The following is a 141,560-nucleotide window of genomic DNA, read 5'->3' on the forward strand; positions in this document are numbered from 1 at the left end:
CCCCTTGTGAATGGCTTTACTTTGGGAGGAGGTTGGTTTCCCTTAAAAGATCAGCCAGGATGCTGAGACTAGGAAATACTGACATTTTTGTATTTAAACATTTAATAGAGACATAAGTTAATTTGCTTGATACAAATGAACCCCAATACTGATTAAAGTGGAAAGACGGGTCTTAATAAATGCATGGGATCTGGGCTGCTCATTTCCTTGCTCCTCGCAGCTGCAGCAGGTGGTGAGTCCAGAGCAGAAAACGAATCCCCCTTGATCCGCTTCTCCCTGAGCTTTACGGGGAGGGAGGGCACGCTGCCTTCAACTCAGGTCCCTGGTCTGTTCCCAGCTCTTTCCTTCTTGCTCTCCTATGGTTTCCCTGACCCGATCCCGATTTCAGAGACGTTTTCCCTTCTGACCGAGGCTTTACCCCTGAACCTGACTTTGTAAAGGAGCTGCACACACCCCAGCTTGGAGTCAAATCCCATGGCCACGGCACTTTCGGCTTTGGACCCAGAGACGGTGACGCATGAGGTGACACCGGCCAGAGCTCTCCCCCGGGTTCAACCGGTGTTTTAACAAAAGGGCTACAATTTATGTGGCTCCCAAAGAAACATTTACAAAATTCACTGCGTACCAGCTACCTCATTTAAAATAAATTAACCCCATGAATTTTGGTGTTTGAGCCATTGCTTTGCTATGATTAAAGGCCCTGTTCTTACAATCCCCTGAGAATCCACTGATCCATTTGGACCCACTGAACCACGGAAAGCCAAAGCCGTTGCCCCTTCTGCTGCATTACAGCTCCCTGGTGGCCAACCGGCCACTCGGACTGGATTCCTTTCCCCCCAAACAGAAACTGATGGAGGAAATTCACCCTGGCTGTCCGGTTGCTTTTGTTTTTGCTTTTTGCTCGAAGAGGAAAATAATAAAGGCAGGTGCTCCATAGCATCTTAGAAGATAGTCACGAACCCAGAAAGTCATCTGGACAAGTGCCCAGCATAACCCATGCCCACTCCATCCCAGAACATTTACTGAGCACCTGCTGACGTCAGGCCCTGCATTGGTCAGTCCAGTGTTATCTGGCCCCTCTCCTTGCTCTGCTCCAAACTCAGCTCTATCCTATGAGGTGAATTGAGCCCCAGGCTTGCCTGGAGGTCCTGTGAATGGGCATCTGTGCTAATCTAGTCTACTCTGCACAGGTTGATGGACCTTCGAGCCAGTGCTGTGGAGCAGGCAGCAGGGTCTGGAGATGCAGGTTCTGATCCCGGAGCTGCCCCTCATGGGTGGAGATGGGGATGGGCGATGGGGGAGGGGCAGTTCACAGCTTGTCTGAGCCCCACCCCCACTGAGTGAGGGGTCACACTGAGTGGACTCCAGGGCTGTCTCTCCCTGTCCCTCCTTGGGAGGAGGGACAGTGTACTTTCCCCCTATCGATGGCTGGTCAGACAGGCCTGGGGGGCACCGAGACCCCTGCTTCTTGTGGCTAAAAGGAAAGCAACTGTCAGCACCTTCTGAGCTCCCCGCAGACTTGTTCCCTGGGGAAATTCCCGATCTCTGAAGCACATACTGTCGGCTTTCTCCCTCCATCCTGTGGAGGACTCGCTGGGAAAACTGAAACAACAGCAAAGAACCCTTGGCAACACTGACCCTCTGGCTGGTTCGGGTCTAGGCAGATGCTGCCCTTGGTGGCCAGGATGCCTGGTACTGGAGCAGTTACTCAGGCCAGACACGAGGGGGCGCCGAGTAGCCTGAGTGCCCTCTCTTGTGCATAAATTCCACAGCGTCCCAAAGCCCTGAGATCACTGAGCCCTGAGTGTCAGAGGGATCTGGGATGGAGGGTGGGCGGGGGCTGGATGGTTGTCCAGCTTGGCCTGGGAGTGGACAGATATCCAGGCAGTCACTCCCTCTCTGACCGGGTGCCTGTGAGTGTCCCCAGCTCTGCTCAGTCCAGGGGGGCAGTCAGGACCCCACCGTGCTGTTTGGGCAGCTCATGCTGAATATTCTGCCCTCCCTGCCTGCTGGCCCTGCACCTCCTGCAAAACCCCACTGGGGGGGCAGCGACCCCTCTGGACTCGGGCTTGGACCTTTCAGCCCTGTGCCAGGTGCCCAGTGATGAAGCAGACTGCACACCTGAGCAGCACACATTATAAACGGCGACTGCCCATTACTCCCCATTCTGCTCCATTTCTTAACTTTGTTCCCCATTTCCCTTCAGCCTCTTGTACATAACTGAGCACATTCCTTTGCTCAACTGTTCTTTCTGACCTGACCCAGCATGGAGGGCAGCCTCAGCGCCCATCGACCGCTCCCCTGGCTCCCACCTGCTGTCATTTACAACTTCCTCACCCAAATAAAGAACGTGTCAGAGAAATGTCTGGGAAAAATGACTTTATTAAAAATTGAAGAAACAGGCTTCGGTGTGCAGTCACACGTGGCACTAATGCCCCTAAAACGTCGGTGTGAAAGGCTATTACAGAAAGCAGGAAGACCCGTCTAGGATGCTGGTGTGTGGGTGAGTATCTGATGAAGAAAGGGAGAGAGTTAAGGGAAGGGGAAGAGCAAGCAAGAAAATCGCTGGGTGCCTGAAGCCCACCTGCTCGTCACAGCTCCTTACAAAGTCCTCACTCACTAAGAGCAGAGAACCTACTAGTCGCTCAGTCATCTGTGAAATGGGTTGCTAATGATGCGAGGCTACCAGGGAAAGACGTTGGTCCTCCGCTCCCTAGGGATGTGTCCTGGAGACCCTGGACGGGCCGGAGGGCCGGTTTACCCAGGGAACTTGGCGAGCCGGCGCCGAGCCTGGGTCAGCCGCGACAGCCGCTCCTTCAGGAACTTCCTCTTGTCGCTGGTGTGGCTGCGCTCCTTCAGAAGCCAGTCATACTCGTCCTTGTTCTGCAGGAGCTGCAGCATGCCCTTCTGCAGCTGCTGGCCGAACGACCGCAGCACAAAGTACTGGATGATCAAGGGGATGTGGCTGGAGATGCGGTTGCTGACCTCCTGGGAGGAAGGAAGGGACAGTTCATAGCAAGTGAGGGGCCGCTGCGGCCTGGACACCTGACTTCACCACAGGGCCTGGGGACAGACCCGACCTGGCGGGCGGCAGGTCCCCTCCTGGGTTCACAGCTGCCTGCATCCTCTGTGCTCTGGGCACAAGGGGTGAGCGCCAACCCTGCACTCCAACCACCTTCTCCTATTCACTAAATAGTTACTTTTTTTAGTTCTTCTACTTTTTTTTTTTTTTTGATGGAGTTACTGGGACTGAACCCAGGACCTCCTGTATGCTAAGCATGCTCTCCACCACTGAGCTATACCACCCCCTCTAAATGGTCACTTTTGATGGAAGAGGTTAAAATGTACTCTAAAAAGCTAAATGGACGGACTGAGTATAAAAACTACATTTTCAAATTACTTGGAACTCTACTTCCAAAGATTTTACTACCCTTTTTTAAAATCAAGGCTAAAATTAATTAGCAGGAAAGAGGCTGGGTCTTCCAAGGCCACAGAAGGAAACCCACTGTGTTCTATGTGTGTTGAAAATCAGTTTCAGCTTTTCCTCTCTCTGTCCCTGTAACTGGGCAGGACCCTATGGGGCCTTCCCAGAACAAAGCCCCCCATTTCCTCTGCTGGCTTCTTGTCTGGAAAAAAAAAAAATAGCTAAGAATAAATTCAATCAGGGAAGTTTAAAAAATGCCAAAACAAAGGATAATAGTTAAGCAAAACAAAATAATAACAGTGTAGCCGCTAAACAAAGGAATTTTGTTCCTCCTCAAGGGCTGCAGGTCATATTCTGAGCCATGTCCTTTGAGCTGTTTTACAGACAGTAAAACCCCTACCAGGCGGAAGAAGTTAACTGCATGCTGCCCACCAGCAAGGAGACCCCAGACTGGATGGAGCCAGAAGGTGGATGCTGCTGACTCCCAGGTACCTCACCACCAGCCAATCAGAAGAATGTCCATGAGCTGATCACAGACCCCAAACCCTTTCCTTAGCATGTCGCCCCTTCCTCTTGTCCCTACAGAATCTCTGAAGAAAACCTAGAAAATAGGGGGTTGGCTGCAACAGCGCTTCCTTAGAAGATGCAGGAGGGCTCCTAGCCAGGGATGCGGGCAGCCTGCAGGAGCTGGACGAGGTGAAGAAACGGGCGCCCCCTGACAGCCTCCATCAGGAATCGAGCCCGCCTGACACCTGGACTGTGGCCAGTGAGGACCGTCCTCAGCTGGAGAGTGGGGTTCTCACTAACATCAGAGACGAGGCATGGCTGTTAGTCCAATACTGCTTTAAGTTGCACTGAAGAGACCAGAGGCAAGAAAAGGAAGTTTGAGCTAAAAATGGAAAGAGGAGAGGAGGGTAAAACCACCATTTGCAAGAGGATGAGTGTTCGCTGGGCAAACTCGGGAGAATCAGCTGTAAAACCACCACCAGCAGGAAGAGGATCAGTGCGGGTGACAGAGTCAGACAAAACACAGAAAGCACGCTTGCGAACAACAAGCAGAAGACGCATCGCGGGACAAGGCTCATGCACACTAGAGACAGAGATGAGACAAGGCGGAGGAGCAAACTTGAGACGTGTGCACGGCCTTCCTGCAGAGAACTCTAGAACACTTCGGAGGCCACCCAGAAGGAGCTCTTACAACTGGGAAGACTCAAGACGTTCTTGGAACTGAAGCTGCAGGCGGGACGGAGATCGCTCATCAGCTGACGTGAACTAGGGAGCGTATCCATGGTCACCCGTGGTGACCCGCGATCTCCTTGGACAGGAACATCTAAAGTCACAAAGATGGCGACTCTTCTGTGCAGACCTGTGCACTGAGTGTCGTCCCAGTAAGGATGCCAACAGTTCCCTTGTTTCATAAGGAACTCGACAAGCTACCTCTAAACTTCATACTGAAACTGGAACAGACAAGAAGAGGCACCCAATGTCTGCACAGAGAGGCAGGAGCACAGGTAGTTGTGCCCCGTGTTCACTGCAGCCTCATTCCTGAGGGGCCGAAAGGTAGGGACAGAGCTAGTGTCCATGGCCCGATGGATGGATGGACAAATGCAGGACATACACACCATGGAGTATCATCCCCTTCAGCAGAGGAAGGGAGCCCTGACACCTGCCACACGTGTCCTCTCAGGGGATCAGAAAGGATGAACCTTGAGAACATTATGCTGCAGAGAATAAGCCAGACACCAGAGGACAAATACTGTGAATCTAGTTACATGAGCTACGGAGAACAGGACAATTCAGAGGCAGAAGGCAGAATGGGGTGCCAGCGGCCGGGCAGGGGGTGGGGAGTGGGTGTTCAGTGGGAGCAGAGTTTCATTTGGGGAGGATGAAAAAGGTCTGGAGTGGTGGTAGTGATGGTTGCTCGCCAGCGTGGATGGGCTTAGGGCCACTGAATCGTACACCTGAAAAGTTAAAATGGTAAATTTCATGTGATATATGTTGTATCGCATTATAAAAAAAGGAAAAAAAGGAAATGAGGGGCAGTGGGTTTAGCATCGTACAAAGATGGACAGTTGTGGGGAGGGTAGAGCTCACCGGGTGCGCCCATGCCCGGCAGGCATGGGGTCCTGGGGGAAACCCCCAGTACTGCCATCTAAATGAATAAATAAGTGAATAAGGAAGTAAATCAATACATAACATCTTTCCTGCCTAGACTTTTGCAAATCCCCACAGCTCTAAGCTGGGCACCCTTCCCCGAGGTGACTGAGAGGGCCCTTCGCATCGTGTGAAATGCGGGGTGGCTGTCCAAGCACGTGTCGCTGTGGCCAGCTGCCTCTGAGCTCCAGTGCTGCTGGAGGGGTTTCCTCATACCCCTCTCACTGACGATCCACAAGAACCCTGAGCGGAGACACCGTTTTACAGAGAAGAAAGCTGAGGCTCAGAGAGGTTAAGCAACTTGGCCAGGACCACACAGCCAGCAAAACCAGACACGAGTCACAGGCTTCTCATCTATCCGATGGAGCTGCTTCCTCGGAGGTTCACCAAGGACTGAACCGTGGAGCTGGTGGTCCCCTTGCACAGACAACAGGAATGAAGGGAGAGGCATTCACACACAAGGGAACAGGCGAACAGCACCTTTCTCAGACACTCGCCGACTCACCTCGTGGTAGGCGGTCAGGTGCTGAACGACCTCAGCTATGGAGGGGTCCTCAGTGAGGGTCGAAATAGAATGCTTTGATTTTTTGTTCTTTTCTTCTTCGGCCTCCTTCTCCCTGGCCTTCTGCAGCGCACCCCGGTACACCTTGTCCTGGCAGTAGACGATCTGCTCCATTTGGAAGTGCAGTCGGATCACCTTCTCAGCTTCATTTTCTAGATCTAATTTAATGTCCTCAACTTTGGACTACGGCGAAAGAGAAACATGACAACATTTCCCTCTGGAATGAATCAAGCGGTCGGAAGAAAATAAGTCCTCTGCAAGGGCCACCCCCAGCAGGTGCCAATTTATGCCCGATGTGGCCAACTTCTCCAAGGTGGGCTCCCGCCCCTGGTGGAGGTCAGAATTCCCCAGGAAGCCCGAGCCGCACGGGTGACCAGACCCCTTAGCCCCAGGGCCAGGGACCAGTGCGGGCTCTGTTCTCAGGTCTCATTTCCAGCCTCCTTTCTCTTTTACAATCTTTCCATCTGACAAGGAAGAGTGTTTTTCTACCAGAGAGCTCACAGGCATAAGTGGGGGCCAGATTTAAATCGGGAAATCACATACATTTCATATTCTGGAGTTCAGAGAAACTGGCTGCCAGAGAGCCAGGAGGAAACCCTTCAGCCAGAAGGAATCTGGACCCACAGACTTCACTGGGTACCACTGAGGGTGATGTGTGATGCCAGGTGCATCCTAAACCTTTTCTTCTATGTTCAGTACAAACTTCTGAAGGAGGCCTTTTTTTTTTTTTTTATAGAAATATGGTTTGCTTACAATGTTGTGTTAATTTCTGGTGCACAACATAGTGATTCAGTTATATATATATACATATATTCCTTTTCATATTCTTTTTATTATAGGCTATTACAAGGGGTTGAATATAATTCCTTGTGCTACACAGTACGACTTTGGCGTTTACCTATTTTCTATATAATAGTGTGCACCTGGAAATGCTGACCTCCCAATTATCCCTGCATCCCCCGTCCCCCACCTCATAACCACAATTTTGTCTTCTATGTCTCTGGGTCTGTTTTGCTTTCTAAATAAGTTCAGTTGTCGCATTTTTTTTAGAATCTTAGATCCACGACTCTGAAAATGGAATTATTTTATTCTTTTTATGGCTGAGTAGTATTCCATTGTGTACATATGCCACAATTTCTTTATCCATTATCTTTCAATGGACATTTAGGTTGCTTCCATGTCTTAGCTGTTGTAAATAGTGCTGCTGTGAACATTGGGGTGCGTGCATTTTTTCCAGTTAGAGTTCCCTCTCGATATACGCCCAGAAGTGGGATGGCTGGAGCACAGGGTAAGTCTGTTTTTGTTTTTTCATGGAAAGTCCATACTGTTTCCCAGGAGGACTGCAGCAAACTGCACTCCCACCCGCAGTGTAGGAGGGCTACGGAAGAAGGTCATTCTTACTCCCATTTTGTGGGTGAGGAGCGTCAGGCCAGGCAGGTTAAGTGGCCCCAAGAGCTCCGGCTTGGGAAAGGCAGAGCCAGTCTTCCCCAGAGTGCGGGGTGCTGGGTGCTGGGTGCTAGGGGCACAACTTCAGTGTTGAAAGCCTCATCTGCAGTGTGAGGGCACCTGGAGGCGGGGTCTTGGGGGGGGTGGGTCTGGGCGGTGAGAGAAGAGCCCTGAAAATGGATGCAGCCCCTGGAAGAAGAGACACCAGAGAGCTCTCCCTCCAGCCCCCCTTGCCCCGGGGGAGGGACAGTGGGAAGGCAGCCGGCACCTGGGCCTGCCACTGCCAGGCCCTGCACGGGGAGGAGGAAGTGCGGTGGTGCCCGAGGCAGGACCAGGGACCCAGGCTCCGAGGGCAGCCGGCTCAGCTCTCCGGGCTGATTGGCGGGGGAGGGGGGCCTCGTTGCCCTTTTGCTCTCTTTCTTCATTCTTGAAACATCACTTAAAAACATTTTTTAAGGGAGTTACTGGGGTTTGACCCAGGACAGCATGCAGGCTAAGCACAGGCTCCACCGCTGACCTCCCTCCCCACAAGGATGGCAGGTTTACCCGTGGCTGCCTCAGTGGGCCTCCGCACTCAGGGCCACATTCTCCAGACGTGACAACGCTCTACACTCAGGACGGCTCTCTCGTGCTCCTGTGATTCAACATGTTGTTTGTGGATTCTCTTGACGCACTGGTCACATCGTTAGAGTCACTACTGAGCTTCGCAATTTCTTTCTCCAAATACGCGATAAAGAATCAACAGTCTTAACCTAAGAAATCTCGTCCCTAGTGCCAGGCCTACATTTTTTTTAATTAAAAAAAATAACGTAAGGTTGGTTTTACCTTGGCAGTTCTGTGGAGGTTGAAAAACTCGTTAAAATGTGTTTCTGAAACATTTGTGAAGGCAAGCCGGACTATATCTGGTGAAAGAGAGACAGAGAAGCATTGCTAAGGGGTCGGGAGCTTCAGAGAGTGAGAAACGTCAGAGGGTGAAGCGGCAGGAGCAGCGCCCTCCGCCCGCCTCCCTCCAACCTCCCTTCTCTCCAAACGGGGAAGCTGAGATGTTTTACTCAAAAACTCCCTGGAGGAATTTTAAAACATAAATGTCCCCAGCATATTTACTTGGCATTAAAACATTTTAACTCAAGTATAAACAGTGGCAAAGAGTGTAATTTCTGGTAAATTACAAATATATCAATAGTTTATAGAAAAACACATCACTCTTTTAAATACAACAATAGAATCAAAATAGCCACGTTCTTCATTTCAAAGAAATACGCAAACAAGGTCTGATTTCAATCAGAAAGTTTACATTATTTCTTTCTATTTTTGAAACTCCTATTTCCATTTGTCTTCCTCACAGAATGTTATCTCAGTCTGATGGACAGTATCTTTGCGCTTGGAAATCTTCGACACCACATCACAACTTTCCGAAACAGAAGCAGGTATCTGTGTGTATATATAGATACAAATGTTTTGACATGTTTTCTGTGACTGGAAGCCGAGAAGTGCTACAAATTCCTTCAGGACTGAATGAAGGATGCACACTTGGTCAGCACAACACAACCGCAGATTTTGCTACACAGCTCTTAAGCCTAGAGGCAGACTGTTACTAGAAATGCACCTCCTAATGGTCCGCTACGGGTCTGTCCCCACCACTGGCTGCAGGATCTATGAATGCCTATGACTGTCACTCAGCGCTAAAATGAGACAGTTGAAGCCTGAGCGAAAAAGGTGTCAGCCAAGGAGGCAACAAAGAAAAGAGACTGGCTGAGACCTTGGAAACCAAGGGGCAGAGCACGTAGGGGGAGGGCGCGGTCAGCGCTGCGGGCTGCTGCGTTTCTGCTGGAGGCGGGGGGCACAGCTTCCTACTCGTACCTGACAGCAGGGACACTGCCCCAGGGCCACACAGCACCTCAGAACCTCAGAAACACTCCCAGAATGAGCACCTGTTTAATCGTCAGCCTGACTTCCCAGAGATTTAAGAAACAGCGTGCACTGAGGCTGCGAAGTACGCACAGCAGCGGAGTGGAGGGAGGTGACACAGGACAAGAAGCACACTCGGCCCTTGTCCCTGGGTCCCAGCACAGGCTCCTAAGTCCCCTAGAATTTCCTGGGTGATAGGAGCATCTCTCGTTCTAATGCGGTGACTCTCGGTGGCGCTAGAGGGCTCCAGCATGGGGACAGGTCGCCAGAAGGACCAAGCCCTGGTTAGCAGCCTGGAAGATTCAGTCCGACCTCCCCCTTCTCCCCAACCTCCGGAGGGTGGGTGAGGGGCTGGGAATTGAGTTAAAAATTGATGTCGCCTCCATAAAAGCCCTTAATGACAGGGTTCAGAGAGCTTCCAGAATGCTGAGCACATCCATGTGCCAAGAGGGTGAGCTCCCCCCAACTCCTCAGGACAGAAGCACTGCACTTGGGACCCGCCCAAACCTCACCCAATGTATCTCTTTCATCTGGAACTTTATAATATCCTTTATAATAAACTGGTAAAGGAAGCAAATCCTCTGCAACAAGCCAGTGAAGGGAAGTCGAGCGTGTTCCCGAGTCCTGTGAGCTGTTCTAGAAAATCATCAAGCCCAAGGAAGGGGTCAGGGGGACTCTGATTTACAGCTGGTCAACCAGAAGTACAGGAGCCAGCGGCCGTGCAGGTGCCACCTGCAGTGGGCAGTCTCGGGGCCTGAGCCCTGACGCTGTGGGCTCCGGGCTGACTCTGCGTGGGCAGAGCTGGAACGAGCTGTTGCACTCCCAGCTGACATCTGGAAAACTGGCTGGGTTGTTGATGCTGCTGAAAACCCCCCAAAAGGAGGCACTGGCTTGACTTTGCCCTTTCCCGGCCCTAGAAATAAGACGCCTAAAAGCAAAACCGAGAACTCACCAGTTACTCTGTGCAGCATGTCGACAGCCGGCTCTTCCAGAATCTCCACCTGCTTTTTGATGATGGTCTCAAACGTCTTGTAATTCACAAACCCCGGCAACTCTCTGCCACGATACTGGTTTTCAAATTGCTGGATCTGTTTACAGATATCGTCATAGCCTACAGAAGGAAAGAGGGCCTCTGGGTTATTTTACAAATATAACCTTGGGGGGGTTTGTAAACACAGGATCATTCTGCACTTTCTGAAAATACAGACGGGCAGGGAAAAAAATCACATCTGATTTTCAAATAGGCATAGAATCAGGGATTGCAGTAAAGACACAGATCCCAAGGTGACTGTCCTTAGTCATCTCCAGACGGCGAGCATACAGCCAGGCTATGACGTCAGAAAGCGGGCGGTGACTGCAGAAACTTAGCGTAAGACACATTCTTGAACAGGTATTCAAGCAGGAAATTTTGCAAATCAAATTGGATTTTCAAAAACCTGCCTCATAGAATACCATACCCTGCAGGCCCTTCAAAAGTCAGAAACGACCATGACGCCCTGTGCAGTCAGGGACGCGGCACAGCTCGCTGGGCGGGAACAGGAGCAGGCAGCGCTATGAATCCGTGGCCCTGATAGAGCTAGAGCACTGACCCGAGGCGGCGCCACTGTTTACTCTGTAAAACATTTAGGTTTTCCTTTATACATCTGGAGTTCTTTTCCCCCTCAGCAGACGAGAGTATGGAGAAACCCCACAGGGGGTGCAAATTCAGCAGGGCTCTGGTTTCTTTTCTTTGCTAAATCAAGGATGGTAACCTAGTTACCCTCTTTTGCTCAGGAGATACTTTCTCACAGGCATTTTTAAAAAACTGAGGTCAATACACAAACCATAAAATTCACACTATTAAGGTGTACGGTTTTCAGCATAGTCACAAAGTGGTGCAACCATCGAGACCGTCTAATCCCCCAAGACTCCATCCCGCGATGGAACCCTGTACCGACCAGCAGTCCCTCCCCGTTTCCCTCTCTCCCCAGCCCCTGGAAACCACTAATCAGCTTTCCAGGTCTATGGATTCGCCTCATCTGGACGTCCATATAAGTGCAACCATGCAGCATGCAGCTTTTTGTGCCTGACCGCTTTCACTCGGCCTGACAGACTCCAGGTTCATCCGAGGTGTAGCGCGGGCCAGTCCCTCGTGCCTTTCTAGGGGTGAATAATGTTCCACTGAGAGCTGAACTCTGTCTCCCCAGAACTCGTTTGTTGAAGACCTATCTCCTGGTGCCTCAGAATGGGATGGTACTGGGACACAGGGCCTTTAAAGAGGCAGTGAAGGTGAAATGAGACCAGGAGGGGAGCCCTCACCGGTAACACTGGTCCTAACAGCAGGAGATCAGGACACAGACACACCCAGAAGGGTGACCACGTGAGGACAGTGGAAGAGGGCCGCCACTGGCAAGCCAAGACAGGAGGCCTCAGAAGAACCCGAACTGGTTGACACTTGATCTTGGACGTCCAGCCTCCAGCATTATGAGAAATTAAACTTCTGTTGCTTAAGACCCTCGGTACGACAGCCCTAGCAAATGGATACGTACCAGCAGACCACAATTTGCTTATCCATTCATCAGTTGATGTACATATGGGTGGTTTCCATTTCTTGGCCATTATGGACAGTGCTGACAAGGACATTCAGAACGCATTTATGTGAACACACACGTCCATTCTCTGGAGGATGTACCTACGAATGGAACCGCTGGTCATGTGGCAGCACATGCTGAGCGTCCGGAGGAACTGCTGGAAAGCTTCCCAGAGCAGCTGCACCATTACTCTTCCTCCAGCGGTGCGGGGGTTCTGCCGTCTCTAGACTCTTGTCAACACTCCCTGTCAACGTTTTGCTGACAGGCATCCGAGCAAGTGTGAGGTGGCGTCCCGCTGTGGGTTGATTTTGCATTTCTCTGCTGGATAATGAGCTTGAGCACCTTGTCATGGTCTTATTAGCCACAGGCACATCTTCTTGTTTGGAAGGATGTCTACACCAATCCTTTGATCATCCTTAAACTGGATTGTTTGTTTTTTGTGCTTGAGCTGTAGAGCTTTTTATATACTCTGAATACATGACACTTGTCAGATGTAAAATTTGTAAATGTTCCCTCCCAACCTGTGGGTGTCTTTCCACTTCCGTGCTAGCGCTCTCTGATGCACAAATGGTTCCTATTCAGATGAATCCAAATGATCTTTTTTTTTTTTTGCTGCTCCTCTTTTAGGGGTCCCGTCTGAAGAAAAGAGAACTACTGCCGAATCCTGCTCACGAAGGTCTAATCCTATGTTTTCTTCTAAGAGTTTTACAGTCTCAGCCATACTTGTTGGTTTTTGACCCATTTTGAGTTTATCTTTTGCCTCGAGGGTGAGTTAGGGGTTTCAGTTAATTCTCTTGCATTTGGGTGCCCAGTGATACGTAACTGATCGTTGCTGGGAGGGGTTTAGCATCTAAAAACTGAGACACTAGCTCACAGGCCGCCTGCCCTACACACTTACACCATAAAAACCTGGCTGGACAGTGCACGGGGGACCCCTGGAGGTCAAGGGCTGTCGTCGTCCTTGAACGGGGTCCCCCGGCTGACGAGAGGGCACAGCACGCAGCAGCGAGCCGCCCTCTCTCCGCGGGTGGATTTAGCTCCTGCAAACAGCGCAGGGACCACGGAAATGGGGCAAGTGACTGCCCCGAAATGAGCTTTCCGGACTTTTCTCCCTCAAGGGCACTGTTCCTTACCCTCCCTGCCCTCTGGCAAGGAACAAAGGTGTCACCTCTGCTTTATGTAGAAACTTGCATGATTTATCTTCCCATGTTCCTGACTCAGAGCCCAGGAGGCCTGCCAATCTGAACCTGGGGTCAGCCGAAAACAATAAGGAACACACCTGCCACCCCAAGTTGTTTGAATAAAAGCAAAGTTACTTGATATTGTCCTCAGTGGCTGATCTATGATTTGCTTCAGGCGTCTTGAAATATTAAAAGTAAACTTCAGATCACAGTGTCTACCTTTTTCAGACTCTGGAGGCTTTGATGATGCGAGGCTGGTACCTCACGTGCTGTTCTCTGTGCCTTTCATCACTGCGGCTGTGAAATCTATCACCAAACGCCTCAGGCTTCAAGGCCTCGGTAGGTTAAGGGAGAGGGAATCGGGGCCGTTTCAGGGGCAGCCCGACTGGCAACGCAAAGAGCCTCACACACGCGCCAGGCCCACGGGCTCTCTGCGGACGGAGGGCTGCTCTTCTGAGCGTCTCCAAGGAGACGGGCCAGGGAGGCTGCGTTTTCTCTCTGGGTGTCCTTTGAAATCGGTACTAGAGGCTTCCGGGCCAGACTCAGGGATATGAAACAGCAAATGAGACTTTCCCACTACTGACCCCTTACCGTGGACGCCTTCACCAACGGCATCTCCCCCACCCCGCCCTGGGCTCGACCCCCTTGCCAGGTCTCCCTTGTTGCCTGGGCTCACCTTTTTGGAAATGTTTTTCGATCACAGCACTCCATTTGCTGAACTCACTTCGGATTCTGGTAAACAGCCGAGACTTGTGCTCCCCCACGCATTCCTCCCCTTGAATTAAAGCTGTGATCTCCTTATTAAACGCATCAATTTTCTGTCAAGAAGAAAAACACACGGATAAGGGGAGATACTCCAGATATGAGCAAGGTGGTCTGGGGGTCGCATGCATGAAGCGGAGGGCGAGTCCCTCTTTCCTGCCTGAGGGGCTCGTGGGCACAGGGGAGAGAAGAGGCTTTGGCAGCGGATGACCCCCTCCCGCCCTCCCTGCCTTCAGGGTCCCCCTGATGAGGAGCCAATGGCAGCAGTGGGATGGTCCCCTAAGCCCGGCCCCTTTTTGGTGCCAAAGGGGCAGAGTGACCTGGATTAGCTCTGGGGGAGTGAAGACAGACGTGCCCGAGGAACACGACCCCTTTCCGCACAGTGACGCACGAGTCTGCAGCTTGGTCCCCTGGCAACACTCACCTCTATCAGAAGGAACATTTTTCCACTTTCATCTTCCGGGATGTCGGAGCCACACTTCTGTAACTCCTCTGATATTTTCTGGTGACTCTCCTTTATCTGATTTTCTAACAGGGGCAGGGATTTCTGAGAACAGAAAACAACGGGAAGACACAGATGTGAGCGGGATGAGCAGAGGCCCGGGGCTCCCTTGCAGGTGCTGGACAGTGACCCAGGGCGCTCCATTCCTGGCCCCTCTAGAAGGCAGATGTTCCCAAAGGAGGGGGGCGTGGGAGCAGGAACTGCTGCCCATCAGGCCTCCCCCCTGCCCGCTCCTATGGAAGCAGCCTCAGATCCATGCTGCGTGCCTCCAGGTCCTGTGACAGCAACACAAGGACCATGTCCCTCTGGGAGCCTGTGGCATAAACTGTCCTCAGGGGGACTAACAAAACCCGTGTGTCTAGTGGGTCCTGAAAAAGTGGTCATCGGAATAATTTGAAATTCAACATTTGTAGGTTGTTGTTAACAGATTAAAAGTTATCAGGGACTTCTGTCTCTCATCACATGGTGACTGCACCTGCTGGCTTGCCCGCCAACCGCAAACACCTCAAACTGCTGGCCTGAGGGTCACAAGCACCCCTTTAAATGTGTCAGTGAGCTGGCGGGGGCAGGTCAGAGACAGAACTCCAAGGCCAGGTGACAGTGGGTGCCCAGTGACTCAGGTGCCAGGGTGCCGGGGGAAGGGCTAAATGCCCAGTGGGCTGCTGAAGGCGGGGAGTCCTGCATGCAGCCGGGACCCCAGCCAGCTCCGCTCTCACTGTAACGGTCAGCAAGGAACACCCCTGCCGTCCGGCCCCACTCCTGGCCTGAACGCCGGGGCTGGGAGGAGGGGAGAGAAAGTCTCCCCTGGGAATCTGTAACCACAAGCCAGCACTCAAACACATCTACACTTTCAACGTCACACTCCCTAAAGTGTCCCCAAACTCAGGCTGAAAATCTAACGTGATTCAGAAACACTAAAGGGCCTCCCCGGGGCCTGGCAGAAACAAACACGGTGTTCCCTGCAGAAGCCCTTTTGAACCTAGGCCCCCACACACACCCTCAGACCAGGTTCCAGGAAAGAGAGGCTCACAGTCCCAACTCCAGCCAAGTCCCTTGGGGACGGCTGGGAGAACCCGGCTGCCGACGTTGGAATCATCCCGTGAAAACAAAGACAGAAATACGAGCAAAGACATCGTATAAAAGGTTTGTAAATGTGAAAAAGCAAGAGACTCTGTCCAGGCAGATTTGAAAAGGACCACAGAGAAATCTCAGAAGTGGCCCACACGACCGTCACAGCGACCCCGACGCCATGACAGCGGTTGGCAGTGAGAAAGGAGCGGGTGGTGCCGTGCTCGGAGAGTCTAGTTTTCACCCAGGCCAAGTGCGTCCGCACCATCAGCATCCCACTCAGCGTGTGGGCCTCTGACGGGCAACGTCCGCACCACCTGGGGAGCCCAGGCCGCATCGGGGTGCCCTGTGCCTCACTAAGGCCCCCAGGAGGTCGCAGTGAGTGACCAGCGCGGCCCAGCTTCGCGCCTGCGGGACTCTATTCAGAGAACGGGCCGCTCTGCGTGCACTTACACAGATGTGCGTGATGAGCTCTGCGGTCAATTTCTCCGCCAGGCGGGGGACCGTGGCCCTCCCTTCCTCCAGAAGATCCCTGCAAGAGAAGACAGCGAACACGTCCACCTGGGTCCGGCCAGACGACGCAAGCCTGCTCCCTGCTGCCGGGAGAAGCCACGGCAACTCCAGGTCCTCCCCACGGGGTGCGCTGTCCTGCTGCCAGTGCCCAGGAAGTGCTCAGAACTGGGGCGCATGGAACCAGGGCTGAATTTTAGTGATGCTGGGTATTTCAAAAATGGTATAGAATGATCCCGCCCAGCTGAGACGTTGACTCTGACTCAGGACATCAGCCTAGAGAACCGGTCTTTATAAAGATACAGTGTCCTCTAGCTGTGTGTTCATAACGTGCACGCCCTTCTGAGTACACGATGCATCTCGGCCCCGGGCTTCATGAAAATGTACTGACGTGTGTTTACACAGGTGTGGGGTGCACTCTGAACGAGGGGGCGCACCTTCCCCAGGACGAGAACTGAGACCTCGGGCGCTGGGAGGGAGGAAGCCAAGCTCTCCTCTCACGCTTTCAAATCTGTGTTCACCGGCTGAGCGGTTACAGGGCTTCCTCCATTTTAAAGGGCTTTTGAGGATGAAGGATTCAAGCCAGGAGGCGTGAATTTTCAGGCAGATTTGTGGTAGTACACGGACACCTCCCTTTCAGTTTCCACCCCTGTCGATTTTGTAAACTGTGTAAAAATATACATAACATAAAATCCACCATATACATAACATAAAATCCACCATTTAACCACGTGTAGGTGCACACTCAGGGGTATTAAGTGCAATTACATTGTTGTGCGACCATCACCGCCACCCACCTCCAGAACCAAATCTTCTTCCCCAACTGAAACTCTGACCCATCAGCAGCAGCTCCCCACTTCCTGCCCCCAGACCCGGGGAACCATCCTTCCACTCTCTGTCTCTGTGACGCTGACTCCTCTAGGGACCTCGTGTGATGGAATCATACAGGGCTTGTGTTTTTGTGACTGGCTTATTTCACTGAGCACACTGTCCCCCAGGTTCATCTGTGTCACAGCCTGTGTCAGAATTTCCTTCCTTTTTCAGGCCGAGTCCACTGTCTGGATGGACCACATTTTGTTTCTCCAGGCATCTGTCAGCGGACACGCAGGTGGTTTGTACGCGGTAGCTATTGTGAAGAACGCTGCTGCGAACACGAGTGCACAGGTGTCTCTTCTGAAGCACGTGTCTCTGCAGGCTTCTGGGGGAGTTCAGTGTGATGCGGTGACAAAGCACGTGGGTCTCCACCCACGAGCGCATGTCTGCACACAAGGGCTCTCAGTGACTGTGTCCCTTTGTTCTCAGCATCTATATGCACCTTTGTGTTGGCATCTGATTGACACAGCTCTCGAATGCTTGCAAAGTCTGCAGTCTCTTACTCTGGTTCATGTATACAAACCCCACGATTTCCAACGTTTAGATTCCAAATTTTCATGATTAAAAACAAATCTGTGCCGAACACCCTTTAGCCTACAGGACTACACACATCCCTGTATTTTCCTGGGTAGAATTCCCAGAAGTAGAACTCAGCCTCGAGAATACACCTGCTCAGACTGGCTCGCATGTGACCACAGCACATGCTCCCAGTAGCAGAGGTGAAGGCCCACACCCCTCCTTTACCATCAACTCAACATCTTCTCATTATTTCAAATCTAACCAATTTAAAAGTCTTTTTTCCTTTTTAAAAAATTTTGTTTTCGGCAATACAGTTAGCAAGATATGGGATTATAAACTCTCCACCTCTGTTTTCCTCTGGGATGCTTAAGGTGTCTTTCTTGTATTTAATTTTAAATTTCAATTGATATTTATTTTGGTATCCCATACTAAGTAGGGGCACAATAAATTTTTCCCAAATATTACACAATGATCTCAAAGCCACTGATGGATAAACTGCTGTAGCCCAGGGCTTTGAAATGCCACATTTATCCAAGACCAAATATATCAATCTGAGTCAATTTCTGGATTTTCCACCTATTCTGTTGCACCTACATTTATAGTCTGGTTTGAGAACTATACTATTTAAATTATGGCAGAAAGTCTCTTTCTTATTTTGAATTTTAAATTTGCCTTTTGCAACATGTTGTCAATTCTTCCTTGAGAATTTAAAGCAAATTCTGAGGTTACTGTCCAGGAACAAACGCACACGACTACGCTCAGTATCTGCTTTTGGACGGCATCCATCCTCCCCCCTGAGGATGGAGGTCCGTGATTTTGTTTTAGCCTCAGGAAGACACTGATGCACGTACCTGAAATGTGTGTGGTCCTCAAAGAAGGCCTGCTCCCTCTGCAGGGCCTTGGCCAGGCTCAGCCGGGCCTGGATGTCCTGCTGGCCCCGGCACTTAACAATCATGTAGCCCTTCTTCAGGTGGAAGACGAGGTTTCGTACCACGTCCACCACCTTGTCTTCAGTGCCCTTGTCCACAAGATCAGGCTTTGTCAAGATTCCTGCAGGCCAGAGACCTCCGATTAGAGAGCGCCCAAAGCTTCCCACAGTGAGAAGTGAGCAGAGCTCCCGGCCCTGGGGAGGACGGTCCCCTGGTCCCCGGATTCCTTCCACCCTTGCTGGAGGGCAGACGATGGGGCCAGCAGGACAAAGGTGCGAGTCCCTGCTGCTGTGAGGACACCTGGCTGTGGGTTCTCCCCATGCACACATCACCCAGAGACACGGCAGCATCTCCTGGCCTTTCTGAGTCCCTTCCGACCAGTGGAAGAGGCCACTGTCTACGACACTGCTCTCACTTCCCCGGGCAGCTGAACCGCCTTCAGGTGAGCCCTGTAATGCAGACTCTCAGGCCCTCCCCAGGGATCAGCCTTAGACTTTCAGTGGGAGCCAGGGACTTGTGTTTCTACAAATTCTCCAGTGATTTCTGATGCATGTGGGGCCTGGCGCACATTCTGAGAAACACAGGACGGGCCAAGACCAGCTACATCATTTGTGGGGCCCCCTGCAGAAGGAAAACGCAGAGACCCATGCTCAGACGTTGGGTACCACAAGACGGCAGTGGCACAGCCTTGCAGCACGCGTGGACCCCTCCGGGTTTTGGGCCTGGGTGACGGCCCAGGCTGAATGCTAGTGAGGCCAGGACAGATCGAACCCTCAGGTTTCCCGGGTCCACTGGCAGCTGCTGCCCTGGCCGAGAGACTCTCGCCCCGGGCCTGGTGCGCGGCAGGACGAGGGAGGAGTCAGGACCACGGCTGAGGGTGGAGGAGAGACCGGTCCTGAAGGCTCACCACCCACGGGCAGAGAGGGGAGAGGCCTCTGCCCAGGTTACTTCTTCTGTTTGAGGATAAATCTCCATTTGTTTCAGCCCCTGGACTCAGGTCCTCCACTGTTCACAGCCAAATGCAAGGTTTTAAACATAAAATTGACAATTCTAACCGCTTTTAGGTGAGCAGCTCAGGGCGCTAAGCCTTTCTCGCACTGCGGTGCAGCGCGCTCTCCTGTCCGCCTCCAAACCTTCCAGCTCCCACAGCTGAGACTCTGTCTCCACCAGCAGCTGCCTCCTCCCCCGCCCGTTCCCCGCACTCGACTGTGTCTCTTTGAACCTGACTCCTCTCCATCCGCCATGAAAGTGGGTCCCACGGGTCTGTGCGCTCGCACTGGCTCATTTCGTTGAGCCTAATGTCTTCAAGGTCCATGCACACTGGCGCACGTGTCAGAACGTCCTTCCTTTTTAAGGCTGACGGCTCTAGCAGCGCATGGACACGTCACACTTCCTGTGTCCTTTCAGCTGTCCGGGACACTCGGGCTGTAGTGCTTCAAATGCCTTGTCAACGGATATAACTGCTTCCTGATTTCGCTCTGCCCCCCGAGCCCACCAGGCCTAGTATAAGCAGCTAGACAAGGACCACGAGCCAACACACGGCCAACAGGAGTCAGATGTGGCCCGTTTCATCTGGCCTCAGTGGGTTCTCAAGTGCTCCTCACCTGCTGGGTGCAGTCCCCCACCTGCCTGGGGGCCAAGAAACAACCACTGCATTCAACGGATGCTTTTCTGCTGTCGAGCCGCCTACCATGTTTAGACTCTTCCCTCTTCTTACCTATGGTCCTGTCCCCATCGGGGTCCACCTCCTGAGCCATGCGCAGGGCCTCGGTGGTGGCGATGTCCACGTTACAGGGGACCACCACCAGGTTGATCGTCTCCTGCCTCTGGATGTACTTCCTGATGAGAGACTTGATCTGTTGGAAAATGAGAGGGTATGAGAGTTAAGACAGGTCCTTCCCTCGTACTAGCTTCAGGCCCTCCCTGTCCCAGAGGTATTTCCCCCAAAGAAGCAACTACAGAGAAATGAGTCCGCGACACAAGCCTGGTGGCACTTTCCAAGCCGGAGAAACTGAGCTCTCTGTGGCTGAAAGAGAGCTCTGAGGTCAGGGAAAACTGTGAGGTTTTAGCTCATTAATTATCTCCTCAGACCTCAAAGCTGATGATCACAATGAAAAACAAGATGCCAGAAGAGCTGCTTGCATTTCCCGAAATCTTTACTCCACAGAATGAGGTTCCCTGAGTCAGAAGCAGCATTATAGTTGTGCCCATGCTGTCCCTTCCCACATGAACCCCCTTCCTGAAAAGTGCCAGTTTAGGTATGTGACAACATGTCACTGTCAGCAAAAACAAACCACTGCATAAACCACAAAATGCACTTCCAACTTTACCTGTTTCCCTCTTTCCGCAGAAGCTTCCTCCTATCCTGGTGGAGTAGATTTCGACCATCACAAACTTCGTAGGTTTCCCTATGACAACCCCTGTCACCCGCTCTTCAAACTCAGTCCTGATCTGACTGATGCGTGAGTGCCCAGGCCAGGATGCAGCTTGAAGTCTCACCTGGTATTCAATGTCGTGTGGCTGATTGCCCACGGCCACCCTGGTGATGCCGGGAAGATCTATCAGGGTTAGATCCGGGACGTTAGGCGAGCTGACCTCCAGAGTAATCAGCTCATGGCTGATTCCCACTCCTTCCCCAGCGATGGCAATCTGGGCTGGAGAAGAGCAAACAAGAAAATTTGAATAGAGCTTAGGATGGAATCTCTCATTACAGCGAATCCTCTGAAAGCAACCTCCACCCGCTGTGATTCACGGATAAGGCCTGTTTGGAGCAGATTCCCTTTTCTAGAGCAAAACGGGGCTTCAAAAGATAACTCGGTTTTGTCACTGCCATTGGCTAGAATTGTCTGCAGAGGGATCCAGTGAAAACATCTCTAAAGATGACACCCAGCGGCACCAGTCCTAACCTGAGCAGAGCCGGTAAGTTCTGCTGTCACACCTAACTGCCCCCATGGATGCAGTAGGAACTTAACAACCAAGTAAAATTAAAGCAAATAAAAATACATGGTGGTTCCTGAAACATGACGTCGAATATTACAGAGGGGAATGTGCTTGGCTCGGGCAAGATGAACGTTAGCTGCTGGGAGTCCCTTGAGGGATTTCATTTTGCCACGTCCTCCTGAGTAATGACATTTCAAGATATGAATCCAGTTCGTCAGATCGTTAGCTAACACTACATTACCACTGTCTACACTGAGAACGTATTTTTGGTATGATTCCTAGCAGTCAAGGACGCAGAATGGAAACAATAACAACAGTGGTATGTGCGGCCAATCTGCTGAGTTTTTCCCTCAAATCTATTTCCCGGAGACGTGGTCATGAGATTCAGGGGGGCTTGTGGGACAGATGTGAAGACACTACGTGCAACCTCCAGAAAATGTGCTTAAGATACGATGTGCCATTGCCAATGTCCAGCTGACCCGAATGGAGACTTGCTGACTGAATCACGAGGCAGCCTTGGGACTGCAGGCTACACAGAACAGAGAGAACAGATGGGAGTCTGGGTTCCTGACCCTGGAACCCCCACACCACCTGTGGTCTGCCCACCTTCAGACTTCTACAAGAGCGAGAAGTAAAACTGGAACATTCTTTAAACCCCTGTGTTAGTAACTCGCTTGCACAAATAGTGTCATATTCCCTCCCATCGGGGAAGCTTGCTGCTTCACAGGGTGACTGCTACTTGTCCCATGCAGGGAGTTTGCTCCTTCAAATTGGGCTCAATCACGTGACTTTCTTTGGCTAATAGGACATTACAGAACATATTCTACTAGACATTCACAGGTGCTTACACATTGGGCTCGCTGCTTGGAACTGCTCCACCACCACGTAACAAAGCCCCGCCCAGCCTCCTGAAGGGTAACAGACCACAGGGATACAAGTCCTGGTTATTCCAGCCCAGCCTTGGGATAAGTGCCTCAGGCGGTCCTAGAGTGCTGGCTGCAGCCAAGATAGCCCAGAGGGAAAGAACTGCCCGGCTGACCCTCTGAATCACAAGAAATGTACCCTTCTAAGCCATAAGGCTTTGAGCTTGTTTTCTTACACAGCAAGGGCTAACTGATACGCACAGTGATTTTGACTTTTCTGCACCAGGCAGGCAATGTAATCCCCAAAACACACAGTAACGTTTGATTATATCTTTATTTAAATTTTGCAGAACAGCCAATAAAAGATCATCAGTGCTTCCATCTTTACATGAGTCAGACCCACACTTTCCTACTGCTGGATATCAGTTAATGTCATTTCTCAAATGACTGGAATTGAATTATGTGACATGCTAGGAAGAAATTAAAGTCAGTAAGGAAAAGTTGTGTGCTCATCTCACTTACACGTAGCAGCAGCTAAGTGCATCATTGTTTTGTCCCTATCTGCTGGACCTGCTCTCCTTTCAGATGTTTCAGACTGGTAAACTAATCCCCGTGGTTTGCATTTACTGGGAGCTGCCATAAATCTGCTGCAGCTAGGACTGTGCAAATGCTCACATCACGCTCCTGGGGGAAAAGAACCTCCAGTGCTGAGCGGGATTCAGCAAGGATGCAGTCAGCATTTTGGAATGCCTTTTTACCAAGTTAACAGGAAAGGGGATTCCCCCACCCCGCACCCTGATGCCTCTTCCATCATATCTGTGCAGTCGGGGAGCCCTTGAATACAGGAGAAGTCCTCCGTATTAGAACACAAGCTTCAAACCTGACATTATGTTCAGATGCTTACATAAATACTAAGCAATAAATCACTGAGATCAGATTCTGCCCAAGGCACTGGTATTTTTCCCCCAATATTAAAAATTGAATTATAGTCAATTTACAATGTGTTAATTTCTGGTGTATAGCGTACTGATTCATTTATATATATATATATATATATATATATATATATATATATATATATATATATATATACACACACACTCACATATATACGTATATTCCTTTTCCTATTATTTTCCAGTAGAGGCCATTACAAAGTATTGAATACAGGTCGCTGTCAAAACACTGGTCACAATGAAAGTAAAAGAAGAGAACATACAAGGGAGCTGGGGGCCTCATATAAAGGAGGAAGGAAAGGAAAGGGTGCCCCAAGGACCAGGACAAGCCCAGAAAGGAGAGAGTGGGAACACTGATGGGCGATCCCACCCAGGTCACCCAGCTGACCAGATGTTCAAATAAGTGATGAACACGGGACACTTACCTTGATTGACTTCCTTTTCCACTTGCAAAGGATCTGAAATCTCGGCCTCGTAGTCCCGGAAACTGACTTTGCCTCTCCATCCATCTTCGTTCACAAGTTTTTTCAGTTTCAGCACCAGAGGACATCTCGTAACAATACCTAGGAGGTCGCTCCCGTCAGATCTATATTCTTCACGGTCCTGTACGGCGGCCTGACATCAGTGGCTCTCCGAGTTCCGTACAGTCATCTGGGGAGACCGCTGAAACTGCACACCTGCTGCTCGCACCCTCTGACAGCCCGCCGCGCTCCTTCTGGAGGGGCTCCAGATTGCGCATCTTGACTGGGCATTTCAGGTGGCGTTTGGCTCACTGAGGCATGAAGCCACTACGCTAGACCTCATGCTCCCCCACCCCGCGGTCTCCATCAGCTCAGGAGGCAAACTGCAGTGGGAAACCCCAAACGTCTGCAGACATCGTCCACCACCCAGGCGCACACAGCCCGCTCCTACCGGGAAGGCCCACTCCCCTCACCAGGCCACCTCACAACGTCCCTTTGCTAACAACTCCAGGTCCCACCCGCCTTCACATCTGACCTGTGTTTCAAGACCCAGCCAGGTCGGCCTTCATCCCTCGAGGCCTCCCTGATCCTTGGCCTCGTAGCTCAAGCAGCACCCTAACCAGAGCACTAACCTTTACCCCCGGACGGAGGGTCACCTCCTGGGAAGGGGCTCAGGAAAGGCAGCAACATGCAGAGCATTCGAGGCTGGGGTCCCACATACATTTCACCAGCCCTCCACCCTGCAGGTTGCAGACAGTCCACACTCTGCGATGAGGGGGGGTTACTGCCTGAATTCCATCCCCCACAACGTCCTCAGTAGAAGCCCGCACGCCCAGCGCGACTGTACTTGGAGATGGGCGTCTCTCCTTAAAGAAGTCATTAACATTAAACGAGGTCCTAAAGTGGGGCCCTAGCAACATGCCTGGCATCCTTATAAAAAGAGGACGAGAAGCCAGACACGGCTGCACGCAGAGAAGAGGCCACGTGAAGCCACAAGGAGGACACGGCTCTCTGTGAGCCGCGGAGACAGGCCTCGGGAGAAAGCGCCCCGCCGCCAGCTCGCGCGCGGGCTCTCAGCTTCCAGAGCGCTGAGCCCTATGCCGCTCGCGCTTCCACCGCCCTCTGAGGTGCTCTGTCGCGGCAGCCTCGGCGGAGGAACACGAGGCCAAGGGCTTACCGCTGCCTCGGGGAAGGGCGACCCCCGACAGCGCCTCCAGCACGGAGCTCTTGCCCGAGCTCTGGTCCCCGATGACGGCGATGGCGGGCAGGGCCAGGTCCTGCTCCACGCCCAGGGCCCGCAGGGAGTCGACGAGGTCGATGCACGGCCGAATCTTCTCCTCGTACTGGCTGTACAGGTTGTTCTCGGGCCCCTGGGGGAGGACAGGTGGAGACTTTTGTCATATCTGCAGGTCATGTTCCAGAGAGGGACAATTCAATCAGCCTCAAATATACAGGTGATTCGGGTTCCCCAAAGAGAGTGGGACTGAAACAGAAATAACTGTTTGAAGAAATAACAGCTAGAATTTACCCAAGCCTGGTGAAGATTATTGACCTGAAGATCCAAAAAGCTCAACGAACCAGAAGCATAAAAAACGTAAAGTAAGTGACATCGGGGCACATGACCGACAAATTGCTCAAAGCCAGAGATAAAGGGAAAGTGTGTGAAGCAGCCAAACATGACAGGTTACACGCAGAGGCGCACAAGTGAGATTCACAGCAGATTCCGCGCTGGAAACAATGCAAGTCGGAAGACAGTGGCACAGCGTTTTTAAAGTGCTGACGAAAACCATCAACCTAGGATTCCCCACCGAGCAAAAAGATCTCCCCGGGAGGAAAGTGACGAAGCACTGCTTTGGACGCACACGGGTCAGTGACTACGTCATCAGCGGACCTGCCCTACAGGGAACGGCAACACGGATGGTCAACTGGAGGGAAAGGGCCGTTGAGTAAAATCTGAATCCACACCAAAAAACTTACATCACAAGCAGTGACAAATGTACTTTTTTATTACTTAAATATCTTCAAAAGACATTTCACTATTTGAACAAAAGTAATGACAATATACAGTGGGGTTTAATATATTAGTAAAATTAACTGTCATGATAAAAGCAGCATGAACGGTGAGAGGACAGAAATGGAGGCACGCTAATGTAAGGTTCTCACGTTGCACGTGAAGAAGCAGAGCAGCATCAGAAGGCACATTTGATATGTTAAAGACGCACAATGTGTTCCCTGACACCATTACACTCAGTAGGTCCATAAGGGAGGTAAGATGGAATCACACACACACACACTCACAAAAACTTGATTAATTCAAAAGAAGGCAGGATTAATTCAAAAGAGGATAGAAGAAATTAAGTAAAAGACAAATATATGTGGAAAACAAAAAGCAAAGTGATCTTTCCAAGTCTAATCATATTAACAAGCAAGGTAAACATAAAAAGTCTACAGACGCCTACAACGGCACATGACACTGAAAAGGAAGAACACAGCTGGAGGCTCAAACTACCTGATTCCCATAATTACTACAACGCTGTAGCAACCAAAACACTGTGAGGCTGGTGCAAAAATGGAGAAAGAGATCAACGGAACAGAGCACACATTCCAGGAATGAACTGATACGTACGTGAACAACTGGGTTTTGACCACAGTGCAAGGGCAATGCTGCGGAACAAAGGTAATCCCTTCCACTCATGGCACTGGGGTAACTGACTATCTATATGCAGAAAAAATGACCGTGAATCTGTGTTTTACATCATACACGAAAAATAACTCAAAACAGATCATAGACCGAAATGCAAAACTTAAACCTACAGAACTTCCAGAATAAAACACAGGAGAAAAATCTTTCTGACTCTGGGTTGGGCAAAGATTTCTTATACATGGCCCCAAAGTACAACCCATAAAAGAACCACCTGGTAAATTGGCCTTTACCACAATTGAAAATGTATGATCTTCAAAAGACGCTGTTAAGCAAATGAAAAGACAAGCCACAGTCAGGAAGAACATATTTGCAAAGCCTGCATCTGACAAAGGCTCTGCACACGTGACAACACTCACAACTCAGCAACAAGCAAACAAACACCCTCAGTTGAAAAGAAAATGTGAAACAATCATTTTGACATTGGCCTCTTTCTTTCCAACTTCAATTTTTGTGTGTTTGCTGTAATCTAATTCACTTTTGCTAGAACAGCCCTTCGGATCATGGTGAGAAGGCACTAACATTCGGACCAGAGACGTGTCTGCGGTGGGGCCGTCCCGGGCCTTGCAGCAGGGCTGGCATCGCGCCTGGCCGCTGTCCACCGCTCACTCCGAGTTGTGGCAACGAAAATGCCTCCAGACGTTGCCAGGTGCTCCAAGGGGCAAAAGTGCCCCCAGCTGAGAACCCCCTCCTTACGGAATGTCTGAGCACCCCATCTCATCTGCAGGGAATGCTGACAACACTCAGCAGAGAAGGGGGCACCCCCGACAGGGGCTCCTTGAGTGAACTTCAGTGGGGCTCCTGTGAGCCTTCCTCTCCACTAGGCCCCACCTTGGCCTGCTGCACCCACACATAGCCAGGAATGGAGCTAAGCCAGCTCATCCAGCACCCCGTCACCCCTGCGAGCTAATCAGGTCCCTCCCCCCACCCCCACTCTCCCCTCCCCCACCCCTATCTCCCCTCCCCCACCCCCACTCTCCCCTCTCCCCACCCCCACTCTTCCCTTTCCCCACCCTGCGCACTGCCCCCCACCCCCAACTTTCCTGGTATCCACGGTGAGCTCAGTCTTTCTCCCCTATTGCAATACACGTGAATACCGTCCTCTTTGCCATTTGTAGCAAGTGCCCTCTACAACTGTTCTCAGTAACAACACTTAAGAAAGGACTGGGGCCCAGCCGCCCATGGCCTCTCCGCAGAAACCTGGCTGAAACTTGAAACTCGCCAGCGGCCTCAGTCCCAGTCCTCCTCGTGGGGGCCTTTCCTTTTCACTTCTGTACCGCCCATTCACAAGAGTTTATAACACATGAGCGAGAATTGGCAAAAATGCAAGTACCAGCCAGCTGGCTTGAGAAAGCCGGCATTCCCAGCGCTGAGGACTCTCCACCTCCCCTCCCCAGGCCCCTTCCTCCTGAATCCCCTTCACCCCCAGGGGGCGCTCTGCTCTAGGGCTTGTGAGAACCTCCTTCCTGCTCCTCAGCGCAGCTCTCACCCCCAGTCCATCCTTCGCTGAGCAGTACGTGGCTCACGGTTGCCTGCTGGGGAACCTCATATAAGTGGGATCACAGAGTATACCTCTTCCGGGACGTGCTTCTAGGGTTCAGCGTTGGTGGTTAGACTCAGCCACCCTGGTCGCCAGGACGCCAGCTGAGTCCGCGCGCTGCTCCTGGGAACCCTGCCGCACGGGCGGGCCGACCTGTGCACGCACTCCCCCCGGGGGGGACTCCGGGTTTGTGCATACTCGATGCTGTATGAACATGGCAAAGTGCTGCTCAAACTTTAGCACAAAGGAGAATCCCCTGGAGGGTCTGGTAAAGCATAGATGCCGGGCCCCGCCTCGGAAATGTCTAGTTCACTAGGTCCGGGGGCAGAATGTGTGAGGGTGCTCATTTACACTCTGAGCTTCCCCGGGGACTCTGATGCTGCAGGTCTGGGGGCCACACTCTGAGGACCAAGCTCTGCACCTAGAAGTGGGGCTGCTGCGCCCAGGACACGCCTGCTCTAGCTGCTGGAGGAGGCCCAGCTACATCCAGACGCGTGAGTGTGAGCCGGGCGGTTCCGACTGCCCCGGGCCCGGCACGGCCAGGCAGGAGACGACAGTTACACCGGGGGGCGCAAAGTGCGGGTCCTTCTCAGTTTTCTACGCCCTTCACTGTGCTTTCTAATATAGTTTAAAATAGTGTTAAACACTGGTTAAGAACATGGAGTCACCTAGAAAGGGCTGAAGAGCTACAGCTTTACAACACATGACAGCAAGATACAGAGCTCTTTCTAAGCGCCCAGCCTGTACCCGAGTCCTCCAAAAGCCACACAAAGTAAATCCTAAAATCTTCCTCACTTTAGAGATGAAAAGCCAGGCGTCTAAAGGGAGAAATAACCGCCCAAGCTCATAAAGAGGAAAGTGGCAGCACTCGGGTCAGATTCGGGTTGCACTGATTCCGGAGGCCAAGTTTGCTTCCCGCAAACATGTGACGTGATTTTGGGAAGAAAGCTATCAGGTGGCTTCACGGTGAGGGGGGGTCACAGGGACACCTCAGAGTTTTGCGCTGGAGACTGAACCACGACGTATGCATGTGAGAACACAGGGCTCCTTGGACCCATTGCGCGGGACCAATTCCTACACCAGCCATTCAGCACCCTGCCTGCTCTCCCAGAACAAAATCCAATCCCAACCAGCATCAGCTAAAGCAAAACACTGGCTACATCTGGCTGCAAGAAGGGCCCAAGCAGCATGAGTTCCTTGAGAGCATTTGCACCCACATCCTGCCCAGGAGAGATGTGGCAGCAGGCAGCCCCGGGCGGCCAGGGCGTCGCTGTCCGCACCGGCAGCCCTCAGATGGACACAGCTCGTGTCCACGCACTTAGTGGTTTTCAGGCATCAACTTACTGTTTCCTGATTTTTCTCCACCATGTCATCATTTCCATTTAGTGACGCATGACTGGATGCAGAAGCTGAATCAAATTCTTTGTTTTCCGAGTCAGAATAAACCATCTTCTTCCTTTACTGGATCAGCTTAAAATCAAGTAGGTGAGCATCAGCACAACTCAGAAGACAGGTACCTTCAGTCACGGAGCCAAACCCCCCAGGGGACACGCTGGGACACAGCGGGGCCCATTCATTCCCTGCTGACTGATAAACCAACGACAGGACAATTCCACGGAGCCAAATGTCAGATGAGGGCAAATGCTCTCTCCTGGCTCGACTCTCCTCAAGGGCATGTATGCTTCCAGACCCCAAAAAGAGGTTTTGAAGTTCTGCAGGTCCCGTCACGATTCTACACTGTACGTCAAAAGAGTTTTCACCATAAATGTAAATTGTGGCAAAGGATGAAATCTCTGATGCATTTTAAAATTTACATGTAAAAATAAAAGTATTATAAAGCTCTTTCCAATGGAGACGACGGATTCTAAATATTATGATGATTTAACACTCGAACCTATATTTTAAAAAAATATGAGCTCCAAGTCATTTCCTGTGTTCCTTTTGATATTCGACTTCAGAGTTTGGTTTCATTTCCCCCAAAGAACTGTGTCTTAATGTCATTCATTTGACTTTATAAGCACTTCATTGGCCACTGGGTCTCACTTGTCTGCATCCAAAATACATACATGCATATATGTGAGATTCATTCAGATTTTATTCTGGAACCAAAATCTCTAAATATTAAATTTTACACATCTAATACCCATGGATAAAAGTCAATGAAAAAATATGTCTTAAGACTTGAATAAATGCTATAAAAACCCTAAAGCACGTACCTGCAATATACCTTCCTTTTACTTGACGATGGAACGATGACTAGTCACCAGAAATGCAGAGCTGTTGTCCTACACCTCCTTGAAATTAGGCAAAATGTACAAATTACACCAAACCCCAGATGAATAAATGAAAGCACTCATCACACTGCGTCCCCATGGCTGAGGATGCTGTGAAAGCAGCGGGGACGAGCTATAGGAAGACTCAGAGTGCCCTGAGTCCTTCCTATAATCTGAGATATTTAAATTCTGAGACAGACTTGTAAGGCACAGAGCAGGCTGTCAGTGCACTGCCTGAGCCAACAGCCTTTTTTTCTCCTTTTCTCATGCTCTCCTTGCTTCTTCTCAAGGGATCTTCCCCAAAACGTATGAAATTTGGGGTCTATGTTGGTGCCATTGAAAGGTCAAGGCTGCTTAAGAATCCAGGGGAGGGAGCTATGCCCTCTGTTCATTGAATTGTGGGAGAAAGGTGATTTTGAAAGGCGATCAGTTTTAAAGAGGACTTACAGAATTTGGCCATCTGGAAAGTTATTCTCCAGCCCCACGTCCCCGCCCATGCCTTTGGAGAAACCTTGTGCAGCCAGGGCTTCCTGGACTGGAGCTGCGGCCCCATGTGAAAGACAGCAACCTCACCTGACCCTACTGTGCCTAGGCAGGTGGCATCACTGGTCCCCAGGCCTCGCCACTCCAGGACCGCGGGATTTTTTCATAAGCATACCCTCTTCCTCTGTTTGTTTCACAAAATGACATTCCCTGAAAGTCCCATCTTGCGGGTTTCCTCTGCACATCTTAATCGTTTGTACTTGTCTTGGGTCATCTTTGAAAATCCCTTTGGATTTCAGGAGCAAGGCAATCTCAGTACTGAAAATCACTTTCCTCCATATTCATTGCATTTGGCTTCCAGGGGCACTTGTCTAACTGAGCAGAGTGCATTCGCCAGTTCTGGCCCTGAGACCCTCAGCCCTCTGCCGAAAACTGCTCACCCACGCCTGGTGTTTGCAGACAAGGCTGCAGGGAGCTTCCGGGCAGGCACAGCGCACGGAATCTCTCCTTCCCCAACCCCACCTTCCTCAGGCCTGCACACCCACAGTGGTCGCTGGTGGGGTGGCTGTGCCAGGCTCTTCCTCAGGCCCAAGTTTGGGGTAGGGATGGGGAGAAGGTGCCCAGGCGCTGTGGGTTCTTTCCGTTCTCGCCCAGGGCAGGTCTGCCCGCTCAGGTTCCCACGGTCCACGGGGGTGGCTGTCTGGATGGCCCTTCCCCACCTGCAGATTTCACAGAGGGCTAGCTCCCCTGTGGCTCCCACACCCAGAGCCCATCTCTCAGCAGTGTCTTGGCAAATCCCCGGGAGGGCGGGGAGGGCATCAGAAGGTTTCCCAGGGGGAGCCTAACCTCCTAAGAAAGCTTCCTGGGCCCAGTCCACAGAAGAAGCAGGGATGGGAGGGAGCAGTCAGTGACCACAGGCCCCGACAAGGACCACCCACCGAGCAAGTCAGAGGAAGTGCCAGACTCAGTGTCTGCAACTCGCTCAAAATAATTCAGGCTAGTTAATCCGCAGGGCACTTAGCTTTGCTTTTTCTCATGAAGGTTTGCCTTTCAAAAACTCCCTGGCGTGTACATTTTCTGACTGAAAAGGAGACGCCTTTCTCTTTAGACCCAGTGCTCCCTACCAAACCGCTCCGACCTGAGCTTCAGGCGGTGGGGGAAGGGAAGCTGGGAAGGAATTGCAAGGCCTGCCTGCAATGGGAAGGGCAGAGTGGGGCTGGGGACTTCCTGGCCAGCAGCTCTGTTGCAAAGCACAAAGGTGACAAGGACATTTTAGGAGCCTTTTTAAGCTGGACAGTCAGGGGAGCAGGGGCGTTAGCATCACTTGACCCTACTTCCAACAAAAACTTGCTGTAACATTTGACCAAATAATTTCGAGAATCCCACTTGCACAGCTCAGCGGTCACCAGGGCAGGAGGGGCGGGGCAGGCGGGGGGAGGGACGGTGTCGGCAGCACCTGGGTTATCCATCAACCCCCAGGGCTGTCCTCCCTCCCTCCATCCCGACTACTAAGTGTGCCCGCCCCACGCAGTCTCTCCCCGCGCCACATCTGCGAGGACGGGAGACCCTGGGCATCTCCCCCTCCCCTGCGTGAAGGGTACTCCGCGCAGGGCCCTTCTGCGCATGCCTCATCTCTCCGCCCGCCCTTCCCGTTCCCAGCGCGGCTCCCGTCCCTAAACCTCCCGGCGGAGACTCTCAGCTCCAGCCCCCGCGCTTCAGCAGGACTGGTGAAGACCCTGCTCCATGCGCGTCTAAGGATTCCACGGGCCGAAGATCTGTCTGGGTTGCACTCGTTAGCAGGAAATGTAAAGCGATACATCCAGCGAAGGTCAGCGTTTGGGGTGCGCTTGGAGGTCACGCAGCCCTGGATGTGACACTCTCTCAGCGCGCTCTCCTTAACCAGCGCGCTCCCTCCGAGACCCCCTCTGCCCGCATCTCCTCCACCTGCCCACCTCCTCCGGCAGAACGCCGCCAGTTTCGGGAGGGGGGTGCCTTTCGATGTGTCACCCAAGAGCCTGAGCATCCTGTCGGTGGGAAAGTTGAATCAGGAGTGCTCTGAGCCCAGCCAGCACCGCCATTAGTGTTATTTCCATTACTATCATCACCATTGCGTCATCATCCCTATTCATCTTGAGCATTTTTACTGTTACACCCCGAGCGTTCATCTCTGCAGCCAGTCCCCCAGATGCCCCGAGCCCCCTGACTGGTCAGATGGTGCCCAGAGCAAGAAGTGCGACACTTACCCGTCAGCTCCCAGTGCTGTGACCAGCCCCAGGTGCCGGCTGCTCCTTACCTTCGAGCAGCTTCAGCACCGCCCCTCGCTCCCCCCTCCCTCAGCCCCCAGCCGCTGAGAAACGAAACTCCTGGGATAGTCCCAGGGCTTCTGGTGAGAAACGAAACCAAACACCAGGCTTGCCACTGCCTGGGGCAACGCCAGCACCACTTGCTCCCAGCCGCAGCCCCCTGGAAGCCCTCCAGGTATGCCCGCCACCACATCCTTGGGAGCTTGCGGGCAGCGCAGATTGTGGGGTTCCAGGCAGACCTACTGCATCAGACACGCAGGCTCAGGACCTCAGCTTTACTTGGCTCTCCTGACTGCACAAATGCAGAGCCACTGCCCGAACAGCCTCGAGTCAGCCAAAGCCCAGCAGAGCTGTGCGATGCTTTGAACCTAGCAGGTCCCTTAACCCCTGGTCTTCTGAACACAAACACTGATAACTGGGTGCTTCAAATCCTGCTGTAGTTTCACTGGGAACATCCAGGGATTCTCAAGCATTCTAAGCCCCACAGCTTCCCCCAAATCTCCCTCCCCAAGCAGAGCCATGTCTTCTTCCTCCTTTCCTGAGTCTCCTCGTCAGATGCAAGCCCTCTCTGAAGCTCAGCTCAGTGGATCTCCCCAGAATGGAAACGGGGCGGAGGTATGGGCTCAGGTCAAGTAGACCCATGAGTGACCCTCCCGGTGAGGGCTCTGTGGGTGGGGCGACACCCCATCTCCTTAGCCCACCGGACAAGCCCAAAACAAGCCTCCTCCCCGCCACCCCAAAGACTCTTGTGATTAGAAAAGGCCTCCCCCACCCCCACAGGAATACCCGGAAGCTGCTCAGCTCCTCGGGCTGGGGTCAGGCGTCCACTGGGAAAAACACTGCGCAACCTAAAAGTTGGGAGTGATGTTTATTTGGTGGATGGGTTGAGGGCTTCCCCCAGCACAGCCTCGCAGTCGCTCTGAGGGACACTTCCTAAGGGGTAAGGGAGGGGTTAGGATACATGGGGGGTTACAACAAAAACCTGATAGGCTGAACCTCAAAAGATTACTGTCACAGAAAACCCAGGCATCTCAAGTTAGTGAATTTCGTGCTTTTCTATATTTGGGAAGATGCAAGAGACGGGGCTCACTGGAATCATTCCTCTGGGCTGCACCTCAGCTCTCTAGGGCCAGTGTCCTGCTGTTCTCCATCCTGAGTCCCCTCTGGGTGCACAGTCGGAGGAGGCTGCAGTGGCTGGTGGCTTGATTGCCGCAACATCCTTTGTTTACTTGATATGGCGGGGGCGTTCCTCATCCACACAGGGAAAGCTTGGACGGGAACAAATTCACTACGGCGGCACCAGAACGAAGACGAGGAGCCACCCCAGAGCTGCTCTCTGGCCTGACGTCTGCCCTGCTCTGCAGGGTCCACCGCTGGGGGCTGGGCCGTCCCACCCAGGGCGCGCTGGCGGGAGGGCACAGGCTTCCGCGGTAACTATCAAGGAACCTTTGCCTGGCTGCTCACCCGTCTGGGCCTCAGATACTTTCTGGTCACAAAGAAGAGTGACACCGTTTCTGGGTGGGCTGTGAGCAGGATGTGCTGAAGGAGCAAACCTGCACCGAAAGGCAGGGGGAAGTGGGGAGAGAGAGGCACTTGGTGGATGAAAGGCTCAGCTCTGAGGGATGATCCTGCACCTTCAAACCGCGGGAGGCTCTCCCCGTGACTCCTGTTCAGGGAGGAATTCAGAAAGAGCCACCGGCAAAGGTGAAAACTGCTTGGGGCCAGAGCCAGGGCCAGGGCCAGGACTGGGGACAGCGGGCAAGGTGTCTGGGAGGCGGATATAAGGAGCCCCTCACTCTCAGGGCTGCAAGTGTCGCCTTACCTTTGGAGCCCCAGCTGATCCCCACCCCTCCCCTTCTCGCCTCCTGGCCTGGGATTCTGGGACCTGCTGTTTCTCACAGGCTCCTTATGTGGCGGTTCCCTGAGGATCCCAGGGGCTTGTTTGGGGTACAATTCAACACTAGTACAATAATAGCTCCTGTGTACTAGGCAATAGTAAGTGTGAGGGGCCAGGCTGAGAGAATGACTCACCTTCACCACCACCCTGTGGAGGGACTCAGGGTAGCACTCCCATTTCACATAGGAGGAGACTGAGGCCCAGGACTTCGCTTACCGCTGGGCCCCACGTCCAAGAAGGGGGAGAGCGGAGATTGCAGTCTAGGTTTTCTTCCCAGGCCCGTGCTGTGCAGCGTCCCCTCTCCAGGCCAAAGCCCACAAGGTGAGCCCCTGTTCTCAGGAAGCTCACAGCCCCCACCCGCGTTGCTGACGCTTCTTTTCCTCCTGTAGAACCCTTGATGCCTCTGTGTTCTACCAAGGAGTTTCAAGCTCTCAGCCCTTGAGAGCTGTGCCCCAGGCCAGCACCCCACTCACCATCCCTGAGTGCGGCCCAGCTTCCGTCCGCCTGTCTGTCCTTCTCCCTGGGCTCCCAGAGACAGTCTCCTCCCCTGCCAAGTCCCGACTGCACGGTCCGTGTCTCTGCAGCTGCCCTGGGGAGCTCCTTGCAGGCCTGGCTCAGCTCAGGCAATGATGCTTTGCCTCTCGGATGGATGCTCTGCATCTTGGAGAATGCGGGCACCACCGCAGCGGTCTCACAGAGGCCTCGACAAAGGTCTTTTCAAGCTTGTATCCCTCCAGGGCCTGCCACCTACTAGCAGTAGGTGCTGAGAAGTCACAGGCTGAATGTCATTGGACTGGGCCCAGCCCCTTGCGCCCCCGAGACCCCGCCATGCCTCTGGCCGGTCCTGCTCTCTTACTGTTGTTTCCTCACCGCGCTGAAACGTGTCTGGCAAAACCCCGGCATCCACAGGGACACATGTCAGAGGTCAAAGATACTCTCACCGCCCACCCCCTGTCGCCTGTGCAGTCATGGGTGCCCAGGGCTCTCCAGGCCTCTCTGTTCCTTGTCCAGTCGTCTCATCAGATGCCCGGCCTGGCCTGGCCTTGCCGAGTAGAGGTGAGCTGGTGTTAATGGGAAACCAGGCCTGGCAAGCTTCTAGGCATCGCGCTCTACCTACAAACTGGTGCATCTCCTCAGACACCTGTGGGAAGGGAACAGCACCCTGTTTAAATGCTGCAGGTGCCCCCTGCAGGGCTGGGAGGGGTGAAGGAACTGCTCAGCTTAGGGCACCAGGCCTGCCTGCGCCGGGCCTCACCTCGCTGCTCCCCCATTGCTTGGATGTCCACCTCCTCACTACACAAGGTCTCCCTCCAGCTCAGGAGCCCGGTTCCTCCTCCACCTGCGGCGCTGGGCTTCTTCCCAGAAAGCACCCTCACTCAGTCCTTCTCCAGGCCTAGCGCACTTGCTTTCTGGGAGCCCCATGCCCAGCACCCCCCTTCCCCAGGATCATGGCCTCCTCACGCTGTCTCTGGCCTTGTGAAGGTGCAGTGTGTCACCAGGCCGTCAGTGGGCAGGACCAGGTCGTGATGTTGGCTGTTTCACTTGGGGTCTAGCACAGTTCCTGGCACATAACGTTTCGATCAGTGTTTCTAGAATGAGTGGTGCTTCTGTGATCTCCTGAGAGTTACCCTAAGCCACTGGGTTTCCTGTATTGCCTCCTCCCCTCCTGTCTTCTCTGATCTCAAGTTTCCCAGTCAGTTCTAGTAAGGTTTCAGTTTCTTTTTCTCTATCAAGAGAAAGGAAACCTAGAGCAACTCAGGAATCAGCGGGGAGGGCGGAGGGGCGGAGCCCAAAGAAAGAAGGGGCAGGGTGAGGGAGTACAGGGAAAGGGGCGGGGCCAGAAGAAGGGGGCGGGGCCGGAGGCAGAACGGGGCGTGGGGCGGGGCCCGGAGGAGGACAGTGCTGGGAGATGCAGACAGAGCAGAAGCAGAGGAAGTTGCTGGAGAACCAGGAGGCGACTGGGGGTGAAATCCGGAGGAAGGGGTGGTACCTAGGGGAGGGTCGGTGTCAGAGGCCCGCCCCTAGCCCCGCACCGTCGCTGCTCAGCCTCCCTGCAGGTGAGCTGTGCTCTCTGACCAGGCAGCAGCTCTGACATCACGTGGAACCTGGACACAGTCCTTAGGAGCCCGGGATCTTGCAGAGCGGTGTGGCATTCCGTAACCTCCAGGGTAATGCGTCCAGGCCTGACGCCGCGGGGGCTGAAGAGCAGAGCAGCGCGCCCTGGCCCAGCGCCCTTCTCTCCTGCCTGAAGCCCGTGTCAGCGTCCTGTGTCACTGCCGCGTTTTGTTTTTTCTTCTGTGCGGGTGGCGTAGACCTGTGCTTCTCAAAGTCTCGTCCCTGGACCAGCAGCACTGGTTTCACCTGGGGCCTTGTTAGGAACGCAGGGTCTGTCACTGATGGAGCTGAGCTGGTGGCCCTGGGCCCTGAGCCCTGGCTGGTGAAGTACACGTGGCCCAATGCCCAGTCCCTGGGGACGGTCGGTGGCTTTTCTAAAATCACTTTCCCAGGATAAGGGCCAGCTGCCCCTGTGGCATTTGCCTGGTATCAGCATTTGGTGAAAGTATACTTTTCAGAGGAGGGAGGCAGAGCACGTGTTACCTGCCTTACCAGGACCTCTCCCAGTGGCTAATGAGAATTAACTGTTCTTTCCACTCATTTTTCAAACTTCTTCAAATTCCTACCTAGGGTGTTTCATTCCTCCACTGGCTGCAACTGGGCTCTGTGTCACAGAATAGGAAGTGGACGGACCCCCAACTCAGTAGCTCTGTGTTAAAACTGTCATCTCTTGTTTTTGATGAGTCCATGGAATGATCACAAAACGTACTGGGCTAAATTGTCTACCCACATGGTCTCTAATCTTGCAACAATAAATCAGTTCAGAATGGAGCTCAAAGAGGTCGACTCTTTTGCCCAAAGCACACATCTAGAGAGAAAGGAAAACGGTTCTCTCTGCACTTCCACAAGCTGTCTTGTTCTCTCTGCTGCATCGCAATGACCTGCCAGCCACTACTCACTGCTCCAAGGAAGTGAACCCTCCCCCAGCTGAGCCTTGAGCCAAGAGGGCAGCTGCTTGGTCCACAGCTGGACTGCAACTTCAGGACAGACCCTGAGCCAGAGACACCAGACCAGGGCTGGTGTGACTTCCTGATCCAAATAAATAGTGAAACAAGTAATTTTGGGGGTGAAATTTGTAATGTAACCATAGACAACCATTACACCATGTCATTATGCATGACCAAAAAGGCATTTAGGGCCTCAAGGGGGTAGAAACAAGTTGGGAACTCCACATTTGTTCACCCTACCAGTGGATACCTTCTCCAGGATAGTCCTCCCTCTTATCACTGCACCTTTGACTCCCACCCCAAAGGAGCAGGTCCATGTTGGTGAGGAATCCTAGGGTAGTTTCAACAGGATGTGGGAGGGAAGAGATGGGGGTGGATGGGGAGGGACCAGATTCAAGCAATGCATAGCCCCAGACTGTGAACAAGACAGATTTCACCTGTAGGAGCAGGTCTGCAATGCCGGCGGGCAGAGGAGGTAGGAAGGCCCCACAGGACAGGGTAAGCTGTGCAAGACTTAATACGCACACAGACAGTGGTCAGATCACAGACGAAGACGGAGCTCTGACCCGCAGGCTGCAGCAGCCTGCCCAGGAAACCAACCCCTTGTCCCAGTAGCCAGTCCAGGAAGCCAGCCGGCCTTAGGCAGCCTTGTGAGAAGTCACATTGCTATCTGTCAACAACCCAGGAGGCAGACAAGAAGTCCGGTGACAACGAGCCCCAAATGACCAGAATTTTGTAGCTGAAACAAGTCTCCTTGGCAGACCCAAAGGAAGTCAGGCACTGGGACGCTGAAGAGGTTTGTGGCAGAGAGTTAATTCACGAGGCAGCCAAGCCAGGGGATGGGAGAAGAGGTCTCAGATCCACCTTCCCGGAGGCCAGGGGTGGGGATGTTTATGGGAGAAGAAGGGTGGCCCTAGACTTGGTGCAGGGTGACTGGAGGTGGGGAAGTTGAGATAATCAGTGTCTTACACATGTGCATCTGGGTCACGTGTCTCTGCAGATTCACCATCCAGATGATACAAGAAAACAGGGCGCACGAAGATGGCCAGGTCCCAGGTCCCAGGTGCATCCCTGGGAAGCACCTCATCAGGTGAGGGTCCTTGGCTTCCTGCAGGACAGAATTCAAGACCAAGCCGTAATGGAGTGAAGGTAGATTTATTCAGAGAGATGCTCACTCCATGGACAGAATGCAAGCCTTCTCTACAGGCAAGAGAAAGACCGCGAGGTGAGGGGTTGTTAGTGCTTATTGGCTTCGTGTGCTAACAAGGGGGAGGACTTTTTATTCCAAGGACTTTGAGGAAAGGCTTGGGATTCCCAGGAGCTAGGCCACTACCCACTTTTGGACTTTTTTTGGTCAGCCTCAGAACTGCTATGGCGCCTTTGGGTGTGTCATTGAGCTACTAAGGGAAACCAGTCAGCCAATAATGAAGCTCAAGGTCTGCTGGAAGTCAAATCTCCAGACACCCTGTGCCTCAAGTTCTACTGGGAGGTGAATCTTCTGACATCTTGATGCTAATTGCTCTGTCATTTCTTAATGCTTGTTCCTGCCCCCTTCCCTCCTGTCTCACAGGCGCTGAACATGATGGGAGGGTACCATTTTCCTGCCATCAGATGTCAAAGGCCCTTCATCAAACACCTGTCCAGGCCCAGTTTTGGGGTCAGTGGTCCCAACCAGCTTAGCTGGCTGGCACTGGACCAGGTCTAATTCCAATTTCCTGTAAAACAACTGGGCTACATGAAGCTGGGAATGTATGTGATTAAAGAGAAAAAGAAATAAAGAAAGAAATGTAACTAAAGGGAGCTTAAATGGTGATAGCTGGTTACAGGCTGAAGGGTTGGAAAGAGCTGCTCCTGAGATGTTGCTCTGCAAGACACACTTAAGAATTTGTTAAACATTAACTCCTTTATCTCCAGGAAGCGCAGTTCTACTTGGGTGATTACTGACAGAGGCCCTCATTTTTTGTCTCTACTTTAAATTTAGGACCATAAAGAAAAAAATCTTGCCAACCACTCCCACTCTACAAGGATCAAGCCATTAAACACTGTAGTCCCCCACCCACAGTGCATCTGGGGGGAATTCAGGATGGAGAAATGTAGGCAGCATTCTGTTCTTGGATATACCGGCTGTAAGTGGTATAAACTACTACTACCAAAAACGATCTATGTATTCAGTATAATTTCTATCAAAATCCCAAAGACATTTTTTTTGCAGAAGGAAAAACCCATCCAAAAATTCCTATCGAATTTCAAGGGACAATGAATAGCCAAAACACTCATGAAAGAAAAAAAGAAGAAGAAAAAAGCTGGAGGACCAACACTCTCTGATTTCAAAACTTACTACAAATCTACAATTACGAAAACAGTGTGGCATAAGATAGTCTTATAGACCAATGGAACAGAGCTGAGACAGCCCAGAAGCAAATCCTGGCACATATGGTTTAATGATTTTTGACAAGGTGCCAAGATCAATATGGATAAACAGCCTCCTCAACAAAGGGAGCTGGGAAACTGGGCATCCACATGCAACAGAGTGACGTTGGACCCTTATCTAACACCACGCACAAAAACAGACTCAAAATCTTATCAAAGACCTAAATGTAGGAACTGGCTGGAAGAGCTTTAGAAGTGAGGGCTGCTCTGTGGACAAGGAGGTAAAGAAAAAAAGAAGATGTCTTTGTTGGAGTGAAGAATTACTGGCATTTTTGAACACCTGCTTTGGGACATGTGGTTTGTAGAAATGGTTTCACATCACCTTCTTACATTCTCGTTTTTAGCATGAGGGCATTGTACCTCAGTGTGAAGAAGAAAATAAACTAGCCGTGACCCTCCAGTCTAGCGATGACCACTGGTAAGAAGCTCTGTGTTCTTAAAAAATTATCTCCTTATTAAAATTTTTTAAGAATCAACACAGAAATGGGAAATCACACACTACAAAATAATACAAATGAAAAAAGGTATCACTGGACCTCTTTTCTCCTGGGGGACAGGGAAACGCCATCACAGCAAATGATGAGAAGCAGGTGTCATGACCGAATTCATCTGCAAGGGACCAGCTAAGGGACACCATCCCAAACAACCAAAGCCTGGATTTAAGCTGTAGCCTTGGGGAGTCTCCACAATTCGCTTATTTGATGAGACAGTTAATAAGGGGCTACTATGTGCTACGTACCATGTGAGAGTCTGGAAATACAAAAGAACAAGAGGCTGACCTTACCCCTCCTCTGGGGTCACACAGTCGAATGGGGAGGGGTGACAAATTAACAAAGAACGGCAGCGGTGTTTAAGAACTCTGTAACTGGAGGCTACAGGACACAAGGGCTGCAGAGCTCCCTCTTCACGGAGGATGGGGAGGACCTCCTGGCAGAGGAGACAGCTCTGAGCATGGATGCACTTCAGGTAGAAACTCTGGTGCTGAGAGAAGGACCGTGAAGATGGACCCGGACAGTAACAGAAAACTCCGACCCCGAAGGAGAAGCCACTTCCCGTGCCGCCTCCCTTCCGTGACACACAGAAGCAAAACCCAGAAGTGCTGCCGTTCTTTCGGGAGCCTGTTCTTTTCAGAGTGAGAACTGATAGAGGGCTCGCCGAGCCTGATCAAGCCGGTGAATTTTCTCCTTAAGGACTCTCCTCTTGGCAGAGGTGTCGCTCTGTTCCTGAAGCAGCCAGGAATACTGCTGTTTCTCCTGTAGCGTCTGCATCATGGCTTTCTGCACGTGGTCGCCGTTCTCTTGGAGCATAAAGTACTGAATGATGAGTGGGATCTGGTTGGAAAGACGTTTGCTGGTTTCCTGGAAGGGGGAAGAAGGGTCAGCAGGAGGGGTCTCAGCCCAAGGCCTGTGGTTGCAGAGAGGAGTCCTCGGACGCATGGATGGTCGCCTTGGGAGGTCCTGGTGTCAGGCCCACCTCCACTCCAGGGTCAGCACCAAACCAAGGGAAGGATCTGCTTGAGTTGCCCACTTTTCACTACCCAGGCATGCCCTCTGGCAATAAGAACCCACCTGTAGGCCGGCACACCCATACCACCTTCTGGACAGCCCAGCCTTCCCAGGGGCTCCTCCCCCTCCCCCACTTCACCTCCCCGAGGAGACCTCCCGGCCCCGGGACCCCGCGGGCCTCTGGGAGTGAGTCGGGATCTCCTGTAAGCAGCTCTTTTGCTCCTTTCCTGTTTGCCCATTTCTGTTCCTGTCAAACCTTATACAAATGAGATCACTAGGTAACATTTGGCCTGACTCCTGACTTACGCTCAATGGAATGTACGCAATGAGTTGAATCTTTCCCTAGATTAAAAGAAGTCGGAATGAAGAATTAAGTAGTTAAAGAATGGCCAGCTCTCTATCCCAACAGCCCCGTTTGCAATCCTGCAGGCAGACCACGTGGACGAGGTGATGCTGAAGAAGGAGCACAAGGAGGCACCAGCCCGCACGCAGTGGGCAATGACGCAGAGCCTAACCTCCCACCTCAGGGATGTACTGAGGTCACTTCCCTTTTCTCCCTTTAAAACCTGTCATGGCTGAGCAGAATCTTCAGACTTGGTTTTGGGGGACCTGGGTCTACCTTCTCCCCAGACTGCCGGCCTTCTGATAAGGCACCTTTCCTTCCTACCAACACTTGCCTTTGAACAGTGACTTCTGCGCAGCGAGCAGCTGGACCTGAGTTTGGTGGCACTGCTCCAGTGCTGCCTCCTTCCCTCTCTTCCTCAGCGTCTCCAGAAGGCCTGGCAGCTGGACCCCACAACTGGGTGACTCTACTTTCTGTTCTGATCAAGAAAGGACTGCAGGAGTTGGGCTTCCTTGCAGTTTAACAGCTACCGTCCTCTCCATGCACCCTAAGACTTTAGCCTGTGGGCGGAGGGTCGGGAACCATGCAGCTGAGAGGGTCGCAGCACCTAGGGAAAGGCTTTTCCATTCCTGATGTGGAGCTAGTGAATTCGAGGCACTTCAAGAGCTGAGGGCCTTCTGAACATTAAGGAAGCAAAATTGTGACCAGTAAAGTTAGTGCTTGCTGTGTTTTGCCGCATTCTGATAGCAGTTTTGTAATTTATGCATAGCATGAAACATATGGAACTCTGGAGCTGGAATTAATTTTGAGGACATGCTCTGCCACATTGAGAACCTGATTTGGGGCAAAGTAATGAACACAGGCTCCACAGGGTGACTGTCAACTACAAGGGGGCGACGTATGAGAAACGGGTCACAGCAGAAGGGGCCTGACACACGGCGGTGCCCCTCCCCTCCTTGCTCAGGTGAGCAGCTGTCAACCAGGGTAGCCAGTCTCGGCTCGGAGGGGCCACAGTGCTGACCCGTGCACCTGCACACTCACCAGGAAATACGCATTCAGGTGGACCCCGATCTCAGTGATGGAGGAAACCGAAGACGGGTCATTTAAAGAGCCTGATTTCAACTGGAGATTCTGTGAAGGCTTTCCCACTGAGTTAAAAATCTCTTCTCGGACTTTGCTCAGAACCACGCTGTAAATCTGGTCTTGGCAATAAACCAGGTGCTCCATCTTGAACTGAAGTCGGATGAACCTTTCTGCTCTTTCTGCTTGTTGTGATTTTATGTCTTCGATCTTGTTCTGGGTGGGTAAGAAAGAGAAACACATTACTTCTCTTTGTCCCCCTGCTGTGAAAATGACTGAGAAAGTACCGTCACACTGAACGCTGTTACGCCTGAGGCCGTCAGTGGCGGCTTTCAGGAGGCCCCGGCTTGGCCTGCGCTGCTGTCCTGCCCGGGCCTGCGCGGTGGCTCCGCCGCGGCTCCAGCCAGGCCCGCCCTCCGTGCTGCCTGGGTTTTCCCTCCGCCCCGACCTCCGTCTCCTCCCACACCCCCGCCTTTCTGCTCCCTCAGCTGTGCTTCGGTCTGCATCTGTGCATCCACACTCTGGGGTCTCTGGCTGGCTTCAGTCCAAGCTTTCAGAACGACTCCTGTGCTAACGAACGCGGTGGGGCAGCAGCTCGACACCCGTGTTTCCCCGAAGCCCTGCGACTCCCGCGACCCCGCACAGGCAGAGGCCCCGGGAAGGGCGGGGACGCACAGTGCAGGGAGTCACTTCTGGGTTTTCGAGTTTCCACAGGACGTTCGTACGCTGAGGGTGGAGAGAGTGGTTGGAGAGAAGAGGGAGCCTGTGAGCTTCACGAAGGCAGGCTGCCCTTCTGTTCTGGAGAGTGCGTGGCCAAAAGCATGTATGTGGCAGCCCCGCTCCCAGGACTGAAGTCTGAGAGCAGGAGTGGGCCGTGTGTCACTTCCCACAAGGAGTGACACGGAGGACACGAGACCCTGGGCCCCGATGCGGCTCTGGGGCAGAGAGCAGATGGCAGGGAGCGTGTCTGGGTGGGAGCCCGGTCACGGTGGGGGGCAGTGTGGCCCCGGAGCTGTGCCCAGTCTTCCAAGGACGGCAGAGGGGACGGAGGCCCTTGGGCGGCAGCTGTCTCCTCGTCCCCGGAGCAGCCCGTGCTGCTGCAGGGAGCCCCAGGCCCTGGCAGGGCTGGGCCAGAGCTCAGCAGGACCGACCCCGCAGGCAGGAGCATGAGGCTCCCAGGGCACCAGCCACCCAGGCCCTCAGGGGACTGCGTGCATCTTGAAAGCTGCCAGCCTGGAGGGTGGTGGTGAAGGACCAGGCCTGTCACCCACCCCCTGAGGAGGTGCCCCGGGACTTAGGCACAGCCTCTGGGAAAGGCAGAGAGAGAGGTCGGAAATGAAGTTCAGTTTTCACCAACTGGCCAAAGAGGTGAAAGCAGAAATTGTTTTGCGCTAGAAAATGACAGAACCGGTTTTCCTGGCTCATCTGATGTGGGATGAGACTCGGACCCGTCAGCCTAGGCTTGGGCAGAAGAGGGTTTTATCCCCAACCCAAACGGGAGCCAGAGCAGCCCTCGCTTCCCTCTGCTGAGACAGGGGCTCGGGGAGAACTGCCGGCTGCTGACTGAAGAAGAACACAGCCCTGGCGAGGTCTTTAACTCAAGCCTAGGAGGCTTCGGGGTCGGCCTCGCAGACACGCTGTCCTTGGTGCTGGGAGGAGACTCCAAGCCCCAGCCAGTCCCTCGGCTCAGTGACAGGCTCGGGTGTCACCGGCCAGCCCGCACCCCGCCGGGCTGGGGGGCTCGCGGGAAAGAGAGCTCCAGGCCGCGTGCTTGGTCTCCTCCCCCAGGGAGGGGGCCTCTCCGGAGCAGGAGCCAAAGGGCCGCCGCTCCTGGAGTCGCCAGCCCCGCGACCCTGCAGTCGTCACCCTGGCCTCCTGTCTCCAACGGACAGTACATGTCTAGCTTCCTTCCCCTGTTAGACCCGGTGGGTCAGCCCGAAGTACAGGTGACCAGCAAGGAAACGGCAGGCACTTACCTGGGCAGTTTGACTGAGGTTGGAAAACTCGCTGAAGTGTTTTCTGGCTGTGTCGGTGAAAGTGTGCCAGACAGTCTCTGAGCAAAGAAAGAGCGAAACGTCAGTGAACTGCAGCCAGGAAGAAGCGGGCTGAAGACACAGGGTGGATGGACCATGACGCCTTGTCCCCGTCCTGAGGCTGAGCTCCCCAGATCCGCAGACCAAGGGGGAAGGGGGGACGGCTCTCAAGCCCACTGTCACCGCCACCCTGAGCAGGTCCCTCGGTTCCCTGGCCTTTTGGTGGGTGTGTCCTCTTCAGGGTTAGCACGGGACTGCTCCCCGCACAGCAGCACAGAGGCCCAGCTATGATGCAGATAAAGCTCACACGTGCTCATCCTCCCCCCGAGGCTGCTAGAATCCGCAGCCTGTGTCCGATCATTCCGTTCCCGGCCCCCCTCCAAGGCCCTGGCACCCACGGGAGGTACAGCAGGCAGGAGAGCGCCTCACCAACGACTTTCTGGAGCATGACGACCGCCGGGTCCACCAGGCGTTCCAGGTACTGCTTCACGATGGTCTCAAACGTCCTGTAGTTGACGAAGCCCAGGAGCTCTTTGCCTCGATACTGCTTCTCATATCTTGAGACTTCTTCATGGATGACGTTTTTAACTACAAGACAGAACAAACCACCATGGTAAATTCTAATAATTTCGGAGACATTTTAGAGATGGGACCCATCTGTGAAACTTACCCCAATGTTTCTAAACAGAGGTTTTTTTCATAATCAAAAAATGTATTGCTCTGATGATGCCAATTTGAGAAATAGTGACATTTAAGACACAAAAATCTTTATCTGTTCAAATGTGTTTCAACTGAGGGTCGTCATCCTGAGAGAGAAGTTGAATGGTTATAATTGGAAGGGAAAAAATCTGATTAAGTGAAAACAGAGCCTCAGAAATTCTTGTGCACTTGCAGCTCTCCCAAGAATACATCCAGACACAGCCGGAGGAATCCTACCATGGATGGAGAGGGCTGTTTTTATTAAGTGTTAAAACAAAGATACACACACACAGGCGCACACGCACACGCACACGCACACGCACACACGGGCACATATCCTCCTGGCACCTGGGCTGCAGCAGAATGGAGCTGGAACTTTGTCAGGCAAACAATCACCCTCTTTGGTCCTGCGTTACGGCTGAAGAGAAGGGGAGAGACGGGGCAAGTGATACCGTCCAGCCTTGAAAAGCAGGGAGGCAAGAAGGACACAGCAGGTAGGTGGTGGGGGGACTCCTGCTGAGCTGGCGAGGACAGAGGGAAGCACTCTCGGACACCAGGGGGCCCCCCGCCTGGGCAGGTGAAGCTCTTTGCACACTGTTTCTGCGCTGGGAGTGGCTTCTGGTCTCGGGGAATATGACCCTGCTCTTAGGGGAACACTGCCCCAGGACTTACCTTTTTGGGTGTTGGCTGCAAGTGTGAGGACCCAGTTTTTAAACTCCTCTCTGATTTTATTATATAAGCGGGTCTCTTTCTCCTTTACAACTTCTTCTCCTTCTATTAACTTTTCAATGTCCTGATTAAACGCCTTAATTTTCTGAAAAATGAGATAAAATCATCCATCAGTCCTGTAGTCATATTAAGAGCAGGAACCGGGACAGCAGCGTGTGGTGGGGGCTGGGGTCTGCAAGGAGGTCAGGGGACCCCCCAGCCACCTCATCCCCTGTTGAGACACACAGGGGGCAGGGCGGAGCTCCCACATGTCACCTGTGGGGACGCTCACGTGGAGGGCCACCTAGAGACGTGCGGGGCCACCAGGAAGGATACGGCCACCTAGAGAGACCTGGTGACGCAGAAGCCACTTTCTGTGCCCAGTGTCAGACGCAGTCCCTGGCATCCTCACCTCAATCAGAAAGAACATTTTATCAGCGTCGTGGCTGGGGATGTTGGCTCCACACTGGCGCAGCTCCTCTATCGCCCTCTGCTGGCTCTCCTTTATTTGATTTTCCAACAGTGGGAGGGATTTCTGAACAAAGGAAGAGAAACACTGAAACTCTGCAGCTTGATGAAATCAGATGACAGATTTCTCAGGTATATGGGTGGAATCCCATCTGAAAGTATCCCAGGGGATCCGGAATTCCTATTATCCTGTGGGAAGCTTGTTTAGTTGGACACCTGTTAAGGAGCCCAAGTTGGGCTTTGAAGGCAATGCTATGCACTGCAGTTGGAAAGATCTGCTGTTCTGTGAGGTTTTGCTGTGTGATCTGGGTGGGGCGGAGTCAGGGAAGGAGGGGCCACTTCTTGTTTTGTTTTGTTTGGCTCGGAGCTTTGCATCGAGAGAACAAATACACTTGAAAATAACGGGAGACTTATTTAATGAAATGTTCTGTTGGTAGTTTGAGTGTTGTAAACTGAAAAATGGTGCTTTGGTGGAAGGATGTGTCCTCGTGTTGGTGTCAGGCTGGGCACCGTCCCAACCAGTCAGTGTAACTGATGAAGATGACAAAGTCGGGGACTGGGAAGGATGGAGCGGACACCCGGGAGGGGGGTCTTTGGGCCAAGCATCGGTCCGAGACCTCACATCCCAGGTAAGCCCCACAGGCAATACAAAGCACGTGTCTTTATTGCTTCTTTTTCACAAGAGAGGAGCCTGTGGCTCAGAGAGGCAGACTGCTCGATACATCACTGAGCTAGTCAGGGGCAGAGTTCCATTTGGCACCCTGATCACCCGATCCTCGGCCCGTGCCCGGGAACACGGCAGGTAAAGGCACCTGAGTGCATGATGCTGGTGAGGACACCGGGCAGGATGAGCTCATGGGGATTTACAGGCAGTTTGTGGATTAGCCTCCCAAGAGGTCGATAAGGTGTGTGTGTTTCTCTCTCTCTCTGGCAGCTCGCAGCCATAGGCAGAAATGTATTCATTGTTTTCCTGATACTTCAAATGATCATAACTGATCTTGATACAGAATGTTTAACGACTTTAAAATGGTAAAAAACTTAAATTTGAATTTCAATGAAATATTTAAATGTTAAATATTTAAATTTTAATGTTTAACGTGAAGTGTTTAAATGTTTAAATGTTAATGTGAAATATTTAAATAAGGTTTGGAACTATTATCAAAATGCAATATCTACTAAAAAAAGATGTGTTTATCTCCACTAGACAAGGGATATACCTCTGAGGCAGGCATGCATTTTTCAGAACCCTGTGCTTCAGATGAAGGGGATTTCGCTGGAATCAGTGTTCCTCCAAGTGTGTTCCCCAGGTCACCTGGAACGTGAGAGGGGAGGCTCGTGGGTCCCACCCAACGCCTGGTGACTCGGAAACTCGGACCCGGGCCCTGGGAATCTGAGCTGAAAGAAACACTCTGGGTAACTTCTGTGCACACACAGTTTGAGATCCACTGGCCACTTCCAAGCAAATATCCTTTGAATCTGTGTTTTCTGGTTCAAAAGAATCCATTGCCTTTGTGTGACAGCCGGCTCAGCACAGACTGGAATCCAGCCCCCGGGATCGTCTCTGCCCTAAGGGTTAATGTTCACTCTTCCCGCGTTGTTCGACCTCGGGCACACAGGTCCGGGCAGCACGACACGGGTTCTGCTGCTCCCAGGACACCGGGCCGCGGTCCGCGGTCGCCGGGTCGTCAGCGACGCCAGGAGAGCTTTGCCTGGGGTCGTCTGTGCTTGAGAACCGGTGAGCACTGAACATTTCTCTCCTACGAGCTTGAAGCTGGGAAGATGATTTTTGTGCCGTGACGCATTAAGAAGCTACTGGCAAGCTGCCGCGGCGTCCGTTCCCCTCTCCGCCGCTCTCCCCGGTGCTGGACGGCCCTGACGGCCCCGGGTACCGGATTCCTCCTTCTTCCCTCAGTGCCCCCGAACGGACGGATTCACTCCTTCTTCCAACATCATGCAGGCGTTGCTTCCCCGTTACAGACGCTGTCTTGTGAGCCTGTGACTTGAATGACTTGCGTTTCAGACATACTTGCTTGCTTGCTGATTTGGGCAGTTTGATGGGTGTCTTGGCCAACTGATGACCACGAAAGTGACTTGGACGGGCTGTTACTTTTGTAGCCTGCAGCCCGACCCTCTGACTCACCCTGATGTGCACGGTGAGCTCGGCGGTGAGCCTTTCTGCCAGACGAGGCACGGTGGCCTTTCCTTCCTCCAGGAGACCTCTGAAACAGGAGAGGGCACACGTCAGCTCAGGAAGGGCTCGCTCTCCAGTACTGGGCCTTGCAGGTGGCCAGGGCAGCTCGCATCTCGGGTAACACGCGTCATCAGAAAGGCCAGGCGGCCCACGAGAAGGACAGTGACAACTCCGTGGAAGCCCGCACCTCGGCCAGCACGGGGCTGGGAAGCTTGCACTCAGTTATCTCCTCTTATCATCCCAGCAAACTCATGAGTCATCTTTTCAGGAAAAGCAAAACACATGTAACTTCATAGAGGTTAAACGACTTGCCCAAAATAGTATTTCATTTCTCCTAACCATTACTTGTCCCCAAATGGCCGAATCCATCTTCATAAAGAAGAACAAGCAGCAGGCACCCCAGCCCCTGACGTGTAACAGACGTGGCGAAGCTGCCGCCGCGAAAGCAGCGCGGTCCCTCGGCAGAGACGGGCAGAGGGGCCTCGGGGCGCAGAGCAAGCCCGGAAACACGCCCGCGCGGACGCCGTCAACTGGCGTTGGTAAAAGCACCAAGAACCTGCAGAGGGGGGAGGACGACCTCTTCAACAGCTGTTGTTGGCGAAACTGGATTTCCACACGCAAAGAGTGGGCCTGGATCCTCATCTCACACCAGACACAAACGCCAGCTGAAAACTGCTCAGCGGCTCCAATGCAAGACCTGAGCCAGTCAGACACCTAGACCAGGGGGAACATCTTCATCACATCGATCCTGGAAGTGGTTTCACAGCTGGGACAGCAAAAGCACAGGAAACAAAAGCAAAACAGGCAGGCAGGACTACATGAAACCACGGAGCCCCAGCACTGCAAAGAGACAATTAACAGAGGAAAAGGCAGCGAACCAAACGGGAGAAAACATCTGCAAACCACACATCTGATCAAGAGTGTATTTCAGAAATATACAAGGAACTCCTACAAATCAATATCAAAAACCCCAAATAACACAATTGAGAAACGGGCTAATGACTTGAATAGAGATTTCCTCAGAGAAGACACACCGGTGGCCACTCAGTCCATGAAAATGTGCTAACGTCGCTGATCGTCGGGGAAATGCAAATCAAAACCACAACGAAACATCACTTCCCATCTCTGAGGATGATATTATCCAAACACCAGAACACAGGCGCTGGCCAGGATGCGGAGAAGCTGGGACCCTTGTACACTGTTGATGGGAATGCAAAATGGTGCAGCCACTACGAAAAGCAGTATGAAAATTCAAAAATTTAAAATGGGGCTCCCATACGATCCAGTCATCTCCCTTCTGGGGATTTATTCAAGAGAATTGGAATCAAGATCTCAAAGCAATATTGACACCCCTGTGTTCCCTGCTGCACTGCTCACAGTGTCCGCGGTGGGGACAGACACGTGGATAAAGAAAATGTGGATATGCCTGCAATAGAATATGGTTCCACCTTTAGAAAGAAGGAAACTTTGCCACACGTGACACTGTGAATGACCCTTGAGGACTTCATGCGAAGTGCATTGAGCCACCGTAGAAGGACAAAGAACGCCTGGCCCCCTTTGCAGGAGCCATCTAAAGCCATCAGACTTGTGCCATCGGGGAGTGGAATGGCTGTCGCCACGTGTGGGGGGAGGAGGAAACGAGGGCTTGCTGAGCAAAGGGGATAAAGTTTCAATTCTGCAAGGTAAGTCACTTCTAGGGGCCCGGGGAACAACACTGCCTGTGGCGAACAGTCCTGCACTGTGCACTTTCACATTTCTCGGGAACGTCGACTTGTGCCAAACGCTCTCGCCGTCATGAAATGAGTTTTGAAAGTGTTTACGTGGGGCTTCTGAGTGCCTACACCGTTCTAAGGGCTTTACAGATATTTAATCATGGAACAACCAGGTTTACAGAGAGAAAGGCAAAGACAAAGGGGAAGGCGCTTGCCCGGGGCCACACACCAGGCAGTCCGGCCGCTGAGTGTTTGCTGTCAGCACAGATTCAGGAAGGACCCGTGGGCTCATCGTCCCAGGGCTGCTCTGAGAGCTGTCGTGCAGGGCCAGAGTCCCAGTACGCGGACGCACGATGACTAAAGTCAGATGTCCAGCGACAAAGCACTTCAACACACTTTTTCATCCAAGACTTAATTTGCCCAAAATCCGGTTGTTTTCAAAGTCTGGTCCCTGGACCAGCAACACCTGGGAACGTGTTAGGAACACAGATTCTGCGGCCTGACACCCAGACCTCAGAAACTCTGGGCCGGGGCACAGCCAGCTGGATCCTCCTGCTGGCTCAGGGTTGAGAACCGTGGGCGTGGTTGTTACAGAGCCTTCTTCTTGCTCGGCGAGCGGGGCTTTCTCTGCCTGCGACCCCCAGTGCTACCGAAAACAGTCTGTGTCTTGGATTCAGGGTGGGGACAGACAGAAGGGAGGATCCGGGTGCTGGTTTGGGAGTGTTGGCTCCTTGGGCGCTGGAACCTGTGTGTGGGTCACATATTTAATCCTAAACTCAACCCTGTGGAGCACCAGCAGGACTCACTGAGCAGATGAGAAAGCAGAAGCTCAGAGAGGGCCAGCCATCTCCCAAGGGCACAGAGCAAGCAGCAAGCCTGGTCTGCCCAAATCCATCCTCTTCCCACTGTGTCTCTCCTTAAAGCAGGCGTGGTCTGTATCTTCTTACCCCACTCCCTCATAGTTCAAGAACAGCAAGTTCCTGAATGAATTATAAGGAAAAATTGCCCAATTCAATTGGAAAATTCCCACTGTCTTGCCAACTACAGAGGCACTACAAGATAATTTTCGATAAGAACCAGTTAGCCTGCAGGCTCTAAAGAGCTGGAGAGTTCCGTAAAGCAAGTAGGTGTGCCGGTTGATTTAACGTCTTACATCTTTAACGCCTTTGACCAGGTTCACTAGTTTCCAAAAGTTAGAAGATCTGTTTCTAGGCCTCTTTTCATTCACTATTTGTTCAACCTCATCGCCCTCATCTGTAAAAATGGGAAGAACCTCACCTGCTATATGTACCTCTTAAGAATTTGTGGGACTCAAATGAGCAACAAGTGAAAACCTTTGGGGAAACCACAGTGTATATGCCCCATGAAATGCCATGTTACAAGGTTTTCATCAGCACCATCATTAGAGACCAAGAGGAAAATGACTGGTTTAAATAAGCCAACAAAATTAACACCAAAATTAAGACAAGGATATGTTATGCCAGGTGGTATAATTTTACATGTAATTTGGTCATCGTATCGGCCAATCCTGGCAGGCGGAACTGGCTTCCAGGGAGTCCAGCCCTGAGGTTGTCCTAAAGAACCTCACCTGAAGTACGGATGCATTTGGAAGAACAGCGTCTCTCTCCTGGTGGCCTCTGCCAAGCTCATTTTGTCCAGGATGTCCTGCTGGCCCCGGCACTTCACTATCATGTAGCCCTTCTTGAGGCAGTACGTGAGGTTCTGCATCACGTTCAGGACGCATTTCTCGGTGCCCTTGTCCACTAGGTCTGGTTTGGTCAGGATCCCTGTGAGATGATGGAGGAAAGCACTGGAAGGTCAGTTGTCCCCTCAGACATATTTGAGTTCCACTAGGCTATGGGGCCTTTTATTGGGCAAGACCAACCAAGTCCGCAGCCTTGACCGCCCAGTGCCTGGCTGCCCATTCATTGATCCCACCGTCACCCCTCTTCCTTGCACCTGCATTTGCTTATCCACTCACTGGACTCCTTACCTGCCTTGGGTCATTTGTTTAACAAATGTTTCTTGGGTGCCTGCTGGGTGCCGACACTAAGGCAGCAGCATCAGATCGGACCGGATCGGCTCCACCACCACGTTTCCAGGGACCCGTCATCCCTGCTGTCAGGAGGGTCTGGCGTCTCAGGTTGCATACTCGCTCCACCCCCTCCACCCCCTCCTTGTGGTTCCTCCTCTGAGAGTCTCCCACCTGCTTTCCTGTCTCGCTCTCCCGCCCTCACTGCTCCCCACTCACACTGGATGGAAAGCCGTGCATTCTGCGTGATTGTGTTCTTTGAGTGTCAAATTCCCGCTGCATTTCCTCTTTGTTTCCTGTTAGAAACCTGAAGGTCATCTTCTACTGTCACTGTCATTGTTTTTAATTTGCTGTGAAGTCTGGACTTCTCGTCCACCATTTCCTGAAACTTTCCCGGCACCTAAAGGATTGAATTTCTCTCTCTCTTTTGACCTTCCTGTCACCAAAAGGTGTCATTTAAGAGCGGATCTTCACAGTCGCTAAGAGGTTTGTGCAAGCACAGGCCTTCATGTCACTGACAGAGTCGAGATGTCTCTGAATCTACTCTCGCACCTTCCGTGGCCAGAGAGGACCTTCCCCTGGGAGGGAGAAAGCAGCCAAGAAGGCCCGTCCCTGGAAGCAGCGGTCACTCGTAGAAGCCTAGGCCACTGGCCTTTATTCGCAGGACAAGTACAAGAGAACAGAACTTGGGACGCTCTGCTAGGACTCGCTGCAGCCGGGGAGAGCGCCTTCTCGCAGTGAGCCTGGTTGAAAAAGAGGACGCACGCGAATACGTCCCCATCTGCAGCATTTGCTCACGAGCCTCATTTCGGGCCCCAGCTACAGGGAAGGCCGCTAACTGCCAAACATTCCTAGACACTTCAATTAGAAAAACAAAATTAATCCATTCCTAGATGCCGTACACAAACATATTTAATTAAGAAAGGAGCACACTGAGTCAAGCGCATGCTGAGGGTGTTGAGCAGGTGGCCGTGAACAAGACTGCAAAGTCCCTGACCTCACGAATATCCCCTCCCTTGTAGTGGGAAAGTGCTAGAGAAATGAATCCAGTAACGTAAGAGAAACAAAGAAAAACATCCGCTGTTGATCCGTGCTATGCAGAGAATGACAGTGACTGCTGGCAGGTGAGTGCAGGCAGGCGTGGATGGTGTAGATCCCGGCTGGGTCCCCAGGCGGGCCCCTGGGAAGGCAGCGCTCAGGCTGAGGTCTGATAGGAGGAAGGAGCCGGCCTAGTGAAGATGGGGAAAGACCCTTCCAGGCCCTTGGGAAGAAGGAGCTGGGATGACTGAGCAGGACTGGAGAGGAGGGCGCGGCAGAGAGCAACGGGAACTGTGCTCAGAGAGCCACGCAGGGGCCAGGCCACAGGGGGCTTGTGGTCCAGGCACAGGAGTCTGGGTTTGTGTATGTGCAGAGGGAGCATTAGAGAGTCAGTCGGGGGCGGGGCGACACGACCCAATTTGCATGTTTAAGGACCCGCAGAGAGTGCAGTGCACTGGGCAAGGTGAGTGTGGAGAGACCAGGCAGCAGGTGATGGAGGCTCAGACTGCACAAATGAGAAGTGCAGATGGATGTGGTGTCGGTCTGGAGGCAGAGTCACCAGGACTTCAGATGGGTTAGACATGTGTAAGCAAGCAGAAGGCAGAATCAGGTGTGACTGTCTGATTTGGCTTCAGACCTGGGCAGGCGGGTATGGAGCTAAGAAAGGGGCCGGGAAGCCCTGGGAAGGAGGAGAATCTGGGTAGGGTGCAGACCCCAGGGGTTGTGCTTTGGTCACATTAAATTGGAGACACTTAATGCGCTTCCAAGTGGAGATGTCAGGCCTAGGGAAAGGTTAAGGGTTACAGATACAGGTGTGGGTGTCGCTGGCAAATCGATGGGACTCGAAACTGTGGACAGACGTGATTATTTAAAGAGGCTGTGTTAACAGAGGGGAGAGCTCAGGACCAAGTTCTGGGTTTCCAGTACTTAGAGGCTAGAGAACTGAAAAACCAACCAGACCAAGATCGAGACCTCCAGGTGGCCAGGGAAGAGGAGACCTGAGAGAGAATGGGGACCCAGAGGCCAGCAGGCCGTGATGTCCCAGCGCAGGAAGGAAGATGTCAAGAAGGGAGCGGTCGCCACCTTGACTTTGGCTGAGAGGTGGAGGAAGATGAGCACAGGGAAGGGACTGCACGTTTGTCAGCACGGAGGCCACTGGTGACCTTGACCAGAGCCTTCTCTGTCCCAAGGTGGGGACAGGAGCTCAGCCGGAGCTGGCTGTGCGGACAGTGTGCATTTAGCAGTGCATGGATGGGGAACAAGCTTGGTGGGGACCCCACAAATATTCTGACTCTGTTCTTCCCCAAGCTTAATATTCTGTAAGCCACAACTACATCATCCACCAAATTTGTTCTGTTTTCACCCTTTGGAAGTACTGCATAGGCATTCATTCCTTTTCTGCTTTTAAAAAATGTGCTAAAGTACACGTAACTCACGTACACCAGAGAATACCTCAGTGCGTGAGAAGACGCTGCTCCCCCCTTTCTGCACCGTCGTGGTCCCCGCTTCTCAAGTTAGTTTTATAAAATACGGTAAAATACACATAACCAAGTTTACAATTGTAGCCATTTTTTAAGACTCCAGTTGGGTGGCATTAAGTACAGCCTCACTGCCGTGCCATCGTGACCAGCACCCAGCTCCAGAATTTTCTCATCTTGCAAAACCAAAACTCTGTACCCTTTCATTAACTGCCAGTCCCCTTCCCCGCCTCTGGCAACCGCCATTCTACTTCCTGTCTCTTTGAATTTGTCCACGTTCCTCAAGTCAGTGGAATCATACAGGATTTATCTTTCTGGGACTGGCTTATTTCACGTCCTTCCTTTGCAAGGCTGGACAGCACCCCATTGTGTGTGCGCACCGTGGTTCGCTTGTGCACTCCTCCCTTGATGGGCACTTGGTTTGCTCCCACCTTTTGCTTTCGTGAAGAACGCTGCTGTGCACGTGGGTGGGGATTCCCTTTTCTTTTTAAACCCAGCGCACTTGTCTCTGTCGCTGCACTTGACCTGGAGTGCAGATGGAAAGCCTGCAGGGACACTGTGATGCTGTCTGGGACGCACTAAGGTCTGACTGTGTGTCCTCTACGCCTGCAGTTCTTGGTGAATTCATATTAATAGCAGCTAATATTTAGCGAGAACCTTCGGTTATCGGAGTTTACGCCTAACGAGAGGAACAGACAACGATTAATAAGAAGCGTTACTCAGTTTCTACAGAGATGTCAACATCCGAATCGATCTACTGGGCAGGTGATATTACCTGCCGTGGCCGTCAGCAGGACATCCCTCTTGACTTACGATCGTGAGAAGAGACAGGAATTGCACGTACAAGGACGGGTGACCCCAGACCTGCGTTTTCTCCCTGTGTCCATGTGTCTGAGACGCCTGTAGGGGGCAGGAGCTAAGGGAGCACGCGTGGTCTGGCCTGGAGTAACACTGCACTGAGCCGCGCCCCCATCGGCTTGTGTCCATCCTTACTGGGAAACTGGGAACTCGTTTGGGAAAATAAAAATGGATAAAGGGTAGGTGTGTACTGAGTATCCACTTAGTCAAGGGAAATGACTTGCCAGTTTTCAGGAAGGAAAACGCTATGGGTAAGTGCGATGACTCGTAAAGAAGGGATATTGAGTAATAATATTAAAACTTTAAAAATAGGAGCTGCCATTTGCCTAAGGGTGTGCAGCCAGTAAGTGGTAGGACGTGGATTCAAACCCAAGCAGTCTGTGTTCTTAAGCCAAGTCCCCTATAATACCTTCCAGGGTGGCTTTTTAACGAAAGGAATTTAAGGGAACCCAGGTCCCCAACGAAAAGTTGTGCTTGAATGTGAATTCTGCAGACACCGTGTGCTGCAGTGCACGCCTGGAAGTGTGCTCACTGAGTATGCTCATCCGGGCTTTATGAAGGGCTTTCCCATCTCCAAGGAGTCACAAGAACTCAACTGTGGGACTGCAGAGCTGATGGGCCAGGCACTTCCTTCCTTGTGGACCACTGTGGATGTTCTCGTCCCCCATCCGGAATGGTTTGAGAATGCAGATGAGGGACAAGTGGAAGGAGGGCAAAGGACCTCCCAATTGTGGCCACACGTCTCACCCTGACTGTGACCCCCAGCCCATGGAGCTTCCCCTGGGAACAGCACTTGGACCCAACGCAGGAGTGGGCGTCCCTGGCAGAGCTCCAACCCAGGGCCTTCTATATACACGAGGATTCCCCCCGCCCTTCCCGGCCTCTACAACTGGGTTCCCTCTTCTTACCTATGGTCCTGTCCCCATCGGGGTCCACCTCCTGGGCCATGCTCAGCGCCTCTGTTGTGGCGATGTCCACGTTACAGGGGACCACCACCAGGTTGATCGTCTCCTGCCTCCGGATGTACTTGGTGATGAGTGCCTTGATCTGATGCCAGGGAATCACAAAGAACGAGCTCATCTCTGGTCACCCAACGACACAGCCACATGTGTGTGACACCCAGAGCACGGCCCAGCTGTCCCACTTCTGGGCTCTGGCTTGTCCTCTTCCTCGGGAGTGTGTGCCCACCTGCCCTCCCGGGTCCTCTGTTGACGTCCTGCGTATCCTGCACAGCTCATCACCAGTGTTTCTTCCTTCCCGAAGACTCCCTGACCCCCAAGACCCTACTTCCTCTCCAGATCTCTCCCATGGCGCTCCTGAGACTGCCTTCTATGAGGGTGGTGTGTGCGTGCTGTGTCCTCCCCAGAAGGACACCTCTGGGGCATCCCTGTCATGATCCCGGACGTCCCCATGCAGAGCCCAGCACAGCGCCCGCGGCAGGTGCTCAGCGCCAGCCCCCGTGACAGCTGACGTCAGTAATGTCTCCACCTTTGTTTATGCAGAAAACCAATGACTTTTTCCTGCGTTTGTTCTCGGGAGGGGTCTAGCTCATTAGAATTAGAGAGATGTCATAAGATTTCTGAGACTTTGCAGGCACACAGGAGACGTGGGCCAGATACGCCTTAAACTCCCTGCGTGGAGAATGCAAACAAATAACCGTGGAGCAGGCTGGCACCTTGGGGTGTGTTTCCTTATATTTGGTATAACTCACACTTAGTGCTGCGCAGCTGACATTCCGTCTAATTTCAAGCTGTGCACAGAAAATAGTAGGCACAGCCACAAAATAGAAAATTTCCATCACATAAGCACACATTAGCCTCATATAGAAAGTTAAGCACTGAGATGAAATAAAAATGCCGAATTTGAACAGGTCCAGTTAGGCCTCAGTCACGGGAAGTTTAACTGAGTAAAGCTACAGGCAAACTTTGTCCGGGAGCTTCCGTGGCAGTTGTCCTAACGGTGCAAGTTCGCTTCGCGTTGGTGCCTCGCCCCTCGGCGGCACCTCCGTGACGGACCTGACAGCTTCTGTAAGTCAACGGACGGGGCCATCCAGGGCTCTCCGCCTCAGCGCTATTGGCAACCTGGGCTTCTTAACAGTTTTGTTTGTTTTTTTGAGCTATTACTATCCAAATTGCAATCCTTATTTTAAAATTTAACTTAATGATTTCACGCATTTGGACCCTTTCAAGAATATCCAAGAACTCTTAAACAGTGATATTCTGAAAGTCCCAAGTTTGTCCAAAATCTGTATTACTGACTGATAGTGACGACAGCTCCATAACAATAAGAGTAATCATTTTCTACAACCAGGCCCTTCTGTGTAGCACAGGGAACCGTGCCCAACGCCCTGCAATCAACCATCATGGGTGAGAACCTGAAGAAGAATTCATGCACACGTGTGACTGAATCACCATGCTGCACACCAGAAACCAACACAACACCGCAACCCGACTATTACAGAAGAGTAATTACTCTCCTTGTTGGGGTGAGGGACCTCCCCTGCGGGGCTGTCCTGTGCGCTGTGGAATACTGAGCTGCGTCTCTGTCTCTACCTACTAGATGCTGGTAATAATTGCACTTTTCCCAAGTTGTGATAACCAAAAATGTCTCAGACATGCCTGCGTTCCCCGGAGCTGGGAACTGCGGCCTGAATCACACTCCTTCATGTGCATTTTGACAGGATCTTGGGGAGTGAAAACTGCCCCCCTGTGTGTCTGCCTGCAGAGGGAAGCTTCGTAAACAGAATACCTTCTGCTCACGTCACCCGTGCTTATCGGGCTCAGGTTCTGGGCCGTTTGAGGACCCAGAGATTCAGCAGCCAACACGGAAGGCAGTTCCTCCCCGGTTACTCCCCAGCAGGGAATGCAGGCCATGAACACTCGGTGAAAAGGGACATGGAGTCAGAAGGGCCGGGCACAGGGCGTCCGGCATTAGGCATCATGATGGCCTTTGAGTAGAAGCCTGGGGTAAGTGGGGGCACGTGCCAGGTGGAAGTCTGGGTGGGGTGGGCATTTCAGGAAGAGGGAAGAGGAGGAATAAAGATAGGGGTGGGGCACAGAGGACACGGGGCCAATGATCTGGGGCCAGCTCACATGGGACCTCGGGAGCTGTCTTGTGGATTGACATGGGACCACTGGGGACTCTGAGGAGTGAGGGCGTCTGGCCTGTGCTCTAGGACAGGAGCGTTGTGTAAGAGTGCACTTGGGGAACGGGTGCTGCCATGAGCGGCAGGGGCAGGAGAGCAAGGAAGCAGGGCAGAGACGGGAGCTCAGTAAGAGATGGCGGTGCTGTGGGCTCCTTGCGGCAGCGGACAGGGAAACATGACGGCACGGGTCTTGGGATGTGTTTGAAAGTGGAGCCAGTCAGGATTGTAGCTTGACTGGCTGCGTCCTGTGATGGGCAACTCCTCACTTCTGACCAAACAGTCCTCTCAACAGACTAGCTTCTTACCAGCTTCTTAACAATTTATTTTCTGTTTTTCTGATTCTGACAAACTCTTATGCTCACCTCCCCAGTGGATGCTTCCTCAAGTGTAAGCACTACTTTCAAGAGGGAAAAGGGCAGCGTGTTCCTGCGAGTGGCCGGCTTGAGAGGAGGGGGACACACGGGACTTGATGCGGAAACACTGACAAAATGGCACGGTTTGTGCCCGCAAGAGGCCGGGTAGAGAGAAGGAGGAAGGGTGTGGACCTGCAAGGGGGACACAGAGTCCAGGTCCAGCCCTGCCCCGGGCATTCACCCGAGCACCTCCTCACCTCCTTTCTCTGCCGCTTTCCCACCCTCTCCCTCTGGCCCGTCAGGACCTGGCTAAGCCTCCGGGTCGCCTCTCTTAACACAGGGAACTTGCTGTCCCCTGATTCTGTGACTATCGCCTTCCTGGAGCACCTCGTAGATGAAGGACAGCTTCCTCCCAGTCTCCTTGAACTTTGGCCTTTGCTTGGCTCAAGAACCCCCGGCCTCTTTCAGGAGCCCCTCATGGGAGGGGCAAGGTGTGCGCTTCAAGGTGAGCCTGATCTCAGCCCTGTCCATGGTGCTGGCCTTTCTGCCTCCGACCAGACATCACAGACTGTGTTCCAATTGACTTCCAAAGTACTGCTTTAGCAAAAATATTGCTACTAAATTTAGCAGATTTCACGTACAAACCAAATTTCCGGCACACTTTGAACATCAGGATAGCAGTAAGACAGGACTGACGTTCCCACACGACAACATGCAGTGAGGTGCCAGCTGTCCCCTGAAACACTGAGTCAACTTTGCCCGTTTCCATGACCTGCCAGGCCCTTCTCAGAACCCGAGTGTGAGCCCCCAGTCCTAGAAGGTCCGACCCCAGTCTCCTCCACAACCGCTCAGAGGGAGGGCTGCGGAGGTGCACCAGAGCACGTGGGGCTGCCGGCAGAGACCTCAGAAGCCACCCCAACTTAGCATGGCCCGTTGCCAAGTTCCAGAAAGGCTCACCTGCTGTCCGATGTCCTGGGGCTGATTTCCCACGGCCACCCTGGCGATGCCGGGAAGATCAATGAGGGTCAGATCTGGAACCTCAGGGGCGGTGACCTCCAGACTAATGAGCTCGTGGCTAATGCCAACTCCACTCCCAGCTATGGCGTCCTGGGCTGCGGAGACCAAAGAGGAGACACCCAGAGTCCAGATGGACCGCCCGGCCCGGCAAAAGCACTGTGTAACTGTGGCCATTGAGCCCTTCTCCCATATTCGGGAACAGCCCTGAGGGGCAGGGAAGCAGCTTAAGGCGCAGGCTGGATTAAGTGCCTGATTCTCTACAGACAGAGCACGGGGCAGGCTAGAGCCAGGGCTGCTCCTCTGTAAACTTCCCCTGCTTCAATCGTCATTCATCGTCACTACTTAAGGTACGACTTTTGTAACCTTTTACTGAAGAGTCACGCACGCGCAGGACAGTCCCCACCGTCTAAGCAGGTGCTCGGTGAGTTTCACAGGCGGGACTCACAGGTGTAACCAACACACGGCTCAAGTCACAGAGCACGGGCAGCCCTCCAAGCCGCTCTCTCCCTGTCGGGCATCGGCCTCCAGCAAGGATGACCCCTGGCCTGGGCTCGGCCGGCATCTACTCCTTTTGCCCACTTTGCACTTTATCCGTGGTTGGGCCGAGTGAATTTGCTGAGAGACGACCACGTCTGACCTACGAGAACAGCAGTTTCACGTGGTCTCACCTAATCACAAATGGAATCATGAACCACAGGGCCCCTTGGTCTGGCTTCCCGCCCCACACGAGGCCTGCGTGGTCCCCTGTCCTGCTGCTGGTAGCTGAGGGTGCTTCCTCTTCACTGCTGCCTGTTCGTCCACCCAGTGCCATGATCAGGTCGACTGTGGACGGACACTGGGGGGTCTCCAGTGTGGGCTATGAACATCCTAGAACCTGACTCTTGGCGCACATGTCCGCTGCCTGTGTGCTCAGGAGTGGACTTTTGGGGCGACATGGGGTGTGCACGCCTCCAGCCTTACTGGAAAATTGTGGCAGTTTTCCAAAGTGGCCACACCAACTCAGACTTCCACCAGCAGGGCAGCGGAGTTCCGAGACGCTATTCTAAAGATGCTTTAGCTGTGGTTTGCTCATGACTCATCTTCCCACGTTCATCCAAGCACACGCCCACGGTGTGTGGGAGCCCACCGCCCTCCCGGCTCTGCCCGCAGAGCTCGTGGGGCTGCAGAGCCCAGGGCTGACTTCAGTGGCGCAGCGGGCCGTGCGGGGCCCGCGGCCGCCCAGGACAGGCGCAGCGGGCGTAGCTGGGGGGCAGAGCTTTTATAAACTTGACGCTAGGAAATTTGCCAGTTGAGGGCCGCAAGCAGCTTCTGTATTGGGGGTGGGGGTGAATGCTAGAATTGGGGCAGTATCTCTCCACCTGGGAGGGATCCCTCTGGTGAGCCAGCCGAGGCCACGCCGTTCCCGGGGAGCTAGGCCCAGGGAGTGAGGTGAAAACCCCTGTCTCACGTGCTGAGTTTATGGCTGAGTAAGGCGCAAAGCCCGTCTGCCTGGAACAGAGGCCCTGTCTGCAGGGATTCCTGCGAGGATCAAGGCTAATTTTGCCTGCCTGGCTGAGCCCAGCTTGCGAGCAGGGCAGGGAGAAGCCTCTGGGAAGGACAGGCTGACTCAGGGACCTGAGGGGCAGGGCTGCGGGAGGGCGACCCCCAGGGCTCCTCTAAGCAGGTTTGGAAGCGGAATCCAGGAGCAATGGAGGCTTTTGAGCGTTCTGCGCCTGCCCAAGGCTAATCCCCAGGGCTGGTGAGTTTTGTCCAAAGGCCAGGGTTGGCTGTGCTTCTACTAATGACCCTTTGGCTGAGGGGAGGGGGAGGGGGCTACATGGGGGTGGGGCTGGGGCTGGGACAGTGTTGGGGGAAGTCGCCTGGGGGCAGAGCCACTGCCACAGGCAATCAGCCACTCCAGATTAGAGCAGTGCCAGGATGGCTGGGGCCAGCGGGGACCCTGCGGGGGACACTTCCCAGAGGAAAAGCAGGCAGGTAAGCTGAGACCAAAAGAAAGAGGAAGAATTAAACAGACAACCAGGAGGGACGGCGTGCAGGCAGGGGCGAGGGGAGGGGAGCAGCACAGGCTCCTGTGAAGCTGCAGGGGCCCCGAGGAGGATGGCCACGGGTAGAAGGAGCCGCCCCTGCAGCCTCCCCGGGCCCTACCTTTCCGGATTTCCCTCTCCACCTGGGAGGGGTCCTGCAGCTGGAGCTCCGTGTTCCGGTAGCTGAGTGTCCCCCTCCACGTGCACTCGTGCAGCTGTTTCTTCAGTTGCAGCACCAGCGGACACCTGGTGACGATTCCTGGGAGAGAGTTTCCCAAACATAAAAGAAGCGTTCTCAGGTACCCTCTGCTCTTATCCCCAGGACCTGCCCCGTGTCCCCGGAGGCTTGGTCTGAAATTTCTGTCCCTCTCTAGGGCCCAGTCCAGGCCACCACATTTACCCCCAGGCCCTAGAAATGCCTCGGGCATTGTCCGGGACAGGCGGGATGTCAGCCAGAGGTCTGCCCGACCCTGTCCAGCCCTCCCAAGCCCCTCCCAGTCCTGCGGGAGGAGGTCAGGGGTGGGGGTAGGCAGGGGAGGGGGAGCAGGATGTGCACATCGGGGCCCAAGGGCGAGGTTTGTGGGGGCGCCTGGCAGGGAGGGATCAAGTTCCCAGGGAAGCTGGAACTGCCCTGAGCTGCCTGGGGCTGGGCTCCGGTGGTCAAGCCCCTAGTACCTGCACACAGCAGGGCTGTCCTACGACCACTCCCAGCCTGGGCACTTGTCCAGGGACCCCTGCCGGCCCCACGTCACTGCCGTGGCCTCCAGACTCTCTGCCCTGTGGCGTCTCTCCCCAGAACGCTGAACCCAGGGCAGAGAGGAGGAGCCACTGTGCCCACTCTGAGTTCTCATCCATCAGGAGCCTGGCTGGTGGGGATCTCATGGGACGTCCCGGAGTAGAAGACCAGCTGTCTGTGGTCAGAGGGAGCACAGGTCAGGGCCCCTGGCAGCGCGGCTGTTCCTGGGGCTGCGCAGGGTCTGGGCCGTCCCCCAGCACCCCCACACCCTCCTGTGTGCCCAGGAGGCCAAACCCTGGCCCCTGTTTCTCGTTGGGTGTGGGGGATGGGCACTGCTGGCAGGAGATGGGAGTGAGGAAGGGAACCGGCTGGCGGAACCTCGACCCTCTTCCCAGCTGCCACCTCTTTCTTCTTTTTTTTCCCCTTTATAATTATTTGATTACATCAGAAAGGCAAAACAGTTTTGAACTCTACACACAGTTAATTTTTTTATAAAAGAAAACTTCGGGTCTTATCGCTCTGTGATCTAAACTTCTTCAGAAAGACTGTGTGTGAGAAACTCACAAATTAATGACATCAGACAAGAAATTCGCTTACAGAAACCACTAGAAGGAAACTAACACAGGCCCAGCGATGCCTACTGACACGAGGAGAGGACCCAGGTACTAAGGGCAGCTTGGGACACCCAGCCCGCCTCCCCGTCCACTGCAGACCCCGCCGTGCAGGGCCTGTGGGAGCCACCCTCCAGGGGTCCTTCCCAGAGACCAGCCCGTGAAACCCCTGGTCCCAGGGATGCTTTGTGGCTTGCAGGCGGCCGGCCTCTGGCTGCAGAGCGAGGCTGGCCCAACGGTGCTTACCACTGCCTCTGGGAAGGGCGACCCCCGACAGCGCCTCCAGCACGGAGCTCTTGCCCGAGCTCTGGTCCCCGATGACGGCGATGGCGGGCAGGGCCAGGTCCTGCTCCACGCCCAGGGCCCGCAGGGAGTCGACGAGGTCGATGCAGGGCCGAACCCTCTCCTCGTACGGGCTGAACAGGCTGTTTTCGGGCCCCTGGGGGAGGCATGACAGACTTCACAGTCGTGGCCTCTGACAGGGCTCCCACCGCCGTTGGGAATCTGTGGCCGAGCTGACGCAGCTACAGGTGATGGGTTACAGACAGGAGGGTGAGCGGTGGATGGAGACGTGCCCGGGGGAGGGCCCTGTGCTCTGTTCCTGTGGAGACTCGGCTTCTGCTGCTGCGGGCGGGAGTTTGGCTGGGGCTGGAGGAGGAGGTGCCCGACTGAGAAGGGAGAAGTTGCCGAGAGGTGGTGCTCCCTGCCAGAGGGAGGAGAGTCGGGGGCCCCGGGACTGCCGAGCTGGGGTGGGCTGGGCTGGGCTGGCCATGGTGACAGTGGCAGTCATAGCCAGGGGAACACCTCCCAGGAAGGAGACCCCCTCACGAGGAACGGAGCCCCCAGACCCATGACCGGGAAGGCCATTGCTGCCCAGAGACTGTCCCTGGGGCTTGTTGGAAGTGCCCAGGAGAGAGCCGTGCTGCTTGGGGGGGGGGGACCACACGTGCAGACCTGGCTGCCCTGGAGGGGGCTCCCCCATGGCCGCTCTCTGGTCCTCCTCGGCCTGGTGGCCGGGAGTGCCCTTCCTGCCCGTCCCTCCACCCGACTTGCCTTTGTGCTCTGTTGGTCTCTGTTTCCTCCTGGCTGCTGCTCACTCAAAGGGATGGGCTTGAAATCCTTGGGGAAGAAAACGGGCTCCTTCCCCCCAAACTGCCAGTTTGGGGAACTCATCATCTGTCCTGCTCCTGTGCCCGTTGGCAGTGGCTGCTGCAGGAAGGAAGCCATTTCTTTTTTGGGATGGTGTCGGGGAGAACTGGAACTGTGCGTCTGGCGCTGCCGGGACCTGTAGGGCATGGGCATCCACTGTCGTCCCGTCAAGCTGCTGCTCAGCACCTCCAATCTTCTTGGCAAACTCTGCAAACACACAAGATGAGAATGTGTCCCCAACGTCCCCAAGCGGACCTCCCGGTGCTTCATCCTTCCAGGCCTGCCCGCCCAGCCCAACACAGCACGCCCTCCCGCACATGGACTCAGGGCAGACCAATTGCCCAGCACAGCCCCGACCGCAGGAGGGGCTGGCTCAAACAGGCTCAGAGCACAAGAGGGGTCCCTGCCGGCCCCCTGCGGACAAGGGGCCTCCACGATTCCATGGGGAAGTCTGAATGTTCCTCTGTGACTTCTGGTGAGCCAGTGTCACCTGAGGTTCAGGATGGGACAGGAGACTGTGGGCATGGAGAGACGACAGGTAGGCTCTCCCGGGTCCCTTGGGTGCCAGCCCCTGCCCTGCCACCACCCAGGCTGCCCGCCAGACCAGCTCAGGCTGCTGGGGCGTCTGGGGGAAGCGGTTGCTGGAGTCTCTTGCTTCCCCACGGGGCTGTCATCAGAGAGCCAGCCTGTGAGAAGTCGCTGGCGGCACCGAGTGCCGGCCTCGCCCGGCGCCCCTCTGAGATGCTCATCTCAGCTTCACAATAACCGGGTGTGCTTGCCCCTAATCTGCATTTTCCAGGTCAAGGAGCAGAAGTGGGGGGTCCGGTTCCTGGCCTGAGTCAGGACTCAGCCAAGCTGGTGACTCTGGGTCCTGAGCCCTTGCCCGCTACTGCCCACCCCACCACCCCATGGAGCAGAGCGGATGTGGGAGATGAATGGTGTCCGCCGTCCTCCTAATGCCCGTCCACCTGGGATAGTGCATGTGACCTTATTTGGGAAAAGGGTATTTGCACATGTATTTGCACAAAGAGGGTCTGGAGATGCGAGTAGGCCTGAAATGCAAGAAGAGACGGTGGGGGTGGAGAGGGATTTGAGACACAGAGACTCACAACGAGAGGGCGACGTGAAGACGGAGGCAGAGATGGAAGGATGCTGCCTCAGCCAGGGAACCCGGGGGCGCAGGAGCCCTAGCGCCGGGAGCCAGGCCTGGAGCAGATTCTCCCTCAGGGCCTCTAGGAGGAACTAACTTTGCCAGCGTCTTGGACATCTCGGAGCATCTGGCTTCCAGACCCGTGAGAGAATAAAGTCTTGTTTCAGCGTCCAAGTTTGGAGAGTTTGTTATGCCAGCCCCGGGGCACTAACCAGTTGGGGGACTGGCGTGTGGAGGCGGCCCCTCCCCAGTAGCTGCACTCTGGGGGGTCCACTGCGGCCCATGTCCAGCTGCGGCCCCTCAGCCCTCCGTCCCCGTCCCACGACCGTGGCCTCTCTCCACCTAGTAGGCCTCTTTTCCTTCTAAACCCTGGGTCTCAGCATGACTGAACCCTTTCTAGAAACCTCTGAGACCTTTCTTTCAGGACAAAGTTCTTAAAAAGATGTGGTCCCAATCTCCTTTTCCATATTTGATAGAATCCCTTCTCTGAATGCTGCGCCCAGCATTCTGCCTTTCCTCAGACTGGACAAGCATGTTCACAACTTTGTGTGTGCCACTGGCTTTTGTGGAAAATGGGAGTGGCTCATTCATTCATTCATTCATTCATTCCACAAAGATGTCTGGAGGACTGTTGAGGGCTGAATTGTGTCCCCGAGTTCATATGCTGGAGTCCGAACCCCTGCGACCTCCAGTGTGACTGTGTTGGAGATTTGGCCTTTAAAGAGGTGAATAAGGTAAAACGAGGTCGCTTGGGTCGGCCCTAAGCCAACCTGACTGACGTCTTTATGAAGAGAGTGAAGACACAAAGGAAAGACCTGTGAGGACACAGGGAGGAGACGGCCGTCTACACGCCGAGGAGAGAGAGCTCAGAGCAGCCTAGCCTGCTGGCACCTTGGCCTTGGACTCTGGCCCGCAGACTGTGAGAAGATAAATTTCTGTTGTCTAAGCTGCCCCCTGGTGGTGCTTTGTTAGGGCAACCTGAGCAAACCCAAACAAGGACCTGGTACGTGCAGGCTCCTCCTGCCAGGCGGGTGTGCTGGTGACCAAGCCAGATAAAGCCCCTGCTTCAGGTCCGGACATTCTGTCCCGGAGACCCCCAAACAAATAATCTAACCCCAGGTGCTGAGGGAGGGTCTGGAAGAAAGGGGGTGGGTCATGGTTCCTGGGTCCGGTGTTATTTCCCCTGAACCCGTGTTTGAGGCGTGCCTGTGAACAGGAGCTGAGTGGCAGAGGAGCACATACTTGAGGACGTGGGGAGGAGCCTTCCTGGCGGAGGAAATGCAAGTGCAAAGGTCCTGAGCTCAGGGAGCTGGGCGGAGCACCCCCTTCCCCCAGGGGCTGGGAAGGCCTAGCCCAGGGGCAGCTCCCTTCTTAGGGGCAGCTCTGGCAATGCCTGGCGTTGCTTGGGTTTGGGCTGGAAGGAGGCAGGAGAGGCCTTCCACCTGCCCTCTTCCACGTGGTCAGCCCCACGGCCCGGAGACCCTAAGTGAAGGGGCGGTGCCAGTTCAGCCCTGCTGCCGGGGGAGCCCTGCCAAGGGCTGCTGTGCGGAAGGAGTGCCTTTACCTCTGTGTTCACATCCTGAGCCAGTACCTCCATCTCCCTCCGTCCCCAGACTTCTGGGTAAAATTACTCATTTTATGAAACACCTAGCCCTTCAGCCAGTGTCATGAGGAAATATGAAAGAAAAATTCTCCACTTTTTTTAAATGAATAAAATTGCATTCAAGAACATGTCTAGTGATTTATTTCATCCCCTGAATATAAGGAAATTATATTCAGATTCTATTAACCTCCTGAATGTAAACACAGGGGAGAGAACTCTGCAGAGGGCCAGGCTGGAGGAGGCTGCTCTCCTGGGGAACCGGGCGCTCCCATTGGCTAAAGACTGAAAGAGACTGTCCGTCCCTTGCACCCTCGGCCTTGGCAGCGAGAAGGCCCAGGACAGACTGCAGGCAGGGGGTCACAGCTGCCTCTGGCATCGCTCTGCTCCTTGACACTCATGCCCGGAGCCTCAGCAAAGTTTATTCTGGTTTTATGGTTTGACTGTGGCACTGTTTACAACAGCTTAGAGCAGGGCGTGCAGGAGCTTTCTTGGGACATCTGTAGTGCTCGGCCTTTTCCGGGGGACGGGGTGGGAGCTGGAGGGTCCGGTGGGTGGGGCAGGGACGTATGGGGAGAGGTCGCAGCTGAAGAGGTGGGGGTTCCACAGAGAGGCCTGTGGGGGGTGCCGTGTGGACGAACATCCACACCGGGGCTGCCGAGCGGCAGGCTGGGGCAGCTGGATCGCAGCAAGTGAGGAACCCAGAACTGTCCTTGATATGGTAAAGATAGAGGCTGCAGGAGAAGACACCACTTGCCAGGGAGGACACACACGGGCCGGAGAGAGATGGCTGGTCCCCCACGAGTGTCTCTGAGGTTGCTCATGGAGAGGGGGTTTCTTTCCTTCCTTCCCTCTCACCCAAAGCTTCTACATCTGAGAGGGGCCCTGCCTGCCCCACTCCCCACCTAGATCCGAGCAGGGGCAACGGGCTGCAGTCCACGTACAAGAGGCTGAGCCAGCAGCCCAGAGGAGGAAGCAGCCCGGGTGGGCAAGGGGCGACCCGGCAGAGAGGACCACACAGGAAGTGGGAGGAGGAGACGGGAGGAGGGCTCCCTGCTGCTGCTGGACTGAGGGACAGCAAATGGGGAGGAGAGAATCATTCTGCCTCATCCCTGGGCCTCAGGCAGCAACCTCCGTCACTTACAAGGAAGTGTCTCTGGACGGACCTGTGCTGACCTCTGTCCCGGCAAAGGACGGTTTACTGTGCAAGGCTGTAGTCAGACACAGCCAGAGGGGAGAGACACAGGGCAGAGCTGGGGGCACGGCTGGACCCGACGACCAGGCACAGAACCCAGAGCTGTCCGCCTGCCAGGGCCCCACGCACACATCACAGTCTCGGCAGCGTAGCCTGAGCTCAGCTCCCGCCTCCCCTCAAACTGGACCCTCCGCTTGTTTCTGTCCACTGTCCAGTCCACCCTAGAGTAGCCAGGGGAGTGACGTCACCCCACAGGGACAGCCGTGCCGCGGGCCTACAGGGACAGTGCCCCCTCTGCTGAAGAGACCCCAACATTGTGCTGAGATTCCTCACATCACAGATAAGCCCCTGAGTGACCCACAGGTGGAAAAAGGGAATTAGCCGAGACTATAAAGCTAAGTTCCCAAACTGGGTGCCCTGGGGAACCTCAGCAACCTCGCAGGTGCACTATGGGGTCGTCTGAATTTCCCAGGATGCACAGAGATGTCGGTTGGCCGCCACGCAACCTGCTGTTTTTGAGTTCTTTGGACGTAACTCATTAATCACAGAACTCTTTGGTGTGTCTTTTGGCCGGAGCACCATGAATGAAGTACCGGGACCCTCAGGGCAGCCGGGATGGAGGACATGCGGGGACACCTGCCATGAGAGCAAAGGGGAAGCGGGGAGACTGTGACGTAGCAGGAGGATGGGTGTGAGCTAAGAGCCAGACCCAGGCTGAGGAGGGAGCGGGGACGGGAGTGGGAATGGGAGTGGGGACAGGTGGATGGACAGCCTGGGACAGGCAGGCTGGGACAGACAGGGCGGGGAAAGAGGCCAGGGGGATGTACAGGAGGGACGCCAGGGCTCGGCGGACACGCCCACCTCTCCTAGGTGCTCTGCCTGGGCCCCGTGGAGCACTGTGTGCTCTCTGATCTCGTGGGCATTGTCCCTGCTTCCATGTACCATGGGAAGGGAACTTCGAGTTGAGCAACGGAGATGCCGTCCCGCGGCTAGAAGTCTGAGGACCCAGCTGGGACCGAGCAGAGCCCCGCAGGGCCCCCCAAGTGCAAAGGCCCTCCGTGTCCCCTGCCTCTCGTCTGCAGAAAAGCTGGAGCCTTCCAGATTCGCAGCGTCGTAAAAGAGCAGGCTGGAGCAATTAATGACGAGGACAGCAGACTCACAGGCTCAGGGTCTGACGCATATTCCCGAGACGTCGCACAGACACCAGGACTGCCGGCGGGGGCCCAAGCTCCCTGCGTGGGGCCCAGGCGGCAGCCGCCACGCAAGCCCCCCACCTCGAGCCGGCCGACCCGATGGCCAGCACAGCTCCAAGGCCTGGCTCTCCGAGCGCGGGATCAACACTATGGCTCATGAGAATCTGCACCTTTGTGGGCCTCAGAGTAGCGGTAGCTGGCTCTCCCTGCACACGCACGTGGGCAAGTGTGCTGTCGGCAGAAAGGTGCTCAGACCCATTTCATTGTCTTCCGCCTGAGGACAGGGCGCCCTCTGTCGGCATGAAGAGGTCACAGAGACTCGCCTTCTCTCCTAACTCCATAGAGGAGGGATGATGTTGAAGGCGGGGTCTGCAAGCAGCCCCTTCCTGTTTGTCCCTTTCTGCCCCCTCTCACCCTGAAAGGGCCTAATTAGAGGAAGGAGGTCGCTGGGCAACATGGAAACCGGCACAGGACCTGCGCGCTCCTGACTGCACGCGGCGTCTTGCCTCGCATGGGGGTTTATTCCTACGTGAAACCAAGTAAGGGTGGAGAAGGGAGCAGTTAAAGAACCACTAGCTCTCTACCCCCCGCAGCCCCTTCGCAGTCCTGTGGGCAGACCGCGGGCCGGGTAGCACCTGGAGAGCGGGGCAGCCAGTCCGCACACCGTGGAGAAGATGCGGACCCCAGCCTCCTGCCTCCACGCTTCACTGAGATCCCCCCCCCCCCCCGCCCCCGTTTTCCCTCTAAAAACCGTCCTGGCTGAGCAGAATCTTCGGAGATGGCTTCTGGGCCTGAGTCATTGCCAGCCTTTCTGATGAAAGCACCTTTCCTCTCTACTGACACCTGCCTCTTGATTATTGGCTTTTGAGTGGTGAGCAGAGGAGCCTGAGTTTGGTAACACAGTGAATAATGTGTTAGTTTGATAAAGAGGAAACAGGACGGCTGGTCAGATTTTGAAATCTCAAGGCAAAGTTCTCCCATCAGTGATGGGTGGAGCTCAGAAATGCAGTCTTGGAAACCAGCCCCTCCCCCGTGGCTCTCTTCCCATGGGCTGTTTTTGCTTTTGTGTTTCCGGCTTTCCACAGGCTTCAGTAAAGCCCCAGAAGGGTCACAGGGCTGAGGGGCTTGAATCCCACGCCCTGCGACCAGCTCCTGGCCCCCGGGCCTGGCCTCCTGGCCCCGGGTTCTGCAGAGACGTCCCATGGCTGAGCAGGCACATGCCCGCATCTGGGGGAGTCCTGCGAGTCATTTAAAACTTCTCCTCTGACCTGGCATCTCGTGCGGAATCTGTGTGATCTCCCACTCAGACCTGTGGGGATGTTTCCTCTCCCTCCATGCTAAATAGGAAATTAATTTCTCCTAAAAGCACAATAAAAGTCTGGTTCACTGAGATTCCATACAGTGTCCAGGAAAGAGAAAGAAAGATGTCATTACTCTTAGATTCAAGTCTAAACCTTCCCTCTGCCTTGGCTCAGCCCCTGGTTCTGTGTGAATGTCAGGGGAGATACACAGAAGTCTGATTTTCTTGCAAAATCTGCCAGAATGGGTCATGGGTCACAGCTGACCACGTGGCCTGGAGTATTTCTTCCTGCTATCGGCATGACTTCCGCATCCTGAGGTATTTTCCCCAAATAGTGCCAAGGATGGCCTGCAATGACCAAAAGCTGGAAGAGGCAGAGACAGATTCTACGCAGGGTCTCAGGAGGAACCAACCCTGCCTTCATCTCAGACTTCCAGCCCCCAGACCTGGGAGAGAGAACATTTCGGTTGACTGAGCCCTCTGGCCTGGGGTGCTTTGCCGGACAGCCCTGGACCCTGACACATCATGGTTCATACCTAATCTGTGTCCCCGAGTGCCTTTCTGTGCTGGGAAGCCTTGGCATCGGTATCTGTCTCCGAGTAAAACTCTGAAGGCACAGTTGTGTACCAGTGCCCGTGACAGCAGGGATCGGCAAACGCTGGAAACCAGCCGCCCTGTTCCCTCAGGGAGCCGGAGTCCAGCACGCCTCGGGGGGGCCACCAGTGCCACAAGCGAGAGGGCTCCTGAAGCCCCGAGACCGGGCCTTGCAGTCTCCAGTGCTGACACAGATTCCGGGGTGATTTTCCCACATCACCAAGCGGTGAGCTCAGCTCTGATACCGTCTAGCAGGAGGTGGCGTCAGAGGCCACAGGGCCCCCTGATGGGGCTCAGCCCTGCTTGCCTGCTCCCCTCCCAACCTGCCCACTTCACATGCTAAATCTCCAGCACGTCCAGGTTGTCACCTGTGCTTCTGACCCACTGGCTACAGATCCATCAGAGGTTCCAGCGACCCCCTCCTTGTGTTCAATAAATTGCTAGAGCAGCTCATAGAGAAACACTTTACTCACTAGACTGTGGGCTTATCATAAAAGGATGTAAGTCAGGAACAGCCCGATGGAAGCTGCAGAGGGCAGGTGTGGGAGGGGCGCGGAGCTTCCACGCCCTCTGCAAAAGCCACCTCCCTGAATCTCCAGTCTCACCAGAAGCTCCCCAAGCCCGGTCTTTTGGGGTTTTAAGGAGGCTTCATTACACAGACGTGGTGGGTTAAATCACTGGCCAGCAGTGACTGAACTCAGTCTCCTGCTCCCCTCCCCTCTCTGGAGGTCGGGGGTGGGACTGAAAGTGCCGGCCCCCGTCACGTGATTGCTTCTCCAGGCAACCAGCCCCATTGCAGAAGCACAGCACACAGCCTGGCGTCCCCTCATTAAGGTCACAGGAGACGTGCTCTCCTCACTTACAGTTTCCAAGGTTCTTAGGAGCTCTGTGTCCGAAACTGACAGACTGGATAACGCATTTCTTCTCCCTACATTTGTCTACATTGTGAAGTAATCAGCACAGTAAGTTAACTCGTGTCCTCATACTTACATTTTTGTCTTGTGATGAGGACTTTTAAGGTCTGTGCTCCCAGCAGCTCAATAACTAATTATTAACTGCAGGAATGTAACAGCGCAGTGACCATAGTTAATATATTTCTTACTGTAAATCACAGTGTCACAGAGCACAGAGCTCCTTTCCCTGCCCCCCCCCCCAAGATGTGCACCTTCCATGGAAGCCCCCGAAGCCACTTTGCGGTGGAAAGGTCTTTGTCTAGATGTGGAAGGCGCCCCCTGGTGCTCCCAGTCCGTCCACTTCCTTTCTAGAAAGTGCCCTCAGCCTGCAGGGCCGTCTGGGGCCAGCGCCAGCACAAGCATCTTCAGACACTTCTCTGTGTGTCTCCAGCCTCCCGGCATGAGCCGAGTTCACCAGGAATGGCTCTTAACAGAAAGGCAGGTCTGCTGCATAAGGTATCATTAAGCAGCCCTCCCTGCAGGGCCCCAGCTCTTACCTGTGCGCCTTCAGAAGGGAGCCGGCACCTCGTCTCTCCCTTCCTCTGCTTCCCTTTTATATAAACCACTCTCCCCACGATGCCCCCCCTTTTCAGCAGGGAGGGAAAGGAAACTGAAAGTGAGTAGGACTCTGTGGCTGACCCCGGCCACCAGTCCCTCCCCGACCACCCAGCCTCTTGTGTACAGAGAAGCTGGCCTCCCAGGCTCCCAGTCACAGAAGGGCAGCTCCTGCAGTGGATGAGGACAAGCTTGCGGGCACCGGGTATGGCAACCACTCTGACCATCTATCTCAAGGATTAACTGGTATCACTGCCCCATTTCCCTTTAAAACTTCCATGGCTGAACAGAATCTCTGAAGATGGTTTGGGGTGGGGGGATTATGGGTCCACCAGATTGTAGGCATTCTGGTTAAAAACAACTTTCTTTTTTGTTACCAAGGCTGTTGTCCCAGGATCCTACCCCTGCCCCTCCCTCAACTAAAAACCAACTCCTCTTATCTAATTCTCCAGAGGCAGCTGCAGAGAAGAAGCAAGAGCTGGTTAGGATGAACAAAGTCCGAGATGCGGGCGGATGTCCCTTCCAGGGGAACTTGAGCCTAGTTATGTGCTCATTATAAAGTTATTAGGTGCTGAGATGTTGCGGAAAAATGTGTTACAGCTCAGTTGTGACAGCCTGGATCGGGGTGAGAGACCAAGCAGCACTCGGAGAGTCGGAGAACTCAGGTTTATTATGCAGCAGGCCCAGAAGAGTTAACACTCCAAGCTCTGGACCCCGTGTGTAGGTCTACACAGTCCTTTATAGGCTGCCAGTTTTACACTTTGCAACATCATATGCAAATAAAGTATAACAGAAGTTGACTAACCAGGAACAAGCTTTGTAGAAATAGAGCAATCAGGAGTGAGAGAAATAACCAATCAGGAGTGAGCTCCATGCAAATTAAGTACTACAAATGGACCAATCAGAAGTTAGGGAAGTGGACCAATCAGAAGTGAGAGTAATAACCAATCACGAGTGAGGGAAATAACCAATCAGAAGGGAGTTCAGGGAACAATAGAATTTTAGGGGTAAGTAAGCCGTTTCAGAGGCAAAAAGTGAGGTAGAGCCTCTAGGCCAGGGAACCGGATGGTGCCGGCAGGAGAGTAGTGGCCCTGCTTGGGGGCCCTGCCAGGTTTTTATGGGGCTTCCCGCCTCAGAGTGACACACCCACCAGCACCATGACAGTTGACAACTGCCATGGCAACAACTGGAAAAACCCAAAGACTGAAAAGCCCGTCCAAGGACTGATCGGCTCCTCACACCTGGAAGGAGGACGTGGTAGTGGAAGCTGTTCGCAGAAGTCCACGCGGGCCGAGCCGGGCTGGGGCTGCCCCTGCTGCCCGTCTGGGCTGACAGGTCCCGCCTGAACGCCTTTTCCTCGCAGGAGCACTTTTCTTTTCTTCTCCCTGCTTGAACATTTTCCTTCTTTTTCCTCTTTTGAGAAGTAAAAGCAGTTTTGCTCTGTCGCTCTGCCTTAGCTGTGAATTCTTTCCAGCTGGCAGGCAGGGACCCACACTGTGGTGGGCCTCCTAACTTGGGTAACAAAGCTGACAGCCTGCCCCAGAAACGCAGCTGAAGGATCAACATGCTTCCTGGGAACTCACACAGTTGTCCTCAGACTCCAGCTGCATCCAGGTCTTCTGATGGGCTTGTGAACACACTGGGGGGCTAGGCCCACCCCGAGAATCCGAGGCCAGAGACTGCACTGCTAACACCTTCTCAGGAGAGGTTGGGGTGGGTCCACACGTGGAGATCCGGTCACTTAGGGCAGCGCTGTGCAGCGGGACTTTCTGAGATGATAGAGGTGTTCTGTGCTGCTCTGTTGTCACCCTCTCCCCATATTCAGGCCTGAGTACCCTAAGAAGGGAAGTCCAGAGCATCCTGCAGGAACCCACTCGGGCACTGCACACCCTTCGGCTCAGGATGGTCCCATGTTCTCGGAGAACTCTTGCTGGGAACTCAGCCCTGAGCCTGCAGGACTTTCAGGTCCTCAGTAACCTGATCTGCAAAGCCACAGGTGTGCTCCCTCGGGGTCCCGGGTCCCCCTGCACTGTGACTGAGGTGCGCTCCCCGGGGGGTCCCGGGTCCCTCTGCACTGTGAGGCAGGGGTGCACTGGGCATTCCCATCACCAGAGTACAGCTGTGGGGCACCCCAAAGAGCCCTCAGGGTGGCGGGGAGAGTACAGGAGGGAGGAAGCCGGTGTCCATCTCGGGTTCACTCCCACCATCCTCTCCAAAACAGAAATTAATATTATAATTAAGAAAATAAAATCCTGAGCACATCTTTGCTCATTCATTTCACTTGTGGGCAAGTTTTCTTTCTAAGAAAGACCTTAGATGCTTAAAAAAATGTTTTTCAAACCCCAGGTTCAGGGTCTGTCCTGTAGGATCTCATGCCTGCATCATCCAGGGCCCCTGAGCAGAGAACGGAGGGAGGAACTGGGCACCCAACTTCCCAGTGTGACAGTTTTCTGTCTGACCACTTGTGGCTTGGAGACAGGAGGGAAGGAGACAGGACACATCCATTAAAAGAATGACACGTTGATTAGCACCGGGATGGCGGGAGATGTGCCTGCAGTGACCGTGAGCTTCACTGTACGCACGTTGTTATACACCAGCAGCTCAATGGCTCGCCCACAGGTGCCATGACGGGTCCCAGGCTGCCATAAAAGGTCAAAAAGTGGGTGGTGGCCCAGTTCCTGGGACTCCCCACCCCATCCCCAAAGCCGTTAGAATAACCCTCCCACTTGTTAGCACATGAAGTTACCAAGCCCATAAAAACTGACAGCCCCGCACCTCATGGCCGCCCTCACTTTTCTAGATGACCCCGTGCTCTGGGGCCTCCACCCCTTGTCCCCACCTGCAGAGACGGCCCACTCTGTCCATGGAGTGTGCCTCTCTCTGAATAAACCTGTGGCTCACTCTTGAATTCTTTCCTGTGCGAAGCCAAGGACCCTCACTTGTTGGGGTCCCTCCCAGGGACTCGACTGAGACCTGGGGACATGACTGTCCTCTCGTGGCCCATTTTTCCTGTATCAGCATCTGCATCAGGACAGGTGCATCTAATGCTCCAGGAAAGGGACAAATGAAGGCCCTGGAGAAGCCTTGCAGAGTGACACTTGCTTCCCTGGAGGCAGCAAAGGCCGCTGGAGGATCCTCCGTTCCCTGTGAGAATGGCATCTGTTCTGGCATGCGCCGCAGGAGGGGTGGGTCCTCGCGCTGCCGGTGCTGACGGGCCCGGAGGGAACACCCTGCCCGGGCAGCGTCACAGTGCTGGGCCGGGTCTCGAGCTGCGGTTTGCTCAGCTCCACGGGGAGCCTGGCAGGGGGCTGATGAAGACCGCCCGCCGCAGTCGCCCGTCCCGCCGGCCTGAGGACCCTCTGCAGAAGGGCTGGCCCGTGCGTTCGTGCAGCACCCGGCCGTCCGGACCCGAAAGGCACCCACCCTCGGACCTCTCGTCCTGCGCCTGCCCCCTAGTCCTCTAGAGGAGACTGTGTGAGCGCCTCCCCAGCTGTTGGATTCACGAGTTGGAGGGAACATGGAGTCTGTGGACAAGAGCTCTAAGTGGGTGTGTCGCCGCAGAGGCCGCTTCAGGATGGAAACCCCGGACCCTTCACTCTCTGGGCCCCACGTGCTCCAGCGAGGGTGACAAGGGGACCCATCCCGGGGAAGGTGCTCAGAGGACATCAACCCTTGTGCCTAGTACCTGTGGACGGGGGACAGGCCTGGGGTGGGCAGTGCCATTGTCTGGGCTGGAGGGAGACAAAGGGCCACTGAGCGGTGCAGGGTCTCAGCGGGTGACACCCTTTCCTCAGGCAGGAGCAAGCTCTGTTCCCGGTTTTGAGGTGTCGGCAGTCCGGGCGTCTGGGTGACAGGATTGCTGAGAGAGGCCGGGAAGTGCCCGCTTCCCCAGGGCAGAGGCTCCGGGGCAGCCCTCTCTGTGGGCGGGCAGCCCCTTCCAGGCCCCCTGCTGCAGGGTGGGGGTGGGGGGCTGGCGCCCACTGCCAGGCCCCACCCTAGGGGGCAGGCGTAGGCTCACGTCCGCTCAGCGTGTGGGCAATTAGGACAGATGTTCAGGGCTGGCTACCTACCCGAGGCTCAGTCTCGTTGGTCGCTCCTTCTCTTTGTTTGTAATAGGCTATCGTTGAGGGCAGTTTAAGGTTGACAGCAAAAGTGAGAGGAAGGTACAGAGATTGCCCCAGACCCTCTCCCCCAACACATGCACAGCCTTCCTCGCTGTTGACAACCAGAGGGTGCATTTGTCCCAATCTGTGAACCTGCATGGACATGTCATCGTCACCCGGAGCCCACAGTGCACATCAGGGTCACTCTCGGTGCTGCACAAACGTGTAATGACCTGTGTCCTCCGTTGCAGTCCCGTACAGAGCAGTCCACCGCCCTGAGAATCCTGCACCTGCCTGCTCAGCTGCCTCCTGCAGCCCCCAGCACCCCTGATGTCCTGTCTCCATCCTGCCTCCTTCTCTGTGACGTCGCCGAAACTCTCCGGCCACCTCTGCCAGGTGGTCCAAAACCCAGAAAGGGGTTGGGGTAACACCCCGACTCCTGCTCCTGCAGACAAGGCCAAAGGGGCTGATCAGTCAGGAGAGGACCCGGTGAGCGAAGCTGGTGGGACACCCCCACCTCCAGGAGGATCGACTGGCTTCAGGGGCTGAGCCCTGAGTTCTAGGTGGGGCCAGACGTCCCTACTGCAGGGCTGAGGGCAGGGAGTGGGGCAGAGGGAACCCCACCTGGTGATGACAAGTCAGGATGCCGTCCCACTGCTGGGGTTGTTCTTTGGCTGCAATCTGTAGAATGGGCGGATGGAGACTGACTCCATGGCTGGATTCAGGAACGCTAGACACACCTGTTAAAATAACACACGGTGAACCTAAACCCCACCCCATAACCTGGCCCTGCCCTCTCTGAAACGGGGGTGCTGCGGAGGCCGCCACTTGGTTTACTGAACAAAATGAAAATTTAGGTGGAAAACATAAACCTCGGGAAAGAAACAAAACATAGCCAAGGCCACAACAGAGGAAGAGGTTTTCATTAAGTTCTTAGCTTTATGATCGGTGGCTGAGGCTTCACAGGCCGGCAGCTGCAGGCGGCCATGGGAGAACAGAGGATCCAGGGCTCTCGGTGGCCCTCTCAGCGCCCTTGCAGGGACGTGGACAGGACATGGACAAGTCAGATCTTGCACACCAGGGGGACAAACACACTGAGAGCTGCAGGGGCCTCAGGACTGTCACAGGAGGGAGGTTGTCATGGGGGGGCTGTCACAGGGTAGGGGTGCTGTCACAGGATGGGGGCTGTCACGGGGTGGGGGTGGTCACAGGATGGGCCTGTCACAGAGTGGGGGACTTTCACAGGATGTGGGGCTGTTGTAGGATGGGGGGTTGTGACAGGATGGGAGTTGTCACAAGGTGGAAGCTGTCACAGGATGAGGGAACTGTCACAGGATATAGGCCATCACAGAATGGAGGCTGTCACAGGGTGAGGGCTGTCACAGGGTGGAGGGGCTGTCACAGGATGTGGGGCTGTCTCAGAATGACAGTTGTCATAGGATGCGGGGCTGTCACAGGATAGGGGCTGTCACAGGGTGGGGGCTGTCACAGGATGCGGGGCTGTCACAGGGTGGGGGCTGTCACAGGATGCGGGGCTATCACAGGGTGGGGGCTGTCACAGGATGCGGGGCTGTCACAGGGTGGGGGCTGTCACAGGGTGGGGGCTGTCACAGGATGCGGGGCTGTCACAGGATGGGGGCTGTCACAGGATGCGGGGCTGTCACAGGGTGGGGGCTGTCACAGGGTGGGGCTCTTGCAGGAGTTCACATCCCAAGGCAGGATCCTGGACACACCTGGCCAGGAGTGCCTGAGGCCTCACCTGCTACCGCGGGTGAAGATGCTCTGAAAATGTAATAGTTTCAGCCGGAGTGCAAATATGCCTCCCCCTTACGGAAATGTCTGCGGACACCAAAGAATTTAGCACCTAAACAGATCTGTATTCGTTGGCCAGGGCTGCCATGACGAAGCACCACAAACCCAGCGGCTTAAACAGCAGACACTTAATCTCACGGTTCTGGAGGCCGCACGTCCAAGCCCAGGAGCAGGCAGGCGCGGCCTCCTCTGAAGCCTCCAGGGGAGGACCTGTTCCAGGCCCCCCTCGCTCCCCGTGGGTTTTGGTGACCTCGGGGGCTCCCTGGCTTGTAGAAGCGTCACCTGGATCTCTGCCTCCAACGCCACGTGGCCTTCTCCCCAAGGGCTTGTTTGTATCTACACGTCCCTTTTCTGTAAGGACACCAGTCGTACTGGATGGGGGGCCACTTCCCTCTAGCGTATTACATGACCCTACTGACACATGGCGTCACGTTTAGAGGAAATGCTGATTAGGGGTCAATTCACGGATCTGAGGGAACAGAGTTTAGCTCGTAATAGGGCCTGAGCCAAGATCCCATCCAGTGGTTTGCAGACGCCTTTGCAGAGAGAGGTCCAGGCTCCCTGAAGGGCCACTGCCCAGATGCCGAGGTTCTCTCTGGGCTGGAGCTCTGCTTGGCTTTCGGTGGCCGCTCCCCTCCTGCTCACACATAGTCATCCCTCCCTGTGGGAGGGCAGACACCCCACCCCCCACCCCGCTGCCAGGAGGGCGACGTCCCCCCGCTGTGGGGGGACGGGGGAGGGCTCGTGTGTGTCCTGGCAGGAGCTTTGGGGGGCACCTGGACTCCTGCTCTCTCTGGCTTCCATGATGGTCAGGACCCACCTTCAGGAGGAGGGCCAAGCCTCTGCTGACCTGCAGCCGGCAGAGAGCACGAAGGGGAAGCTGGCGCTAATGAGCTCCGCTGCTTTGACACTGTGAGGGCGCCACGTGCTACCGTGTGTTCATTTTATTCATTCATTTTTATCAGAAGCTCTTTTTTGGGGGGAGGGGGATTAGGTTTATTTTTCTTTCTTTCTTTCTTTATTTCAACGGAGGCGCTGGGGATTGAACCTCGTGCAGGCTAAGCATGTGCTCCGCCACTGAGCTCTACCCATCCCCTGCTACCATGTTCTTAAAAGGAGTCCTGCTGATAAAAGTGCTTGAAAATCACTCTCGGTCCCAATCCCTCTGTTTTATTGATGAGAAACGAGAGGCTCCGAGAAGTACTATTAACTGGGCATCAAAGTCTCCTAGCCTTTGCGGCAGCCAGCCCCGGGAGGGTCGTTAGAATGGGCGTTTGGCAGTGACTGGATTTTCTTAACCCCAAGTCACCAGACGTGCTTCTCTGGATATGCTGCTACATGGATCTTACGACGTGTCTCCTGGTAAGCCTGGGGTAGACTGTGGGCCTCCCAGCAGCAGACCCTGCCCACCCACTCTGTCAGAGCTCCTCCCTCCCCACCCTGCTAAGCAAAGGTCCCCCCCACCCCCAGCCCCTGGAGGGACGCTCCCACATGGAGGCAGAGCCTGGGGCTCTTCACTGCGGCACTGCTGGTGCCCGAGGTAGGGGCACCTAGGTTTGTGGAGTAAATAAGTTCAGTGACCCAGGGGGAGACTTTAACAGCTCAACTAGGGTGGACCCCAGATGTTAGCTACGCCCTCTGACCGCTGCTCGTCCTCCAAGGAGATGACCATCCAAAAGGAGGGTGTGCCTGGTGATCAGGGATAAAGGTTTTCTCTCTGCAGAGCTGTCTGGACCACAGGGGTCAAACTTAGATCTGATCATAAAATAGCCCTCCACCCCGACAAGCAGTGGTTGCTCCCCCAACCCTCTCCTCTCAAAGTTCAATCACTGCACTTCCTTGAACAGTTATTCATTTCAGTTGTCCTGCGATCTTCACTCTATAAATAAAACGTCTATACGGCAGGATTTTATACAGCCAGCAAATATTCTGGTTGGCTGATGGCAAGCCCCAAATACTCATCAAATAGTGACCGCTGGATCAGATTCTTGGTCCATTCCATGCTGCGTTTGTCTATAAACACACGTTTATTAAGGCCGGGCAACGTTAGCTTGGTCCTTTCGGTATACAGCCTTCTATCTGTATCTCTGCAGGCCAGCCCGAGTACCTGTTCCTTGAGCTATCTGAGTGGTTGATCTGCGTAAAGGAAAGAAAAGGATTTAATTTACTCACTAATCTAATCCACAAATTAACATGCCAGCTGTGAGCAAATTCATAAAAAGAGAATGTCTTCCTAGAATGGGATTTGCTCCAACCTCCTCTGGGTCTTCATCTCCTCTCAGTGTGTCTCTTACTTCAACCAACTTGATTCAACACACGGAAAACTTTCTCAAATGAATGATGTAAATGTCCTTTAATCTATGCTCCCAGTAGAGGAGCCAGGAGCCACGTCTGGCTACTGAATACCCTGAAATGTGGCTCGTGGGGCTGATGAACTGAATTTTAAATTCTATTTAATTAGAATAAATTCAAATGTAAATGAAAATCTGGCTAGTATCTGCCTGTTCTAAAGTTTAGTTTTCAGTTCTCTGGGAGGAGGATTACAGGTTTTATTCAGGGTGATCGTAGCACTCCTTGCTCAGAAGATGTGCCTTCATATTGAGTTCGACTTCAGCTCTGTCCAGCGTCAATTCTCTCATAGATAATGGAGCACCTTCACCTAATGCTTAAAAAGAATAATATGCATTCTGAACTTGGGAATTCTAGTTTTATCTCCCTTTTTTTCTAGAACAGCTTTGCTGAGCTCTAATTTACATACTATAAAATTCACCCATTTAAAGTGTACAGTTCAACCGTTTTCAGTCTATTCGCAGAGATATGCAACTATCACCACAATCAGTTTTAGGTCATTCTCAACCCCCGAACAGCAAAACATGCACCCATTCGAAGCCACTCATCAGCCCCCTCAGCCCTAGAAGCCACTGATGTACTTTCTGTCTCTGGTTTTGACTCTTCAAGAAATTCCCTGTAAAAGGAATCGCAATGCATGGCCTTTGCGTTTGGTGCCCTTCACTCAGCGTGTTTTCAAGGGTCGTCCGTGTCATATACCAGGGCTTCATCTCTTTATGTGCCTGAATAATATTCCAGTGTATGGCTATACCATATCTGATTTATACATTTTTAATCCATTAATCAGACATTTGGGTTGTTTCCACTTTTTGCTATTATGAATGACACTACCGCACATATTTATGTACAAGTTTTTGTGTGAACATATGTTTTCATTCTCTTGGCTCTGTAGCTGGGAGTGGCATTGCTAGAACATACGGTAACTACATGCCTAACTTTTTGAGGAACTGCCAGAATATTTCTCAGAGCAGCAGGGTTGTAATTTTTCCACATCCTCATCAATACTTCTTATTTTGTCTTTTTTATTATAACACTCCTAGCAGGTGTGAGGTGGTATCTCACAGTGGTTTTTATTTGCATTTTCCTGATGGCTAGTCATGAGTATATTTTTACGTGCTTATTAGTCATCTGTATATTTTCTTTGAAGAAATGTCTATTCAGATCCTTTGCCCATTTAAAAACTGGGTTATTTGTCTTTTTTATTATTGAGTTGCAAGAGTTCTTTATATATTCTGGATACAACTCTTTTTTTTTTTTGCAAATATTCTCTCCCATATTGTGGGCTATCTTTTCACATCCCTGATGGTGTCCTTTGAAGCACAAATGTTTTAAATTTTGAGGAAGTGAAATTTATGTATTCTTTTCTTTTGTTTGTGCTTTTGGTATCATAGCTAAGAAATCACTGCCTAATCCAAGGTCACAAAGATTTATGCCTGTGTTTTCTTCTAAGAGTTTAATAGTTCTAGCTCTTACATTTAGTTATTTGACCCATTTTGAGTTAATTTTTGTATATGGTGTGAGGTAGGGATCCAAATTCATTCTTTTGCATGTGGATGTCTAGTTGTCCCAGGACCATTTGTTGAAAAGACCATTTATTCCCTGTTAATAGGTCTTGGCACTCTTGTTGAAAATCTTTTGATCAAAACTATGAGGTTTTATTTCTCAGTTCTGTTCCTTTGGTCTATATGCCTGTCTTTATGCTGTCTTGATTACTGCAGCTTTGTAGTAAGTTTTGAAACTGGAAAGTAAGAGTCCTCCAACTTTATTCTTCTTTTTCAAGATTGTTTTGACTATCTGGGTCCTCTGAGTTTCCACGTGAATTTTAGGATCATCTTCTCAAATTCTGTGAAAAGCCCTCTGGGGTTTTGATAAAGATGGCATTAAATCTGTATATCAATCTGGAGAGTATTCGTGCCTTAACAATATTAAATTGTCTGATTCATTAATGTAAAATATCTTTCCCTTTTTTTAGGTCTTCTTAATTTCTTTCAGCAATGTTCTATAGTTTTTAGTGTATAAGTCTTACTTCTACATTAAGTTAATTCCTAAGTATTTTATTCTTTTTGATGTTATTGCAAATGGAATTGTTTTCTGAATTCTGTTTTCAGATTGTTCACTGCAAGTAAATAGATTTTGTACCTAGATCTTGCATCCTGCAAACTTACTGAACTTGTTTACTAGTTCAAACAGGTTTTTTAGTGGATTCCTTATGATTTTCTGGAACACAGAATCATACCATTTCCAATGTGGATGGCTTTCATTTATTGCCCTTTTTTTCCCGTCTCTTTCTTTCTTTTCTTTTTTTATTTTTTCCCTAATTGCCTTGGTCAGAACAATGTTGAAGAAAGTTGCAAAGATGGATATCCTTGTCTTGTTCCTGATCTCAGAGGGAAGCCATTTGGTTTTCACATTAAATATGATGTTATATATGGGGTTTTTGTAAATATCCTTTATTTTGATTTATTTATTTTTAAATGGAGGTACTGGGGATTGAACCCAGAACCTTGGACCTTGTGCATGCTAAGCATGAGCTCTACCACTGAGCTATATCCACCCCTCTGTAGATACCTTTTAAAAGGTTAAGGAAGTTCCCTTCTGTTCTTAGTTAAGTGTATTATCCTGAAAGGGTGTTGAATTTTGTTAAATATTTTCTCTGTGTCTATTGAAATAGTCATGTCCTTTATTCTAGTAACGTGATGATTACATGAATTGATTTTTGGCTGTTAAACCAACTTTGTATTTCTGGAACAAATCTCACTTGGTTATACATCTCTTCTGAAAACTACTCTTCTGATAATTCACTCATTGTTGAGACTTCGGGGATCACACAGTAGAAGAAAATGTGCTCTGTGCCTTCAGGAGGTTACCATCCAAGCAAGGACAGACAGACAACACTAATGCACAGCACCACATGCCCATCAAGGAAGGCACAGAGTGCTGTGGGCACACAAGGGCAGGGGAGGATGGCCAGAAAGTCTCCACAAAAAAACAGCTGTGAGCTGGATCGTGAAGGAGCTTCCAGGAAAGCACACTCAGGATGGAAGGAGTCACAGCAGAGGTCCAAGCAAGGGGAGGCTCTGTGATGTGCGTGTGAGAGCAAAAACCACAGTAAGCGTGCTGAGCATGCATAGGATGGAGATAAGCGTGGAAGGGGGTTGGCTGGGCTGCAGACAGGGTCTGAGCTCTAGTTCTGCATCATGGGGGGAGCAGGTTGTACCCCACTCTTGGGGAAATCTACGGTGTACAAACTTGAAATCTAAAATAATGAAGACGGCAACGATTCCTCCAGTAGTACTTGACTCAGATCCGCAGTCAGGCCCATATTGAGGTCCTGGCCGCCAGCTCAGGTTTCATCAACATCCAAGCAAACATCCTTTTGGGCCCCAAACCACAGTAGCTCTAATGACTTACAAAAACTGCTCACCACGCTCAGGTCTGGTCTTTGCACCCTTGTAGTAAGCAGGACAATGACTTTCAACCAACACACGTGGGCAAGACAAGCATTCTCCTGCAACTCACTTAGAGCCACGGTTTCAAAACACATTGTGTCTCTAAATGCAGTGCAGTACTGGGACACCTGCATTTTCCTTGATTCCTCCCACTCCAGAAACTCCTTTACCCATAAAGAAAACAAAAAATCAGTTCAGATGAGGCTTTGTCTTCTGTCTGAGCTAAACATGAATATGGAACCTGTTTGTGGAGATGTTGACATTTTTGAGTTAAGCAAGATTCAAGCTCTCACATTTGAGTGGGAACAATTCCTGTCATAACAGTAATGACAGGCGAGGACACACAGCACTTCCCACTGGCCTGACACCCCTGGCTGCCAGCAGTCCCTGCTCACCACCACTACTGATGAGTTATGTGACCGGGACAGCTGGGGTGGGGGCAGGGCGGGGCACCTGGAGAGGATGAGGGGGACAGAGGAGGAGGCATGGAAGAGGGTGAGGGGTAAGATAGCTGGGGAAAGCACAGAGACGCTGGAATATAATATTAAGGGAGAGTGTGGATGTGCACATAGAACCAGGGCCTCTATTTTCTCGTGAAAATCAGTGCAATGGGTCCAACTCTCCCTGCGCATCAGAATCACCGGGGCAGGCCCCGGCCTCTGCGATTCCAGTGCAGTGGGTCTGGGTGTCCGCGTTTTTTGAGGTGACTCAGGTTGGGAATGACAGATAGGGGATGGAAAGGTGGGGGGAAGTAGGGAAGCTCGACTCTCTTTGACCTTCTAGCTGGAAGAAAGGAGCAGCTGAGGGCGGGGCTCGTTCCTTGGCAGCCAGCTAACTCCTTCCGCTTCTGGAGCGTATTTCAGCGCCGGTTCCTGGAGAGCAGCGCCCTCCAAAGGAGCTGGTGATGCCTGCAGAGGCGACAGCCTGTAACTCCTAGGACACTTTGGCCACCCCTCACTTGGAAGTTTCATGGTGACTTAGTATTAATGCGCCAGAACTTCATTCTTTTGCTCTTTACTTTTCTTCCATAAATAAAGGCCATAGTGGGAGGGGCGTATAATCAGTCCTGTCCCAATTTACTCAAGGCAGCGACGAGGCAAGCGGCATTTACCCAGTGCTCGTGTGCAGCCCGCCCTGTCTCAAGTGCTTCACGCACACAGGCTTGGTGACTTGGGGACCAACTTGAGAATTAAGCACTGTGACCAGCCCCGGAACAGAGGCAAAGGGAAGAGGCTTGGGACGTACTGTCGGCTGTAGCAGGATAGAAAATCAACACCGATAGCGCATTCAGAATTCTCTACTTTTAAAGAGACTGGAAGGTCAAAACTTGCCATGTGTCTTTTGAATGCTGACACAATGAGAAAGGTTGCAAACATCTTAGGATGGACTGTTTTGCCTGTAACAGCTCATCAAGCACCACTGGGTGGAAGGCGAGCTTCCCCCAGGATTTCAGGATGCGGAACCACGCGGGAAGCGCGCGCACAGAAGCAGGGGCCTCGGGCACAGCCCTGTGCACATGCGCCTAACACAGGAAGGTGTTAGGAGACAAATCACAGCATGTACTGTACTGTTCGGGGGAAGGGACGTTTAAGAGCCACTCACCTTTTCTCTCTGAATTTCTGCAGGGAGTTCAAAGCCTTTTGCTGCAAGGAACACCCAGCTTGACCTGAATCTCATGTTTCTGATCTCTTTACTTCCCAGGGCTTCGATGGCCTTCTTGGCGTCCTCCTTCAGTCTGGGCGGGGGGAAGAGGGGAAAGCATATGAACGTCTCCCTGCAGACTCGGTGTGTCGTGCTAGGACAGAGTCTGTCCTCCTGGGGCCCATGACAGGAGGGGACAGGCTAGCCCAGTGTGCCACACCTAGGACTCTTTTGGACTCAATTCGGGCACAGAGTTTTAATTCTCAGTTCTGAAAAGCCCTGTGTCTGGGGTTCAGTCACATCCTCACCCTCAGCCAACATAATTTTCGGTCCTCACTGCCCTCCTGTTTACCGACCACACAATAAGATGGACAGAAGTTTCTAAAAGATGAAAACAAATGCCAAAAACTGTCCCTTCTGTGTTCAGAAAAGTCAATATCAAAAGAGAAAAAAAAAAAAAAACCCTAAACAATCCTACCACTGTAAAAAAAAAAAAAAGTGCAATTTAGAGCAAGCAAAGGAAGGAGGGCAGAAAGGAAAAGAGAAAAAATAAGTTCAGATTTTCCTAAATGCATTAAATCTGAGTTTTTTTAAGCATATATCAAAGAACTTCCATCTGGGAAGAGGCTCTAGTGAAAATAGGATATGAGGTCAGACAAATCTGGGAAACGCCACGTTCAGTGGCCCCATCTCAGAAATTCACAATGCGAATGAGCCCCACAAGGTTCTTGGAAGTTCAGCAGTGAAGATGCGCACGTCTGTTTAGAAGCGCACACCTGGAGGACACTGAGCCGGGTCAGTTTTTCCCGAGTGTGTGTGTGTGAGTGTAAGTCCCACCCTGGGTTTAGCTCTTTGCTATTCTATTTATGGTCAGCGGTAGCTCTGTCTTGCTACCTGGAAATATTTCTCTGCGTCTAGGATTTATGCGCTCCACCAGCCAATCATTTTTTTAGAAAGGCAATCTGTTAGTCGTCGTCTCCCATTCCGTTTCCCTCAGGAAGCATCCTGCTCCTCGGAGCTTTGTTCCTTCTTAAAGGATGCCCTGAGGGACCCTCAGGGGCCGGGCACCCTGCACCCTGCAGGCTTCCCTTCCTGGCGCCCCTTCTGTGACAAACCTGCATGCTCACCTGCTGCTGCCTTCATCCTGGGTCACCATGAACAGCAGGGACTGCGAAGGGGCGCTCTGAATAAACCTCGCCATTGGTCCAGAGTTATCTGCCGGGTCAGTGCAAACCAGTTTTAGCATCTCAGTCGGCTGAGACTCCAGCTCTAGAGGGTGGGCTTCCTCTGCACTCAGCTCCTGTGCCCTGCCCTCTGACTCCTCTGATTCGAGAGCTGTCCCCTGAAACGCAAATGGTGCTCCGGGGCTTTCGTAGTAAGTGGCCAGAGAGACCATGTCCCCCAGTGGGACTGTGTGAGGCGAGCGGCACAACCAGATCATAAAGATTCCAACGATCAATTTTAAAACTGGCCACAATCCAGCAGCACAGGTGGACTCTTCTCTGCAATCACTAAGTGGGCACCAGGCATGACCAGAGCACTGGTCCCAGAGCAGCCCCGCGACACTGACATACAGAATGAAGGCGAGAAATACAAGACAGACAGACCAGACGGGGCTGGGCATGTCTTTGCTAAGAGACCTCTCTATTTCTTACAGGAAGGAAAGAAAGACGCAGCTCAAAGCCCATTATTCAGCACTGGGGCTTGCTACTTACAGCAATGGTTAAGTTAACTGCAGCGTGAAACTGCACTGCTCCTGTCCAGGGCATCCAGGCACTTTTTACTGCTCCTCTTCACTGTCTTTATAAAGACTTATCATTCTCAGCATTAAGTACAAGTAAAATGGGCTGGTATATCCCTATGGACAACTAACTGCAGTCAAGGCCCAGAGCCCAGAAAGGAGGGACCCCTGGAGGAGGCTGGGCTCCATGGGCTCCAGGGACGTGAGCACCGCAGAGCAGCGCCGGGAACACGACAGCAACTACGATGCTATTCGGGGCTGGATGCTGATGGCGTTATTTCACATATGTTCGATTTACCAAAAAAAGAGAGATGTTTTCTCTTTTCCACTAGGTGATGAAGAAGCAGAAGGAAAAGCTCCAGGACGAGTCTGATCAGAGAAAAGACATTTTCTAGATAATGCCTTCAAAGTTTAGTATACGAACTCACATAGAGACTAGGAGAATTTACGTAAGCCCATTCTAGCATACTCACGTGAGCTTCTGGCAATTTTTTGAGTAGACAAAATAAGATTGTTTGACATTTTTGTTTGCGTTTTTTTAGTCTTATGTTTGTAATTCATTTTTAATTTTAACAGGAAGAGATTCCTTACCGCCTTCGTACATATCAAAAAGCTGTGTTGCTATCACTTTCCCAGTCATATCTGAAAATAAAAGAAACAGTTTTCAAAAGAAGGTTCGTGGGGGCTCAGGGCACATCTGTGGCACTGCAGTTCTGAGAGTAGCTTGTCCTTTCTGTTTCTTTCCAGGAAGCATGCCTGCCTTGGGGACCCGGCCTGAAGGAGGGGACCGCCTTCCCTGGAGAGGGGTCCCCGATGAGGTGGTGGTGCGGGTCAGGAAGGCAGCGCTCGCCAGCTGCACAGAGAATCCCTCCCATCTGCCTCCAGACACACTGGGTCTCACGCTCCTTCCCGGCACAACTGCCTCTTCCCACAAACACCAGAGACCCCTCTCAGTCCTTCCCACAAACACCAGAGACCCCGCTCAGTCCGTTCCACCTTGCACTGTAGCTTTTCCTGCCGGATTATTGGATCGGGCACGTTTTTCCTGGGTTCCTGCAGCCCCGCTGTCACTGGACTATGTGTCAGCTTGTTCACAGGGGCAGACACCACGGGAAGTCCTTTTCCCAAATCTGCTACAGTTCTTACTGTCGGGGCCCCAGTGGTGACAGGTGTTTTTTCCAGCAGAGGCCCTAGTTGTCACCTTTTATCAGACAAAGGTAGGAACTGGCTGGTGGTGTCACCCTCCGCTGGGCCATCAGGAGTCAGAGCAAACACGAGGCCCAAGGCCAGGGTGTCTGTGCGCCCAGGTCTGCTGGTCTGGTTCTAGCCCTGACTTCTGCAGGTCCTTCTTTGTTCTTTTAAAAATCAGTTTATATTGGATTTCAGGGTTTTTTTTTTTTTTTTTTTTGTAGGAACCACAAGTAATCTGTAAAGTGAGGCATTATAAAAACAGTTAAATCTATACTTTTAAAATGCATTAAAATAGAAATCTAGGCTAGGTTGTGTGCAAAAATCATTGAAAAAAACCCCAAAACCCAAGGTACATTTGAATAGCCAATCCCAGAGCTTTAAAGAAGTTTTAAAGAAAACACTGAGTAACTTACAGTTGACAATAGCAATGTATATTCCTCTTGCAACATTTGCAGTCTTTTCTCCTATGAGCCTGAAAGGTAAATAAGCATTAGTCAAAGAGCTCCTTTCTTATCAAGCAGTGAGAGGCCCTCCCGGCTCCCGTTTCCTCGTAGATATAAAATGGCCTTGACCAGCTCCCTTGAAAGCCACCCTCACACTTGCCCCACACACATCCATCCCCAAGTCTCTACCGACCCAGTCGCTTCGGGAACCTGGGAACTGCATTTAGTCTTCTAAGGCATACAAATGGCCCAGGGGAGGAAACACCGATTGGTTTAGCACAGGCTCTTGGCAGACATTCTTTCACTGAATCCTCAGCAACCTCATGGGTGGACCTTCATTTTCCCATCTTGTAAATATGGAGTAAACAAGAAGCAGCCTGGGTCAGGAGTGAGGAAGCCAGGAGGCGCGTGTGTGCACGCACCCACACACACCCACACACCCCCCCACATGGTTGCTTTAACAGTCTGACAAAAGCTTATTAGACTGTGAACAAGGACATTAGGAGTGGGGAGAGAAGAGGGCAGAGGAAAGAGATGTTGAAGGTATGTAATTGCTGGGCTTTGACCATGGATGGGATGGGAGAGACATAGGAGGTGGGGGTGACAAATATGACTGACACATTCAGCCTGGCCGACTGGGAAAAAACGAGCCACAAGAGGTGGGATGTGATCCAACTCCGGTGTCAGCTTCTATGTGTCCTCTCCCCACCGGTGCTCTGCACGAGGTTCTGCTGACTCGTGGAGATCCTTCCTCCAACCACAAAGTGCAACCCCATCCATCTCCTTCCATAAATCCCCTATACTGCTTCACTTAATGTTTACTTTTAAACTGGAGAAGATGAAACATCAGTTTCCAGGGAATTGTGCCCTAAAACCAGGAAAGAAAAGCCACCTTCCTGGAAGTGCGAACTGTCACTGAGGATCTCGGGAACTTTGCGTGTGTGCGCCTCGATCTGTGTGCACGCATCCTCTGTCAAGTTTCAGAATCAGCGAAGCTGTTGTGCAGACATTTATAAACTGATTCTAAAATTCACACGCAAATAGAAATACTCTAGAGTAGTAAAAATAATTTTGAAAAAAAGAACAAATTTGAAGAAATTGTGTTATCGAACTTTAAGATGTACTGTAAAGCCGGAGTTATCAGGAAGTTAACTGCATGTAGCGACAAGACAGACAAACAGAAAGATAGGAGAGATGGAGAGACCAGAATTAGGTACACACACGTATGGTCACTTGATTTTCCCCAGTGGTACAAAGAGAATTCAGGAGAAAAAGACAGTATTATGACCAAATGTGCTGGAACAACTCTCTAGCCATGTTTTTTAAATGACTACAATCCATATTTTATACCATTTGCAAAAATCAGCTTAATTAAAATGGATATATTGTATTATATAAAATGAAAAACCTAAAACTATTAAAAGTCCAGAAGTTTGGAAGAGACTTGGCAGAGTTTTGGAGAAATTTTTTGTGACGGTGGGTTAGACAAAAAGCTCTTAGATATGACACAAAACATATGCTTCATTAAAGAAAAAAACCTGATAAATTGGATTTCATTAAAATTAAGAATTTCTGCTTCTTGAGAAACACCGTTAAGAGAAGGAGATGTGGGGTGGCGCTCTTTGAAGTCCATAAAACCCCAAGCCCCAGCTCCCGGACCCTCCTCATGCCCACATTCTTGATAAAGAGCAGTTTTCCTTGGCATGTATTTGCCCTGGCAGAACTAACCTCCCTGGAAATGGCTAGTCTCACAACAACCCGGGCAGACAGGCCTCATCCTGTCCTTACCAGAGTCATGAATCCCAGTACTGAGAAGAGCCCCTGACAAGTCTTACCTGCTCACAGCCAGTCAGGTCCCTGTGCACGGGCTGAGCACGCAGCTCCCCACCCCTTGTGTACACAGCCCTGTCCCTAATAAAAGACCCTGCACGTCCGCCCTCGGCGCTTACCTGGGTACCTCTCATCTGTGCGGCCCGCTGTTGCTTTTAGCAGCCTATCTATGAAACTTTTCCTTTATTTCTCAAACTTTTCTTTGTCTTTCATAAATCCTTTTACCACCCGCGACACTGGCCTGCCGTGTCCCCCAACAAAGAACATGTGCCACAAGCTGGGAGAAGTTATATGCAAATCATATAATTAAGAAAGAACTTGAATACAAAATATGTGAAGAAACCTCACAATTAATAATAAGAAAACAACCCAGTAAAAAAGGGACAGATTTGAACAGGCACTCCACAAAATGAGATACACATCCAGCAAATAAACACATGGAAAGAGGCTCAGCACCGTTAGTCATGAGGGAACGCAAATTAAAACCGCAGGCAGATACCACTGCACACCTATTAGAATGTCCAGAATTAGGAAGACCGACCACACCAAGCACCGGTGAACAGAGTGGCAGATAAACTGAAGCTCTCACACACTGATGCGGGTGGAAAAGGGTGCAGCCGCTCTGCTTTCAACGCTAAATACTTCGCCCCGCTCTATGCTGCTCGCGTGGCTTTTGAAGAAAAGCCCAAAATATTTCTCACCCTTGTTCCTTTAAGGGAAAGTCCTCCCCTCTGCCCACTTCTTTCAAGATTTTCCCTTTGTCTTTAATCTTGTCTGGTTTGGATACGATTTACTTAGGAGAGCATTTTGGGGTGTTTATCCTGCTTGGTGTTCTCTCAGCTTCCTGCATTGGTGGTTTGGTTTCTGTCAATAATTCTGAAAAATTCTCAGCAATATTACTTACAATATTTCTGTTCCTTTCTCTCTTCCTTCTGGTACTCCTGTTACACATTACACCTGCTGTAGTCATCTTACAGTTCTTGGATATTCTGGGGGTTTTTTCAGGGCTTTTTTAAATCCTTTTTTTTTTCTTCCTCTTCTTTTCATTTGGGAATTTTTACTGACATATCCTCAAGCTCATGGATCCCTTCCTTGGTTGTGTCTAGCCTGCAGCACAGGAGTTCTTCATTTCTGTCATAGGGTTTGTAATTCCTACCGTTTCCTTTTGATTATGTCTTAGGGTTTCTATCTCTCTGCTTACATCACCCATTTGTCCTTGTATTTTGTCCACTTTTTCTATTACAGCCCTTAGCATATTAATCATAGTTGTTTTAAATTCCAGGGATGCTAATTCAAAAATCTCTGCCATATTTGAGTCAGTTTCTGATGCATGCCCTGCCTCTTCAAACTGTGTGTGGTTTTTTTTATTTGTTTGTTTGTTTTACTTTTAGATCCTTTGTTACTTGTTGTTGGAAGCCAGATGCAGTGTACTCTGTAAAGGCAGCCAAGGCGCACAGGTATTTCGCATGAACTATGTTCATCTGGCTAGGAGTGCGGCTGGGTTTACTGCTGCTGTAGGTGTCAGAGCTAACACTTCTCCCCTCTGTCGTGGGTACCCCTATAGACTCTTTTACACTGGGCTTGAGCATTTCAGTTATTTTCAGCTGCAATCCCTTGTTATGTTACAAGAGCCCTATTTAGGTGGTGGTGAGATGTGGGGGTGAGGCAGTATTCTATAGCCCTGTGATTGGGTCTCAGTCCTTTAGTGATCCTTTGCCCCTGGGCTGTGGGCTTCACAACTGGTTTTATTTTTAACTTCACTCTTTAGGTGAAGCAGGAAGGTCAGAGGTGCCCGGAGTTGAGGATCTCCCTCCCCCAGGTTGGTTAGTCTTTGGTGAAATCTACATGGGTTTGACTCTGGTAAAACGGTTTCCCTTAAAGGCAGCCCATGGTTAAGGAGAACAGGACATGTGGGCATATTTCAAAATGTCTACTTTTCCATTCCCACTGCCAGAAGCAGGAGGGGATGTTTCTTTCCTCTTTACTCTGAAAGCCTGGTAGGGCTCCTGGAGGAAAAACTCAGAGAAGCATGGGGCTCCTCTAAGGCTTGGCCTCCAGAAGTGAATCTCTCCAGCTCGTCCAAGTTCAGTCTCCAGCAAGCAGTCAACTACCCGTTAGGGGTTCCTGCCCGATGCTGGGTCCAGCTGAGCTTGCTGCTCCAGGAAAGCTGTGAGTCTCTGAATTTGCTTGTCTCTCCAGTTTGCAGGGCGGTGGTTTGTCCCATTACCTCAATGCTCAGTGCTCTTGTCTGTATGCATTTTTTAATATACAGCATAATTTGGGGTTAGTGTGCTGTGATCTAATCTAAGGATTATCTTCTTGGCGGTTCACAGGACACCTACTAATACATGAGATAGATTTGTCCCTGGTGATACCTTCACACTTGGGTTGCTTTCTGGTTTTGTTGCTTTTTACATTTTTTAATTTTTGCTTTCACTCCATGGTGTGTATTTTCTTTGCTTTGTTAAAGGTCTTATATTAACTAAGACATAAGCATATTTAAAAATGCCATCTAAAGAATGAAAAAACAAAATGTGGAGAACATTTTTACAACACAAAAGGGCTAACTACCTTAATATTTAAAGACTCTTATAAATCAATTTAAAGAGAAAATGAAAAATGAATATATGTATGCTCATATATGACTGAAGCATTGTGCTGCACACCAGAAATTGACACAACATTGTGAACTGACTATAATTCAATAAAAATATATATAAAAAAAGACAAGCACAAATTAAAAAAATATCTTATAAATCAATTTTTTAAAAAGGCCAATGACAGAAAAAAAAGATGGGCAAGAGATATAAACAGATCACAGAAAATAAATATAGTCATTCTTCAGTCCCTGCGGGAGACTGGTTTCTGGACCTGCCGCGGATACCCAGCTCCACGGATGCTCCAGTCCCAGAGTCGGCCCCCACATCTGTGAGAGCTGCAGCCGTGCAGTCAACCAACCACAGACCATAAACACAGTACAGGATCCGCGGTTGGCTGAATCCACGGATGTGGAACCCGGGGAAAAGGAGGGCCGACAAGATCACCTTCCTTAGCATGAAGAGATCCTAGATTCACTCAGCAGGAGCCAGAAGAGTAAAAAACAAATCCGAGACTAACTTTCTTCTCCCGGAGTGGCAAAAATCCAAATATTAGTCATCATGCCATGGGAGAGTCATTCTCGTGTTAATCTGAGGCCTCTGACAAGCAGACACCCACACAGGATGAAGCGCATTAGAATCTGTATTAGGGGAAACACCTACAAGATGATGACGGGGGCTGGGTTGAGCAGGGAGAGTTGTCAGACCATGACGAGGGGGAAGGGAAGGAAAAAGCCGGGGTGCACGTGCCCGAGGCAGCGGAGCAGGCTCGGGGCGCTCGGCAAGGCCCCTGGGCCTCCTGGAGCCCAAACTGGCCTTCAGCTGAGACTTCAGCCCCAGGAATGGGGCTGCCGGGTGCCTCTAGGCTCTGACAAGGATTCTCTCCTTGACCAAACTCTACTCAGGCTCCCCCTGAGCTCTTTGACTTGCTCATATCTGCAGGGTCGTGCAGACGTGAAGAAAGCTGAAGTTGTGTTTAAGGTCAGAGCCAGCGGCCTGACTGCTGGATGTCCGTGTTCATCTCCGCACCGTCCAGCTTTAGCAAGGATTCTGCTGAGTCAGTTCAACCAGAACCACGCCCCCCCCACCTTTGATATCTGATCACCCTCCATGTTTAATCCATTTCCTCATCCTCCACCCATCCACCCCCTACCCATCCAGGTGGTGTCTGATCACACTGGCCCGGCTTCACCAAGAATCCTGTCAGCCGGTTTAGCGAGAATCCCTCTTAGCCCTGATGCTTCCTCTTGGCAATTTTCCATCCACTGACCTCACCCTGCTCCTTGACTATAAATTCTTGCCCGTGATGTATCTGGAGTTGAATCCAACCTCTCTCCACCTCAAGACCCCATGGCAGTGGTCCCTACACTTACTGCCACCCCCCACCCCCACACACACTCCTCCTTGAATCAAGTCTGTCTTACTATTTTCAGGAAGTGTCACAACTATTTTTTTCTTTAACCGTTCTCAGTCACCGGCTGGGAGCAGCCCAGGGGAAGCCAGGCCTCCAGCAAACATGGTATGGGTTTCAGATTTCAGAATACAGCAGCTGGAACTCTTGGTCAGTGAACTTCCTGCGTCTAGAAACCTGACACATGCATTCTCAAGGTTACCACCCTCAAACATTGCGGGAGGGAGAGTCATTTCATTGCAGGCAAGGACTTCAAAATTCCAAGTGGAAATTGCTAAATGAGAAATCTATCCTCAGCCAAACTATCAGTTAATTGTGAGGGGAGAATGAATCAATTTTAATAAACGAGAAAAATCTTTAAACATTTTATCTCTCCCAGTACCGTTTCTTAGGATGTTACTGGGAAATGTGCTCCAGCAAAACAAGGGGGAAGTCTCAGAAAGCGTAAGATCCTGTATCTGGGAAACAGGGGCTCCAACTCCAGAGGGGGAGACAAAAGTCACCCCAGGATGCTGTGGAGAAGGATGTGAGGTGACAGCTGCATGGTGGCTTTGGGGCAACGTGGCTGGCAGAAGATGAAGTTGGTAAACGTCTGATGGAAGAGAAGATTTATTTTAACTCAAGGAAGGTTTAGGGGTTAAGCTGATGGAAGTTCATGGGAAACCAAGCAAGTCAACAACAAACAAACAAAATGTAATTATTGTACACAACATACTTCAGTCGTGAAGAACCGCGGTTCACTCCTGTTAGGAAAAAATACAAACTGGAGGCCACAGTTTAAATATACCCTCAGAAGAACATTCAGAGTCTCATAACCAGAACTTAAAACTGTCCCAACATCCTCAAAACGCTGACTCTGACCTTAAACACGACTTCAGCTTTCTTCGTGTCCGCATGACCCTGCAGTCATGAGCACTCAGCTCACGCAGCGGACGGCACAGAAGTTTCTAATGACAAAGCACTTGCTCATCCACGCTTTACAAGCTGAGCTGTGACCACTGAGAGCCAGGCTTCCTGACCGCGTTCCCGTTGGAAGTCTCCTTGCTCACCAACAGCTGGGTTCTCACTCACTAAAATACCCCTCTCAGGTAAAGCTGTCTGAATTTTATTTCCACAGGCATAATCACGTACATGCTGAATTTTGCTCAAACCACAGTGATGGTGTAACTCAAGCAGGACGATGGTAAGGAAGGGGGACAGGAACTGTGCGACAGTGGAAGAGAGCTCACTTCCCGAGGGGCAACGCAATAGGTGATGCCCAAAACGGGAAAACCAAGAGGCTGTTCAGGGATGTGGAAGTGAGTGAGTAGGGAGACTGCTGACAGCTGGAGGTGGCTGTCGCTGGGGCAGTGACGTCTGCAGGCACCCAGTTTGTGCTGGTTGCAGGAATGAAACCAATGGCGGAAAGCTGCTTGTCTTTCTGTGGAAGCCTGTCTGTTTTCTTTATACAACAATGCAATCTCTACAACACATACTTTCTGTTCCACGAGTTGCTTACAAGGAAACACGGTGCTAAACCAGCACAAGCGTCTCTTTCAGGCAGTGGGCCATGCTTATTCTTCTGTTCCTTTAACTTGCTTTTATCTGTGATTATCCTGTTTTATCTTGCACTGTATTCTGAAAAACAACTAGAATACTGTCTGGAGCAGGCAAACTGCCCTTGGGTACCACATGTTCACAGCAATAGTGAGTTGGTAGACCAGCAGTCTAAAGGAACAGCTAAGTTGGTCTACACAGCATACCCCATGTACACCAGGGTGGAATCCCGGTTGTGCCACTAATAGCTGTGTGATGAGGGGCAAGTTACTGAACCTCTGTGTGACTCCGCTTCCTTGTCTGCATCATGGGGATGGCGGTACCTACCTCAGAGGGAGTCACATGAACTTAATGTGTGAGTTAGTTTGGACCAGGTAAGTAGGATGCTTTTGTTCCCACACCATGGTCAGCAGAAGGCTGCATGCCCCATGCCGCAGTGCACGTCCCGGGCTCTGGGAGCTGAGTCTGAGCAACCCCCTTCTTTCAGCGTGATTCTGGATGAGCAACCTCGTCCCATTGTCCCTACCACCTCCCGGATCTTCCTTCCTCTTCCTCACCATGGGATCCTGCTCAGTTTTCAAGTCCAGCCCTCACCTTGCCTCCTCCGTGGACTTCATTAACAATCCCATTCAACAGGGCATCACTTCTGAAATTCCACAGCCGCCCACGGTTCTCATAATCCATTTACTACGGACATTTGCAAAACCTGTGTTCTCACCAACTATCCCAGTGGTTCTTAATAGGCAGGGGGAGGGGAGGATTTTGCCACCCAGGGGACACATGACAATGTCTGGAGACGCGTATGGTTGTCACAGCTGGGGGGGTGTTCTATGGCATATAGTGGGTGGAGGCCAGGGATGCTGCCAACCCTGCAGTGTCCAGGGCAGCCCCCACCACACAGAATCAGCAGCCCAGAGTGTTCAGTGCTGAGGTGGAGAGCCCTGAACTGATGTCAGCCCCTCGAGGGCCGGAGCCATGGGTTCAATGCCAGGGTCCCTCCGGTGAGAGCCTCACACTCGGCAGATCATCAGTGGAGGAAGGTGTATCAGTGAGCTCCCCCGAGGAGTGAAGTGGGCCTTGGAGGAGTGATGGACCCGCGGACAGGAGAGGCTATTATTTCCACCCAATTTCCAGATGCTGACTGAGGGCTATGCCGAGACCAGGGAAGGTGTAGGAAGCTGGTTACAACATGCTCTCTGGGTGTGCTCCCTGCTCCTCGGGAGGACAAGGTAAGTGCAGAGATGGAAGGACTGGAAGATGCAGGGAGGGAAGTGCAGAAGGCGCCAAGCGCTGTGGGCAGCGACCAGCCAGCCAACAAAGGGAGCTGTGCCAGGTTGGGGGGAAAAAGGTGGGAGAGTTGGGAAGGACTTCCCACTCAGGGCCAGGAACGGCCCGCACTGCCCCTCATTTGTAGGAACTAACTCAGTCTCCGAAACGTCCTTCAGCTCGGTGGCACGGATTGCCCTGTGTTCCCTCAAAATTCAAATGTCGGCAGTTCTTACCCCTAGAACCTCAGAGTATGACCTTAGAAGAGATGATTTAGTTAAAATGAGGCTTTTTTTAAAACGGTGACCCTAATGCAACACCACTGGTGTCCTTTTTACAAGGGGAAATTTGCTCCCAGACACACACACAGCAGGGAGGCGAGGTAAAGAGACAGGTTGAGGATGGCGCCTAGGAGCCAAGGAGAGGGGCCCGGACCAGACTCTCCTTCGCAGCCTCAGAAAGAATGCAGGAGGCATGCGCTGCACGGAGAGACAGCACCTGCTCTAAGCCGTGAGGGTGGAGGTCCAAACCAAGCTGGGGGTCAGCTGTGTCCGCTGGACTTTGGTGTTTCCATGACTTTGAAGGGAGAAAGTACAAAATACATCCTGAGGTTTGTTCTAACTGCTGCCAAATGAAAGTTCCATGGGGGACACAGAACTACAGGAGATAATCTGTGTCCCCGACCCTCGCCCCTCCCAGCCCCGACAGGCAGGGTGGGCATTCTCAGGTCCCCTTGGATGCCCCCGGTCTCCGCCTGAGGTCAAGGACGTGCCTGTCTCTCCCGGGGGCAGACTCGCTGCGCGGTCGGCCTCAGAGAAGGAAGAGCAGGTGGGTGAGCTAGGCTTCCCTTCCCCGCGCTGGTACTTACATCTCATCCTCAAAGCAGATCTTGGCATACTTGTCCCTGCCACCCCCGCTGAGCAACCGGTAGGCATAGCTGTTTGTGGGGCACGGGGTCCAGTGGTCACATTTTTGCCTTTTCGGTGCTGGCGCTGTAACGGACAAGAGGACGAGAGTTAGCGTCACGCGGGATCTGTTAGATGGACCCCTTGCTTGAGCACACATGGCAGCTGTTCTGTCCCAGGACTTCACACCAGCAAGTCTCCGAGCAGTAGTGGGGAAAAAACTGGAAGACGGGAAGTTGTCTTAAAAGAGCAAACGTACAAATGGGAGGGGATGTTGACCAGGCGTCAGGATTTCACAAGAGCTGGGCATCGCTCCCTGGCTGATCGCCATGCCGAGACCCTTGGACTGCAGTGCACAGTGGCTGCTGTTCCAATTGAGAAAGATTCCCTGGGCCTAAGAGCGCTGCGGACCAAAGAGGTAGCACGTGGAGCACCTGTTTGGCTCCCGCATTTACACAGCCTGAAACACACACACACGGTGACCGCCACCCTGGCCATGCCTGGCCCCCCCCCCTCCCCCGAGCCTGAGGCTCTGAGCTTTTCTGCCTGGGCTGCTACGTCAGTGCTGGCAGGCCCGGCAGATGTTGCACGCGGCACCCCCATTTCACGGGGGTCAGCATCTGGGGAGGGCTGGGCACCTGGCTGAGGCGCCCGGCTGGCCCTGGGCTCCCCGACATCTCCCGCTGCTGGGTGCCGCACTGCCATCCCCCACTGTCTCCCCGCACCGCAGGTGTGGCTGCCAGTCGTCACCTGCAGAGCCGGCTGTCCCGTACTGCATTCAAACTGAAATCCTGAGTCTCCAGGAAAGAAAAAAATCAGAAAGTGAGCTCGCTTTTCCAGTTGGACGGGACGTGCTTGTTCTGTGGATCGCTGTGATTTTCTGATTAACTAGACGCACGGCTAGAGAGGGGCTGGAAGGCCCAGCTGGAGGGAATCGGACGCAGACATGGGCTGTGACGGCCAGCGAGTGCTGCAGGGGCCGAGCTGGGTGGGGGCTGAGCTTCCTGGTGGCCACGGGGAGGCGGACACCCACCCAGCCCTGGTGCCCAGGACGACACAGTTCCTCAGGCGTGTGCACCCCAACATTGTGCTTCCTCAGCCCTCCGCGTCCTCGACCTCCTCACCTGCCCCAGACCCCGACCCCCACCACTAACCTCGTGGCTCCCACCCAGCCCGCACTGCCCGCATCGCCCTGTTTTCTTTTCTTTTTTCTCAGCCCTCATCACTCTCCAGTATCTCCCAGGTTCTATTTTCACTGTACCTCCAGCACCAAGTTGGTGTGCAGCACACGCAGCCCCTCCATCGGCGCTGTTGAACGCAAGAATGGGGTAATTTACCCCATTTACCCCAAAAACACACTAAGCGTAGTATTTGAAAATGTAACAAACAGACTGAAAGTAGGTGTGTCCTGTTTCCTGACTTGGCAGACGTCCTGAGACTGCGTGCAGTTGGTCCCCGACGTAAGTGGTTTGACATTCCGGTGGTGCAAAAGGGACACGCATTCAGTAAAAATTGTCCTTCGAATTGTGAATTGTTACCCTCAGCCAAGCTGGTGACATGCAGGACAGTGCGCTGGTGGCTCTGCTGCACCAGTCAGCCCCCAGATCTCAAGGGGAACCACTGACGTCACTACAGTGTTCGCTAAAGGAGACGCTCAGCCCAGTTATAAAGTCGGTTTTGTGACAAAGGATTTTGCCCAACCGTAGGCTAACGTAGGTGCTCTGGGCACGGTTCAGGTGGGCGAAGCTAAGTCATGACGTTCAGTTGGTTAGATACCTTTTCAGCTGATATTTTCAACTTGAGGAGGGTTTATTGGGATGTGACCCTGTCGTGAGTCAAGGAAGCTCTGCACTCAGTCTAGAGAGAACACTCTTGAAGTGGGCGCCACTCTGGTTCTCAGGCCACCTGCATTTCCCGTAACATCACTGACCCCTCCCCTGAGCAGGCACACAGACTCACTCACTGTCACGTGGACTGCCCTTGGAGAAGGGCATTATTTCCAGGCCCTCTGCCATCATCACGATGCTGCAGAAGTGCCCTGGCTACGGGATCCTCTCGACCCAGGTCCTCACTGAGCGCTGCAGACAGGTGTGCTGTGACCCGCAGGGGTGGCTGGTCTGACGCAGCCCCAGCCCCAGCCCCAGTGGAGCTTCAAGGATAAAACCATGAGAATAGCAGGTACCTCCTGACCCCCATGGGATATGGCAGTTTGGAGACAGAATGACAGGAGATTAGCAGGGGAGGTAAGAGGGAAATCAGAAACAGTATTTTGCTTTGCTTTAAAGCCAGCTGAAAAAATAGAGGCAAACGGGGTCTGATAACGTGACGGTGCGCCGGAGAAAGGTCCCCACAGGGTGAGAGAGGCAAGTGGCTTCCGAAGCCACGGCCAAGCATCACCCACGCTGCTTGTGAGCTGAACAGTTAAGAGCGGCTCACAGGTGTGACTACCCTGCCTTCGTCTTCCCCGCCACGAACCACGTGCCGTCTCCTGTGCCAGCGAAGCAGCCTGGTCAGTAAGTACGTGAAGTGACTCAGGAAGCTGAGAGACGTTACACTTAGGTGAGGAATTAAACTTCCGAGCAACAGGGAAGGAGAGGGCAGCAGGGCAACGGGGTACCTCTTTGCAAAAATGTTGGGAAGATTTCGAAAATAATCTGTATTTTTTTGACTTAGCTGAAAGCTCTGCCTGCCAACATATCAGATAACAGTTTATATACTTAATATAATTTAAAGAACATTATATTTTATATTGTAAAAAGAGCAGTGAATTTTTTTTTTAGGGAAGTGTAGCTGACTTACAATGTTGTGTTAGTTTCAGGCGTACAGCACAGTGATTCAGTCACACACATATACGTGTGTGTGTGTGTGTATATGTCACACATTCATTCCTTGCCCTTCTTTCTTTGGATCCAGCACCAACAGGCATTGTGAACCCTAAGCAATGATCTCCCCTCCATGATGGGTGCCCGAGACAGGGGCAGCAGACTCCAAACTGAGAGCAGGTGGAAGGCAGGCAGGAGCAGGACGTTTCTCTATGACCAGCTTGGCCAGAAGAGACAGGGGATGACCAGGTGGGACAGCTGGGCTGGGTTCTGACCCGAGATGTCCCCTGTTCCTCCTCCTGCCAGTCAGAAGGATGAACCAGTCGTGGGGGCAGCTGGCACCCTCTCTGCTCCTCCTGGTTGAGGCAGACCTGGGGGCTGGGGCCCGGGGCCCAGGGACAGTAACAAGGGGGCCCGCCCCACTGGGCAAGCAAGGTCCTGAACGAGCCTCGGTCTGCCTGCCTCTCTTGCCCCCTGACCTCAGGACACTCACCTGAAGGCCTGACGCTGGAGTCTCCCTGCATGGCCATCACAGGGACCCCTCCCCTCCCTACTGCCTTCCTCCTCCCACGGGGGCATGGCTGTCCATGTGGCAGCCAGCTCCCCTGGGTGCTGGGGTGGGGTGGAAGCAGGAGCCTGTGCCCTGCTGGGAGCGAGGCTTCTGCCTGCAGAGGGCAGGCCTTCCGAACCCAGGGCCCCTGCAAAGTTCAGGTGCTGCTCACGAGGATATGTGCAGGCGGGTTTTCCAGCAGGCAGGTGACAGGTTTTCATCAGCTTCTCCAAGGAGGATGTGGCTCTAGTGGCAAGGGTGACACGGAGATGGTATTCGTGTTTTCTCACTGTCTGGGAACGGTCGAGTAACTCGTACGGCATTTTTTAAAGGCTTTCTTACCTTTCCATCCACTTCCTAGAAGCACAAAATGTCATTACACGAATGAAGAAAAATCATATTCCTTATTCGGAGAGAGGGTGTCAGGGCAGATGTGTCTTCTGAGAAGACAGAGCTGTTTCCCACCTGCCTGCCTCTTCTCCTACCACGTTCCCTGAAGGACACCTCCAGGCTTTCAGCACTTTTCCCGACATTCCTTCCCCAAGATGAGAAGGTAAAGCTCAGGTGGACAGAGGGATGCTGATGCCCCGGCCGGGGACCGGCGGCCTCCCGCTCCGTGTCCTGCCTCCCTGTGTCCTGAGACACCTGAGCATCAGACCAGACGCCCTGACCGTCAGCATCGTCTCCGGCAGAGCGGGCCTCCTGCTGTGAACTTCTGTCTTAGAACCGACCCTCTTCCTGAGGAAGGTCAACTTTTCTCCTACTTACATTTATCAAAACAAACACAGAGTCTTAGATGCCACCTGGACCCACAGGGTTTTTAATTTCCCGAAGCAGGGTTCAGGATTCTTTCTTTCCTAAATACTTCCTGATTTGGGAACTATCATCTCATTCACCCTTTAAATGGGCCGGATGATTCCAGAGACACCGCCTTGCCGTGTGCACCAGGTCGACAGGGATGATGACTGCATCGCAGCCATTTCAGTTCACACTTCAGTGTGAGGTTCAAGCCCAGGCCGCACCCACAAGGAGCGCTCGTCCCTCTGTGGCCCAGGATCCTGTCTGGCTGGAGCCTCAGCGGTGCAGGTGGCGCAGCTCAGCTGCTCAGCGGCGCCCAGGTGGGGAAATGCTGAATGCTCCCGCGGGCGCGGCGCTGACGGCAGACTGTGCGGTCTCCTCCCCACGCCCCCCGGGGAGAGTGGCTCTGCTGCTCACATGCCTTCAGTGTGGGGCCTGGAAACTGGCACCGTGCCACATGTTCAAGGCTGTGGTCCTGGGCTTCTACCAGGTGGAGCCGAAGCCCAGAGGTCACAGCATCACAATGTGGGAGTTTATTTCAGAATCGGAAAGAGCCCGCATGTAAATATCACCCCCAATGATGGGGACAACCCAAAGGCATCAGCGGCTAGCGAGTGGCGGGATTAGAACGAAGATGAGTGTTCCTGGCTTCCCGTCCGTGTTCCAGAAAAGTAGCGATTCCGCTGTTCTTCCGTTTCATCCTGGTTCAGAGTCCAGGCAGGTGACTCAACACGGCCAATTCACTCGGTTTAATTTTGTCTCCCAAGACCTTCCAGGACAATGACGGGACGATGCACGGTGGGAGAACGTGGAAGAAAACGTGCGCAGGGCTCTCGGCCGCGCACCCCACCCTGTCCTTCCCTCTGCCGCCCGCGCTGTGAGCCCGGCTTCCAATTAAACCCATTCCTTCACTCAGTCACAAGTTCTAACTACACAAACACCTAATCCCCACGGGTCTGTGAAACAGCAGACACCGCCCTCAGCCCTGCAGGGGCAGCGGTGACACGCGAACAGGAGAGACAGGCAGTGAGTGAGTGAGGAGAAGGTCCCTGCAGCCTGTGAGACGTGCCGTGTAGGAAACAGGCGTGAGCGGCTGAATGTGCGTGAGAAGCACCCCACAAATCAACGAGAACAGAGCACAGCCCCTCAGAAACGGGCAAGTCACAGATGTGTAATTACAGGAGTGGGGGCCTGGGGGCAGAGGCCTAATGGCCCGGAGGCAGCTGCAGGCGGCCCTGGACGGCCACCCGCCCGCCTGTGGGTCCAGCAGTTTTGCACCCTGGCACCCCGACCAGCCCACTGTGCTCGGGATCAAGTCACACGGAGGCTGGAGTGAGGCCGGGCTCCTCCCCTCAGCTCTTCCGTGTTCCTCCTCCTGCCCGTCACAAAGAAGTACGGCCTGCCAGCCCTCCGCATCTTGGATTCAACCAACCAGGGATCGAAAGGATTCAAAAAGATATTCCAGAAAGGTCCAAAAGGAAAACTTGAATTTGCATCCTGCAGGCAACTGCTGACATAGCGTTTACGTCATATTAGGTATCGCAAGGAATCCAGACATGACAAGGTATGGAGAGGGCTGCTGAGAGAGCAAATCGTTAAGAGTTCCCATCACAAAAAATTCATTTTTCTATTTCTTTAATTTTGTGCCTTTGCAAGATGCCAGCTGTTCACTAAACCTGTGATAATCATTTTATGACGTGTGCATGTCGCATCATGATGCTGTAAACCTTAAACGTACACGGTGCTGTCTGTCGATTATGTCTCAGTAAAACCGGAAGAAAAAAAGAAGAAAGTCTGCGGGAGGATGTGCGCCGGTGATGCAGACACTGCGCTGTTTTGTCTAAGGGACTTGAGCACCTGTGGATTTTGGTGCCCACGGGGGCCCTGGAGTCGGGTCCCCGGATATGGGCAATGACTGTAGGAGTCTCGGGTCCCACTTGCTCTTCCAAACTCATTGGAAACTTGAGAAACGCTTGTCCCAGCAGGGAGCTGCCGCTTTACGCAGGTCAGACTGGCGAACTCAGAAAGCTGCGACCTGCAGGTGTTGGTGAGGATGGTGGGAGAGGATGGCTGGAGACCGGAGCCCGCACACTGCCGGTGGGATGCAGACAGCAGGCTGGTCTTGGAAAGGCGTCGGGTTCGACTTGGTCACCTTAAGCCGACACACACGCTGTGGCTAATAGTTCCACCCTGGATGCGCAAATCACATAGAAAACTTCCCCCAGGTCTGAGCGCATCTGTGCGGGTCCTGAGTCATGAGGGGGAAATGTGGGGCCTCGCCCCGGCAGGACGGGAGGAGAGGCACCCACAGCAAGACAGGGCCATAGGCACGGCACCGAGTGACACTGAGACACGAGGTTTACAACGGCCCGGAATGCAGGCCCACAGAACAGAATGGTCAGGTCAGCAATTAACTATTTATCAGACAGTTCGGAGGGCTGGGGGAAAAGTCAGAGTGGGAGGCTGGATAAAGGGATAAGTAAATAAAATGAGGGAGGCCTGGGCTGGTGCAGGGATAGCTGGCTGGTCACCTCCACCACAGGTACCAGAGGTTCAGATGGGGGAGGGAGGGAGGGAGGAGGCCTCTGAGGAGGAGGACATGGGGGTGCTGAGCCCTGCAGGGGGAGGGGACTGTGTTTCCATCCTTTTCCAAGGAGCACAGAACCTTCCAGGAAGTAGATGGGCTGAATGTGAGGCCTAGCCCCACCCCCACCCCCACCCCTATTAAGTATGAGGAATAGGAGACCTCAGAGAAAGGCAGGAGCAGCAGATTCCAGCAACCACCAGGGGCCCTGCTGAGGTCAGGCTAGGTCTGGAAAGCCGGCTGACTCAGCGAGTCTCTCCCATGAGCCAGGATTCAAAATCACGCTGCAATGGTGGGGAGGCAACATGTGACACAGGGACAGCGTGCATCCAAGGAGAGCTGGCCTGGCGGGCAAGTTAACTTCGGGAAATCTGAAGCCCGGACCTAAGGCCCCCACAGCTCTAGGGACTGGGCCACTTTAAGAGAATAGAGAGCACAGTGGAAAAAGCCAAACCTGGATAGAGGTGCGCCAGCCCGAGGTGGGGGCCCGTGTGGTCTTGCTCGGGAGCAGGGCAGGAGTGCAAGGAGTTCAGTGCCCCGAGCCTCGGTTTCTGAGATTCATTTCACTCAGTGCGCAGTACACTGACCTCCCATCTCCACGTGCTCCTGTCTTTGCTTCTGATGCTGTCCCACCCGTTGGTCACCACCCGCAGGGGACTGGGGGACCGTGCAACTGAGAACAGCACGGCGCTGGGACAGGAGGAACTGAGCGCTTCCACAGCTCGCATTGACCTCGTTCCGAGGCGGGGAAAGCACATCCTTGCCTGCCTGTTCAGGACGCACAGGAGGAGCCCAGGAGGCAGCACCTGGACAAGGGGCACCTGTCCCTGGGAGTGTCCCCTCCAGTCACGCTGCTGATGACAGCATGGCGTAGGCCTTGGGGCAAAGCCAGCCTAGCTCCGCGGACCATACCTCCCCTTTAATCTCTTCTCCACCTGAGCACTAAACTACGAATCACTAGTCTCAACCGCAAACTCTGAGTCCACCAGACCCCCAATCAGCCCTGTGTCCCTCCAAAGGGGAGATGCCCTACAACCCAGCAGTCCCACTCCTGGGCATTTATCCAGAGGAACCTCTAATTCAGACAGACACCTGCACCCCGATGTTCACAGCAGCACTATTTACAATAGCCAAGACGTGGAAGCAACCTAATTTTCCGTGGATAGATGACTGGATAAAGGAGTTGTGGTGCATTTACACAATGGAATACTACTCAGCCCTAACAAAGAATAAAATAATGTCATTTGCAGCAGCATGGATGGACCTAGAGATTTGCATACTGAGTGAAGTAAGCCAGAAAGAGAAAGAAAAATGCCATATAATATCACCTACATGTGGAATCTTAAGAAAAAAAGGTCACGAACTTATTTACAAAAGAGAGGCAGACTCACAGACATAGGAAATAAACTCATGGTTACTGGAGGGGAAAGGAGGTGGGAAGGGATAAATTGGGAGTTTGGGATTAGCATATACTACTATGTGTAAAATAGACAAAAGGGTCCTACTGTATAGATTAAGGAACTATACTCAATGCACTGTAATAGCCTATAATAAAAAGGAATATGAAAAGGAATATTTATATATTTTTATATATATACATAAATGAATCACTACGCTGTACACCAGAAATTAACACAACATTGTAAATCAACTACGCTGCAATTAAAAGAAAAGTGGAGGTTCCAAGCCAGCTGGCCGGGACACAGCCGTCACGGCTGCCTCTGGCCACCACCTTTGGGTTCCAGATAACCTGGTGTGCTTCAGTCACAGGGAGAGGGTGACAGCCTTCCTGGCCCACGCCGATGGGAGTCAGAAACCACGTGAATGAGTCCTTCTAAAAAGACCAGCGACAGAGGCGGCTCCTAGAGGTAAGCCTGTATCCAGGACAGACGTCACGTTTTGTTCAAAATGGAGAAAATGAGAAAGTAGCCCTTGGAGGGCAACGCTCATGCCCCCCACATGGGAGGTCTCCCCTGCGGCACTGGGCCCCATGCACAGCCCTTATGCAACAATCTATCTGATTTATGCAACTTCACTGTGAAAACCTTATTAAAACTGACACAAAACACTTCAGTCACAGTCATTTCCTAGAAAGTTTTTTTTTTACTCGTCACAGAAGGTAATTAAATCTGAAAAGGAATGGTGTTGACACATTTTTAAAATCATTACCAGGTTCTCTTTATTTGTGCAAATTATTTCTGTATAATTTATTTCTGTATTAAAAATATGCCAGCATACCTACTTACAAGACTTTGAAAAAAGGTACATCTGACTATTTTAGGGCCCCACGCATTTTCCAATGCAATTTTAATGGATCTTTTGTAATTTCACTGCATTCCCAGTCCCAACGCAGAGTTTTACTTAACGCACCCTGCACACGACGTCTGTTTTCCTAACTCATAGTTTGCCTCGGGGTCTCCCAGGGGGACGAGGGGGGACCTACCTTGGAATGGTGTAGGAACCACAGGAGAGGACCTTCCCTCCTCCTCCTCCTCCTCAGCCTCGTCAACACAAATGACCAGTCGGGCAGAGCGGAGGCCAGAGGCTCACCTCACCGCGGCAGCTGGGCTGAGACCCGACCGTGGTACTCACCTCTCAGGACGGGCCTCTCACCGATGCTCCGGATGCTGTAGATGGTGCCGGACAGGGGCACAGCTGGAATGAGCTCTGCGAGCAGGTACCCGGAATACCAGGCGCACAGGGAGGCGAAGACGAGGAACGCTGCCTTCAGGGTGCCTGCGGACACACAAGACACGAGTGGGTGCCCCTAGCGCGGCTTTCCTGACCCAACCCTCCACCTTCCCGAGACAGTGCTCGGCACCAGTGTCCACAGGATGCGCTGAGGGGAGATCACCCTGGAGGCTGGCGGGCGAGGGCCCGGGGCCACCTGATGGGGCCACGACGTCGGCTCATGGCTCCGAGGGCAGGCTTTTGAGATAAACCGGAGCAGGTAACGTGAACAGGATGTGAAGGCTCTCGAGGCCAAAGGTTCCCATTTGCCGTTGTGCTGGGGCCCGGAGCTTCCTCAGGTGCTCACGCCAAGGACTCATCAAGTTGCCTTGACACAGGCCTAAAAAGACAGAGGGGGCCCTTCCCTCTGCAAGCCCTGGGAAGCGCCTTCAAGCAGGTGGAAATTCTGTTCTGTCTGCTGCTGGGCGGCCAGTGCTGGGGATGGCACCTGTGTCCTGGGAACACGCAACTGCCCCTGTGTCACTGGAAAAAGTTCCCCACCATCATCATCCTCAGAGACAAGCCTGCAGGGACACCAGAGGTCCCCCTGGCAGGACGTCCCTGGAGATTATCTGATTGATAGGCTTCCAGAATCTTCCTCTCAGTTCCTCAGGAAAGGCATTTACTCCTTCCTCGGTTATCGGAGGTCTAGGGGACAGTTCCGCCCCTTCATAGACAATCTGCTCCTGGATCTTTGGCATTTCACTCCCTAAATAGTTCACAGATCAGGACTGTGCAGGATTCCCAACACTGCCGAGACGCAGGGATGGCCATAGGCCTGCAGGAAAGGGACCTCAAGATGTCCCCACTGGCATTTCTGTGCTAACAGGTCCAGTCCTAAGAAATAAAAGGAAGGAAAGAAGGAAGGAGAACAAGGGGGAGGAGAGGGGATGGAAGGGGAGGGGAGGGTGACCCCACACCCTCTCAGGCCAAACATCTGGAAACAGTCATCCTCTAGAGTGGCCTCCAGGCTGCTCCTTCCACCCATGGCAGCTGTGCTGGTCAAGGCCTCCAAAGGCCTCCCCATTGCCTGCCCCAGGCCCCGGGATGACGGTCCCGCCCTGACCGTGTTCTCCCCGGACGGCTCCTACGCTCCCGAGGGGTCCCCACCTCGTGGGCAGGCTTTCCCTGGCAGGGTGCATCCCGGACCTGTCCTCAGGATCCTAGATGAGGTCACCCAGACTGTCCTCTGGGTTCCTGACTACGATGTCCCCTTTCCAACCCCCATCAGCACCCTGGGAGGCCCCACAGGGCCTCACATGTAGCATGTCCCAGATGAGGCCCTAGATTCTCCCCGGCTCCCCAGATCTGTCCCTGCCCTGAGTCTCTCCCAGCTCAGCTGGACAGATAGGGCCAGGTACCGGAGACGAGGACCTCATCCTTGATCCCACACCCCACTCCTAGCCTTCAGTGGAGCCCATCAGCCAGTCTTGCTGGGGCAGCTTCCAAAATCAACCTCACCTCCACAGACTTCTCTTGGCCTCTACTGCCTCCAACTCCCCAGGCCACCACCACCCTAGCTTATCTCTTTCGCAGGTGGTGAAACCCCCACACCCAGGGGTGCTCCGAATGGAGCATTGATGTATCACAAGGAGTATAATAAAGAGAACGTCTTGCGGAGGGAGGGTATAGCCCAGAGGGAGAGAGCATGCTTAGCATGCTTGAGGTCCTGGGTTCAATCCCCAGCACCTCCACTAAAAAAAAAAAGTTAAAAAAAAAAGAACACATGTGATCTTTATCCCACATCCCTGCACAAAACACCTAAAACCCTGGAACTCCCTGATCAGGGGGTCTGCTGTCCTGGTTCATAAGGAGCCCCTTTCAGCCACACCAGGGTTTATGCTAACAAGGTAACTGGGTGCATCTTTGGATAGCTTCTGGGGAGGGGCTGGCCATGCTGGAAAGACCCAGTCTGTGACTGGGTCACATGGTGGGGCCTGACACGTCATCCCCACCCCCGACCTCCAGGAGGGGAGAGGGAATGGAGGCTGAGCTCAGTCACATGACCAGCAATGCACTAAGACCCCAGTGAAACTCTGGAGGGCTTCCTGGTGGTGCGCACACTGATGTGGCAGGAGGTGATGTGCCCCGACACCAAGGGCGGGGCACAAACTCCCACTCCAGGACCCTCCCAGTCTCTGCCCCGTATGTCCCTTCATTTGGCTGGTCCTCCTGATTTGGATCCTTTCGAATAAAACTATAATTGTAAATATAGTTATGTTTTTAGTGTTTCTGTAAGTTGCTGGAGGAAATTATCAAACCCCCAGGAGGGGTGGGAACCCCCAGATTTGCAGCCAGCTTCTCAGAACCGTGAGCAGCTCCCGAGACCTGTTGCTGGCGTCGGAAGAGAGGGCAGCTCATGGAGGACGTGTCCCGTAACCCGTGGGCGCTGGCGCTGACTGTGTGGTCAGGTCAGAGCTGAACTGAACGGCTGGACATCCAGCTGGTGTCAGAGGCTCCGCGTCTCCCCACCCAGAGCCCTGAGCAGGCACCAGTGGGCGTTCCCCTGCTTTTCTGAGTGCACAGCCCCCCACCCTCCAGCACCCAGCCAGAGGTGCCCCCCTCTCTCCGGGCAGTGATGCAATGCAAACCTGTCCGTCAGCCTGGCCATGTTGAGCCCTGGATCTCAGCCCCCTCTTCCCTTCTAGCACCTAGAGGTTTCCCCTCACTGAACCCCCACTGGTTAAGCTTTGTCGGGTCCGTGTGTGCCGATGCATGGGCACTGGCTAGTTCGTTAGGCAATCATCCTGGTGGAATGGGACACCTCCATCTCACCTTGACCATTTGGTTGTTTTTCAAGTTCATGTGTCAACATCAATCATTTTTTTCTCTTTTACAAACCATGCAGTCTCTAAGATTGTTAGGACATAACGCAGAGATGGCTTCCTATTGCAAAATGCCTGAGACAGTGTGGCCACTGCAGTTCCCAGGACAGAGGGACCTCTCCAAGCCAGAAGAAGCCACAGAAAACACAGAAGCACAAAAGCAATGGATGAAGCAGGTGTGCTGTCCTGGGAACTCCGTTTGCTCCGTGCTCCAGTTGTGCTGACCTGCTGCCCTTTCCTGCTGTCCCTGTGTTTGAGTTTGTCCCTCTGCCTCCGGGGAGCCCTCGTCCACAGACCCCTGGCCATCTCTCTCTCCTCCTTCAAGGACCCCAGCAGCTCTGGGGCCCCTCCTTGGTGCAGCCCACACAGACACCCTCACGACTGCCCTTCACACGCCCCAGGGGCGCAGCACGCCAGACCCCTCTTCTCCAGGTCTGCGTCCACACTCCTAAGCCGGTGTGAGGGTCCAGTGATGTTCCAGGACACACTGTTGGACGCACGCTGACTGCGGGAAACAGGGATTCAGCATCCACAGAGTCTCAGGTCCCAAAGCAACAGCGCACTGTGCCCCGTGCCTCCGAGCACAGCCGGACTACTTTATCCAAGCGTCATATTTGAATAAGAAAATTCGCAAAGCAGAAATTATTCAGAAGACTTTCTAGACCCCATGTCACACGTGAGATCTTTAAGCAAAGAGCTGCTGTTTCAATGGGAAAAGACTGAAAGGGAACGTGGTGCCACCTCTCAGATGCCTTCCATCCCGCACGGAAGGGAGGCCCGCCTTTATCCCCAGGTGAACAAGGACAAGCAGGTGGAAGTGACAGAGAAGAAAATGAAGAGTGAATCAAAGCCACGCCTCCTGACAAGGAGAGCCCTGGGCATTTTCTGGCTCCAAGAAAGGTTATGAAGTGTCCATGCTCCAGGTCGGGGATGCCTGCGGTGGCCGGAGGAAGGGAGCCTTGGAGCCAGAAGCACCTCGGGGGGGGGGGGGCAGACCCAGCAGCCCACATGGGACCAGTTCATCCTGAGAAGACAGGGTGCAGGCTGGCGGCGGACCCGGCACCCGGTGGGGGCGCAGGGGAGGATTCGTCTTGGGAAAGGTGGGCGCACCTTAGCCGGGACTCGGCTAAGACAGCCCCGGGTGGGCCAGCCCTGGCAGGAGGGGCCCAGCAGCTTCCGACATGGGGGAGGAGGGAGAGGAAGGACACAGAGTCCAGGAACCGTGTGGGATTCTGTAACCAGGACCCAGCCTACTCTCAGAAGGTAATCAAGTCACCATCAGCCCACAGACACCCCCTCCCAAGTGCTTCCACCCCGCGGGCACAGGTGAGAGAGCAAAGGCCAATTCTGAGCGCCGCAGGAGGTCGGGGATTTCCTCCTCGGAGGCCCTCGTGGAGGGCGCGAGTGTGTTCCCGCCACCTGTGCGGACCTGTGTGCGCGTGCACGTGTGTGTCCTACACTCACCCCACCCTCAGAGCCTTGGGGGGTCTCAGGCTGGCCCAGACATTTCACTTCCACTGGAGGCCAAAGCAGTCTGAAAACCAGTAACACTAAGCCAGGCTACATATAAGTGGGGGATGGGTCTCTGAGTGCCCGCCCCTCCAGCCCGGCAGCCCTGCAGAGGGCCGTCCTGAGCCCTTAAGAACACACATGGGGGGATTTCCTTCAAGTAGCATGCAGGATGAGGAAGCTATTTGTCACTGGCACCCTCCCCCTGGGAGCCCAAATCTCGTCACCCTGGAGACAGCCACTCCTGCATCCCTCGTTCTTAAGAGGCTGGGGATGCTGAGGGGTGGCTGAGCCAGACTTGAGATGCAGCTGCTTTGTGGCTTCAGCTCTGCTGGCCTTAGTGTCCCCTGTCTTCACTGTCCAGGTGACGAAGTCTTTCTGGTAGTAAGCCGGGAAGTGCCACACCTGGACACAACACGTGATTTGCAAGGTTACCCACCTTTCAAAGTACACATGACAACACCCTCATTGTGAGGAAAGGGGATGACAGCTGCCAGGAAGCTGCTCCCAGATGAAGGGCGGTGGAGGCTTAACATATTCCAGCCCTTCAGTCTGCTTGTCCCTCCTGTGAGCTGTGTCCCTACCTGAGGCAGATCTGGTGCAGGGGAATGCTGTTTCCACAAATGTCACCAAATCTTTAGCTCACAAAATCAAAGGGGACATGGCCCTGAGCTTCTGCGGGGCGGGGGGGGGGTTGTCACAACCAGACACACCTGGAGCAGTGCAAACTTGGTGTTACCTCAGAGCTTCATGTGAAAGGGCTACATAGCCCACAAGTGAGTCACGAGGGCTGTGTGTGAAAAAGCTGCGGGAGGGGCAAAACGACCTGATAACACTCAGCATCTTCCCATTGAGGAACCAGCAAAACCGTATCACAAGCATATAATGTAGGAATAACAAAAAAATTCTTCTAAATTCACGGTAACGGAAGCCAGTGCCCCTGGGAGATGTCTTCTCCCAAGAAGAGATGTGTGTCCCCTACAGCCCACCCAGGGCGCCCCAAACAGTGCTGGTCACCCATAAACGGTTCTGTAGCAAACACCAGTATTTTACACAACAAAACAAAAATCTTCAACTTTGGGTCTCCTACCCTTTGGGGATGAGCAGAAAAGACGGTGCTTAGAACATCCTGCAGCGCAACCACACAGCCAGAAGGCCAGCCAGGAAGGATGAAGGCCACTGAGGCTAACAAACACCTCGCAGCAACGACCTGCCGCCAGACAGGGGCAGTGACCTTGAAAGATGCCAAGAGAGCTTTCCATTTTGGAATTTAAAATGTTTGCACAGTCTGCTGCCTTGCTCCAGGAGGAAGCCAGATTATAATCCTTCAGATTATACGAAGAAACAGCCAAACCGTTCAAAAGGCAATGTGTGCCTGTGGCGGGAGGTTCACCTGGACCCCACTGACAGCAATGGAGGCGGGCAGGGAAGACAGGCCACCGTCAGGAAGACAGGCACCAAGGGACAAAATGACTCTTGAAATAGTTGGGGATTTTCTCTCCACTTTCCTATTTGCCCCAAGAATTCAGAGACTCAAGTAGTTTGATAAAACGGAAGGAAACAAAAGCCTTATAAAAAGATGCTACCGGGAACTGTTATAATAAGGGACAATGGGGCATTCCATGTCAATTAGTCCCCACGTCTCACCCACCCACAGGCCAGTGACTTAAAAAGGTCTGTCCCACACTTTTCACAATTTCTTGGGTTGGTCAGGTACCTGAGGCTAATGATCTCTGCCTCCAACTGGAGAAGCCACAGGTGGATCCACAGGTGCCTCTAACCAGCGCCTGGCAGCCCCGGCGTCCCTTCCCTCCCCTCCCAGGAAGTTCCAGCGCCCCTGCTGGCACCTGCGGCCCGGAGGAAGGCGCCCTCTCCGCTTGGGGCTCACCGGGTTCTGCTCCACCTGCGCTCACCCAACACCTACTTTTCAGGCCAAACGTCCCTCTCACTGACACCCCCACCCCTACCCGCCACGCACGCAGCTAGGGCGGTGGGGACCGGTAGGAGGGCGGAGGAAAAACTCCAGCCAACTTGCCTGCCGCATTCGCTTCCCGCATTCCTGGTCACCGATCCAAGAGAAAACCCTGTCCGGGGGCGCCCCTACCTCTGGCTCAGTGTGGCGGGTCCCAGGAAGGGCGAGGCAGCGACTCTCCCCTGCCCAGGGGTCCCTTCCCTCCTCCCGCGGTGGAGTTCGCACTCACCGGCAGTCCCGGGGCGCATCTTCCAGGCGCGGCTGCGGGCCCTTCTGGTCCTTGGCCTCAGCTCCCGGCGGACGGACCGGAGGGCGCCTCGCACGGTCTGGGCGGACGCCTGGCGACACGCCCTCCAGGCTGGGCCGCAGCAGGGAGGGCAGGCGCGGGTAGGGCAGGTGCGTAGGTGCGGGCGGGGCGGGGCGGGACAGGTGCGGGAGGGGCAGGGAGCTCAGGGTCTGCGGGATGCGCTCTCCAGTCTCCAGAGAGAAGGAGCGGGGTTTGCTTTGACGGGGAGGACGCTGCCTCTTAACGTTTAGTGGCCCCAGGCCCCAATTTAATGTCTCACAAGGGGGATTGCCCAAGATACGCCTATCTCGAGCCTTTTAGACGTCAAAGCAGAGGCCCAGGGGAATGAATCCAGGTTTCAAGTCCAGGTCCCAGGGTCACGGTTATAAGGCGCTTGGCTTCCTCCAAAACTCCCTACCCACTGCAGTTTGCACAGCCCAGCAGGCGCTCTGCCTCTCATGTCCTCCTTTACTCTGGGAATTGATTAGGGAAAATAGGACAGGAACCATGTCCTGGGCCCCAAAGTCAGGGTCACAGGCCTGCAGGTCCTTGGGTTTATAGGAGGCCAGGCTTGCCAGGGTTAGAGTCAAGCAGGTTTCTGAAGAAAGCTCCCGGGATGTCCCGCCTGGGAAGAGGATCGGCTGCCCTCCTCCCGGCAGGGAGGCCTGCCTTCCCGGCATCCGTCTGGTTTTACAGCGCGTTGAACCTACTGCCATCAAAGTGGCCCCAGGCTCCCAAGAGCAAGTTAAGGCTCCACAGGCAGTTGGTCACTTTTGTGGAGAAGGAGTTCCAGGGAGGCAGCATCTGCAAAAGACACAGTCCCCACCTCCAGAGTGTGCTGGCTCCCACAGTCCTGTTCCCTAAAGAAGCCAGGGGCTCAACTGCCACCGCCCTCCACCACCATCTTTGCCTCCTGAGAAGCTCCAGTGTGGGGTCACCCAGGGAGCCGGGGACAAGTGTCCTGTGGACAGCGTGGCTTTTTATTCCAGGCCACCGCCTGCCCGCTGGCCTGCAGATCGGGGAACAGAAGACAGGGGTCTCTGTTGGGACGCCCTCCTCAGGGCTCCAGGACGGCACCCAGCCCGAGCGAGGCACGTTTCGGCTCGGATGCCTCTCTGAGCATCTCTCCAGCGATGCTGGCAGGCTAGTCCCCAGCTCTCCTCAACACTGACACTAGACACACGAATCAGCTCATTGAAGGGGGTGTTGATTCCGCCCAAGAGCCGCACCTCTGTCTTTAGCTCACCTCACTTCAGAGATGGAGCGTTTATCTCTGGGTTCGCTTTCATTGAAAAAAAAAAAGTGGTAAAAAAGTGCATAACATAAAATGTACCACCTTATACCAAATTTACAAAATTACATTTTAAGTGTACAGGTCAGTAAAGTTAAGTACGTTCACCTTGTTGCACAACAGAACGCCAGAACGGTTTCATCTTGCAAAACGAAAACTCTGTTCCTAGTAATCAGCACCTCCCCCTTCCCCCGACCCCCATCACCCGGCAGGCACCGTCCTACTTTCTGCTTCCAGACTTTGACTACTTTAGATCCCTCATATAGTGGAATCATACAGTATTTGTCTTTTTATGACTGGCTTATTTCACTTAGAATAACGTCCTCAGGTGCATCCACGTTGTAGCCTGTGACAGGATTTCAATCCTTTTTAAGGATGAGGAGTATTCCATTATATGTATAGACCGTAGCCTGTTTATCCAGTCATCCCTTGATGAACACTTGGGCTGTTCCCACCACTTAGCCATTGTGAATAATGCTACTGTGAACGTGGGTGTGCAAATATCTCTTCGAGATCCTGTTTCCAGCTCTTCGGGGCATACAGCAGAAGTGGAATTGCTGGATCATCGGGTAATTCTACTTTGAATTGTTTGAGGAATCACCATGCTATTTTCCACAGTGGCTGCATCATTTTACACTCCTAATAGTAGTGCATAAGTGTTCCAGTTTCTCCATATCCTCACAATGCATTACTTTGTTTGTTTTTTTGTTTTGCTTTGCTTCTAATTTAGAGCAGGAATCCTAAAGGACGTGAGGTGATATCTCGCTGTGATCTTGTTTGCATTTCTCTAAGGAACAGTGACGGTGAGCATCTTCTCATGTGCTCATTCGTCGTTTGTGTAGCATCTTCAGAGAAATGTCTATTTAGGCCTTTGGCCATTTATAAATCTGGCTGTTTCTGTTGTTGTTGAATTGCAGGAGTTCTTTATATATTCTGGATATTAACTCCTTATCAGATATATGGTTTATAAACATCTCCCCACATGCCCTAATTTTCACCATGCTGTGTCCTTGAATGCACAGAAGTTTCTGTATGATGCAGTTTTTGTTTGATTTATCTGTTTCTGCTTTTGCTGCCTGTGCTTTTGGTGTCATAGCCAATAAATGGTTACCAAATCCAATGTCATGACGCTTTTATACTACGTTTTCTTCTAGAAGTTTGAGGTCTTTAACTCATTTTGAGTTAATTTTTTGGTCCATGGCATTAGGTAAAGGTCCAATGTCATTCTTTTGTATGTGGATATTCAGTTTTCTCAACACCATTTGTTGAAGAGACTGTCATTTCTCCATCAAATGGTTTCAGCACCCTTGTGAAAAAAATCCTTATTTTTATCAAAGATAACTTGACCATATATTCGAGGAATTCTTTAGGAGCTCCCTAGTCTATTCCAGTGGCTGACATGTCCGTCTTTACGCCAGTGCCACACTTTTCTGATTACTGCAGCTTTATAATTGAGTTTTGAAGCCAGGAAGTGTGAGCCTCCAACTTTGTTCTTCTTTTTCAAGATTGTTTTCGCTATTCAGAGTCCTCTCAGGTTCCATATGAACTTCAGGATGGACTTTTCTATTTCTGCAAAAAAAAAACCCATGATATTTGCTAGGAATTGCACTGAGCCTGCAGATTGCTTTGGGTAGTACCGGTGACTTCACGATACTGCAGTTTCAGATCTCTCACCCCTGGATGTCTTTTAATTTATTTGCACCTTCCTTCGTTTCTTTCAGTAGTTTTGTCGTTTTCAGTGCCTCCTTGGTTAGGTTGGGATTTGCTTTCATTTTGCTTTAATCCTCCTACATCCAGAACCCACTCCCTATTTTCACACGGTCCCTAAGAAACCTCCTCAGGTTCTCCTTAGCAGCTTCCCTGGCCTGTAAAACACGACAGAGTTTCCATTTCTGGGGATCTATGCTAAGGGGTTTTTCAAAAGAGGAAATGCACACTCAACAGTGAAAAAATGCACACAAATGTACACTCAACAGTGAAAAAGGCAAAGAAATCTATGAGGGCAACAAAAGCCAGAAGGACATTTAAATACAAATAAATTCCTAGAAGTGAATTACTAGACCAAAGGGTACATGAATTCTGAATTCCAACAGATGTTCCCCACAGCTCTCCAGAGAAGTTATACCAGGTTATATGCCTGCTGGCAGCGTATGAGAATATTTGTCCATACCCTTCCCAAAGTATTGTATTATCCAACTTTTTGATCTATACTATCCTGTTGTGGAAAAAAAAAAGCTTAGTATTGTTCTAATTGGTTCTCTCATTAAAGCGATCGCCTCAGCACACTTCCATAGGCTTAAAAGCCATTCGTGGTTTGTGCATACATCTTTTCCTGGGAACTGTCTCATCACATACATCGCCCATTTTTCTAATGAGTTGTTAGCATTTTTCTGGTTATAGCGGCTTTGAGACCTAATTTGTGGACTAGATAATACATTGGTGTAGTTCAAATTTTACGAGTATACAAAGAGATGGATGGTGATAAATCTCCTGACCCCTGCATCTGTTTACCCAATAGAAAACCCAGGTTATCACTTTCTTGGGTGTCCTTCCGGAATTTCTTTGTACACATCCAGCTACAGCCAGGATGGGCCACGTGGCCCGGCTCCCTGCAATAGCCGTTTCTTTTCCGCCTCTGTCAGGGCTCACACACAGTGAGGGAACTTCTCACACAGGACGTTTCGTTTATGTGAAACAAGACGATAAACCCCTAGAAGAGGAACTGCTCGGCTTATTTATTCAGAATCCAGAGATTTTGCCAAAACAGACCCAGAAGTATGTTGTGCTCATTGACACCCCCCCTCCCCGCCGCCTCGCCACCGCCCGGAGAAGTTTGTGCACGCTTATTTCAAGGATAATTTTTACTACTTGGTTTTCACCTTCCTTCCTTCCTTACTTAGGAAAAGTACCGCCACTGAAGGAGCGACTCCCTCTGAAACACACTCCACTGCAAAGCAACCAAAAAGCAGGACTCTTGCAAATATGAATGTAGTATGAATTCCCCCGCCCATGTTTTACACAGGAGGACATCTACTATACACATTGTTGTATAATTACTAAATTGTGTACTTTAGCTTTTCATAACTCCATATTAATTAGTTCCTTGCCGTAGGCAATAAAAAATCTTTTTCCCTATTTGTCTTTACTTTGAGTGTGGAATTCCATCCCCACCCCAGGCAGTTTAAAAAATAATCTGATTTTCTTTCTTTCTTTTTTTTTTTTTAAAGTAGAGGTACTGGGGATTGACCCAGGACCTCGTGCATGCTAAATATGAGCTCTGCCTTCCCCCTGATTTTCTTTTTACAGCTTCTGAGTTTTGTTTTGCTTAGAACAGCCTTGATCTCTTTCCCCATACTTTCTTATTTTTTAATTAAAATATTTGTTCCATCTATATTAAATGTTGATGGAAATCCAAACTTACTCTCCCCCAGCTGGCCAGCCAGTGGTCCACCGTTTGTTGAATGATCGTCTTCCTCCTCCATTGGTTTGAGACGCCCGCTCATTATTTAAAGTTTCGTATGTACTTAAGATGATGTCTGGACTTCATAGTCTGTTCTCTCAGCCTTATTTCCTTCTGCTTAGGTACTTCCTAGTGACTTTTCCATGTTTACTTTCCACTTGAACTTTGGATTCAGCTGACTGTTCACGACAGCTCCTGCTCTGTGGCCATGGCGCCGGCACTGTGGGACACACTCTGCTCTGAAGGTTGTGCTGGGAAATCTTTTTCAGCCTGCACTGCAGCCTAAAGGGAAGGTATCTGAACCATCTTACAAATGGCTTAGCCCTCAGAATGGCAAAGTGAAACATCAAATGTCACACATTTCATCAGTTAGAGATTCTAAAGGTTTCCAAGTGACTCCACACTGAGTCTCTGTGAATGTAACTCCTTGCTTAAATCACAGCAATAGGACCGCTCCAGGGCCTCCTGATGGCAGTATTTTAATAGTCAGGAGCCCTGCGTTCTGTCTACGTGTGCCCCATGAATGACCTGGCCTCCTAAGGTTAATTTTCCATCTCAAAAATCTGCAGCACATAAAATGTTAAGACTCAAAATTTTTTTTACATAATTAGATTTAACTTCTTAACAATTCAACCATTTTCCTTATTTATCATTACAGCTGGGGACTAAATGTGTCGAAATGCCCAGCAGTTTCTGGAAACTAACTTCTCTTCTTCTCCTGCCAGTGTGAGACCTCAGCAGCATGTCTCCTGAACGTCACTCCCCCTTTCTCTTTATGTGTTTGCTCTGCGTGTAGCTTTTTGCCTCCCCCCGCCCCGTTCACTAACTGTATGTTCAGCTCTGTCTAATCTGCTGTAAAATCTGTTCCTTGAGTTTGCTATTGTTGTTGCTGTGTATTTTTTATTTCTGTAAGTTTTACTTGGTTCTTTTTCAAAACTGTTATATTACTTTTTACAGAATTCTGTTTCCTAAAGAGCAGAGGACGGTTGCAACCGCTCCTTAATGTCGTGGGACCAAAACATACTAGGTGTCTTTTTTTTTTTCAATTCACACAAAAATTTTAGAGCAGTTTTGGTTCACAGAAAAATTGAGGGGAAGATGCGGACATTTTGTCAGCTTCCCCCCTCATCAGTATCCCCACCAGACTGCTGTCTATGAGTCTATTTTTTTTAGTAAGTTCATTTCTATTCTTTTTTTTAGATTCCACATATAAGTGATATTATATGATATTTGTCTTTCTCTGTCTGACTTACTTCACTTAGTATGAAAATCTCTAGGACCATCCATGTTGCTGCAAGTGGCATTATTTCATTCTTTTTTATGGTTGACTAATATTCCATTGTATATACACACCACATCTTCTTTATCCAGTCATCTGTTGATGAACATTTAGGTTGCTTCCATGTCTTGGCTACTATAAATAATGCTGCTGTGAACATTGGGGTGCAGGTGTCTTTTTAAATTAGTTTTCATCTTTTCTGGATATATGCCAAGGAGTGGGATTGCTAGATCTTATGCTAACTCTATTTTTAATTTTTAAAGGATCTTCCATGCTGTTCTCTATAGTGGCTGCACCAATTTACATGCCTACCGAGAGTGCAAGAGGGTTCCCTTTTCTCCACACCCTCTCCAGCATTTATTATTTGTAGACTTTTTGATGATGGTTATTCTGACCTGTGTGAGGTGATTCGTCATTGTAGTTTTGATTTGCATTTCTTTAACAGTTAGTGATGCTGAGGATCTTTTTATGTACCTGTTGGCCTTCTGTATGTCTTCTTTGGAGAAATGTCTATTTAGGTCTTCTGCTCATTTTTGATTAGGTTGCTTTTTTTTAATTTATATTAAGCTGTATGAGCTGTTTGTATATTTTGGAAATTAATCCCTTGTTGGTCGCTTCATTATAAATATTTTCCCCCTTCCAGTTTGTCTTTTTATTTTGTTTATGGTTTCTTTTGCTGTGCAAAAGCTTTTAAGTGTAATTAGGTCCCATTTGTTTATTTTTGCTTTTATTTCCATTACTCTAGGAGACAGATCCAAAAAAATATTGCTGCACTTTATGTCAAAGAGTGTTCTGCCTATGTTTTCCTGTAGGAGTTTTTATAGTATTGTTACTGAGTCCAAACTCGTTCTGCTCGCCACACGACAGGCCAATAAATCGGGAGACGAGGTGGTGGGGCAAGGAATAGCGACTTTATTCAGACAGCCGGCAGACCGCGAGGATGGCAGACTAATGTCCTGGAGAGCCATCCTCCCCAAGTCAGAATACAGGCTCCTTTTATACAAAAAACAGGGGAGGGGGAGTGGTTGATTGTTGCAAACTTCTTGGTGTAGGAGCTCTTCGTTCCTGCAGCTGTCCGCGTGGGCCAGCTCACGGCGCTCCTGCAAAACCTCCAACAAAACAAATGCTATTCTCTGTTCTGCAACTTGTTATCTTCACGTAAGTGCAGAGCTGGCAAGACTGAGCCCAGAAAACAGGGCACAGGGTTAAAGGCAAAGGAACAGATCTCATATGGAGTCAGATTTGTTCTTGTCTATTACAGTATCTGGCCTTAGATTTAGGTCTTTAATCCATTTTGAGTTTATTTTTGTATATGATGTTACAGAATGTTCTAATTTCATTCTTTTACAGGTAGCTGTCCGCTTTTCCCAGCACCACTTATTGAAGAGACTGTCTTTTCTCCATTGCATGTTCTTGCCTCCTTTGTCGTAGGTTAATTGACCATAAGTGCCTGGGCTTATTTCTGGGCTCTCTATCCTCTTCCATTGATCTCTGTGCTTGTTTTTGTGCCAATCCTGTACTGTACCACTTGGATTACTGTAGTTTTTATAGTATAGACTGACGCCAGGGAGCATTCCTCCAGCTCTGTTCTTCTTTCTCAAGATTGTTTTGGCTATTTGGGTCTTTTGTGTTTCTAAATAAATTTTAAAATTATTTGTTCTAGTTCTGTGGGAAATGCCATTAGTGATTTGATAGGGATTACCTTGAATCTGTAGACTGCCTTGGGCAGTGTGCTTGTTTTAACAATATTGATTCTTCCAATCCAAGAACACAGTATATATTTCCATGTTTGTGTTTTCAGTTTCTTTTATCAGCATCTTATAGTTTTAGGTCTACAGGTCCTTTGCCTACTTAGGTAGGTTTATTCCTAGGTATTTTATTCTTTTTGATGCAGTGGTAAATGGGATTGTTTCCTTAATTTCTCTTGCTGCTATTTGGCTGTTAGTGTATAAAAATGTGACAGATTTCTGTATATTAATTGTGTGTCCTGCAACTTTACCAAATGCATTGATGAGCTCTAGTAGTTTTCTGGTGGCGTCTTTAGGGTTTTCTATATATAGCGTCATGTCATCTGTTCTTGCTGCTGAGCTTTAAGTCTTTGCATATTTTGGATAACAGTCCTTTATCAGATTACTAAAGGTCTATGACTTGTCTTATTATTCTCTAGACATTGCCTTTTGCAGAGTAGATTTATTTAATTTTGATGAAGTCCAGCTTAACAATTATTTCTTTCATGGAAGGTGCCTTTGGCGTTGCATCTAAAAAGGCATCACCATACCCAAGGCCATGTAGGGTTTCTCCTATGTTACCTTCTAGGAGTTTTATAGTTTTGAGTTAATTTTTGTAAAGAGTGTAAAGTTTGTATCTGGATTCATTTTCTTTTTTGCAGGTGAATGTCCAGTTGTTTCAGCAGCTCTTGTTGAAGAGACTGTCTTTGCTCCATTGTACTGCCTTTGCTCCTTTGTCAAAGGTCAGTTAACTATACTCAGGCAGGTCTGTTTCTGAGCTCTCTCTTCTGTTCCACTGATCTGTGTGTTTTTTTCTTTCAGCACTATCACACTGCCTCCACTGCTGTAGTCTTACAGTAAGTATTGAAGTTGAGCAGTGACAGTCCTCCAACTTTGTTCTTTTCCCTGAGTATTGTGTTGGCTATTCTGGGTCTTTTGCTTCCACAAAATAAGGGTTTTGGACGGAACTGCACTGAATCTATAGATTAAGTTGGAAAGAAGTGATGTCTTTCTGTCTACAAACATAGAATATCTCTTCATTTATTTAGTTTTCTTTGATTTTCTTCATCAGAGTTCTATAGTTTTTCTCATATAAATGTTGTACATATTTTGTTAGATTTCTACTGAAGTATTTCATTTTGGGGTGCTAATTAAATGGTATTGTGTTCTTAATTTCAAATTCCACTCGTTCGTTGCTGATATATAGAAAAATAATGGACTTTCACATCAGGTTAATAAACTTTGTATCATGCAACCTTGCTATAAACACTTAGTCCCAGGAGTGTTTTTTAATTGATTCTTTTGGATTTTCTATACAGATGATCATATTATCTGCGAACAAAGACAGTTTTATTTCTTCCTTCCCAATCTGTAAGCCTTTGATTTCTTTTTCTTGGCTTACTGAATAGCTAGAAAGTTCAGTATAGGAGTAGTGAGAGGGACCCCCTTGCCTCGTACTTGATCTCGGTGGAAAAGCCTTGATTTCTCACCGTTAAGTACAATGTTGGCTGCAGGGTTTTTGCAGATAGTCTTTATCAAGTTGTGCCCATTCCTCTCTATTCCTAGTTCACTGAAAGTGTTAATCATGAACTCTGTTGTGTGTGCACTGGATTTTGTCAAATGCTTTTTCTGCATCTACTGATGTGGCCGTGTGATTTTTCTTTTTTAGCCTGTTCATGTGATGGCTTACATTAATTGATGTTTGAATATTAACTCAGCCCTGCATAGCTAAGATGAAGCCCACTTGGTTGTGGAGTACAACTCTTTCTATGCATTGTTGGATTCTATTTACTAATGTTTTGTTGAACATTTTTGCATTTATATTCATGAGAGATATTGGTCTGTAGTTTTCTTTCCTTGTAATGTCTTTGTCTGGTTTTGGAAATAGAGTAATGATAGTCTTACAGAATGGGTTAGGAAGTATTTCCTCTATTTCCACCTTTGAAAGAGTGTAGAGAATTTTTATAATTTATTCCTTAAATGTTTGACGGAATTCACCAATGAACCCATTTGGGCCTGGAGCTTTCTGTTTGGGAAGGTTATTAATGATTGATTCAATTTCTTTAATGAATAAAGCCCTATTCAAACTGTCTATTTTTTCATGGGTAAGTTTTGGCAAATGTGTCTTTTAAGGAATTGGTCCATTTTATCTAGATTATAAAATCTGTGGGCATAGAGTCAGTCATAGTATTCCATTATTATCCTTTTAATGTCTGTGGGATCTGTAGTGGTGGCCTCAGTTTCATTTCTGATTATTGGTAATTCGTGTCCTCTCCTGTTTTTTAATTAGTTAGCCTGGCTAGAGGCTTAGAGATTTGGTAATCTTTTCAAGGAACCAATTTTTGGTTTTATTGACTTTCTCTGTTGATTTCCTGTTTGCTATTTCATTGATTTCTGCTCTAACCCTTCATTATTTCTTTCCTTCTACTTACTTTGAACTTTTTCTAGTTTCCTGAGGTAGAAACTTAGATTATTAACTTTAGATCTTTCTTCTTTTCTAACATATGCATTCAATGCTACACATGTTCCCTAAGCACTGTGTTGGCTGTATTACACAAATTCGGATAAGTTGTGTTTTCATTTTCATTTGCTGCAAAATATTTTAAAATTTCTCTTGAGAATCCTTCTTCAACCCATGTGTTACTTAGAAGTATGTTGTTTAACTTCCATGTATTTTTGGATTTTCCAGTTATTTTTCTGTAACTGATTTCTAGTTTAATTCCATTGTGGTCTGACAACAGATATTGTACAATTTCTGTTATTTTGAATTTGTTAAAGTGTATTTTATTGTCCGGAATGTGGTCTATCTTGGTGAATGTTTCACGTGAGCTTGAGAAGAATGCGTATTCTGCTGTTGTTTCCAATGAAGTTAACACATACTTGGCATGTGCAGCAACTCCACCCCTGAGACTAGCCCCTGGAAAACAAACCACATGCATTTAAGTTCTTAGTATCCACAGAAGATTGCAGCCAAAACCAAGATACAAGCCAAAACCTATCAACAGGAGAACAGTTAAGCAGTTTGTGGTATAATCACAGGATAGAATATTATTCAGTGATTTTAAAAAAAAAAAAGAATGTATTGCTGATAAATGCAACAACATGGCTAACTCTCAAAACCAATCTGCATACTGATTACATTTAAATGAAGATCAAGAGGAGATAAAACTAATCCGTGGTGACAGAAGATAGACTAGTGTTTTCCTCTGAGCACAGGGGTGGGAAGATACTCAGTGGGAAAGGGCACGGGGAAGCTTATTGGTACGATGGAGAAGTTCTTTATCTCTGTCTGAGCGGCTGAGTACACGAGAATGCTATATAAAAAGTTATAGAGCTAAATGTGTATTCCACTGCATATATATCATACTTCAATAAACTATGTTATCAGAAAAAGAAAAATAAATGAGTAGCAAGGACAGAGCCAGATGGAGCCATTGGAACTCATTTACAGCTCAGTCTGGCCCACACAGCACACACAAGCTACCTTGTCAAGTGTCATTTCAGACCTGGAGTGGCTCCCTCTGAAGCCGGCCCTGGGTCCTGACTGGCTGCACACATTGTTTTGGGGGAGGTTGGCGGAAACAGTCTGTGGTCCTGTCTCAGCCTGGACACACTCCTCTCCTACCCTATATCCTGCCCTTCCTTCAAGACCTTCCCCAAGCCTCTCCTCTCTGCCACATCCCCACCCCAAAAACTGGCCCCCACAGGCTCTGGTTTCCCAAACTTTCCTGCAACCCTTAGCTCATACATAGGAGACTGGTCTACAGAGCCATGGCATGGATGTGATTTGGGGTCATAAGTACCCACTCAGGTCAGTCATCATCACACGTGTGTGCATGCACACACACATACACGCAGGAGACCCAGCGTGTTTTGTTCTCCCTTACTGCTTTGTAAACTTAAGTGCTCACGTCTCTTTTTTCCTTTCCTTAGTTTCACATACTGCATTCAACATACTTTTAAGTGTTAAAATCATTGGACTAAATTTTTTATTTCTTTTGTATACTCTCACAGGACTTTGCAGTTAACGCCCATTCAATTTATACTACAGACCAGCAGTTCTCAAAGTGTGGTCAGGGGACCCACTGGAAAGTCCATGAGACCCTTCAGGGAGTTTGCAAGGTCAAAACTTATATATGGTAACATCAGTTGCCTTTTCCACTCTCATCCTCCCAGGAACGGACAGTAGAGTTTCCCACGGGATACTGACAAGTTCTGCATGACTCAGTGAATCAGCAATTTTCCAAATGATGGATACATAATGGTACCAAATCATGCAATGGCAAGAGCCTTCCACACCAAAGTGCCAGGCAAACCAGTACGTTGTAATGTAACAGAGTAAGAAAAATTCACTTTCAGATTCTACATTGCAACTAATCTTTAAAAAACACTACGATCAGTCAAGTTTTGGCATAGTATCAAAGAAAAAGATCCGCAATTATGTGGTAAGGATATTAACATACTCCACACTGTTTCAACCACATACCTATGTGAAGCCAGAGTTTACCAACCTGTCAACCAACACAACATATCGCAGCAGACTGAATGCACAAGGAGCTATGAGAACCCAGGTGTCTTCCGTTACGGATATTAAAGAGATTTGCAAAAGTGTAAAACAATGCCATTCTTTTCATGAGCCACTTTTTTTTTTCTTGGAAAGTAAAATTTTTCATAAAAATATTGATGTTAACACGTAATGGGTGTAGTGTTGTTATTTTAAAATGAATTAATGAATATTTAAATTTTGTCTCCTTTTTAATTTCAAAGGCATAACCTACAGAAACAAAAACTCTTCTGGGTTCTGGGTCACTTTTATAAGGTACAGTGGGGTCCTGAGATGCAGAAGTCTGAGGACTGCTGCTTTAGACTGTGTGACTAAAATACTGGGCAGACCCTTTAGAAATGAAAGCTGGATTCGAGTCAGACAGCTGGGGTTTTGGTCAATGTTCCACACTGTACTAGTGGATGTGGAGCAACTTATTTAATACCCTTGAACCCCCAGGTTTTATTTTGCATCTGTGAAATGGGAAGAATGACATTATTTTCAGAGCTGCTGAGATTACATGAGCTAAGGCATGGGATGTACCAGCAGGGACAAGCTGCAGCTAGTAGGCACTTGGACGTTTCATTATTTGTGCACGCCACCCTCGTCCTGTAAGGCTTGGAGGCAGCAGAGACTCTTCTGAGTTGGGGGTGAAGTTCAGAATCCTGGTCAGCTGGTCAACTGTAAGGACAGCAAAGGCTCTCCATGCCCTGGGACACATCTTGGGAAGGCCACTGGATTGTGGAAGGGCTGACCTTTCAGAGCTCTTCCAGTCTTGGGGGATGAAGTGTCCACCTTTTGAGGAGCCAGAAGCCCAAATGGAGCAGCTCTGCTGAGGTACAGGCCTTAGTTCAATCCAATTCAATGAGCTAAATGTTTATTAAGCACCTACTAGATGCCAGACACTGTTGAAGCCCCAAAGATGCATCAGGGAACAAAACTGACAAAGACCTGGGTCTTGAGCAGCTCACCTTGGTGAAAGTTATGAACAGTGAAGCTGAGGTGGGAAGCCCCATGAAAAAGACCAGCAGGACCCCCAGGCAGGGCCACTACTCTCCTGCCAGCACCACCCAGTTCCCTGGCCCGACGGCATTATCTCGCTTTTTGCCTCTGAAATGGCTCACTTCTAGGAAAGCAAAACTTATCCCTATGATTCTATTGGTTCCCTGAGCTAACTCCTGATTAGTCCATTTGTAGCACCTCATTTGCATGGAGCTCACTCCTGATTGGCCCATTTCTATCACTCCTGATTGGTCCATTTCTACAAAGCTCATTCCTAAATAGTCAACTTTATTACACCTTATTTGCATCTGATGTTGCAAAGTCTAGACTGGCAGCCTATAAAAGCCTGTGTAAACCTACAGACTGGGTCCAGAGCTTAGAGTTAACTCCGCTGGGCCTGCCGGCGTAATAAACTTGGGTTCTCCAACCCTCCGAGTGCTGCTTGGTCTCTTGCCTGGATTCAGGTTGCTGTCACAACTGAGCTGTAACACTGAGCTGTAATACACTTAGCTGCAACAAAGCAGCACCCTAGGGTCCTAGGGAGGACCAACCTGCAGACAGGAGCACAACCAATGCAAAACTCTTGGCAACCGAGAGGGGCTGATGGAGTTCGTACAGTGACCTTAAAGCCTCTGTGCATGGGGTTGTACGTTGCCTTGGGGAGGCCCTGGTGACACTGGGGCGCTGGTGTCAGGGATCCTGGGTGATGGCTAGCAGAACATCTAACTGCTTTGGAGCGAGACGAGGGAGGGAGCGGGAAGAAGCCTGAGGCTGGAAGCGTACCTCTTGGGTGAAAACTTTCAACCCTCTTCCTGAATCCTAACTTTGTAACTGAACAGGACCCTATTGTCATCGGTGGCCTATATGGTATTTATAACTGCTTAACTGTGTAATAATTTATAAGTTTCTTCTCATGCTTCTGCTGACCAGGATTGGGCTGGAGAGGAGGGGGGAACTCGGGTGACCTGCCCAACCCCCCTCATTTTGCTCTTGGCGCCTCAGAGACAGCAGTTGGGTGTTCTTCGCCTTTTGCTCCCCAACTGTGCGTGTCTGCAGTTATTTTTAGCTCCTGATGGTTTCTTTGTATTCTGTTGTCCTGGCCTGTGCAGACACTGCAGCAAGAGGGCTCAGGCCTCAGCCTGCCTAAAATGCCAGAAGCATTCATCAACCTGACTTTAAACTGCACACACTTTTTTCTAGAGCACTTTTCCACAGATTGTTTTCCTGAGCACTTTTGTTCTAAGCACAAGAGTATTAGAAGAGTCCCAAAGCTGGAGGTGAACATCATACCCCGCACAAGGAAGGGGACCCCTGCGCCTGCAAAAACCGGATCAACTTCGCAGCAAGTTGTTACCCGGTACATGATCTCTATGGAAACCGGCGCTGCCTCTTGAACTCTTACTGTAACCCCCCTTCCTTCTCTACCCGGCAGACTCAGGGTCTTAGGGCACTCACCGACCTCCTTTGCCTGGCAAGGAAATAAAGCTGCCTTCCCTACTCCATCCAAAACTCTGTCCTCGAGTCCTTAGTAAGCGGGGTCCAGAGGCTGTGTTTTGGCAACAACTCCGTCAGCAGTTTCCTGGTCTAGAACAGGTGGGGAGGAGAAGACACCAGGGCCTGTGAACTCTGGCTGGGCAGAAGGCACAGACATCTCCCGGGTCTGAAGAGGGCCAGAGAAGTTGCAAAAGGTGACCCAAGAGTGCAAGCTAACCCTTCCGCCCTCCCTTCAGCTGCCATTCTGGGCTGGTTCCCTGTGTTCTGGGTCTCGACCCGGGTGGGTGGTAGTGCACATGTGGAGGTCCCACGCTGACTTGTGCCCACGGGTCGTTTCCCTAGAAGGACTGGTGGGCGAGTGGCCAGAGCAGCGCTTCCAAGCGTCTGAACTTGTCTCTGGCTTGGCTGTTTCTGTCTGTCAAGCTGTTACTTGCACACTGTTTCTCGGACAGTCTCCCTGAAGGCGCCAGATGCATTTGTGCACATGATCTGTGATGCCCTTGGACTTTTCACTGGGGAAGGCTTTGCCTGCAGAAACCGAGTGCTGGGTCACACCCTTAGCTGCAGAGATCCACCTTGAAATAGTTAGGATGTTGGGAAAAGCCCACGCTTTGACCCTTGTAATTGTGAATGTGGATATTTTTGTCCTGAAGTCTAAAATGTTTTCCTCCGTGTTTCCGGCATCATCATGCTGACGTGGCCAGCACAGCGAGACAGGGAGACACTGAGGCAGAATTCACGCTTCACAGGTGACTCATTTGTGGGGAGAAAAGCACCCGCTTTTCATGAACTCCAGTGACAGATACGGAAGTGAGAGAAGCACTCTGAGAGGAGTCTGGAGAAACTGTTGCTCCTTTGCTGGAAGGGAGGGTCCATTTGGAGACTTGAAATGAGGTTTTGGCCAATCAGTACTATGCTTTTCAGGGTCATCTAATTGGCTAGTCCTGGGTGTGGACAATGGTGTATGCTACCCCGAGCAGTGTAGAATCCTGTGCTCAATGCCAGATCCCTGGTCACCCCTCTCGTAGAAGGAGGGAGGCAGCTGAAGTGAGGAGTTAGGACTCGCTAGGGGTACAATGGTAGCCCACAGACACTCAGCTAGACCCTGGGTCTCCCAGGTCCCAGACCCTGCAGTCGGGGCTCCTAGGTTCCTGGAGTGTCACACCCCCTTTCATAAAGATGTATCCAAGCCAAGGTCACCAGGTCCTCAAAGTGTAGAAGTATACCTGGGCCCACTGACCTCCCAGACTGCGTGACCTCTACACCCCGTCGCTCCCTCCTCGTCCTTCTGCCATCTGCTCACCAGGTCACCGCTTTACATACGCACCTCACCGGGAATCCAAGATGGGTGAGAAACAAAACCTAAAACCCAACCCCCAAACTCCTTGACTTTGCTGCTGGTTTTCACTTTCTAAAACGATTTTTGCTGACTTCAATGGCTGAAATTTTCAGGAGGAAGAGCACGGAAGTTGGATCAGACTGACCCAGACCTTCTAGTTCTTTCCCTTGGCAGCCGGGGGTCTGGGGTATGAGCCAATGTGTGTGTGTGTGGGGGGGGGGGGGGTCACAACGCCACTTCACCCAAACCCTCATGTCTGCCAAGGCTTTCAGAGAACAGTAGGGGTTTGCAGGGGCTCTGATCCCGACGTGCTCGCCCTCCACCCCCAGGTGGGGTCGGGGGCGCAGGTGGCGGCCAGCCAGGATGTCGTGGGTCAGGGCTGGGTGTTCACGCTCAAGGCGCCTCAGGGGGCGAGCGCGGAGTGGGGCGCAGGTCTCCCACCCGCTGAGAAGGGCCCGGGGCTGGAAGTCCGACCCCTGCAGGGCATCCCCGATGTGAAGTGCTCCTACCGGCAACCCTCAGGCTCGTCCGAGACCCCTTGGCGGGCCCCTCAGACCCTAAGGGTTTCCGCCTGCCTTCCTGGCGGTCTGCGTCCCAACCCACCCGGCCAGGCCAGGCCCGGACCCCGACCCCAACTCCGCAGTCCCATCTGGACCCAACCCCGACCAGACCCAGACTCCGCCCTGACCGGACCCAGGTCCCCGCCTGCCCTTCCTGATCCCGATCCCGGTCTCGGCCCCGCCACGCGTCCCGCTCTGACCAAGACTTTGCCCCTGACCGGGTCCCGCCCCGGCCCCTATCTCTGCTGACTGAAGGCTCAGACCCCGTGCAGATCCCGCCCAGATCCCGCCCTGGAGCAGCGCCCTCCCACCCTGTGGCCGCTGCTGGTGTCGCCGCACGGGGAGCAGTCGGTGCCACCGCGCCCGCGCCATCCCCGCCGGAGCCAGCGCACGTGTGGCCTGGTCTACACCGCCTCTCCCGCCGCACTGGGGTGGCACCTCTAATTGACGCGGGCTTTCCCCCCTGGTGGACCCCAGGTGAAGCGAGTCAGCTCTACACAGCCTTTCCCACGTCGCACATGCGTGTGAGTGTGGTGTTTGGTTCCCTCCAACCTTTCTTGCCCCCAACCCCCACACCCCCCACCACGTGTTCAACCCTCGGCTCCATCACTGCCTTTCCTGCCCCATCACGTGCCCCCTCCACGTGCCCCCTTGGGCCCATCACCATCTTTCCTGCTGGGTCGACCCCAGGAAGGCACAAGGAGCCCACAGCCGCCTTCCTAAGACAGCCCTGCCCCGTGGCCCCCTCCACTGCCTCAGCCTTCCTGGGGTTCTGCTTGCTGGAATTGTTCAACCAATGGAAGCGCCCAGTGATTCTCAGGGCAGCTTCCAGAGGCTGCCCGGGATTGTGTAAAAGGGCTGGACACGGGAAATGGCCTGCTTTGGGGTAGCCTGTGAGCCACCTCTGCCAGGAAGCCCCCCGTTTAGCGCCCTGGCTGCCCGCTGGCCTATTTTTCAAGTCGGGGCTAGGCTTCCCCGCTGCTGTCCCCAGTCCCTTCATAACCTTGCTTCATGGTAGAGAGAGAAAGAGAGAAAGGAAGGAAGGGAGGGAGGGAGGGAAGGAGGGAAAAGAAAGGGGAGGGGAGGGGAGGAAGGAGCCCTAGTTGAAGTACTTTAGAAATAATTTCCATATTAAAGTGTTTCTGTGAAACTGCTTCCCACCCTCCCCTCATTCTCCTTATCGTGCCCCACTCCAGTACTTCCCTGTATCTGTTGTAAAGTGGGGTTCATGACGTCTTTGCCTGGCTCTCCCACCTGCTGGCCTGGAGATTGCTGGAAGGCAGGAATTGTGTGTTTTCTCTGTGTCCCCATGCCCAGCACAGGTGGGGTACCCAGGAAGCACTCAGGAATTAAGTAAGTGTGGAATGGTACTCTAACAGCAGTGGCCAAGCAAGCCTAGGGTTACGTGACCTTCCAGGAGCTGGAAGGAGGCCTCTTCCAGGGAGCCTGTTCTCCAAGCCCTTATCTTGCAGATAAAGACATTGGGGACCGGCTTAAGTGCCTTGTCAGGGGCAGGGCTTCCGTATCTGTAAGTGACATATAAACCTTCTCTCTCTGAAGGCCTGATCTTCAAGGCTCAAACTGGATTCAACCAGGAGTAATAATAAGCAGGTATTTTTGGAATGACATTTGGTGCATTCTACAATGCTTTTGGCTCCTACCAGAGGCCTGGACAACTTCAGGGGGAGTCTGCACTTCATCTTTATGAAATATGAAGTTGTCCCTGTGGTGTTTGAAGCCAGTAATGACAAAGGTAATGTCAAATGGCTTTTCTGGAAAGGGAGCAGAAGGGAGCCCCGGGCTGCTCTCCCGTGCACCAGGGTGGACTTGGAACCCGCCTCCTCTGTAGGCAGAGGGAGGCCCTCATACTAAGCAGACGACAAAAAGTGGTTTGTCCTCAGGCTGCTCCACACCTGTCAGCAGGTGTTAGAAAAAAATGTACGCTAGCCACTCTTACGTGTTGATGAAAATAAACGCACTATAAGTTGAGAGTTATGTTTTATTTTACGGACTTTCTGAGGACTCCAGCCTGGGAGGCAGCCTCTCAGATCGCTCTGAGGGACGGCTCCAAAGAGGCAAGGGAGGAGGAAGCATATATAGGAGTTTTTGCGACAAAGACCAGGTAGTCAGATCATTAAAAGGTTACTGCTAATTCAAGAAAACCAGACATCTCAAGTTAAGGAATTTAGCACTTTTCTATGTATGAGAAGGTGCAAAGGTCTGGGCCACTGAAATCACTCCTTTGATGTGCACCTTAGCTGCCCAGGGCCCGTGTCCTGTCCTTCCACATCCTGAGCCCCCTCAGGGGGCACCGCTGGGGGTGGCTGCAGAGGCGGGGCTGCCTGCTTGTCTGAGTCCTGAGTTCCTGCTCACTGTCCGGGTGGCGGTAGTGGCTGATGACCTGATGGCCTCAGCGTCCTTTGTTCACTGATACGGCTGCAATATTTTTAATTCACATAAGGAATGTAAAAGTACCCAAATACCAGCCCTCTTGCTCAGCGCACGATATCCACCGTCACAGCCAGCGCTGCTGGAGGCCGCTGGGTCTCAGCTGGGGACCCACACTGGATCACAGGGCACATCTGAAAAGTACAGAACCAAGTCCTCACCCCTGAGATTCTGATGTCATTGTCCAGAGTCAGCCCAGGAACTGCCATTTTTAGAACTCTGGTGACTCCAATATGAGACAGACTTAGATCCTACTGAGTACGTAGGGTTTTTCAGCCTGAAAATCGTTGATGTTTGGGGCCAGATCAGTCTTTGCTGCGGGGGCTGTCCTGTTCCTGGTGGGATGGTTGGCAACATCCCTGTTCTCTGTCCACTATGGCCAGTGGCAATGCCCCAGCTGTGACCACCACAAACATCTCCTTGGGAGGCAAAACTGCTCCTAGTTGAGAAGCACTGAATCTGATAATAAAGGATGGTGAGAGAGAGGCTACCATGGTATTTGATGCTCAGGGTGTGATTCCAGGACCTGCACCACCTGGAAGCTTGTTAGAACTTCAGACTTGCCCACCCTAAGTGGGCTCTTCATTTCACAAGGTCCCCAGTTCACACGAAAGGTTGAGAGCACCACCAGGTCACCAGTGCATCTTTCCTCTGCAAGCACTTATTAACAGAGTCAGTTTATTAAATAGCAATTCACCATCTGCATCTAGACAACAAGCAATCAGAGCTGTGGTGTGTCAAGGTGACCAGGACCTTAGGAGGTCCTCTGAACCTCCCAGATGAAGACCCCGGGGTGGTCTGGTTTCTTTCAATAATAAGATTAGAAAAGAGTTTTATTTGAGCCAATCTGAGGACTAGCTCAGAAGCCCACTTCCCAGATTCCACCGGGAAACTGCTCGGGAGAAGCAGGTTTCCAGCACAGGACTATGCCTTGTCAGAACAGAAAAACAGACCAGCACAGACACAGCAAGTCAGTGTGGCCTTGGCACCTGGAAAGGGAGTCTTGTCATCAAAGGAGGACCAGCACTGGCATCCTGGGAAGAGGGGCATTTTATCATCATTTTTAACATGGACCTTCTTTACTTCTGGTCAATGTGCCCTTTTCTTTAATAATTAAAGCAGATGGACAGTGTATGTTTGATAGGTCACACGCATGCTGTTTTAGTCAGCATCAAATTCGAGTGAACTCATGTATAAGCCAGAATGCCTTCCCCATATCTCAAAATGTGAACATTTTTTTTTTATCAGCATCCTGGGGTGGTGGGGAGGTTTGTGGGAACGGACTGTGGTGATGGGGTGGCGGGCAGTGATAACTGTCACCTCCACCTCCCCATCGCGCTCTCCTCCTCCCCTGCCGTTCCCTGTAGCAGGGAGCCCCCCTCCTCTGGCAGGATTTTAGGCATTTTCTTGTTAACTTGCTTATTACGTGGCATGGAGTCCCCTCTCCACCAGGCTCCAAGTTCTGTGAGGACAGGCTCTCCGACGCGTGCACAGTGGAGTCCCTGAGGCCTTGGCCAGGCCCTGGGTCTCAGCCGTCACTCTCCCAGTGTTTGTTCAATGACTGGATTAATGAGTGAGCAAACAGATAAGCATCAGGTTTGTTTTAATGGTAACTGAAGGGAACGCCTCTTCCTTCTTCCTCTCCTTCTGATGAGTTGATTCACTGCGTATTTACCTTCTTTTAAAAAAGCTACTTGGAGATTCTGCAGTAAAGGAAGCCTCAAGAGGGAAGCCTCAAGAGGGAAGCCTCAGTCCTGCTGACCCTGGGGCGGGGGGGCTGTTGCTCAGATTCACTCTTTTTCAAAGAAACTGCTTCTGTTAACACCTCTTATTTCTTCTTTTTCTTTTTCTTTTTTTTTTTCATGGTTAGTATTTTTTAGCAATAAAGAAGTTTTTAAAAAATTAAGGTATGTACTTTTTTAGACATAATGCTTTCGTACACTTACCAGGCTACAGCATAGGGTAAACTTTTGTATGCACTAGGAAACCAAAACAATGTGTGTGACTTGCTTTATTGCTATCTTTTTTTGTATATATACATTTTTATTGACGTATATAATTAGTTTACAGTCCTGTGTCAGTTTCTGGTGTACAGCACAATGCCTCAGTCATAGATAAACATACATATATTCATTTTCATAAGGATCTCCTGTTTCTTCTAAGAGCTCAGCTTAGCAAATGCATTCATTCATTCATTCATTCATTCATTCATTCAGTGAAAGAACACCAGTTGAGTTACTACCATCTGTCCGGCAACAGGCCGGGTGCTGGGACAGACAGTGAGCAATGGCACATCTGAGCTTGAGTGGTCAGGTGGCTGCTAGCATCTGCATCTTGTGGGGAGGGGACTGTCAGGGGCCCCTGCCCACATCTGGTCACGTAACTGCTCCACGAAAACCTTATGAAGAGCAGGCCTGAGGCTCAGCATGTGAGTTCGTTTTATAAGACGAGGGACGCACAGGCCTGGCTGATAACTGAGGAAAGGCTGCCCATGTCAGGAATCAGGCGGCAAGCCACCCAGGCCGCCACATGTGCGGCCCATGCACATGGCCTTCTCCCTCCTGGAGTTCAAAGCACTCTCCCTGCTAGGTCCACAGCTGGGCGGGCAGGACCGGGCACCTGGAAGGGACTGGGGGTACATGTGGGCTCCCGGGAGGCCCACAGCAGCTCTCCAAGAGTGAAAACGACAGTTTTTGCCAAGCGTAGGTACAGAAATGGATCTCAACACAGCACACCTAGGACGTTTATGATTTTTACTGTTTGAGGATTCAAAATGCTTTAATGAGATTGTAAAAGGCATCGAGAAATAAAAGCAAGCAACCATGTATTCATAGATCCAGAAATGTTACTATCTTCCCCAAGTCCACAGCAGCCGAACCCACTGCCTGCTCCCTGGCAGGTGACAGTCAGGCTGGGACCTGGGCCAAGCTAGTTAACATCATCACAGGGGGTGCTTGGTTTCAGCCCATCTTGGGGAGACCTGGAGGGCTTCCAGAAGGAGGTGAGGCTGGCTGGCTGGGGCCTGAAGGATGAGAGGGTGTTTACTGAAGGTGGGACTTGGAGAGGGGGAGTCATCTAGGCCTTGCTACTTCAGGAGCCCCGTGGGGCAACACTGTATCACTGGGAGCTTGTTGAGGGCCCCATTCCAGTCCTACAGAACAGAGCATGCATTTTAACAAGATCCTAGGTGATGCATGTGGACATTACTTTGAGAAGCCCAGACCTAGAGAATTCTGTGCAAAGAATCTACAAACTCCTGGGAGCAAGACAGAGTCTGGGGCCAACATGGGACCCAGCACGAGGGCCTGTGAGTGAGGAATGAGAGAGGAGTTTGAAAACTTTTGCTCTGAGTCCACCTCCCTCCCTCCTCAGTGAGGCCAGCACGACTGGGATGTGAGTTTCCTGACTCTCATCCAGGCCAGTGTTTCATCTTCTTCTTCCTCCATTGCAGTGGTCCTGATACCGAAAGTGGAAGGGCTGCTCACCGCTTTTTAAATCAAGAAGCAAAGAGGCAGTGTTGATAGAAAGGAAAATCACTTTTAATCAGAATGCCAGCAATCTGGAGAGATGGTGGGCTTATGTCCCCAAAACCATCTCCGAATATCCTGCTCAGCCGTGGAAGTTTTTAAAGGGAAAAGGGAAGTCATCACTGAGATGGGGTCAGAGTCAGCAGCCCCTCTTCCCCGGACGGCGTGCAAGGCTGTCAATTCTCTGTGAATTTTCTTTAGAGATGCTATCTCGTTCACACAGTTTGTTAGTGAGATTACCAAAGGGGAAGCTAGGGAAGAGATCTGGTCATTTGTTAAGTGCTTAATCATCATTTCTATTTCTTTGATCTTCAGAAAGACCAACAGGTTAGGCAAGGTATTATGTGATTTGGTGAGTAGGGCCTGGGGGTCCCCAGTTTATGGTTAGTTACAATATAGCTTTGCTAATGGGACAAGAAAAGGGGTTTCCTGCTGAGGTGGTTTCTTGCAAAGTGCTGCTTACAGTCCCTATGTTTCCAGGGAATGAAATGCAATCAATAAACAGGGTATCGATGATGAGAACACAGCCCTTCTTTCAGGGTTTGGAGTTCTGGGCCACGGGCATGACTTTCAACTTGAATGTTTTTCCTCAAAGATGCACAGAGTTCAGCTGACCCATTAAAGTGCCAGTTCTCTGATGGCAGAGGAAACTTGAAACCCTGGTGGAAAATGGACCGAAAAAAATGAAGTGATGTTTCACAAAATACACGATACACAGAAGAGAAAAAAGTTAATCTTCCAAACATAGATGTCTCTATAGTTAGCAAGGATTTAACAAATAATAACACTAATGCGAGTCAGGTGACCAATTTCACCCACTCTTGAGTGGAGCGGGAATATGTTTTTGTTTTTTGTCTTTTTGAATTAAAAAAAAAATCTGTATTGGGGGTGGGGGCAGGTAATTAGATTTAATTATTTATTTAATATTTATATTATTTATTAATTTTAAATGGCAGTACTGGGGATTGAACCCAGGACCTCGTGCATGCTAAGCATGTGCTCCCCCCTGGAGTGTGAACTTGAACAGCGTCCCTGGAAAAGAATCCAAATAAAGCACTGACCCAACAGACTTCTGCTTCCTGTAACACAGGGATGCCCTCTGCTCCAGCCGTCTGATGAGGCGGTCAGAAGGATCCAAGGAAATTAGCGAAAGCACAGAAAGAACATGAAACATGAGTACGTCCTGACCCTAACGCTACTTAAACAATCAGAACACGATCTGGATGTTGTCATGGTTACTGTGGAGGCATCTGAGGTTCCTGCTCATTCACACTCCACAGCCAACACAAATCATCGTCATGCTAGCGTGACTTAGAACTGTCTGGAACTGAGCTCCAGGCGGAGTCACTGTCCTCCGTACTTCAGGCGCTCAAGCCCCATTGACTGAACACCTGCTGGATCAGCCCGCGGCAACCGGCACCGCCAGTGTGTGTTCTGGTTGTTGGGAGTCTGTTGTGTGCCAGTTATTACACCATCTGACGGTTGTTCCAGGGACCGGAGAGTGGCAGGTATGTCGTGGAAGAGGTGGATTCAGGTCAGACTAGGCTGGCCTTGAGTGCTTGCATTTGTACTTTTCTCTTGTGGCTGCCACGAGCCATGGAAGTGTTTAAGCTGGGAGTGGTACAACCCCCAGGGGAGGTGGTTTCCGGATGGGAGCCGCTGAGGGCTAGGAGATGGATTAGGGCACCAACTCAGCAGCCCAGAAGGCAGCTCCCTGTAACAACCCTAGTGAGGGTGGGGGGATTGGAGCTCTGCGGGAGGGAGGACCAAAAGCAGTTTGGTGTAGGGAATGAAGGAAAGGGGGCAGGACACAACTCAGGTTTCCCTCTCAAGCTGTGGGTGGGCGGGGTGCCGTCTACCCAGAGGGAGAACGAAATGAGAACTGGGTCAAGTGTGGAACAGGAAGGAAATGATGGGCACGGTTCTTTTTCAATAGTTTTTTCTCACTATAAAAATATATATTTAGAAAGCAGAGATCTTTACAAGAATATTTTGTCCCCTGTAGTTCTTTTGGAGATAGCTTCTTCAACTTTTTGGTGCATTTCTTTCCAGACTTTGATCTCTCTTTCTTTTCTTAATCCTTCTTTTCTTTAAAAAAATTTATTTAAATTGAAGTGTAGTTGATTTACAATGTTGTGCTAGTTTCAGATGTACAGCCAAATGATTCAGTTATACATATATATGGAAAAGAATCTGAAAAAGATTTATATCTAATCATTTTATATATAAGTTATATAATTATATTCTTTATAATATATTTACTTTATATATAATTATATATTATGTAATATAAATAATATGTAATTTATATTCTTTATTATATTTCTCTTATATATGATTATATTACTATATATAGTATATAATATATATATATAACATATATATATACACACATACTCTTTTTTGGATTCTTTTCCATTATGGATTATTAGAAGACATTGAATATACTTCCCTGTGCTTTACCATTGGAACGCGTTCTTTACCCTGTTTATGTACAGTTGTG

General features: G+C 51.7%; 3 protein-coding genes across 4 annotated transcripts; all 3 read right to left on the reverse strand.

Moving 5' to 3' along the window:
- Positions 1-2,364: 2,364 nt before the first annotated feature.
- Positions 2,365-32,961, reverse strand: MX1 (MX dynamin like GTPase 1). Its single transcript, XM_074351854.1, has 15 exons — positions 32,869-32,961; positions 30,086-30,163; positions 29,214-29,339; positions 24,806-24,998; positions 23,593-23,730; positions 20,908-21,062; positions 20,126-20,264; positions 18,331-18,529; positions 16,031-16,109; positions 14,432-14,554; positions 13,922-14,063; positions 10,447-10,605; positions 8,412-8,488; positions 6,084-6,323; positions 2,365-2,988 (listed from the first exon to the last, which is right to left on the reverse strand). The coding sequence occupies exons 3-15, from the start codon at positions 29,316-29,318 to the stop codon at positions 2,758-2,760; spliced, it is 1,980 nt and encodes a 659-aa protein (XP_074207955.1). The 5' UTR covers positions 29,319-29,339; positions 30,086-30,163; positions 32,869-32,961; the 3' UTR covers positions 2,365-2,757.
- Positions 32,962-39,026: 6,065 nt separating this feature from the next.
- MX2 (MX dynamin like GTPase 2) lies at positions 39,027-74,279 on the reverse strand. The gene is made up of 14 exons (XM_074351778.1): positions 73,980-74,279; positions 65,402-65,704; positions 64,595-64,787; positions 63,123-63,260; positions 60,918-61,072; positions 57,371-57,509; positions 52,645-52,843; positions 49,294-49,372; positions 47,098-47,220; positions 46,650-46,791; positions 45,708-45,866; positions 45,222-45,298; positions 43,207-43,461; positions 39,027-41,675 (listed from the first exon to the last, which is right to left on the reverse strand). Exons 1-14 carry the CDS (start codon positions 74,262-74,264, stop codon positions 41,445-41,447), a joined length of 2,478 nt encoding a protein of 825 aa, XP_074207879.1. The 5' UTR covers positions 74,265-74,279; the 3' UTR covers positions 39,027-41,444.
- A 7,677-nt stretch (positions 74,280-81,956) lies between these two features.
- On the reverse strand, positions 81,957-121,255 carry FAM3B (FAM3 metabolism regulating signaling molecule B). Of its 2 annotated transcripts, none has more exons than XM_074351944.1 (8): positions 121,100-121,255; positions 109,658-109,801; positions 100,275-100,398; positions 90,737-90,795; positions 89,724-89,774; positions 88,519-88,606; positions 87,353-87,485; positions 81,957-82,088 (listed from the first exon to the last, which is right to left on the reverse strand). In XM_074351944.1, the coding sequence occupies exons 1-8, from the start codon at positions 121,179-121,181 to the stop codon at positions 81,999-82,001; spliced, it is 771 nt and encodes a 256-aa protein (XP_074208045.1). In that variant the 5' UTR covers positions 121,182-121,255; the 3' UTR covers positions 81,957-81,998. The 2 variants fall into 2 exon arrangements, with proteins under 2 accessions (XP_074208045.1, XP_010956652.2); XM_010958350.3 differs by lacking the exon at positions 121,100-121,255 and adding an exon at positions 116,331-116,511.
- Positions 121,256-141,560: the final 20,305 nt, after the last annotated feature.

This window comes from Camelus bactrianus, chromosome 1 (assembly GCF_048773025.1).
Source record: "Camelus bactrianus isolate YW-2024 breed Bactrian camel chromosome 1, ASM4877302v1, whole genome shotgun sequence".
Taxonomy (NCBI): domain Eukaryota; kingdom Metazoa; phylum Chordata; class Mammalia; order Artiodactyla; family Camelidae; genus Camelus; species Camelus bactrianus.

Coding starts and splice junctions, on each gene's coding strand:
- FAM3B (XM_074351944.1), bottom strand. CDS start 121,181: ATGAGCGGGCGTCTCAAACCAATGGAGGAGGAAGACGATCATTCAACA. Junction 109,802..121,099: donor GGCTGGCCAGCTGGGGGAGA/GTAAGTTTGGAT, acceptor GTGTGTCCGCAG/GCACCCTGAAGGCAGCGTTC. Junction 100,399..109,657: donor TGAGAGGCCCGTCCTGAGAG/GTGAGTACCACG, acceptor TGTCCGTTACAG/CGCCAGCACCGAAAAGGCAA.
- MX1 (XM_074351854.1), bottom strand. CDS start 29,318: ATGGTTTATTCTGACTCGGAAAACAAAGAATTTGATTCAGCTTCTGCA. Junction 16,110..18,330: donor GAGGACCACACACATTTCAG/GTACGTGCATCA, acceptor CTTCTCTTGCAG/GGATCTTCTGGAGGAAGGGA. Junction 8,489..10,446: donor CATGCTGCACAGAGTAACTG/GTGAGTTCTCGG, acceptor CTCTTTCACCAG/ATATAGTCCGGCTTGCCTTC.
- MX2 (XM_074351778.1), bottom strand. CDS start 74,264: ATGGTCAGAGTGGTTGCCATACCCGGTGCCCGCAAGCTTGTCCTCATC. Junction 65,705..73,979: donor TCCCTTCTGAAGGCGCACAG/GTAAGAGCTGGG, acceptor GTGTGTTTGCAG/AGTTTGCCAAGAAGATTGGA. Junction 46,792..47,097: donor AAATGTTCTTTCTGATTGAG/GTGAGGATGCCA, acceptor CTCATTTTTCAG/AAAATTAAGGCGTTTAATCA.